Source organism: Photinus pyralis, unplaced genomic scaffold (assembly GCF_008802855.1).
Source record: "Photinus pyralis isolate 1611_PpyrPB1 unplaced genomic scaffold, Ppyr1.3 Ppyr1.4_LG4, whole genome shotgun sequence".
NCBI classification, from domain to species: Eukaryota; Metazoa; Arthropoda; class Insecta; order Coleoptera; family Lampyridae; genus Photinus; species Photinus pyralis.
The window spans coordinates 41,758,835-41,885,384 of NW_022170511.1; the positions used below are offsets into that span (position 1 = coordinate 41,758,835).

General features: G+C 35.5%; 7 protein-coding genes across 11 annotated transcripts; 6 read left to right on the forward strand and 1 right to left on the reverse strand.

Annotated features, from left to right (window-relative positions):
* Positions 1–7,411: 7,411 nt before the first annotated feature.
* On the forward strand, positions 7,412–10,615 carry LOC116169148. Its single transcript, XM_031485175.1, has 4 exons — positions 7,412–8,054; positions 8,132–9,733; positions 9,784–10,343; positions 10,568–10,615. Exons 1-4 carry the CDS (start codon positions 7,412–7,414, stop codon positions 10,613–10,615), a joined length of 2,853 nt encoding a protein of 950 aa, XP_031341035.1.
* Positions 10,616–11,421: 806 nt separating this feature from the next.
* On the forward strand, positions 11,422–19,865 carry LOC116168092 (phospholipase D2-like). Its single transcript, XM_031483757.1, has 13 exons — positions 11,422–11,913; positions 11,961–12,114; positions 12,165–12,371; positions 12,979–13,099; positions 16,647–16,789; positions 16,841–17,121; positions 17,168–17,403; positions 17,452–17,705; positions 17,754–18,471; positions 18,523–18,734; positions 18,781–18,906; positions 18,999–19,239; positions 19,282–19,865. Exons 1-13 carry the CDS (start codon positions 11,754–11,756, stop codon positions 19,720–19,722), a joined length of 3,294 nt encoding a protein of 1,097 aa, XP_031339617.1. The 5' UTR covers positions 11,422–11,753; the 3' UTR covers positions 19,723–19,865.
* A 4,542-nt stretch (positions 19,866–24,407) lies between these two features.
* Positions 24,408–65,269, forward strand: LOC116168093. 2 transcript variants are annotated; one of them, XM_031483758.1, is made up of 3 exons: positions 24,408–24,772; positions 38,369–38,401; positions 65,212–65,266. In XM_031483758.1, exons 1-3 carry the CDS (start codon positions 24,465–24,467, stop codon positions 65,213–65,215), a joined length of 345 nt encoding a protein of 114 aa, XP_031339618.1. In that variant the 5' UTR covers positions 24,408–24,464; the 3' UTR covers positions 65,216–65,266. The 2 variants fall into 2 exon arrangements, with proteins under 2 accessions (XP_031339618.1, XP_031339619.1); XM_031483759.1 differs by lacking the exon at positions 38,369–38,401 and having other exon boundaries at positions 24,410–24,772; positions 65,212–65,269.
* A 44,479-nt stretch (positions 65,270–109,748) lies between these two features.
* LOC116167550 lies at positions 109,749–111,146 on the reverse strand. The gene is made up of 3 exons (XM_031482932.1): positions 110,801–111,146; positions 110,607–110,754; positions 109,749–110,558 (listed from the first exon to the last, which is right to left on the reverse strand). Exons 1-3 carry the CDS (start codon positions 111,115–111,117, stop codon positions 109,791–109,793), a joined length of 1,233 nt encoding a protein of 410 aa, XP_031338792.1. The 5' UTR covers positions 111,118–111,146; the 3' UTR covers positions 109,749–109,790.
* Positions 111,147–112,059: 913 nt separating this feature from the next.
* On the forward strand, positions 112,060–113,893 carry LOC116167552. Of its 2 annotated transcripts, XR_004144566.1 has the most exons (7): positions 112,060–112,266; positions 112,330–112,533; positions 112,590–112,667; positions 112,718–112,852; positions 112,903–113,141; positions 113,446–113,605; positions 113,739–113,893. XR_004144566.1 is itself a non-coding variant. In XM_031482937.1 (6 exons), exons 1-5 carry the CDS (start codon positions 112,089–112,091, stop codon positions 113,115–113,117), a joined length of 810 nt encoding a protein of 269 aa, XP_031338797.1. In that variant the 5' UTR covers positions 112,060–112,088; the 3' UTR covers positions 113,118–113,141; positions 113,446–113,893. The 2 variants fall into 2 exon arrangements, 1 of the variants encoding a protein (XP_031338797.1); XM_031482937.1 differs by having other exon boundaries at positions 113,446–113,893.
* A 2,845-nt stretch (positions 113,894–116,738) lies between these two features.
* On the forward strand, positions 116,739–119,110 carry LOC116167551. 3 transcript variants are annotated; one of them, XM_031482936.1, is made up of 7 exons: positions 116,739–116,956; positions 117,010–117,707; positions 117,760–117,939; positions 117,997–118,197; positions 118,302–118,513; positions 118,655–118,814; positions 118,903–119,110. In XM_031482936.1, exons 3-7 carry the CDS (start codon positions 117,876–117,878, stop codon positions 119,001–119,003), a joined length of 738 nt encoding a protein of 245 aa, XP_031338796.1. In that variant the 5' UTR covers positions 116,739–116,956; positions 117,010–117,707; positions 117,760–117,875; the 3' UTR covers positions 119,004–119,110. The 3 variants fall into 3 exon arrangements, with proteins under 3 accessions (XP_031338796.1, XP_031338795.1, XP_031338794.1); XM_031482935.1 differs by having other exon boundaries at positions 117,010–117,687; positions 118,866–119,110; XM_031482934.1 differs by having other exon boundaries at positions 117,010–117,687.
* Positions 119,111–123,159: 4,049 nt separating this feature from the next.
* LOC116167553 lies at positions 123,160–124,982 on the forward strand. Its single transcript, XM_031482938.1, has 4 exons — positions 123,160–124,328; positions 124,384–124,593; positions 124,660–124,813; positions 124,866–124,982. Exons 1-4 carry the CDS (start codon positions 124,320–124,322, stop codon positions 124,961–124,963), a joined length of 471 nt encoding a protein of 156 aa, XP_031338798.1. The 5' UTR covers positions 123,160–124,319; the 3' UTR covers positions 124,964–124,982.
* Positions 124,983–126,550: the final 1,568 nt, after the last annotated feature.

Below are 126,550 nucleotides of genomic sequence, written 5' to 3' on the forward strand. Positions count from 1 at the left end.
ACTGCGCACAAAATTGGTACATGAAAGCTGACGAGCCACTTGCTGGTTGCTGCCACCATAACAAAGGTATCTGTTTTGTAATCATAATAGGTACCTACAATCGGAAATTTCAAATGACGCTCTTTTACCGTTCAATGCAACATTGTCATGAATGGTTCATTATTCTTGACGAAGTGGATAACACGTGCTTTTCAGAAACGAAATATAAGACGGAGCAGAGGAATACTTTAGGTTAAAGAAAGGAAACGAACGCATCAATAAAATCATTGAATAAATTATGTTTAGTAGAACATATTAACGTTCTGCATTTAAAATCGTATGCGTAGTGAATTGTTATGATCAACATTATCGAAAGATTTCGCGAGCTTCTATGACATTATCAACGGAAAGTTACAAAAAAAGTTTTAGAACTATTGACACCCAGGGCATTCGCTTCGTTTTCACTTATATCACCCACCATAATTTTATATTCATACCGCCACTTTTTTCAAAGTTATACTGGAGTGATTCTAGTTTGGTTTGGTTTACACGCAGTAAGAATAGTTTGAAGGGTTAAAAGGGAGGATTGTAACAAATTGGCGAAATTCTCAACCATTTTCAAAAGTACCTAATCTACACCAAGCAGATGCAAATTTAGAAAGTTAAGACGCCAAGAAGGGGAACCAATCTCGGATAAGCGGCATCACGAGCACATCAGCACAATATAAGATATAGCATATTATAATATAATATACTACAACCACAGATTTAAATATACTATAAATCTGTGCTACAACGTTCCATTATGTACACTTCGAATAAAAGTAAAACTAATGCCCATTTCAAAATTTGTATGTACGCTCCACTATTTTTCATTACACTGTATACACTTCCAACGATAGGCGGCTCATTTGAAAGAGAATTGAGCAAGGATCTCGTGCGGGTAGGTATTTTTTCCTGGCTCTGGCATTAATATTATTAGGAAGAAAATACACTCGTCATATTTATGTTTGCGTAATGACTTTTTAAACTTGTATATTATTTATTAGCAGACTCGTAAATTACAATGGTAAATTCCACAGACTGAAAATCATTTTTTGAACATGAAGTAGGTACCTACGTCTAGAAGATAATGAAAATTGTTGAGGCGAAGGGAGTGAATCTAATACATCTCTACAAAAACTATTAAATGTAGGTAGATTGGATTTAAAATATTTTTTCGCTCCCTTTATTTAGAAAAAAACGGTACTCCGAAAAAACTTTATAACGTTCTTGAACATTTTACAAAAAGTTTATAAAAAATCAAATTTGGACTTTCACATTGAATTGAAATTGTTGTAGCTGATATAGGTAGCCATCGGAGTGCAAAAAATAGCGATATACCTACGATACCGCAGGACTAAAGCGCATCCTATTCGTTCATCATAGGTAGGTACCTACTTACTGTCAAATATGCTATTTCTACTTACGACACACTAATTTCTGCACTTTAAAAAATTACAGGTGTTGGGTAGTAACCTCGGTAGTAACTAAGTACCTACATACCTTATAAAATTCTCGAATTAATCCCAAAAAGTTGCACAAAACCACTTCCGGAGATAAACACCTTCCATTCTGGAAGATAGTGCACTACTAAGTACTAAACTTAAAACAGAATAACCCAGTGGGAAATTATAAACGACGCCAACATGTTTTTTTACGAGGAACTGCTGCATTGTCAGAAATGGTTAATTCTTTACCAGGCAGAGCGCATAAACAAACTGAGCGACAGTGCAACACAAGGAAATTTTATCTCTGCCATAATTTATTGCTTTTACGCGCAAAAAAAAACAAACGAGCATTGTTGTTGACGAAATCCGAAGCATTTGCATTCCTCTCCACAATATTATTTTAAGCCTTCAGCAGGCTAATTGTCGTGCTTTGCAAACACTATTAAAGTTTTTAATGCTAATTTGAAAGCGCAGGGTTTCATTTTTCACTTCACAAAAGGTTTGTATTTTACGGAGTAAATTTGGGTTGTTAAGGTAGGTAATGAAAATCTGTTGCCGAGCAAATTAGACGAGAAAAACTGTCAACTAATAAAAATGCGACACCGAAAAATTTCTTATATTTCTCCGTACGAAAAACAAAATCTTGTTTTTTTATTGTCATAGGTGTCAAGTCTTTAATCAGAATTCAAATCACTGAGTGGCTGTCCCAAACACCAGTCCGAGTCAGAACTCAGAACTTCAATCTCCTACAATTAAATTTCAGACTAACAATAGTTTAGTTCTCCTATATCCAGTTTTCTTATTAAAATTGTCTGCTAAAGCTCTCTGAAAAAAAAAAACTTCTCAGTAGAATTTATGCAAAAAATGTTCCCTCTAGCATATTAATACACACTGCAACAAGTAAAAAGTAAAAACCCCTTTAATTTTATTGTTTTAATAATTAACATAAATACTCTGAAAAAAGTTTTAGAATCACTGAGGGGATGGCCAGAGCTGTAGTCAGAAGTTTAAATTTCCAGAATCCCTAACCAAAAATCTCCTCTGATCTCTTTGCACATTATTTTTGTAAGAATTCTAGTAAGAGCTAAAACCTCCCTTCTACTAAAAGTGTCGCTTGTGTTTTTATTATTAGGCGTCAACTAAATCATTTTAAGGAAACGTTGAGAACTTTGGTGGGCACTTCAGCACATTATACGGAATTAAAATCTGTAAGGGGCTCTAAGGAACTCTAGTCAGAACTATAAGCTTCGACGAGATAATTTCTCTTGCTCAGTGCCAAAAACAAAAATCCCTATTCTCTTGTATTTTTTATTAGGCGTCAGCTGAGTTCCTCAGAAAAACTTTTTTAAACCTTTGAAGGGCTGTCCAGCACCCTAATCAGAATTAAAATCGCCGAGAAGCTGTCTCTAGGTCTAGTCACAACTTTCAGCTTCTACAGGATATTTTGCTTTCGAATCGACATTTCTTAGATCTTTTAGTGCTATAAAAGAATATCTTCTCTTGTGTTTTTATAATTCCGTAACATTCTTTTCTTTTTGAACTTTTAAAAGGCTGTTTAGCACTTAAATCGGAATTAAATCACCGAATGGCTACACGGAGAAAAATGTACCTTACTATTAAAAGGAAGTAATCATCTTTTATTCAGAATTCCTCTTAAAAAACGACCAAACGTAATACGGAGAAATCATCAGGAAATAATATCATGATATAGTAACAGTATATCTGTGCACAGAGCTAACTACGTCACGCAATGGAAACGTCATCAAAATAACAGTAAGTACGTGCAATTCCTTCCTTAAATTACGTCTAAAGTAACAGGAAATTCAGGTGGCTTGGTATGCCTGCTTATAGGTGTATCCTGACGATTTAACATTACAAAAATGATAAATGCAAAGTAATGATCATCAGAAACTATTCGTCGTACTGCAAAATTATCAGGATGCTTATGGTGGATGTACACGTATCCTGCTTGTTGATTATTTGATCTTATACGGATACTTTTTTGGTCGGAAATACTATATTGTACTAAAGGATTCCATGCATCCCCAGGGATGTTCGGCGACGACTGGAATGCACGACGAACGGGGTACATGTGAAAATTAATGTACATTGCTAAAGGGTTGGAATGAGCATTCCAATCATTTAGCAATTATACACAGTGACTTTACTCTGCCCTGTTTTCTGAGCATTTAAGTCCCCCATCATATTTCTGGTAATGTTTAGTAAATATTAAATTAGATTCAAGCAATATCATTATTCACAATTAATTAATAATTATACCTGTTCTTTCTTACTAGGCACTTGTCCCTTCTCATACTTAGCATTTAGTATCAAGTTTAAGCTAGGCTTAGTCATTAAGTACTTATCTGAAATTTCATGAAATTCTTATTTCTTGTGTAACCTTTAGGCTTTAGTGGACCGATAATTGATTTATATCAAAAATAACTTTAGGCATCTATGGGTGCGTCGGGTAAAAGTTGTTTTATGGTATGGTTTGAATGGTATCTCCACATACAAGTACAAAAACATATTCTTCAACTGCCTATAGATAGGCGAAAGTAAAAACGTTCAACAATTTGATTTAAATCCAGAATGATTTGGGCTAACTTAATATAATTATTATCTAATACAGACAAAAAGGTAAATGAATTAATACTAAAGAACCTTAAACTTAGAGCTAGACGCGCATAACAAAAAGTGGCAAGTTATATATGGTCATGAAAACCTAACGAGATCGCAAGTCGCAAGTTAAACAATTACAATACCTACATATAACACTAAATACGTGTAGTAAGTACTATGCGATCAAAAAAGAGTTGCTGCCGAGTGACCTTTGGAGTTTTTGTTTATATGGGAAATCATATTTAATTTGAACTTCCAAAGGCCAAAGGCGACTCGACGTCAATCCTTTTTCGACCGCCCGTTACCTGGTACCCAAAACAAAAATATTAAAAACAATACGTATTTACACACTAGAAATTGAGAATAGTCTTGGGAAGCTTCGGATGGTTGGGCGCAAGGTAATTCAAAAGACTCAGATTACGGTGTCCTTTTGTCCTACTCCGGTGATTCCAGCTGATTTCACTTTTCAGTAAGGCTGCTTGGCTCTCCAGTGTCCACGCGTTTAAGTATAGCAAGTCGAACTCGCACATGAAACAGATCACAAGAATTAGTAGGTACTTGACAAAATATATTTGAAATGAATGTTATCGGTAGTTAACTTATGAGGGTTTCACGTTACAAAGTTAGGGCCAAAGTATGTATTATTATTGAAAATTATCATTTATTATTGAAAATAGGTATGGTATATCATACATTTTCGGAAAGCTCGTAAGACAAGCAATTTTGTAAAACCATGACCATCTAGGTACAACTCTCGCCGGGAAAGATTGCCGGTCACAGCACACCTTGTGTCGATTTACAATCTTTGTTTTTATTAAGATGCGAGCGACTTCTGGAATAGAAGATCGTGCTAATGTTGAACAAAAAGTCTTTTCGTTCAACATCGACACGATACTATCCCGGAAGTCGCGTCGCTAGCACCTTACGAAAAACAGAGATTGTAGATCGGGATCAAGTCGGGTTAAAATCATACGAAATCGACACCCAGATCTCGTCTCTAGGTCATATTTAGTTTTTAAAAAAATGTTACAATCAATCACCCCCACCCCCTCTAAAATCCACCCACACGGAAAATGTCAAGTGTTCTTCGGGCCAAATCGTCTAAATGGCTCTAAGGAACAGCTGTACCAAGTGGCACCTTGGTATAAGAAAATGCAGTATCTTTTGGTATACCGCTAGTAGGTACTACAATCTTTCCTGGCGAGAGTTATAGGTATTACCTAATTCCTAAACATAACGCATGATAATACATACACACATGATCCACAACGTATACATGGAAACAACAATACTCGCTCACAACAAGGTACACAACATACTGTAATACCTCCACCTCTAAAGACGGCCCCACATTACATGGCAAACTAGACGAACGTTGGTGATGCGTCGAGTTTGCCATATAATGTGTCTTCTACGCGCCCACATTTGCCGCCAACCACCAGCCAGCCAGCCAAAGTGGGATTAAATTAAAAGCTACTTTTTACAAATAAATTTGCAAAAATGCGCTAAAAATGTAATAATTGAAGACGGAATTGATGACCTGAACACTTCTTATGATATAGTTCCGTAATAATTAGGGAACGGAAAACTATCCCCTAACTAAGGGTACATCTGAAAGTAATATTGTATGCAAACAGTGCCCAAAAACATATAATTGCAGAGGTGCAGTGGTGTGCATCGTTATATCTCCTTAATATACCCGATATAGTAGATATACCGATTTTCGACAGATAGGTAAGTACCTACTTGTTTCGTTGGAAATCGTCTATTATTGGCATAATTATAACTTTAAAATTACTCTTAAAAATTACAAGGGCCTCTTCTATTTATAGAAATGATGTGACTGAAAGTTGCAGATGCAGCTCCCGTTTATATATAAAAACTTGTTTGGGGTTAGTCTCACTTATTGCAAAGTACGATGACTAATTACCTACCCTTCGTGACATCTGGGCTATAGGTAAGAATACTTAGAACGAGATCAGGAAATTCCGAAAGGTTATTATCTGCAATAAACCTCCCAAAGATGGTACCATTTAAATTCAATGATAAATCTTAATCCGCTGCACATTGACATTTTTGATCGCATTCCGAAAGGGATTGGTTTATTCCTGCCTTCGCCTTATGTCTGCATGTTCGAACGAACTGTTCCATGCGGCTTATTTACTTTAATTAGAGAAGACCAGCGCCGGTTTACCAGTAAGGCACGTAGGCACGGGCCTAGGGGCGCCGACCATTCAGGGGCGGCAGCCGCCAGTGCCACCACCAGGTATCGTACGCCATGAGCAGTACGCACACTGAATGGAAATTCCTATAACGATGTGCTTACGACTTTTTAAATTTAATTCCTTATTAGTGTTGTATCACTTTTACGACAAAAATTAACAGTAATTACACATTCATTTTGAAATGTGTACATTTACCTACCTACTATAACAGGATATGAAAACTGAGAAGCTGTAATCACTGCAATTGTATCAAATTGATATCCGTAAAGCCCGCTTGACATGGAGCAATAAAAATTGCTGCATGCAAGTTGCAAGAAAAATTGCGAAAGGCATGCGCAGTTCAAAGCCAGCTGATCAATTGCTGCAAGAGACTTGCATGCAATTTTTATAGGACCGGTGCTATTTTTCTTGCATGAATCGCGCAATTCTAGGGATAAATCTAGTTGGTTTTGTGTCACCAACCTAGTAAAACACAGCGGCGGCAACTATGATGCTTAGAGACGCACTCATTACTTGTTTTTATTAATCTTATTTATTCTTGTAATTTTCATGTTTCTTCAAGCAGTCAAAATTTCATTTTTATTTGAGGTTAGCAACTTTGTTGACAAATTCATATTTTTCTTCTGTTGGCAGACATGTGGCAATTGAAATAGAATTGCACCATGTCAAATGCCATGCAATTCTTATTGCATGCAAGGATTTGACCTTGCAATTTCTTTCTGCAAGTTCTTGCGCGTTGTATTGCTCCATGTCAAGCGGCCTTAATCCAGAGCGAGACTACTATGAAGGTGTACGTGTGGGTGTCCCAGGCAGCAAATCTTTGCAGGCAGTTTATTTTATGCTTACCTTCCCCTTTTTGCTCTTGTGTGTGCTTCTTATTTATTTGCATTTGGCATAAATTGCATTTTCAATTTAAAAAATCTAGGTCTCATTCCCATTAGTCTAAATGCGTCGTAGTACCGTTGAGTGAAGGATTTATTATTCAATTCAATATTTCATTTTCTGAATTTCTGTTAATGTCGCCGGGCGTAGTGTACGCGTTTTAAAGGTGCTCTAGTGGTTTTATATTTTCGCGATTTTATAATTGCAAATACCATGCCTCTTTTCAAAAATTGCGTGACATGTGATTTGTGTATCAATTTCGATAAGGACGAAGTCTGCATTTGTGACAAATGCTGTCTGTTATATCACTCGCAATGTTCAGGGCTTTCCCGCTCTGATATTCAGCTGTTGTTAACCAGTTCAAAGCAGCGCCCAGCTTTTCATTGCAACAAATGCATCTCTGAAAAAGCGCAGATGTCCGACTTACTAAAAACTATTTCGGATCTACAAGCGGAATTGCACCACCTGAAGCAGGCCAAAGAAGAAAAATCTCTCCTTATTGATGATGTAGTCAACGAAATTAATGATAGGAAAAGGCGTGAAAATAATATCATTATTTATGGGCTTGAGGAATCATCTAATGATAGTCCACAGGTTAAAGAGATACTTAAGGTAGTTGCTCCCAGTATATGTACGGATGACATCGGTATCATCAGGTTGGGAAAATCCGGTCGTAACAGACCTCCACCTGTCAAGGTTGTATTGCATAAAAAGGACGATGTGCTTGTCGTGTTGAGGAATAAGAGGAATTTAAAAACCACGCATTCAAATATCGCAATTTCTACAGACAATACGAAAGTCCAGCAGGAACATTTTAGAAGAGTGCGCGCCGAACTTGAGCAAAGGAAAATGAAGGGTGAGCGTAATTTGTTCATAAAATACGTTTATGGAACACCTACCATTGCCGTTTCAAAAAACGTGAATTAAAAATAGGCCATGTTAACATAAGATCAATCAGGAAGAATTTTTTAAGTTTAAAGGATTATATAATAGACAATGATTCGGATATTATTGGTGTTTCTGAAACTTTTCTTGACGCAAGTTACGTTGATAAATATTTAAATATAAACAATTACAATTTAGTCAGATCGGATCGCTTAACTTTTGGTGGAGGGGTTGCTATTTATTTAAAGTCGTCTTATACCTTTCAAGTAATTCCATTTGACGACAATTATGAATCGATTGATCATTTATGGTTGATGGTTACAATTAATAAATTGAAAGTGGTCATTGGAGTCATTTACGTACAGCCGAGTGCAAATATTCAATTTTTTAACGATCTAACACTTATTATCGAACAGATCTATCTTAGATCACAATTGATAATCTTAATGGGGGATCTAAATGTTAATCTGTTGTGCAAACATGCTAGTGAAAGTAAAAGACTATTGTCACTGTTTTCCAATTTCGATTTAGTGCAATTAATCAATGAACCGACAAGAATTACTCCTAAAACTGCTTCATTGCTTGATGTTATTTGTGTAACTAATAGTTTTACTATAAATTCAAGTGGAACATTCGATTTACTTAACAATACAGACCATTTGCTAACTTTTTGTAACATTGGTGTTTCTTCCAAGGTAAAACAATCACACAACTTCACCTTCAGAAATTTTAAGAAGATTGATATTGACTCTTTTGTTCTTGATGCTGAACGCATTAACTGGCAACTGATTGATCAGTGCGAGGACCTCAATAAAGGTGCTAAAATGCTTAATGATTTTATTCTTGAGTTGTTCGATCTACACGCTCCTTTTATCAAAATTACGCCAAGGAAAAATTATAAGCCCTACATCACCCATAACATTATTGAAATGATTCGATTAAGAAACAAGGCACACAGGATTTTTTTAAAGAAAAGAACTGAAGCAAGTCGGCAATATTACTGCGAGATAAGAAATTATGTTAAGTCAGCGATAACTCGTGAAAAGAAGGCATTTGTGCAATACATGTTGAATTCCAACAAAAGTAATTCGAGAAAAGTGTGGTATCACTTGCAACAGTTGGGTGTACGTACAAAGAAGAGTGCTACAAACGAGATACCTGCATCTTTACAAGACCCCGCGACCATGAATGAGTACTTTTTAAATATTGCTGGTGATTCAACAATCGATTTGAATTTGATTCAGTTTTTCAATAGCACGGTGAGGTGTAAAAATGCATCTTTCACTTTTAATTCGATTACCGAGCAAGATATATATAGCGCGTTAAAAAACATTTCGTCGAAAGCCTTTGGGCCAGATAATCTCAACATAACCATGATAATTCTAATCATTCCGCACTGTTTGGATTCGGTTCTAAAGTTGTTTAATAATTGCTTACGTGATGGCATTTTTCCACAAATTTGGAAGATCGCTGATATCTTACCTCTAGCTAAAGTCGCAAATCCCACAACTTACAACGACCTACGGCCTATATCTTTACTGTCGCCATTTGCGAAAATCTTTGAAAAAATACTTGCTGCACAAATTACAAAGTATTTGGAACATTACAGCATCATACCTGCAAACCAATCTGCTTATAGAAAAAAATACGGTACCTACCAATACTGCCCTCTTGAAAGTCATGACTGACATCTCATATAGTTATGATAAGTCGCTATGTACCTACCATTTTAATTCTACTCGACCAAAGCAGAGCATTCGATTTGGTAAACCATCAGTTGCTTGTAGCCAAATTGCGGCATCTAGGATTCGACAATAGCAGTTTAACATGGTTTCAAGCTTATCTGAACGATCGTTTTCAAAGAGTTAGTCTTTCAAGTGCATCGTCAAGTTATATGAAGATTGATAGGGGTGTTCCGCAAGGAAGCGTGCTCGGTCCCTTACTTTTTTCAGTGTTTACCTACGACTCACCTACATGTCTTCAACACCTTCAATATCATCTTTATGCTGATGATCTACAGCTATACATGGAATGTAATGAATCGAATGTGGAAGATCTTCTCAACATGCAAACGTGGTGTGAAAAGAACGGCTTAAAATTAAATCCCATGAAATCTACAGCCATTTGTGTCGGTCCCGAACGAAAGTCAGACATTGTGTGTAGTTTCCAATTAACTCTTATGAACGATTCCATTACATGGTCTAATAGTGTTAAAAATTTGGGTCTTACATTAGATACTAGGTTAAGTTTTAGTCAACATGTAAATAACGTAGTCAGACTGTCGTTTCTTAAGCTCAAGTCTATTTATCACTTGAAGTTTCTGCTCAGTGAAGCCGTTAAAAACAAGATAGTTAAATCCATAATTTATCCTCATATTGACTATTGCTGTATGGTGTACTATTTTTTTCTTACAAAGAGTGATCAAGCTAAATTGCAAAAAATTCAAAATTCGTGCATAAGATTTATTTGTAATGTACCGTTTAGAGAGCATGTTACGCCCTATTACCAGAAACTGAACGAGTTGAAAATTAATTGTCGGGTCAGATATCTATACACGTTATTTTTATATAAATTGTTACAATGCAAAGTACCACTGTATTTATGTCAACTGTTAATTAGAAGGTCTGTCGTGCATAACTTAAATTTAAGGGTTAATTCCTTCACAATACCAAGGCACAATACTAAAAAATTTCAAGGCTGTTTCGCTTATATGGCACCGTCCCTGTTAAATTGTAGATTGGATAAACTTAACAAGAATTATATACAGTTCGCAAAATCGACTAAAGAACTATATCTAAGCAATAATTTTTAGTTTTGTGAGGCGATTTTTTTCTCTTTTTGGTTTTTAAAGGGTGAATTGAAAAACGGCATTGCCGAATTCATTCCTTTTTTGAGCTACTTTTTCTTTTTTGTTGTTATATTTTTGTTTTGTTTTATTTTTAAAGCTCAAATAAACTTTATTATTATTATTATTATTCAATGGTAGTACTACAAAGTGATTAGGTACATATCTGTCGTTTTATTGAGAAGTGTTGTTTGGGGCGTTATAAATTATAAATGCATTTATTAAAGGGCTGTGCCTAGGGGAGAAAATGTTCCTAAACCGGCACTGGAGAAGAGTATAGAAAATTCATCAAATGCGCTTATTTGTTTGTGCCAAGTGGAACTACCCTTTTCTGTATCTTTTTTTACTTAGTATTCAGCTCTTTAAATTATCCAATAACCAATATTACACAAATCTCCGTCGCGCTTACAGAAAAACTCCTAGTTTACTTCCCTATGGCAGACACGAGAGGTCAGCACAATTCACAATTATGAATTAAGTGTTTTGTTTTGAGTATTCAGATGTTTCTATAATTTTGCTTAAAAATTTGTTTGCATTATTTACAGTTGTTTACAATTTAGCACTTTATTTATAAACGCCACATTGAATTAAAATAATTGAATATAAACAATCTGTGATAAATTTTTGCTAAAGGCAAACGTGATGCTGTGATAATTTAACAAGTGGTTTTTATAAATAATCCAACCTTTTATCTGATATGAAACATGATAATCCTCTTTTCATGGTTTAGGATTAAATCAAGCAGGAAACCACAAATTTAAGCAAATATTTGCCTGCAATTCGAATTACGTGAACAGAAATTCACCGAACGAACACATACTTACAATGGAAACTTCGACACATACTCGTACGTTGAGTAGATCCACAACATTAAGTGATGATGACTTTGATGACAAATTGGACGTCCCTCCAGTCCTTCTTACTATGATATCTGTCGAGGGTAAACCTGTCCTGGTCGAAGACGATGAGAATGATTATAAGACAGGTAAATACACCCCCCATATGTTCTATTCCAACACCATTTCATTACAGATTTGGTTGACGCAATACCCTTTTCGACAATCTTCACCAGCAGTGGTAAGTTCAAATCCTACCAAAGGAAAATCTTTGTACCGGGGCTAGATGTAACCGTTGCAATCGAGCAGAGTGACAGAAACCTAACGTCGCACTTCTTAAATCCCAACCTGTAAGACTGTTATCTAGCTATGCAAACTGTAGCAAAACGAATCATTTTAGATACACCATCACGTTGACACATGGCGATTTTACTTGGCAGGTGAAAAGGCGATATAAACACATTCAACACCTCCATCAGCAGCTTGTGTTGTTTAGGACGTCTTTAAATATACCGTTCCCTACAAAAACGCATCGCCAGCGTAGGGATAACTTTAAGAACAATGCTGTTGTTAGTAAATCGGGTAAACGTAAAGGAGCTTTACCTAGGTAGGTTTTGGTGGGATTGTCCATTTTTGTATTTTTGAAACGTAGTTAGTCTTCGGAATTTTTGTCTGTACCAATATGGCAGTCAATTTGGTTCTTGTATGTGTATGTTAATTTTAACGGTAATGTGGTACCTTGTGTGAGGGCCGTGAGTACTTTATTTATGATTATTGTGACCTAGTGTGGGCGGGAAAATATCTTGAGAAGACACTGTTTGGGGAAAGGGAAGAAGATCTTGTTGAGAGATTTAGATAGAGCGAGTAAAAAGTGTGAAATACTTGTTTTGTACTAAGATCAATTATTTTCAATTTTTGATTGGGCTCCCTTTTTTGTTGTAGAAACAAGATTAATGAAGTGTCATTTAAGCGCACAATGACTCCATTGCAAATGGTGAGCATTTCGAAAGATCACACTGGTTAATGATTGTCTTTTTCACTTCATTTTTTAGTTTGGTACTACACTATAAACATTTTTACTATTTTGACCGGAATATTATATTTGTTTTAGTTTTGACCCACGTTATTTTGTTGTTGCGTAGCATGCCATTTGAAGATAACGCTTTGCTTTGAATACTACTGAAAATAATTGAATTAATTAAGTGTTGTTTTAGATTTCCAAACAAACCGGAAGTTTTAATATCTCATGATCGCCTACAGAATAGAATAAAACAATTGGAAGATTATTTGAACAATTTACTTGCAATCAACATCTACAGAAATCATCCAGAAACGGTAAGTTGACTTTTTAGACCATTTGGCACCAACTCGGTGGGCAGGGCGTTGTCTGGTTAAGTGAACAAGGGTCGCAAGGTTTCAACTCATCTATGTCACAATATCGTTCTCCTCTTCGAACGTCATCTATTATCAAGGATACTGCATGCTCCACTTGACACGTTTCGTATTGTGTGATGCCCTTCGGTATGCCGTAGTTGTTCTCCACGCCGCCTTTTCCTAGCAGTACTGGTGTCGCGAAATACTTTGTGTGCGGATGCACTTTTGAGTGTACGAACGCTTGCTCTATGATATTCGCTTCACCCCTTAATCCCTTTACTACAGACACAACGAATTTGGCAAGGGCATAGCCGCATGACAGATATGCGCATTCCTTAGCATGCCTGAGATTGATAACATTGCGATCTGCCGATTGTAATTTGTCAGTTACACAGATTAATTGCTCCTTTGTAAATTTTAAATGAGGTTTCACTTGCGACAGTATAGGTACAACGGCTAAACCTGACGGTCCTCCTATTACCGGTACCGATATACTTTCTGGAGTTAAATGAAATGTCTCTGCAACTAACGCATTTGCTCGAATCACATTCAGTGAACTGGCTCCTAGCACCTTCTTCGAGTTGAGCACTTTTTTCGTCTTCAAAATTTCACTGGCTAACGGAACAAGGCTACTCACTGGATTTGTTCCCATAATTAGTATCGCATTAGGGCATACCCTTGAGAAAGCTTCTGTGATAGTTTTCACTAGGCTAGCGTTGGAATCAAACATTGCCAAAGATAGCGGATCCGACACCTTACTGGCGCTGGCGACAATTACGACCACATCCGCCTTTTCTAACGCCGCACTGAGCTGTAGCTCCCCAGCTTCTGACACGACCTTGCATTTCAAATCTATATGATTCAGTTCAGCCGCAACTCCTCTCACTTGTTGCACGTCGAACAATACCAAACGATCGATAAGTCTCGATTGCTTCAGCATAAGCGATAAGCTTTGACCAACCTTTCCGCTAGCACCACAAACGGTCACTTGTACGGATTGTTGTCGTAAACTTACTTTTGGAATGTGAAAGTGACTTTGGAATAATAGACTAGTAATTGCCTTGAGACTCATAATTTTACCAATTCGATCAAATTTGATTTAATTTTGATAGTTGTTAATTTTCTAAATGTCAAAAATTGACAATGAATTATTTTGAAATCGTGCCCCATCTGTTGATATATGGCTGGAGTGCGTATCAAACTGTGTGACTAGATTCGAGATGTGCCAGAAGATCTCTACAGGACATCTACAGACACTTTCCAAAGGAAATTCGCCTAGTTTTAGAAAAGTCTAGAAAAGGTCAAGCGCTTCTTCAGAAAGCGTTAAGCGCCAGTGGACCGTAGAAAGTCATTTGAACGCCTTTTATTGGTGCTTCTACAGGTGGCCCAGACCAATTGAAAGCAGTCTATTATTTCTAGAGTCCCTTCAGAACCACTAGCGGCTTGGTTGTAGGGAGTGATATAAATGCGCTAGAAGGCGTTTGATTGCTCTGGAAAGCATACTCGTATTATCCAAGATCCAAGTCAGTAAAATATTTTTGACAATTTGCTCAAAATGTTAATACAAAATTCTTGTAAAACAATCTCCCCTCGAGTCGTTATAAAATTTGTCAGAGCTTATGCCCGGTCTAATTTAATGAAGGTAGCAATAATTGGCGCAAACAATGAAGTTGGTCGGCCTCTTAGTTTATTGCTGAAGCAGTCGCCGCTTGTAGATGAAATAGCGTTGCATGACAGTAATAACACGTGCGGATTTGCAACTGAGTTATCCCACATTGATACCAATTGCAAGGTAGCGTCTCACGTGGGTAATGAAACGATAGCTTCTGCAGTGAAAGACGCGAAAATAATCGCCATTCTAGCAACATCAGGAAGACACTCTTTTCTGCCACCTGGAAAAATGCTGGAGAGTAATGGTTTGGTCTTGCGAGATCTTATGTACCGCATTGCAGATCATTCTAGCAAAGCTCTTTTGGCCATCGCCGTACCTCCAGTGAACAGTATGATTCCGTTAGCCTGCGAGATTTTAAAACAGAAAGGTGTCCTGCGACCTAACGCCGTCTTTGGTATTACCACATTGGATGGAGTTCGCGCGAATGCTTTTGCAGCAGAAGTGCTTGGCGTTGAGCCTGAGTGTGTTTTCGTACCGGTAATTGGGGGTAACTCAGAGAAGACTATCGTACCCGTTTACTCGCAAGCGACCCCCTACTCTGATTTTACAAAAGACGAGTTGGAGACATTAACGACCAACGTGCAAAATGCCCACCAGGACATTGTCAGAATCAAGAAGAGAGAGGCGTCGACTTTAGCTTGGGCGTTTTCCATCTCTCGTTTCATAATATCGCTAGTGAAGGCATTGTCGTCCCGTTCCAACATTGTCGAATGTGCATACGTTATGTCCGATCAACATCGCGACGTTAAGTACTTGGCCACGCCTCTGTTGCTCGGATCGAGAGGTATTGAAAGAAACCTGGGAATACCTCGACTCACTGAATATGAGATATGCCTGTTTGATAGCGCGATTTGTCATTTAGCGCATGATATTAAACAAGGTGAACTATTTTTCAGAAATAATCCTGTATGAATGGTTTGTTGAATAAAAATATAAGTAAATGTTTTTTTATAATCATCTAGTGGCCCGTGAGGACCTTGATGAACTCCCTGATCTTGCGTCTATTCAGTTTTAGAAATCTAAAAGACTCCAGTCCAGGTGATGTGATGTGATGAGCCTGGAATTGATCGGTCACCCAGCTTTTAATCCTGGCTCTGGCAATGGAGGGAATAATTCCTAGGGCCCGGCGATGACCCTCCTACTGCTTTCGCGAGCCAATTCGTCTACCCTTTGGTTGCTTCTTATTTCATAGTGCGCTGGAACTGGTAAGGTAGTATGTATCAACCTAAAAATACCAGAAGAAACCAGACGATACGTGACAGAGCTATTAAAATTGTACAGCTCGGTTGGAATTTGGTATGGAATGACCTAGTCTACTTGGATTCTTTGCCTACCCTCGCGGATTGGAATTAACTTTCCCAAATTAATTTTTCTACTGGAATTACGAGCGATTTAAGAGCTTTTAATTACAAGCAATTATAATTTTTTTGCTGTTACTCTTAAAAGATCAAAGAGACATAATCCTTCTGGCCAGATCCGTTCGGATTTAGCCCCTCTGGGCGGTGATAACGGCGTCATATGACATTCTTACCCATCGACCCCACCCCACTATGGGGCGGAGGAGGTTGAAATATGCTCATTTGCAATATTTGTGTCTACTTGCACATTTCTTCCATGAAAAACTGCACATTAGCATCTATTACCCCATTCTAAAATTGTTAAAAAAAAGTACCATTGATCGCTATTTGTTGATCTTTTTCTTTTAAGTTGGAGGATTTGGTATGTAAATTTCCCATTGGCTTAAGCATCTAGTCGAGGCATTAGTGTTGTTCAATCATTTACATTCTAACATACCAATGCATTCTCACAATAATAAATTGATCAATCTTTTTTTAGATACAGTTTTTCGAACTGTCTCACTTGTCTTTCATTCACGACTTGGGTTTCAAAGGGCAAGAAGGAATGGTAAAGAAACGTCTGGGAAATTCGGGCGAAGGTTGTAAATTCATGGGTTTGTTTACCGGCGATTGTTGCTTGAGGTAAAGTAACTGTTGGAATGATACCGTTAAAAATTTCCATTACCACTTCAGATGTAAGCATTTGTGTAACGACGTGCTGTGTTCGACGTGGAGCGATCGTTGGTTTTTCATTAAAGATCAGTGCTTTGGGTATATACATCCAAAAACGGGCCGAATCGGTAATGTAATTTTATTTGATCAAGGTTTCGAAGTTAGTTCTGGCTTACGCGCTTTGGGTTTGCACACCGGAGTGCAAATTTCGACTTACACCCGTCAGCTTGTCATTAATTGTTGGACGAGGCGAAAGTGCAGAGAGTGGATACGCGCGTTGAAAGAAGTCGCCCACAATCAAGGTTTGAATTACTGACTGTAGAGGATCTATATTTTGTCGCATTTCAGCGAGAGATTTCACCCAGTACAATCAAAGGCACTCGTTTGCGCCGGTTCGAAATAGTATAAATGCCACTTGGTTTGTCGACGGTGCTGGGTACATGTCGGCAGTTGCCGACGCTTTGAGTAATGCAAAGGAGGAAATTTTTATTGCCGATTGGTGGTTGAGTCCAGAGATTTATTTGAAAAGGCCTGCACTGCGTGGTGATTATTGGAGACTAGACAAAGTTTTACAACGGAAATCTGTAAGTTGAGACGTTGCTATGGGAGAACACACCAGGATACTATTGTAGGAGGAAGGCGTTAAAGTATTCGTGCTTCTTTACAAGGAGGTGGAGATGGCAATAGGGATCAACAGCTTTTACAGCAAGCAAAGGCTTGTGCGCAATGGCAATGATAACATTAAGGTCATGCGACATCCTCAACACGCCAAATCGGGCGTTTTTCTTTGGGCACATCACGAAAAACTCGTCATCGTCGACCAATCAATAGCGTTTTTAGGTGGAATTGACCTATGCTATGGTCGATGGGACGACTCAAAACATAGGTACCATCCATGCCAACGCATCACATGTTTGTGACAAAACAGTTTTAGGTTAACTGATTTGGGCAGTCTTATTCATTCTGCAATTACCCCAACTAAAAGGAAAAAAACCTCCAGTTCTCCAAGTGGGGAATTTCCTTTTATTTCTGTATCTAAATCCAACTCAAAACTATACATGCCGGATCTTATTGTCGACTCTCCCTCGACTGCAGCACAAGAACTGGCAAGACCCATGTCTCTACCAGCGGCAAGCAGTAGCTTGCAAGTGCCCCAGCCAAAGGACTTCTTCAAGCAAAATACACCAGAGTTTGAACGAAAGTCGCTTATGGCGACAATCAAGCAAGGAATAAAAGGCAAAGGTAAACACTTGGCCAAATTATCATACGCACCAGGAGAACTACAAAACGGACCTGCCACTATTAGCGAACTGGACGATGTCGTCGACGATTTAGACGGATCAGCCAAGTTCTGGGTGGGCAAAGATTACGTGAACTTTATCGTCAAAGACTTCAATAATCTCGAAGAGCCATTTGACGATTTAGTCGATCGAACTACAACGCCCCGAATGCCCTGGCACGACATGGCCGTTTGCGTGCAAAACGCCACCGCAAGAGACGTTGCGCGTCACTTTATCCAACGCTGGAACGCCGCCAAAAACGAAATGGCCAAGCAAAACTACACCTGCCCATACTTGCTACCCAAGGCATATGTAGATTGTTCTTTAAAGTCAAATTTTCTACAAGCGAAATCGCAGAACGTCACGTGTCAGGTGAGTCCAGCTTGACTGAGGAATTTTTGTGTGCGAGTCTAAAGGTTGTAGGTTTTAAGAAGCGTGAGTGCGTGGTCCTGCGGGTTTATCGAGCCAGATATTGTGGAGCAAAGTATTCATGAGGCGTACGTCGATTGTATCGCTAAGGCTCAACATTACATCTACATAGAAAATCAATTTTTTATTTCACTGCCCCGCAATAACTTAAACACATTAAATCAAATTGCAGAGGCACTTTTTACTAGAATTGTTCGCGCATATAAGTATTAGTTTCGATTGGTTGGCTTTAGTTAATTTTGTTTCTTGTAGAGAGAAGAGTGTTTTTAGGGTGTATGTGGTGATGCCACTACTGCCAGCCTTTGAGGGAGAGATAGGTCAATCAAACGGAGCGTCTATACAGGCAATAACTCATTGGAATTATGCATCCATTTGTCGGTACGTTCTCACCCAAGTTTAAAATTTTCCTTCAGTTAAACTAATCATGTCATCAAAGCCATGCCTCACTCACCTAAAAAAATATATTACAGTGGAAAAGATGGCCTTCTCAATAGACTAAAAGATCACGGAATACCAGATCCATCAGTCTATATCTCCTTCTATGGTCTACGAACACACTCGGTGCTTTGTGGAGAACCTGTAACCGAACTGATCTATGTACATTCCAAACTTATGATTGTCGACGACAAGATCGTCATTTGCGGTTCTGCAAACATTAATGACAGATCATTGCTGGGGAAGAGAGATTCAGAAGTGGCAGTTATCATCGAAGTAAGCACCTGTAGATATTACAATCACTTACTTTCATTGTAGGACCAAGAATTTGAGGATGGTTTAATGAACAGCCAACCTTTTCCTTTGGGAAAATTTGCTGGTTCCCTAAGGCGACGTTTATTTAAGGAACATTTAGGACTGTTAGGTGTAGAAAATGAAGAAATTGATATTAATGTTATTGATCCGGTTAGTGAAGCTTTTTATAAAAACATCTGGTATGATACTGCAGCTAAAAATACGGAGATTTATGAAGCGGTTTTCCATTGCATTCCATCCAATAAAGTTCGGACATTTGCGGAGTTAAAAAAGTATAAGGAACTTCAGCCGTTGTATGTCGATGAACCCGTCCAGGCGGAACAAATGCTCAATAGGATTCTGGGACATATTGTACTTCTTCCCTTGGATTTTATGTGTAACGAAGTATTAACTCCACCACCGGGTACCGTAGAAGGCATTATGCCCACAGCTCTATGGACTTGAATACAGTATTCACTAATTTTTATACGTTTACATCATTTTTTAATTTGTAATGTTTTAAATTATTTATTATGGTGTCTTGTTCTGTTTACTTCAAATTATATTTTTATACTGTTAATGGTTGAAATATAGTAATGATTCTTTAATTTTTTATTGCACTGCTCAACAATTAACTGTCATAGTTTTACTCGTGATTTTACGATACCGCACATGACTTCCTAGTCGCCGCTTCATCCAGTACAGCTTAGATGCGTTTCGCTCGCAGTGGCCGGCCGCCTTTAGTTTTTAAAGAGTGTGGAAGTGACCAAGAATCCCAAAGAAGCTTTGGAAGTTTCTAAGAGCTATTTCGACTCCTCCTTTAATACCTCCCCTTAGGTCCAGAGCACCTGGACAGAACTTTTTGCATGTAGTGTTACATGATTTGTGTAGCATTTTACTATCTTTCATTGTGTCTTGTGCCCATCCTTATAGGCTATGGAAGAAAGTGTCCATCAGCATCTGGATACTGCTTTATGCATTTGGTGTTGTATGGGTTGCATAGCATCAGGCAGATATTTCTCCGGCGCTCGTGATGCACACCAAAACCCCGCGTTCATCCTGTTAGATAACATATCATAAACGGCCTATTACTGTTTAATATGCTCCCTTGTGTTTACGGGCATCTGGACACCATTTAACACATATAGGGTTTGTATGGGTTATAATAGCATCAGGTGGATACCACTAGGGATCTTGCTGCATACTCAAACTCGTATGCTTATTGGAAGCTCCTCCACACTGAGCATTGGCAAACAACATTCTTTGAAAAAACGTTTAAGAGCAGGTACTAGAATAATATCCCATACAATTCATTTCATGTTCCTCTCTGGAGTTCACAATAAAACAGAAGAGATTCTAATTCTAAGAATTATAGTTATTTATTATATAAGACTATAAAGGAACATTTTAATCATTGAGCGAATTAACTTTCACGAGATAATAGGTTTCCCGCTATCGTCTCGTCATGTACCTATAATACAAAACTTTATTTTATAGTAGAAACCATGTAAATCATTGTAAAGCTTCTGACAATTGTGAATTTAATTTAGACGTCTAGCTTAAGTTCGGCCGTTGTGGTCGTTCCCCTAGAACCAGCATGTTCTGAACGTAATTTAATATCGTGCTCCACGTCCCATTTCAAATAAGAATGTCAGATGTTTCACTTTATCTACCCTTACTGTTAAAGAGACTGTTATATACCATTAAGAAATATCCAATAGAAACAACGTTATGGTTTCGTTGGTTAGCGACGCAGAATAAACATTGGCTATTTCTTAAGGGTCTAATCACAGATTAAATCGCCTATGATCTAATGATAGAATGTATAATCGTATAAACCCACCCTAAAATAGTACCTATCCCTAAATATTGGTGTTGCTTCCAGCTTCCTTGAGATATAAATTCTTCCTACGAGGCTGCTACCGTGAGAGAATTTGATGACTCGAATTAATCCGCGTCGAATTTTATTGAGGGGAAAATTAATGGGCTGAATATGCTGGAGGCGAATTCACCAGGTGACAAACTGAGTCTTGGAGCCCCAGGAAGAGACTATGCCTCGAACCACATCCGTTACGAAGGCGCCAAATTACGGTTAGCTGAGGGCTGCACTAAAGCTATCGTCAACACTGTAAGTACTTTGTTTTATCTGTACAAGCCTTTAAATAGAATTTGGATTTTAAATTAAACGTAGATCTCTCTCCGCCTCGGCCCTCCTACTAAGCCATCTTTGACATTGCTGGCACAAATGCATAGGGATTGACCTAAACACCGGATTGTCTCACATTGCATAATATACTCCTGGGTGCACAAATTAATTCCGCGCCAATAATTATTATGAAACATTCATTTTCATGCCTACTTTCTGTCAGGAATTTTAGTTTCCATGACAGAGGCAGACCAAACTACGTTTTCTGCGACTAATATACCGGGTGGTGCCTAGCGCTACGCAGCATAGGGATTTCAATGGTAATTTCTTTATTGTCAATTACTAGCTCCCCTAATTATTTTAGAGCAAAAGTCTAAATACGTTTTTTTTTAGAGAAAAAATACTGCATCTGTTCATACTATTAGGTACTTATAATTTTCCGTTTTTCAAAACCGTAGAAATCGACAAAATAAAAAGGTTCATTTTACAATAAATCAAATATGCCTTGGAATTACCTAAAAAAAACAGCGATCGCGTTTCATTACTTTGCCTTTGACGTACATTGAATTTATACTTGTTTATAAATTAGTTAAAGAACTGCAAGTGCAATAACGTTCAAAATGTCCGTCAAAACCATCAGGAAAACGACAATACATTCAACGTTTTGGCTGCAGTAGCGGAAAATCCGAATATAAGTTTAGGAACAAATCTTCTTCAAATCAGTTTTTTTTCTTCGATTACGTAGGTACTCTGATTCCGGACAATGATAAACAAATAGTATCTGATGCAGATGCAGCATACATTCTCTAAAAAAACATTACCCTAAGATGCCTTTTATTGCGTCGGTTAGTTGAAACAGAATTAAATATGAAAATCGTTCGACGTCAAACAACCATAACTTAGATGCGATGCGCTTGTAGTTTGTTAAAAGATTCCAAAGCATCACTGATTTATAAAAATGTAATTTTTTATTTTGTTGATTTCTACGGTTTTGAAAAATGGAAAATTATAACTAAAAGTATGAACAGATGCAGTATTTTTTTCTCTAAAAAAACGTATTTAGACTTTGCTCTAAAATAATTAGGGGAGCTAGTAATTGACTATAAAGAAATTACCATTGAATTGAAATCCCTGTGCTGCGTTGCGCTAGGCACCACCCTGTATAATGTGAGTATTATACTTATGGTTTGTTCGGTATAATGCAATCCATTATTCCCTTAGGGATTAATGACCAGGGATTAATAGCTCTTACACCTTCTTGTACTCCAATCGCAAAATTTCCTTAAATTTAATATCATCCATGGAAACAAAACGTCAAAAGTGTAAATGTCAAGCGGGTCGTGTATTGTTTGTGTATCTTTTTTTGTATTAAAATGGATAAAATCTCAAGCTATTAAATTAGTGGTAGGTAAAGTAGAGTATATTACTCGCAATAATGGCTATTATACTCTCGGAATTTTACTCCCTCGTCGGTTCAGGCCCAGTTCGTAAATATTCCTCGAGAATAATAGCTATCACTATTGACTCGTGATATATTCTACTAGTAGTTATTTACATAAACTAGGCCCATCAGGAAATTTTACCTTACCTGTCGCCTGTCACTTTACCGGCCGCATCTGTCACCAAACATCTTCAAAAGTGTTTGGGTAAAATTCCCTAATACAGAAGAATAAAAAATAATTTGTATATTAATAATTTTCTAGATAGATCGAAATTGACATTTGTTTTGGATACTAATTTAATGGGCTCCTTTTTCCTATCTAGAAAAATTTGGATTGGATTTGAGAAAGTTTAAGTTTTGGTCGTTTTTATAATGGGAAAATCGTCACTGAGGAGCGTTGCCACTTAACCCATTTTCTGACATTCGAACATCAGGTCAGATACACAAAAGATGGAACTTAATTATGGAAAATTCTCAATGCATGAAAGTTTTCCAATTAAAGTTTCAAGTCAAAAACCGAAATTTATTTTTGTCAAAAACTAGCTACTAATTTTAAAGTTCTAATGTAGGTACTTATTACTAAAATGTTTAGAATAAAATGCAGAATACCTACGTAGGACAGTCAAAATGGACTAATAAATCAACAAAACGTGATGTATCTTGTTTGGATCCATTTTTCATTCTTTAGCGTAACCCAAGTTTGCAATTCTTTAAACGTTATGGAAAAAGTGTACCACATGAAAAACGTCGAATATAGTTTTTGTGTCGATTTTGACTCGCCTAAACATTATATAAAAAAGAGTTTTCTATTCAAGATAACAAATATAGTGTGGTCTTCCGGTTTAAGCAAACTATCTGGAACGGTTTCCCAAAAGCGTCTAACTGACTCTTGTCATGAAAGGTCCTGTAACATAAAACGCCGAGAGATTTTTGAGCGGGTCAAAAGCGTAGTCTACCGGCGGCGGCCGGCGGGCAGTTGCATTGAAGAACTGCAATTCAAAATGTGATTTAAAAAAGTACTTGAACTAATCTTAAAAGTAAAAGAAAGAGCGCCAGTTCCGTTACCTACATTTCTTCATCCGTGCGCCTTAAATCTGCCCAATCGCAATCGCATCTTGGTACGATTTTGAAAATAATGCCTCGCGACATCTATGGAGTGCAAGGATAATGACGCCTTTTTTTTGTGCCGCGATTCATAATTTACAGCACTAAATTGTAAACAATGATCAGGTTGCGTATGATCGGAACAAAAACAAGGAAATGAGTTGCCAAGGATAACTTCGATTATTTTTGGGCGATCGACAGTTTCGTTTGTTTTAATTATAGTTTTGCTAGTAAGTAATAAAATTATTAATGAGCAATTGTAGTAGTTGGGGAAAATGAATAACAAACAACAAAATAAAACAATCGGTTCATTGAGTGCAACGGGAGTGCAAGCAGATGTCATTACCCGCGAGTGGGTAAGTAAATTATGTAATTGTTAAGCGGCCAATGAACGTCGCATGCACTCGCGACTCACGAGGGGGGGGTGACGTCATAGGTGAACTTGCGCCCCCCGCGCGACGGACGGCAGCGCGCGCCGCGAGGCGACGGCAAGCAAGCAGCCAGTGCGTTCTCAAAATGGCAGACGGTTTGTGTAGTGGAGATACAGTAAGTAATGTAAACGAAAAAACTATAGTGAAGGACTATGACAGCGTAATTGAATGTATGAATACCGGTCGCGTGAATGAAGTTAAATGTGAAAAAGTGAAATCTTTCTATATATCGAGTGACAGTGATAAGTTATTTGATAATTTGTGTGCTGTGAAGGGCTCCAAAGATGACAAGCATGAGGGATTTTTGGATACGGAGATGCCTTCTTCCGGCGAGGACGACTGTCGGAAGAAGAGATGTGCGGATCGCTACGACAGCTCCGAATCTTCAGACAGGTTAGAATTTGTTTGATTTTTAGACGATCGACGGCACGATTTTCAAATTCAACCCCCGTCCAACAATGGGGGGGCAAACTTCTTCGGATGCAGCTGCTAGACTGACGTTTTTAAACTTCGCGAATTTTTCAACACACGGTCATTGTCATGGCCTTTACCTTCACCGAATAAATACTAGCGCAAATCGAAACTGAAAGTGTACTCGTTTTTTTAAGCAAGTAAATCCTTGCGCGATTACTTCATACCTGTTTAAAAGTCAACGACACGTTTATTTTTTCGATTCAATGCACGCATTTTCGACTTTTGTGGCTATTTTTAGTGCCTTTTTATTAAATGTAAGCACATAGCACGTGTATCGAATTAAGCGATAGCGTCTTGAGATGGACGATCGTCAATCTGAATTTATTTACGTTTGATGCTATCGACGCCGATAACGTTATCGTCCGTTGAAGTCGGCAAAATCAAAATTTATTCAATTTTTTCCAATGGAAAGGATCTAGGCATAAGCGCATGGTAACTGCCATTTTGTTTCGGACTGCTCAAAACAAGCTCAAAACGACCGACGGCCGATATTTTTGGAAATGTCGAAAGGAAATCGGCCGTTTGTGTTTCAACAGTTTAATCAACTGTGAAGTAAAGTGGTTTATTTATAAATGACTAAACGAAATTGACAAAGGATTTTGATGCTTCTGGGAACTGCATTATACCTAATCCCTGCTTTGGTAAATGTTATGAGTAATAAAACTGCTAACGATAAGATAAACCAATCAAATAAACTAACAAAACTCTTTTTTTCCATTTAGACATATTAGGTAAATGTTTACAAGTGTGGAAGATACATTCTACGTTTCTTGTTAGGTAATTGTACCTGACGATAATGATACTGGGACCTCGATTTCTTATAATCCAACGTATTTTTGTAAATCTGGCTCAACAGACGTCTACGTGACCGAAAACAAGTTAATAATGGCTTAAGCTAGGGGTGGTATGCTAACATTGTATTATAGTCGCAAGATTGAATTCATTTGTGATTAAATGTCATACATTTTACCCTCTTTGTTCGGGGATGGAAAGAACTGGAAACATTTGTTACCTACCTGTAGGGTACTACTGTGGAGGTTTGAATATTAAACGGCGGAATGCTAGTTCTGGAATTTATGATATTTCCTAATGTACTTTCTGTTTTATACTTTACCCCGAGCACATTAAGGATTTAAGATTGTCTAATTAACACAATAGTCGTACAATTTACATTGTGAGCAAAATTTTAGACGGGGTGACCACTGTCAAAATTGTTTCACATTTTCATTACGCTTTAAATTATTATGACATTGGCAAATGTTTAAATTCTGTACCTACATATCTCGTTCCCTACCATTTTGTATACCTATATCATTTCAAATAGGTACCTATGCTAATTTATTTACTTGTAAATATTTCTCTATATTAAGAAAATGAACAAATGAGAATGGTGCACAGTGTAAACTAACGCTGAGTAAAAATAATTGAAATTACAACAGGATGTTCAGGAATTCCCGTCAAATTTTTCAATTTAAAAAATTCCAAAACCGACCGTCTTACCGCTTTTTTTACTTCACGAATGAAATTGTACGTTAGAAAATAGAGACTGCTTAACTTCATCTTTGGTTTTTTTGCTTACAAATTGAAATGAACCGAAAATTTGTACAGGGCGATTCCACTCATTTTCAATCGGCTTTGATGATCTATCAAGAAACCAATAATAATAAGGGCGGACGGATGCAATTGTCAGGAAATTTTATGAACTGAATATAGTCAAAGAATTTAATGGAAATGCCAGAATTCTCGCTTATCTGCGCTTAGGCGTCCAGAAAGTCCTTAATTAGCGGTTCTGTTCATGTATCCGTTTTGCTTGTGCATGCGTGTACTGGCCTGCTGGAGCTGCGTGGTGCTCATGGGATCAAACATTGCTATATTATGAAGAAATTGGAAACTCGAGGATCGAGGACAAAAAATCAAAAGTGTAGAAGAAGAGATCAGGCGCTGTGAGAAATAGTGCAAGAAAAACTGCAAATTTATGACCGCGATAAGTCACGCTCCGCTCCTAGGTTATCAGTTGTGAAATAAATACATTAAACATAGAAAATATTTGAGGGTGTTTCGCAATTTTTCGCAACTTAAACAAAATTGAATTATTCAAATTATAACACGATGGCTACGTCTAGTTTTTTTTTTAAATTGCAGCTGATAATTAAAACTTTTGATTGAGAAGTCCGATCGAAAATGTACGAATTGTTTTAGATTCTACGCACCAAAATTAATAAGAAAAAGTGTTTTCCCGAGAAATTTTGGTGCAGTCAATTTTTGGTAAAAAAGGAAGGTTATACACTGCCTTTTTTTGAGCCCCGAAAAAAAATTGTCTCAGATCGACCCGGAAAAAATTTTCATATAGAATGTGGCATGTAGAATCCATAATTTCAAACAGTTCCAAGATTCAAAAGTTACACCCCTTTGAATTTTCTATCGAAATTGGTTTCTAGTCTATAACTTTTGATTGAGAAGTCTGATCGAAAAAGTACGAATTGTTTTGGATTCTACGCGCCAAAATTAATAAGAAAAAGTGTTTTCCTGAGAAATTTTGGTGCAGTCGATTTTTGTAAAAAAGGAAGGTTATACACTGCCTTTTTTTGAGCCCCGAAAAAAAAATTGTCTCAGATCGACCCGAAAAAAAAATTTTCTTATAGAATGTGGCCTGTAGAATCCATAATTTCAAACAGTTCCAAGATTGGGCTACTAGTTCAAAAGTTACAGCCCTTTGAATTTTCTTTCGAAATTGGTTTCTAGTCTATAACTTTTGATTGAGAAGTCTGCTCGAACAAGTACGAATTGTTTTGGATTCTGTTGGTGGAACCCCCAAAGCAGAATGAGAGGCAGAATGTTTTTAAGGTTTCAACAATAATGCCCTCAAACTTTCTCCAAGCAAGTACGCCAGAATGGTGCCTCGCAAAATCAGTTCTGAGTTTTTTTAAAATCACTTTCATGAAACAAAGTGAACAAACCACAGGCTCTCTGGATTTTGCCAAATTTGTTATTGTCAATGCAGAGAAAAAGCATTACGAGCTGCAGTCACTGATCGGCCGGGCGGGGATGTATTTTTTTAAACGGTAGACGCGTCCGCCTGCATGCGAAAATTGACCCTTCCCAATTTTTTTCAATTTTTTTGGAAAAGTAAAGTTGTACAAAAATGCTCTACTCTATTAAGAGTAACATGATTCAGAAAAAATTTGCTGTGGCTGGCACAGATACCATCCGTACACCTGCGCGTTCTATCCAAAGATTTTTAAGCTCTTCCTTTTTTGTCTAAGAATTTGTGTACCAAATTTGGTTCTAATCGGTTCAGCCGTAAATGAGAGTACAAACGGACCGACACTCTTAAATACTATTGTAAACGACTAAGGAGTTCACAATAAGTAACTTAAAACAACTGCTAATAAGGGAGATATTTCCCTGCGAAACTGATGCGCGCGCGGTTTTTGAGCTTGTTCACTAAGTATTTCAGTACGCAAGCCAACATGACGGGTCAAGAACTTGACCTTACCATTATCAAACATGTAATCAAAATACTCAACAAGTAATGAAAGTATTTGAAATTGTAATTGAAAGATTGAAAAAGGAATTAAAATGTTAAAAAGATAATTAAAATATTCACAATGTAATCAAAGTACTGGAAATGTATTTGAAGGTAATGAAAAGATTCAAAACATACTCAAAACGTAATTAAAGTATTGAAAAGGTAATCAAGTAACTAAAAATTCCAGGTGTAGGTACACCATATTTAAGGAGTTATTTGCCCCTCGTCAAAAACCGTACAATATGGAAAAATGATAAAATTCGACTCTTAACTTTGATTCTTTGTTTTGTTGATATTTTTAATACCTAATAAATGACATTAAAAAAATTCACATATTTCGCAATCCTTCAACCATCGGAGACATTGGAAATGATAACCGTATAACCTATGTCAGCTATGCCTACTGAAACAATGACGAGGATATCCTTCGAGGCCTGGATATCCTCTAAATCTGCCTACATCAAGCGTATTTCTTTGCATATCCATGGATAGTTGCGGCCCGGAAACCTTTGGATATTTTGTGGACAACTGAATGTCTACTGCGATTTTCCTCTCGATTAGGGACAATATTTTGACTTTTAATTTAAAATTCCGTGTAATTAATGTCAGTCGCCAATTAGTTTAACGTCGACATTGATTTAACAAAAGTAATTATTATGTGACTCTTATATAAGGGGCCTAAACAAACTTTCAAAATAAACCAAAGGAACAAAATGTTTCGTTTATTCTCAATTTTTGTTCGCTCGGTCCGAGTCACATAAAAGAATGATTTTAGGTTCGTTCATCTTCTAAATATGCACATGTCTGTGAAGTTGGCCTGGATAAAATAGCCCGGCAGCATCGCACCATGCTAGATCGTTAGTGCTTTGTTAGTGCTCGTTAGTGCCTCATAAGTTAACATAAGGGCTCAAACCGTTTTCTCAAATTTTTTTTGGTCGGGTCAACTTCACGTTTGCCCGGACAATGACTCCAATTTGCATCAAATTTTATAAATCGTTAGTACTTTAGAATTCAACGTTAGAACCCAAACCGCTTTCTTAAAATACATTTTCCTGTTGGGGACAAACTTCATTTTTGACGTAGCTCTTTTCACATTGACATGCAGCGCGATTCATCTATACGTACCATCACCGTTCCGTTACCGCACCGTCAACGAAACGTAAAATATTCTCGTTTACCAATTTTGACGGTCCGGACGGTGACGTAACTGTGTAGTCTATAGCTACTATATATACCACAACTGACTCGTCCACCATTTTGGAGCCCACTGACAATTGACGCTTGCAAAACACGTGCTTCTCATGACAGTAAGTTACCTTGGCAACATAACACAACATAACGATCAAACAACACAGCGTAATATCTTACAGACTGTCAGTGGGCTCCAAAATGGCGGACGAGTCTGCTTTCTTAATCAAGTGCTGTAGTGCAGCCTGAATATGTCTATAGCCTTAGACTAGAAAAGAGAGAGGACAGGTAATACTTTCAATAAAACTGTGACCATTTGTCACCAAGACATGCCTGCCAGTGTCGTAACATACAAACAGCATTGTTGGGTGATAAGAATTATTCCTTTTATAGGACGAAGACGAATGTATATAAAATTAATTAAAACAGCAGTAGAATTAATTATTTTGCTAATTGTAATAGTTGAGAATTATATATTCAAAATAATTCAAATTGGCCAATAGAAAGCCTTTAGAACGACGCGGTACACTCCGTGCTCCGAGAAAGTTCCATTAAGTGATTTCAAATGATGAAAACTATTAACAACATATTTTGCTACATACCATGTAAGGCAAGTACTGAATAAAAACGCAAAACGTAAAAATTATGAAAAAGACGGTTTGCTCTAAAATTTACCAAACAAATTTTTGCCTTTGAAACGAAATCACGGCGCTATGGCATTCGACTGCAAGGCAGTAGACCGCAAAGGGAATAGACCGCAAACGATAGGCCGTGGACATTAGGACGCAGACATTGAGACGCGGACAACGGGACGTGGACATTAGAACGCAAGCATCATGTAGATCACCATACAAAGCAGAGATTAGATCACGGGTAGGAAAATAAAAGGTATAACAAGTAAACCATGTTATTTTACTTATTTCATCTGTGTATGCGCTACAACGTCTAGTCCTAGTCTAGGATCTGTGTCCTAATGTCCGCGCCCCATCAGTGTCTGCGTCCCAATGTCTGCGTCCTAATGTCCGCGTCCAAATGCCTGCGCCCTAATGTTCGTTTTTATGTTCGGCGGTGTTTTGCGCCCCCCCCCTCCCCCCAACCTTCGTTCGACAACGGGAGTTGGCACTGATAAGGCCACTTTGACCACTGCCACAACACTTTTCATTAATGGAGATATACTTTTAGATTGTTTGAGTTCTAATTATACTTGTATTTGCTTTTGTTGTTTTATATCGATATGTTATTAATTAGGTACACATTATCTATTTATGTTAGGTAAACTTGTTTTGTAGAATTCTATATTTGGAGCATAAAATAGACTATAATTTCACTAATTCCTGAAATTATTACCTATATTTTGCTCTTCACATTAACTATTTGAGTTTTGCATCTTTATGTCTTTCTTGTATTTGGATACAAATGTCAATTTGTAATGTCTTAATTTATTTAATCGTACGATATATTATGTATAGGTACAATTTAATTTATTGGAAAGGTACTGTTCGAGCAAAAGTGAAGTGGGCCCAAACAAAAAAACATTTATTTAAAAAAAAAACGGTTTGGCTCCTAACGTTGAATTATGAAGCACCAACAGGCACTGACCAAGCACTAACAATTTACAAAATTTGATGCAAATTGGAGTCATTGTCCGGGAAAGCGTGAAGTTAGCTCAAACAAATAAAAAAGTATTCTGAGTAAACGGTGCACGTGTTTTGCAAGCGTCAATTGTCAGTGGGCTCCAAAATGGCGGACGAGTCAGTTGTGGTATATATAGTAGCTATAGACTACACAGTTACGTCACCGTCCGGCCCGTCACAATTTGTAAACAAGAATATTTTACGTTTCGTTGACGGTGCGGTAACGGAACGGTGACGGTACGTATAGATGAATCGCGCTGCATGTCAATGTGAAAAGAGCTACGTCAAAAATGAAGTTTGTCCCCAACAGGAAAATGTATTTTAAGAAACCGGTTTGGGTTCTAACGTTGAATTCTAAAGCACTAACGAAGCACTAACGATTTATAAAATTTGATGCAAATTGGAGTCCGGGAAATCGTGAAGTTGGCTCGAATCAATAAAAAATTTATTCTGAGAAAACTGTTCGGGTCCTAACGTTAAATTATGAAGCACCAACAACCACTGACGAAGCACTAACGATTTACAAAATTTGATGCAAATTGGAGTCATTGTCCGGGCAAACGTGAAGTTGACCCGAACAAAAAAAAATTTTATTTTGAGAAAACGGTTTGAGCCCTTATGTTAACTTATGAGGCACTAACGAGCACTAACAAAGCACTAACGATCTAGCATGATGCGATGCTGCCGGGCTATTTTATCCAGGTCAACTTCACAGACATAATATGCACCTATTTGCACACGTCATTGTTTTTTCATAGAGCGTCACTCTTTCATTTTGTCTGAAGGACAACAAAGTAGCCATAGTTGATGGTTTAACAAAATGCAATATCCGATATTTGATTCGACATAAATTAATCCGACTGTTAAGATCGCTCAGTGCATGGATATCCATCATCAAAATACCACTTGAACAATCCATTAGAGTATCAAATACATATTAAGATTAGTTCAAGCAATTTGTGTTCAACTTTTGCCAAAATTATTAAAGAAACATGTCTAAGTAAAATGCCTATGGTTAGAAAGTTTCCCATTTGCGGCTCAGTGAAGACGCATCGAAAATATCAATAACTGTCATTAATGGCATGAACTGCCATATGGCGCTTTTAAACCCCCACAGTTGCCCGACACAAATACTGTCGTAGGAAACCGATCCACTCTTCTTTTAGGTCGACATTGACCGTGTAACTGAGGGAGTTCTCTATTGTGAAAGGAACCCGTTTTTACCCGAAGCTGCCGAATCAGGTATTTATCTATACTAAACTTCAATTATATACCATTCTGCTGAAAAAATCTTCCTTGATCCATAATCGGAGATAAAATGCAATTAAATCCTACATGAACATACCTCGCTCAAAAAAGGGAATAAAACGGATAAAAAAGTTCTATAAGAAAAAAATCCCGTCTAACCCAACTGGTCAAATTTATTTAGACCGGTTGTGTGTTGTTCAACGAAATGTCTGTGCGATGGCATTGCCCGCCAAATATTTAATGCGACTCAAAATTTCAACGGAATCGGCTTTTACAGCTTTACTATTACTATTATTACATCATGCGTATAGAGTGTGGGTGTGCGCTATGATGATTATTATTCATAGATCTCTGTTGACTAACGCTAGTTTTTAACCACGGCCAGGTAGTCGTTTTTTTATTGTGTCATTAATAATTCCGTGGCTCATTCTAATTAAAGAACTATCTGAGGAATGTTCTTCCTTCTTATGTCACTTCTAAGCGCGTCACCTCCGAAATGCACTTCTGCAATCGATTCGTTTAGCCTTGCTTGCATCGGGAATTAGTAGGTTAATAACCGCATGCTAAAAAAAGTTCGCATGTCTCAAGGTCATTGTTTAAATTTAAACGATATTTCTTTGCCCAGTTAAGCAAACTAAGAAAAGGGAACCAATTTTGACAATTTAGATTGTGATCGGGAGCGTGCGTGTTCGCTTATCGACAGAATTGGGGACGATCCTGCCGTTCCCCAAATCCCGTATTGATTGGGCCAACACTGCAAGGCCATTATTTTCTGGTACAACAAAGGGAAACTACCTGGACGCACCTGTCTAGGATAATTAAGAACAAAATTCATTAAACCCACCGATCGGTCCTTCCAAAGGTCAAAATGTGGAGAAATTTAAATTGCAATTTATTGTTGGCAAAGTGACAATATCGAGAAACGAATCGATATCGTTTAAGTACGTGTGTGTGTCAATTAACACGATCATTTACATCACGCAAAACGTTAAGACTCTGCAAATAAACAAATACATCTGCTTTGAACATTTTCCACCTGTTTTTTGTTACTATAGTCTAAATTCTATGCGCGATGTACAAATTAGATTCGATTCGAACAAATTTTATACACGAATAAACATTCATAAATTATGAATTTACAAGTTTTATAATGTAAATGTAAATTCTTATATCTGTCACCCCTCCTCCCTTTCATATATTACTGCAAAGAAACGGTTGGATTAGAATTGAAAGACGATGACAGATCGTTTGTCAAATTTTAGAAAAGGCACAGGTGCCACCGGTCATGTTAAATTACAAATATGCAAAAATATGCCTGCTGAAGAATGTAATGCAGGGATTACTTGGATACTTTTAGTTTAACATACCCAATGAACAAACACAACGGACATAATTTCACAAAAGTTTAGTAATTAAATTGACGAGAAAATACAAACATGTCTCATGTTATACATGCATGATGGTCGTAAAAACAGCAACCGATGTAACGGACAATAATTCCTGTTTTTCGATTTTATTGTACTCGCATTATTCAGGTGTCTTTTTTTAAAATGTTAGTAACGTTTTGTGCCATTTTTTGACATTTCATTATTTGCAGATCGTTTACGAGCATTTATGTCAAAACCCTTTTATGATGATATCCAATGGAAAGAGAAATAGTTACTAGAAATGTGATGTAAAAACTAAATTTTGGAATGTCTAGTCCTTCTTAAACTACGCGCTTCAAATTACACAGTTTCTAATCAAGTTCCTGCTACCCGTAAGTTCCCAACAAATTTTCTCAAGTTTTCTCCACATACAGGGGTGACCAAATTTGGTTGTGAGTATGGAGTAACTCTGAAGATACAGGCCACAGAAAAAAGTAACATCTTTTTGTGAGATAAACTCGATCCCGAAAACCTCTTTTGTTTGTTTGTTTTTGCATAGTGCCTACCAGGGACGCACCCTCACGACAGTTGACTAAATCCTGCGAGAGGCGGCGACGCCAGGCACATGTCAAAGTTTCAAGTTTTAAGTAAAATTCTTATCAGTCCTATAACAGATGAAAGCATAGAAACTTAATTTTAGCGAAATTTTCTTTATTTTATGAGGGTATAAATTAAACAATTCAAAAACAATGATTTTTCCTATTGTAATTCGTTTCGCAGACCAAATTTCGGTATTTGGTGGAACTTGCAAACTCTAGTGAAAAAAACTTCTCCCGCATTTTCTTTTTTTTTTAATTCTTACCTCTAAAAGTGCACAAAAATCGATCGCGGCGAATTATCGCCTTGAGGTTATAGAACAGCAACTAACGAATCCAAAACGAAACAGCGATGAAAGGCAACATATTGTCGTTTGGTAGAAGAAAAAATCTGCCTTGCGGACTATCAGCTGACTAACGAGGAGTGCACGAAAAAACGACCAACTGATTTTTTTGTGAGACCACAGATTCTTCAAACGACAGATTCGTACAAAAGCGACCCGAACAAATTATCCATTCATGATGGAAGTTCTTTTTTTTTCGAAAGTTGTTTTGAGTCCGATTAACCACAGGGTAGAGGCGAACGAAGGCATCTATTATATTAAAATTCATTATGAGTTTTTGCGAATCACCTCAGGACCCAACAGGTAGAAGTACAGTAATTTGAAATCGCACCGAGAATTAACCAGAAGCGTTTTTTTAGTATTTCGAAGTAAATTCCGAATGCGAAAATGACTCAAATAACACGAAATCGACATCAACATTAAGGCAGGTCGTGCGAATTTTAATAGACTATTCATTAAAAACTGGTTTCGTATTTAAAAATTAGATCTACGTACGAATATTTCACATAGCTTTGGTCACTCTGAGTGAGGGGGGTGCGTCGCACACTCCGCCTTAAGAATGCAAACGGAAGGGTAAAAGAATCAAAAGTTCGTGGAGGAAAAGGTAAATGAAACGTACCTGGACCTGCAGCTCTTCACTTACAAAGTTTCAAATGGTCAGGTAGGTAGAAATATACGGCGGCAATAAAATTAAACAAGATGGTGTAGGATGAGTATGGGATGGGATGGTCAACCGAGGTTGTGTGGGGGAGGGAGGATTCATTCGCAAACTGATGTCAAAGAGATTATTATCCTCAAATACGGTAAATTGCGACGGGATCTTCTGGGAAAATTAATTAAGCTTAGGCATGTAGGTACCCGCCGTGTGAATATACAACTTTTTTTAAACTACGCGTTAAAATTCCCTAAATGTTTTCCAGTTCGGCAGGGACTCCATCAAATTTCATCGGGTTATTGAACTTCCGACATATTCATACCTTTGCTGATTACGCTTGCGAGCGTTTAAAAACGTTTCCGTTGCAAAGCTTAGTCATCTTGATGTCATCGTTTGTGTTTTTGGTGGTGGCTTGAAGAAGAATTTGCACCGATTGTAATCTAGCGATACAAATAAACAAGATAAACAACCTCGCAAACATTAATTTTCTACTCCCAGTAATTAATGATGCGAACGACGAACTAATAGTTATTTGTACAACTAGAGAAGAAAGTCGAGTTTTTCAACTCGAGTTCAAAGTTTGAACGAGAAACACTTTCTTCCCAAGTTTTACAGATAATTTTTTCTGAAACTACAATCAAAAATTGTTGAAAGCAATAATGAAGTTTGACACATATAGCAATCTATAGATACGGATCTGTTTCAATTTTAAATGTCATTCGCGGCAATTGTTTTTAGCATTGGAAATGCTTATGTTTTGTATGGGTATGAATTTACCAGGTTTGCCGAGTAGAAAAGAAGACAAGTGGTGTCGTTCTAGTGTTGACTGTACCGTACTCGACTGCAATCGGTAGATTTAGGAAAAGTCGCGGATACTGTCGATAACGGTACTTACTTAACAGTGCGCAGGGGTTTTGTTAATTCGAATTGAATTAATTCTCGCACATCGCCCGTGATAGTATTACAAGCATGTTACGCCGATTATTATTTAGAAAGTTTACGTTTGCGACACGAGCGAGCTTGCGAGCGAGTGACGCAAGATTATTCCGTGTGAATAAGGGTTATTTACGGCTTTATAGGTTATACGGTTATCATTTTCAATGTCTCCGATGGTTGCAAGGGTTGCGAAATCTGTGAATTTTTTTTAATTTCCTCACTAGAGAGGAAAATTACATTTTCTTCACTTTTTTTAGAGCCGAAGGTAGTTTCAGAAAAACAATATTTTTGTAGCTATTTACTTGTTTGTTACATTTGAGTAAACAGACGCCCTAAATCTACGCAGATATAATCCCTAAGAAGGCAATGCTTATACAATGAGATGTGTCCAGAGTTTCGGAAATGCCTTTTATTTTGTTATTCAATTGTAATACTTAGATACATAAAAGTAATTTATAAAGCAATTATTTTTAATTAGCAATAGAGCTAACAACAAAGTGATCTATAAATAATGCAAAAAAGTAGGTACTAAAAAATACTTATTTTTGTTGTTGTGTGTATTGCTGTATTCGTAATAAAAAATGCTACTCAATACAGTATACAGGGTGAGTTCTAATTTTCCATTTTAAGATTTTTCGTTTAACTGTTGTAGAATCGTTATTATTAGAAATGCAACAAAATGACACGAATAAAAGTTTTAGACATTTTAACGCTTAACATGATGAACATACTATACTAATTTATTATTAGATCTTACAATTTTTGAGTTATAATACAAACTTTTAATGGTATAGTCATAGTTGGCTTTGACTTTTTTAAAAAGGACAAATTTTTTCTTTATAATGATATAAGGCTTGCTAAACGTACTTTAATAAATAAACGCCCTGCAGTAATTTTCGTATTATTGAGAGGTAAGTAAACAGAGTGGGCCATGGAAAACAATATCTAGTGAGACAGGTAACAGTGGCACATTTAACATATAACTCTCGCCAGGGAAGATTGCCGGTCACAGAACACTTGATCCCGATCTACAATCTCTGTTTTTCGTAAGGTGCTTGCGACTTCCGGGATAGTATCGTGTCAATGTTGAACGAAAAGACTTTTTGTTCAACATTAGCACAATCCTATTCCAGAAGTCGTTCGCATCTTAATAAAAACAAAGATTGTAAAATCGACACAAGGTGTGCTGTGACCGGCAATCTTTCCTGGCGAGAGTTATAGGTATTTAAAGGCCATTCTTCAAAAATTCACTATGAAAGTTAAATTAATAATCATATTCCATACCTATTCAAAGTAGGTTGTAATCAAGAAATCAAAGAAAACTTGGATTTAATGTTTGGCGCGGAATTATTGGATCGCGAATTCTTAGACCTTTCATTTACGACGAAAATTGGACAGGCCAATGTTATCTTCATTTTCTACCAAATGAATTTCAAGATATGCAGGATGGTTTAGATTTGGAAACACCGAGGAAACACAACGCAGCCGCCGCACAACTAACTGCAAGTTAAATATTATAATAGCCTTACTTCTGTAAACAGATAACAAAGAATTTTTTAAATCATTAAAAGCCAGTTTGGTGTGGTTCAAATTTTTGAAACCGACATCACAGTCAGTAGGTTAATATACTAACATGAGCATCAATTAAGAATTATCAAACATTTTTCTGCTTGTATGTCTCGTGAGACCTTTCCCTTTACTATCGCTAGGGTAAGAGCGAATTTGTCACTTTAATTAAACTCCCTCCACAAAACGAGCACAAAAGATGTAGGAGGTTTAATTCAAAGGGGAGAATCTGCGTGTGTTACTTGATCCGTTTATCGAGAGATGATTCATTTGTTATTGTCCGTGACAATCTACCATATACGAGATGCCCTGCATCTCCGCATACTGCATGTGTGCGTGCGTGCAAGAAGGGTGACCGAATTTTTTTTCATTTTTCAGCCCTTTAGCTTACTTGATTTAAATGCAAATTTTCCAATATAGGGCTCGCACTAATACTTCCTTCTCTGTTACAGGTTAGTGGAGTCGCCATTTTGGTCGAGCGATGAGTAAGTACCCTTTACCTTTTTTCGGTAGTATTACGTAATTAGTACTTTCGTGTGTGGTCTACATTTACCTGAAATCCATGAAGCGCGTGAAGTGCTCACATGCTTTGCTATTATCATTACGTATCCGTAAATGGCGAGGTAGCTAATGCATAGGACTACAAGGGGTTGAGAACTCGCCCCATTAATCCATAGGGTGGCTTGGCTCAGTGTATGAAACACCCTCCTAGCGTTCATTCTTTTTCATGCTATGTGGGTCTTTGTTACATATTTACCCCAGACATTGATTTTTCCGTGTTGCTTTGACCGCATTTGTTCAATAATTACGCGGTGGATTTCTTTAATTTACAATAATTATGCTCATTTATTAAACAAAAATTTCCCAGTGTCCTTTTCGAAACTTACTCTAAGCCGTGCCATTCACGAACACGAAGGCTTTTTCCGTATTTACTCTTGTGATCAGAGTGGAAGAGCATAAGTACGTACTTCAAATGCATACTGCACTTAGAGTTTTAATTACAGTTAAAGTAGGCCTATCGCTTTTCTAGGTCGAAATTGTTGCCACAGATGTACCTTCGACCCCATCAACAGCCTCCAACTTGCAGGAAGCAATTTCAGTTACGACAAAACGTTCTTACATCGTCTTTTTTTAAGAGCGTGTTCTGGCAGACTCGCCAGTGCTTGAAAATTCACAAAAAGATAGCGACCGCTATATTGGGACATTAAATAAATTAAGGGTGCCGTATGCATTGCGTAAATATTTGCACATTTGGTGTTTAGTAGGTTCGAAAATCTGCTGTTCGTGACGTTCGTAGATAATATAAAATGTAAAAGGCATCAGGGAGATTGTTGAAACAAATAAGCGATTGGATTCGAATCTTGTTGGTGACGTTTACATTGTAGTTAGGGGTTGTTATGTTAAATAAGTAGGTAGTGACGCCTACCTATATAGATACGAAGAAAGTTTCTTGTGCGCTTTAAAATGCCGCATTTCGTTCCACATTTACTTAAAGATGAAATTTCCTGGCCATCTCTTTACGATTTTGCCATTTGCATGTATTTGCGAATCCAAGAGTTTAACGCAAGAAATGATCTAAAAATCAGTCGGTAAACGTGATAGTTGGTGACAAAATTCAATTATTAAATATTTAAATATTGAAGAAGGGCGGGGGAGGATAGCCAAGGTCAGATCGTTTGCCCCTCGCCACTTCTCCCCAACCTACTACCGCAATTGCTTGAAGTTGAACAGAAGAATCATTTGGTTTGGCACCGGCACGCAAAAAGTGAAAATTTTCCCATTTAATTAAATAAAACCATGATCAGTTCTTTTACATTTTCTCACAGTTTTATATTTCTCGAGAATTTCCTTATACCCCAAAAATGTATTTATTTCCCTTTATTTCTCATATTTTCTAAAAATTGCCACAATGATTTCCAATTTCCCTGAAATTTCTTGCATGGATTAATTTTCTCAATATTTGTAGCCCCGGATTGTAAGATTTCTAGGGGTCAGGGGCTAAAATATAATAAATTTGCAATATGGAAATTGCGTACGTGCGCGTTGTAATTTATAAGTAGATATCCAATGTACACAATAGTAGATGTACGCAGGATATCCGAGATTTTCACAGATATCCGAGGATGTCCGTGGATATCAATGGATATGTCTGTGATATCCAAGGATATATTAGGTTCCAACTAACCCAAAACTGAGGAATCTAATCGTTTCAGACCTTTCTAATCTTTTTGAAAGATGTTTTCCTGACAAGTTTGTTGGAATTATTCTCACTGGTTGTTGATGTTCTATGCGAATGACGAAAACGCTTTTTCCTTTCTTAAATTCCTCTCGTCCAGCTTTTCATATTTAGTATCTATTCAAGTGTGGATGACTTTCAGCAGTCATCATTTATTACTGGTTTTCTTCGTCCGCTACGTATATCAGCCGAGGTACAGGGTGACCCATTTTCGCCACTGTGACCTCCGTAATTGTTAGTGCTATCAAAAAATTAATAGAGACGCCAGGTGCTCTTTTTGTGACTAACTTATGATGGTAAATTGAAAATTTGAAATTTTTTTTGCACATTTAAGAGATGCGAAGGACCATTAAAAATTTGCCAATTCCGGAATGACCCTATATTTTCCTAGTTAAAAGAAATACCGAAAAATGTTTATTACAAAGGTTTTTTAGAACGATTGTTGAACAATGTGTTGTTTTGTAGCTGCTTGTAGGTATGTGATCAGTTAAAAAAGTTATCAGCCGCTCACTTTTTTTTTAATGGATAAATTTGTAGATTTTAAGGTCCATTACGGGGAGTACACTCATTACAATTGCAAAATGTTGTAATAGAGGGACTGATCCTGATTTCACCTACGCCTTGAACTTTAGATTGGAAGCTTAAGCTTCAGTTTTTAACGGCAGTTTCTGAGTAAAATTTCGACCCCAAATTTAGGAAACTTTCTAAAGATGACTTAAATTGGCGTCTGAATTCCTTGCAGGTGCGGTTGGGAAAGTGATATGTATTTCATATTGCATCCAACGATTTTCGGAAAAAAGCTTCCTAGGCGAATCCACCACGTATTTCCTCGCGTACGTGCATCTTATATTTTATAAAAATCATCGACGCCGCGTCACGTACCTCTTCACAGTGCCATTATAACCGTAAAAACTATATGAATATATAGGATGTTGCTTAATTCTCGAAGGAAATCAGCGCTGCATACCGAATTGCAATTTTTCCCCGAGTTGAATAACCTCGCCTCGGATAATATGCAATTGGTGAGAAAGTGTTTTCGCTTTTAAGAGGAAAAATGGCAAATCGACAATTAACCCCGATGATCAAATGGCAAACCGATTGCAAATATTTAATAACGAGCAATTAAGAATTTGCGCAAGTTCTTTGGTGTTAGGTTGTTCGAACTGCATTATACGGTCAGTGCATCGTTGTATGTTGCATGTGAGCCGAAGTTGTTTTGTATCCTTTTGCTTTGGCGTGACTGGCTTGTAAACAGCTACAGCTGGTAGCGGCATCCTTTTTTAACCAAAACGGAACCGTATCGGTGTAGAAAAAGAGCGACCCTGCGAGATTTTTTGCTCGTTTTAAGCAATAGTTAGTTACTTTAAACAGGTTTGATTCATTTTCTAATCTTTTGTTTAAGAAGCAAAGACGACACGTTTCCTTGTAGATTTAAAATGGCCTTTTATTATTTACTCTGCAGAAGAACTTTTATCTATCAATGGACGTTGCCGAGGAATCGTTATTGCGAGTACGCGCTTGCGTGCTTCTCCGCTTTTTTTGTCAATACCGTAGAATTTTTGATGATCTTGCCAGTTGTGTTCGTTTAGAATTCGAAAAACTCAGACGCAAAAAAACGTTTTAATTTAATTATTTGCTAGACTCCTTTGTGCGAAACTACAATCTTATTATGTCTGCAACCGCCTCCGCTTTGCGCTTGTAACCAATTCAAATCGGTTGATAATTAATTTAGATTTTCCGCCGTAAATTACCATGTAATGTTTCCAATATATTGGAATATTTTCTTCTGTCGCCTTTCTTTTTAATGAGTACGTTTTGTTTGAGGGATGCGATGAGGAGGAGGACGCTAACCTGACTGAAGTCAGTGTAGACCGTGCACCTACTTGCATGGGATTCGTAGCCTTAGGATGTTCATCTCGGAGCAAAAAATATCCAGATCTAATTTTCGAGACTATTAAAGCATGCACTGGATGCGGAAAACGGCTACTCCTCGTCATCTCTGCAGAAACGTCTCATTGTGTATGAAGGGTATTATTAAAGCAATAAAAGGTCATCATGGCTCCGTCGCTATTTCTACAAACACAAAATAATAAAATCCGCAAGACTTCATGTGGGTTTTTATAGCGGTTTATTTTTTAAAGTAATGGGACTGCTACAATTTCAGCCGGAATTTACTGTATGCTATCAGAATGCAGCCCGTAGTTTGTCTCTCTTAGTAACTACGTTTTTAATACGAACTTGAATACTAAATACCGAACTCTCAAACTTAAAGCCTTTAGGCAATACGATCAATTGGCTATGCATTTGAGAGACAACGACAAGCACACAAAATCACGCATATGAAGATACACTGTTTAGTGTATCATCCATCAACGCTCTATTAAAAAAATTAAAGAACTCGAATTTTATATAAAAATGAAATATTAAAAGCTAAACCTTATGGAATAAACATAATGTTATCGATTAATGAGCTCCTAGCGAGTTCATAATTTTGCGGTGTCGTCCGTTCGTCCTTTAGCACGATATCTCGTAAACGAATGGACCGATTACGATGAAATTTGGAGGTGGATTCTTTATCAAATTTGTAGATTGGAGTTCGTAAATTGGCAATGTAGGCTAAAAGATAAGAAAGGCCTTTTTAAGAACTCCGATAGTTATGAACCGAATTGCACGAAATTCAAAATGACCATACTTTTAGCCATAGGTATAATACGCAATGTCAAGGTATAGCTAAGCTCGTTTGCTATATTTGTTTAATTTATTAGACTAATTTTTATACAGAATAAAATAATTACGCATATTTTTGCCTTAAAACGTAATGCGCAATGGGCGAAGTAACCCCCCTTCCTATATTTTCAAAATTGATTTGATATTTCTTAAATGTCGGAAGGGTTTTTTTCTAAGATCTTTTACCGAATGGTTAAAATATCCCTTTGTCGCCTTGTACAATAAATACTTTACTATTAATGTCTCGCATAGTCACCATCGACCCTGCCATCGACGCACGGCCATGGAATTATTGCCATAAGAAATACATTGTAAACTGCGAGGCAAAAATGCAAGGTTGATTCCCAAATTAAATATTAAGTGTTTAGTATTGCTGATTTTGTTATTTTTTTTCTATTGAATGTCATAAAAATCTAATATGGCGTCCATCAATCTAGTTATTTAACTCAGCGATATCTAACGAGAAGTATCGGTAATTTACGCACTAATCAATTTCGTCTAACTACTTCACTAAATTGCATTAATTACTATGGGAATAAATGTTACAATAAAATATCTTTGAAACATCGATCATTACCAAAAACTCAGCTAAAAAATGTGATGAGCAATTATCTAAAAGCAAATGCTTTCTACAGTCAATGAGTTTCTTCTATTCTATCCCAATTTGTTTTGTTTGTCTTCTCTATTTTGTAGTTTGTTATTTACCTGTTGGACGAATCTTATATTGTTTCGACTATTAGTGATAAATTGATAATAAAGGATCAATCAATCCATAAGATAGTTGATGTGATTTACTCGAAACTCACAAGTGATAAAAATATTGACACAGAAAGCTGAGAAAAAATCACTTTGTGTCTCTTACGATTTACTCTGTGTACTACCGTTTTTTAACAAATCGTTGTACTCCTCACTATTATTAAGCGGCAGAGCAAAGCGATGCAAGCTTTATAGGGGAGTCGATGGTGTCCGTCTGTCCGTGAACAACGATAACTGTCAAACGCTTGGACCGATTTGGTTCAAACTTTGCACAGTTGACATATATATGTATATACCACATGTAACAAGGCAAATGAAAATGAGTCAAATCCAATGACTCCGTGGGGTCACACCGAAGTGCTCTGCCGCTTTATTAAACCCTCTTTATTACATTTATTACTAGTATCTACAGCTAAACATTTTTTGAAAAAACGCCTCGTCCCTTAACATGCAGTTTTCATTCATTTGCTTGTGAGAGGCAAAAGAAACTCAATTTAATGTAATTAAACGGCATTAAGACACATTTAAATTAAACAGAACACTACAATTATCTAAAATTATTGTTAATGAAATGGAGCAATCGTTTTTCATTATTCTGAAAGGTGTTACTTTTGTGTTGTAATGCTAATTTATTTAAAAAAAATAGATATTTAAATTACATCTTCCCAAATATTTATACACGGTTCCAGTTCATACAATATACCTACATAAGTCAAAATAGCAATAGTACAACAGTACTGTCCTGAGGTACACTACAGAGAAGACCGAATACGCCTAGGCCCTAGAGGCCTATAGACTATTAAAAGTGGATATACATTTTGGATTCTCATTCAAGTAAAGTAACCAAAAGCTCAAAACGGTAAACGGAATTCGAAATCAGATCAAAATGGCGACGGAGACATTATCTACATACGTTTAAATTGAAATAATTATAGTGATTGTCCATTCCGTACAAGGTGTTTACAATGCAGCTGACTCCACGAAAACCATTTATTTTCTTGCGGGCAAGTATGTGCGGAAGTCACGCAATTTTTTAACAATGCAACGTGCAAATTACCGTAAAATACTGCCATATATTTTAAAGAAAAATTCTCCAAGTTAAGTAGAATTTATTTTGTGACGCTGTCGACATGTACAAAAAAACGTAAATTTCGACGTTAATTTACGATGTAACAAAGTCGTTGCGTGTTTTGACATCGATACTCTCCCGCTTTACTAAAAGCAAGTGCATTTTTGATCTGGTTGCAGATTTTTTTATGCTCACTTCTTCTGGAGGTACCTAGCTGCGACTGGCCGGGAAATTTTGATCAGAGAAAATGCATCAAATGTTGAACATCAAATTGGCGTTGTTGCATTTCCGAGTGTATTGCATATTGACTCGTGTTAAGCTTTGCGTGACATACACCTGCCTGGCAGGTAATTAAGATTGGCGGTGATTCTTACAAGTTGTATGTTGTGAACTTCAAGTAGTGTGTGACACCAAACTGTCATGAATAGGCCAAGAAATGGATTTGTGTCATGATACAATAAATACATAGCGATCAAAAATGAGTGACCGTCTAGTCACTTTTGGAATTTTTGTTTACATGGGAAATCCTACTTAATTAACTTGAACTTTCAAAGGCGACTCGACAGTCACTCATTCTTGATCGCCCGTTATAAGATATATGATATTGCGCATGTAGGAGGAGTTATGAATCACGTGTGTGACGTCACGCGGTGAATTTCAAATTAAATATAATAATCTGTCAGTGTAGATTTTGGTGCTTTTTTGGAATTTGTGAATCAGTGTTCAACAAAATGAGGTGTTCCGTGGTTGGATGTACTACAGCTAATGGATCAAAACAGTTTTCAAGCAATCCAATGTTTTTCCGGTTCCCGAATGATCAAAATTTTCAAAAGCGTTGGGTGTTAGCTTGTAACCGGCAAGGTCACATTAATGTGAAAACTACCTGAGTATGTTCGAAACATTTTGACGAGTCGTCTTATGAACGGAATTTGCGGTTTGAAATACTGGGCTATACCGCACGAAATCGTCGACTGTTGAAACCAGACGCCGTACCATTTCTCAATTTGCCACTGGGAAACTCAAAGGATGTGAAAGGGGAATCCGCCCGAACCAGTCGCATTAACAAAAGAAATAGGTCAAAATTAGTTGCAACTCTCCTACAAACCAGGTAAGTTTCTTGTTTTGGTGTATTAGAATTTGATTTAGAGACGTTTTTCAGTACGAACACTGATGCTGACAACAGAGACGAGATAATTGCCAAATTAAAAGAAGAAAATGAAATTTTTCACAGGTTTTTCACCACCACTGAAATCTGTATATTGAAACATCCTTATAAGGGAGTAACATGGACAATTGAAGATATTTCGAAAGCTATTATCATTCATTCAGCTGGTGCAAGAGCCTATAGGTTGTTACGGAAAAAGGATACCCTCTGCCAGCAGTGTCAACGCTTAGAGCATGATGTAAAAAAATTCAATTAATGCCTGGAATATTAAAGAAGGTAGAAATAATAGTATTTGACTCCATCTCACATCTCAGTGTTCACGAGATTACTAATTTAATATGTTATGTGTACTTGTTTATTTAATATTTTGTAAATAACTTGAGACTATTCTAATAACAAACATGCCTTTTTTGTACCTACTCCTTTACCCTTCCTGATGTCCGATTTACTTTTTAAATTCTATATTACCAAGTTATCTATCAATAAAGAACAATAACTCAATATATTTTTATCTTATCGCATACCTACCGTTTTTGAATCTAGTAAATTATAACTTGTGTACCTATAACATAATTCAATATTTTATATTAGTCATTTCGTTTTTAATATCCACTCCACAATGTTTAGATACTTTAGCAGAAGTAGGTATCTTACCATATTATGGAAAACGCCTGCATTTCCTCTTTTTATGGTGCGCTTAATTGTAGCTTATAGCATTTAAAGATGGTCTTTAACGATCTATTGATATTTTTCGGCATATTTTGCGTTTAGGCTTTATAATTTCAACTCTCTTTTTCCCCTAAACCATTATAATTAAGAAATTTTAGTATTTGTAGTAGAATTAAGAAAAAAATCCGGCTTTAAATTCAAATTTTATCACCGCGTGACGTTATGCGCGAACTGGACGAATTTGGAACGGCAATCTAGCATATCTTGTTTTAATTATATCATGGATTTGTGTAAATACGTTTGTATTTTATTCTAATATGTAATTCTTCTTTGGTCGTTTTACTTTATGAATTACTGGTAACTTGTGTTGTATACTTGCCTGTAGTAAGAGTGAACAATAATTATAGGCTTTGATATATACAATTAATATTTACTAATGAAAATGGTTCAATACACAAAATGACAAGTTTAATATCTGACATTCTTATTTATCTCTCGTGTTGTTATGCCAACAACTTGTCTAATTAAAGATACATTATATATTTATACTCTATTATGATTTACAACCATATGTTACAATTGAGAGAGATCTTCTTTGAGCCTAACTATGGACCTTTAGGCTTGCCCAATAAATCCAAAATGTAAATGGGCTTTCATTTCAAAACCAACCATCGATTATAATATGTATGTAATTTTGATTTAAATAAAAAAACAAAAAATCCAAAAACAATTAGTAAATTAATATAAATAGTTTGGGGGAAGTTTAGTATTTCCCTCCGCACCCCCTCTCCTTCTTTAAAATTGTAATATCTTCCCGCATCGAATGGAAATTGCAATTTCCCTTGTAAGTCTGAGCAGTCTGAATTTAGAGTCATCCAAAAATCCACTGGACTCGTCTTTCTTTCCTTACCTTTGCATAAGACTAGTCTCGATTAAATGCCCACCTTGAACTACTTTCCAAACAATGTTATCAACTCTTTGCGGGTTGATTAGCGACCTTCTCTCTAATTGCCTTTACTTATCAATCCGAAACCTCAATTTGTAAATGGTGCGTCTATCTGAGTGAATAAATACGTCGAGGTTACTCGAAGAGCGTACCACTTTCGGTCTGGGAAAAAGCTCGAAAGTGTAATTACTGTTCCCGTTTTAAGGGCGACAGATGCCGGCGCCTGGGGTTCCAATTTGGTTAATTACGTATAATTCCGTAACGTCGTCTCCGTTCACGAACTGCATCTAAAGCTCTCGCGATTTTTATGGACGCCCGTCCCGTAAGTATCGATCCAAATTTAATTAAGTAATGAAAGTTGCTTTTTGGACTTATTGATATCCACGCACGCCTTCGACGCCTAAATAATAGCAGATTACATACCGAGTTGGGAAGTGGTGCATTACCCACCATCGACGCGCTGAGACGTTGGTTATGAACCACCGACCAGCGAGGTTTGTATACGATTTTTTTCACTACTAGCGTCTGATGACATGATTATTAACCTTTTTTCCACTTGTAAAGTAGGCTTTCTCGGCATTTGTTCAAAGTGGTTAATAATTTTTTATTATTAACTAGTAGTCAATAATGAAACTGTCACGCTGTCACTTTTAGAAAACACAACCCGAAATTTCGCTCAATGAACGTTTAGACAAGTTCTCTAAAACGAATAATTGCCACCATTCGCAATTTCCAGAGAAATTACATACCTAAAATTATCACATTTTGAAAAAATTCGAACGAAATTACTCTTTGAAAAATCTCAATGACAGAACAAAATACGGCCTGTTTGACTTGTACTTCCACGTACTTGATTGACATGTTAAATTAAGAAACAAACAATTCTGTCCAACCGTTAACTCTCTTATCAATATAATATGTTAATTTAGAGGATTTCAAGTGCTAGTAGTGAAAAAAATAGTATATATACCACGGTAGAGAAGTCTATTATTGCCTTCGCACCTTACACCCCTCGGCGCAAGCGCCTCGAGATGTAATCTTGGTGCTCAGGCAATAATAGTGGACTTCTCTACCTTGATATATAATGTACTATTATTCACAATCTGACTTAAAGAGGTAGTATAACAAATTCCACCAGTGTCAGCGTAACATTGAAATCTATGATCAACATGCCCGTGCCGGGAAGTACTTTGCCGACCTCGACGAGGTTCGCACAGTATATCAAGCAATTATTGCTCACTTCCAAACAAAATCAAAACAGTTGGCAATTGACATATTATTACATATACAATGATTGTGAATAAAACTTTTGTCACGTATTGCACCCGCCCTCCATATAACTAGAATAACGCTTTTACTATAGATACAATAAATTTGTAGATTTCGTCGTGGAAGTAACGTAAAACGAGTATTGGATGACTGCCAAAATATATTTCAGTTTCATGGTTACGAAACTTTATCTCCATTGTGATATTTCGTCACGAAAGATGCGCGCGTGGATCGGTTAAAATGACTAAACTCGTGCAAAAAAGGACGCGTCGTTGAAATCTGATCGAAAATTCGAGCGTATGGATATAAATTTCATGTTTAATACTCCGTATAACAATTCTGTTGAATGTTGATCGTCACTTTTTATTACGTATTGTTTTGTTACGCACCGCCAACACGAAAATCCTTGTATAGTTGATTTTCATATCCGTTAAGCCCAATAAAAGTTCTATCAGTTCATTGTCAAGATGATATTAAGTGATTCTTTTTACCAACAAAAAGAACCAGAACATTTCACTATTTCCAAAATCCCGCCCCACACTTACAAAGATAACCGCGGAAATTTTGGAGGCCTTAGTTCGTATATTAATATTTTTAGTTTTACTTGATCCTTATTATAATGAAGGGAGCTTTCCCCAGAAGAACAAATTGCTCTGTTATGTCTAGTTTCACCAAATGTCGACGGCGTTTTAGATCATTTTAAGCAACTTTTAAATGTATGTACAAGGTGGTTAAAATTCGTGGCTTACCATTGAAATCTCCGTAACGGTGAGAGATACTTATACAGTGAAGAATTTTACGATTGGGACAAAGTGGCCCCTTTTTGTGATCAAGGCATTCGAATTCGAAATGTTTGAAAAATCTTTGAAAATAATTGAGATATCATCAAAATGAAAATGCCAAATTTTCCCTAGCTTAAACGGTCGAAAATGGACGGTTTCCGTTAGTACCTTCTATGGACACGTTTTCGGATATAAACTGAATCTGTCTCAATATTATGTAGCCTCGTATGGAAGAACTTTAATGAAAGAACACAACAGGAGACTCCCATTTATTTCCAGACGAATCCGTTACAGTGGTAACAACAAACCCTGTTAAAGATTTATGCTGGATGAAAAACAGGCGAACAAAGCATTTATGGAGTAAGCTGTAACAATGCAATGGGAATAATAAACTTGTGGAACCCCCATGTATAGTAGGTACACCATTTTTCCGTTCCGCCCACTATAGTGAGTTGCCTACAAATTAGCGAAAACTAAAAAAATTGACACCACTTTCGCTTTTAGTTGAATTCTACCTTTTTCGCACACAAAAAGGCTCGGCAAGCATTGTCGCCTTCGAATTCTTTTGTTAATTTACAGCCCCTACTTATTAGCTAATTCATTTTCTTTATTAATTATCTAATGCGCGCGGAGACTTTTTCGTGATTATTTTGTTTAACTACGAGATTTTTTTCATTGGCATCTGCTAAGAGGGGCAGCCTGCAAAAGCGCGCGTGTTCCTCTTTTACTTCTTTTTTCAATGGCACGGGATCTTGCAGGCGGTTGAATCGAACAGCTGTAGCCCCCAACAGCCGGTGATGCCTTTTTTTATGGTAAAACTCGTCAGTTATTATTGATACCTGCTGCTTGTTGCACGTCGTCTGATTTTTGGATGAAATTAAAAACGTAAGTGTAATTTTACATATATACTTTCACCGTCGGCGCATCCTGTTTCCCACTTTATTAACCATCAGTAAATGTTGGGATAAATCTGAAAGGAAGCTGCGGTTGCTTTAAATAACAAAAAATAGGAAAAGGATGTTGTACCGACTGTCAAGTAAATTATCTGCCTATGTTTCATCATTGTGTGATAAACAGAAAAAAATCAAAACAGGTTCAAAAAGAGGGGTAATTAACCGTCCAGAAACTTTTAATGTGTATAATTCAGTAGTTCTCGCTCGCATGGAGAGTTTATGCTAATTGCTAAGTAGGGTCATTTAATTTAATTATAATAATTAGTGTAGCGCCTAATGGAACCTCTTTACTTACCAATCGGTGTTCGCTTTAGATGGCATCTGTCAATTTGTGAATGTTTTGATCTAATTCCGTTCGGCGTTCCCTATATCGTTGATGCCGCCTTCAGGTTTTAAGACTATCAGCTGTTGCTTTGCCGCGCAAAACAAACTTGTTTTCGAAATTTTAAACGCTACTGCATTTCGACATTTTCATACATGCCGTAGTTTCAATTTCTAATTAATTATTAGCATAAATCTGCCCAACAACGTCTGCGCTGTAACGAACAACAGTAGGTATACGTTTTACGTTTACGTTTATTCATTCTCAATAAATTGTCCAAGGCGAAAGGTCATCAATTTGTGTTTGTTAAAATCTGAGAACTTAAATATTACAATTTACCAAAATCTGGATTTATTAATCCTTAGCACTCTTGAATCGTAGCATGTATCAGCCGCATTCCTATAGGTATTAATTGTTGATACTTATAAATGTTGAATTGGCAATGTAGCCCAAAAAATAAGGAATGCCCTTTTGACATCTCCGTGAGTTATGAACCGAATTGAATGAAATGCAATATGCTTATAGCTTTAGCCATATAAAACGCAATTCCAAAAATTGAGCCTAATCGATTAACATTCACAGTGCCCTTTTCGCATCTCGACCATATTTATAAACCGAATTGCAAACTTTTTAATTTAGGAAGATGAAATTTGATACATAACCACTTGGAATAAAACCAAATTTAACGCCATTTTCCAAATTTGGTTTTATGTAGGATGTGCAATGCCAACTTTCTTATTTATGGAAGCAATTAAATGAAATTTCATACATATACACTTTAAATAAAAGCAAAACTAACATCAGGTTTAAAATTTGGTTTTGCACATGCCATAGGCATACCCAGGAGTTTTCTATATTTGTTTAGTTTATTTTATTAAAACTTGGAATGTAGCGTTTCGATGTTAAACACATTTTTTGAAAAGTAGTGTTTTTAAATCTGTACCTACTTGGTTTTCCTGGTTTTTATATTCTAATATATTATTTATATTATAATTTACATAGTTATGTCGGTAAACAATTGATGAAACATACACACTACAAAAAAATTAAAAGAATACACTCCGCACAAAAAATCTGTTTCTCGAGACTGTAAAGAAAGAAACAATTTGTGAGGTTAAGATTCTTAAAATTTAATCTCGAAAAACCATTCAAAAGAGTTCCTAAAAAGGTTCTATAATAGAACAATGTTTGCGAAAGCATCATAAACCTTTTTAGGGTAATTTTTTTCTTTCGAGGTATGTGAAGGTTTTGTTCGTCGTCTAACTTGAGAACGAAAAGAAAAAATAACTTTCGCCAATCGATTTCTATGAGTTCAAGGATCAGTGCTATTGAATATGAGCCGGATTAAAAGTCTGGTGTCCGAATGCGAGGTGAGTGGCAAACAATTCCCCTACTGAAAATCGTATGGGGTTCTTCGCATCTTGTTTTGTTTATATACCAGGTCAGGATTTTAGCATTTGTGAACGGAAACAGATTGCATTGTAAACAATTGCCCATATAATTCTTATTTTTTAATATATTTTGATGCGTTGTATACCAAAATGTCTGGATGGAAGCAGCAAAACTCTAATTTAGTGTGTATTGTAAAAGATAATTTGAGAAATGTTGCGTTCGGGGGATAAGAGATTTAAGGGAACTTTAACTCTTGACACCAAATTAGCTCTAAGGCTGTAGAAAAACCTGTCAGACAGATGGATGGTGAAATGCGTCGGAAAGACAAAAAAATAACTCCACCATGCAAATCGATTTAGGTTACCTCATTTACCCCTTGACGCTAATTACGTATATTTAACGAGGAAGCGCTTAAGTTATTGGCAGACGCTATTCAACATTTTTATTTCGCTGTCAGTTTGTAATTTGCACTTATCCGGAAGCTGGCAGAATTTCATAACTTGCAAGTTAATTAATTGGAAGAGCAATTACCCGCCCGTTTAATGAGTGTGCATCTCTGTGTGCATACATCCAAGATATCTTGTAAATGATTTTCATTAAAACATGACGATGCCGACGTCTTTAGAAGTCGCCGTTAATTTTGCGAACACAAAGGATTCAGAGATACCTTCTATCCTTATCCGCGCGCTTGCAAGATCATCAAAAAATGAGGGTTTCATGAGTCATGACTAGGCATGGGAATTACGGACGCGATTGTCGTGCGTGTTGATGATGAAAGGAGAAAAGAGACCTATAATTTGGATGTGTGTGCCACTTCCGTTTAGGAAAAATGTCGGTAATTTAATTCGCGTTAAATTTCGTAAAAAAAGTTAAAGCTTTACATTCCAATGATGTGCAACTGACAAGGTTAGTTGCGTAAGTTTAGCGCATAATTGGAATGCAAGTTGCATTCGAAGGTGAGCCCACTTTGGACAGAATTAAATTGATCTATCTTCAAGTGTGCAGAAGTAAAAGTAGAATGCAGAAATAGAAAAATCGTCGTTTTGTAAGCAGCGAAGGATATTTGTAATTTTATTAACAATAAATATATCCTAGCATGAGGTAAATTATTGCACTCTAGGAAAACGGTTACGCAAATGCACATTTACTTGCAAGGAGAAAATATGCATTAATCGAACGACCTTCACCTATTCCCTGCCAACTTTCCGCATACGCCATTAATTTCATTTACGATACATTACTGGAACTAATCGGAAATGCTACAATGGCGAACGCTATTTCGCCGCACGCCACTAACCGGAAATGAATTTGGGATTTTAAGCATTCTACTTCTTCAACCTTGTCTAATAATGATGACCCCTGGACCCTGCCAATACGTTTTGCGGTGCGGTCGTGCAACTTTTTTGATACATTAACCGTACAAAAATGTGGATCTCTGCGCCCTTGAGTTTCGACGAATTCGATAAGAGGTCAAATTTAATCGGCGCCGCTTCCTCTCGTTAAAAATGGATTTTTTTCGCGCGAGTTCACTGTACAAAGTCAAATAAATTTTCGAGTCTAGACAATTTTGATTATAATGGCCGTACGAGAGAAACTGTAATTCCATTAGTTCGGACGATAGTTTTTAATAAGGGATTTAAAAATTTTGGTGTCTTAGAGATTGATAAATATCTTTAAAGGTTCAACTCTGTGACTCTTGGACACCGTTTGTGACATTAAACACTTAAAAACTTTTAAAGGGCCATATACGCTTTTAAGGAGAGCTTTCATAAGTCTCATCAACACTCTTACAGCATAAAGAGCTCAAACTCTAAAAATTAATTTAAGTTTTCGAAATCTCTAAGCATTTTTGGTGTCTGTTAAAGATTCCTAGTTTGAGTATTTTTTTAATTGTGCATTAATCATTAAATACATTTTCAAAAACTAACAGTGTAGCGATGGATGAATCTCTTATTTGGGAGGTATTAGCATTTACAAAATTCAAAAACCGAGCTTCGGTTCGTCATTTCGTGTTCAAAACTTTCTGAAATCTTAAGTAAGAGAACTTTTTTTTTTCTTTGGCACTATCACACTCTGCGAACTGCGTATACCGCCTCGCCTGTCTGTCAATGTTCCCCTCCTAGATGGAACAAGCTCGGTCTCGGAAACTGCGCCGCCTCACCTTACTCACGGTTACTATATCAGAAACCTTCGCGGACATCGGCCAACCATTCTCCAAAGTTTCATCGCAATCGTAAGAGACATACGTACATTACAAACATTCATTTTTATTTACATGGATTGATTTGAAGTCCTAATTTATAGGAAATCTGGTGCAATGCTGATTGACGTACTTCAAGTGATACGAGTATGTCGGTGAACTCCAGACACGCTGATTGACTGATAAGAATTAAAGTAGGTAGATAATTGACTCTGAATTTTTGTGCCAATCGGAGGTTTTCATATTATATTATATTTTTGTATAGTATGCTGCTTTGTTAAACTTAATCTTATTTTGTCCTATAATTGGATTTATTTGCTGTTGGACAAATATATATGTATATGTCGTAGTCTTTTAGTGAAATCCGTCATTTCACGAAACGCCTAGTCATTTATATGAAACTGTGGCACAGTGTACTTTCCAGGGCCAAGCGATTGGATTCCGTTCCCATTGGAAATCGATAAATGGTATCCTTATCGATCTAGAAGGGCAAGGGAAATTACCCCACACGTACAAATTTGCAGCGTTTCACTAAATGACTAGGCCTCGGACTAGGCGTTTCGTGAAATTACGGATTTCACTAAAAGACTACGACATATATATTATTATTATTATGGCCGGTGTTCTAGTGAGACTCAGGTATAAGTAATGGCACCATTATTATTATTATTATAGTCGATGTTTCTTGTGAGAACTCAGGTCTAACCTGGTTAACTAATCGCATGGATTACAATCAAGTAACGATTAGTGTTTGTCTGTACGTCGTTCGTATGTATAATAATAAAACACATTCAGGAAATATAGCAATAGTATATAAACAAAAAATATTATTATTATTATATTACAATTAGTCAGGAAGTACCTCAGAAGAAAACCCGAAAACGGACGTAGTTGTAATGTGTGCACAGACAGATAGGCGAATTTTTGAGGCAGTTCCTTTTTGGAATTTGAATTAAAAAAAAATTGCTTTTGGTGATGGAACAACGTTACATGAAATTGACTGTTGTCTTGAGATATGATGTGTGGTACTTTCCGATTTTTGGTTTGCTTAATCTGGATTCTAGTGAGTAATTTCTCTATACTCTCTTATTTAGTTTGTTTTTCCTGTACCTTTCTGATTGCTGCAATGGCGATTTGTGATTATCTCCCCCTAAAGAAGTCACACTCCGTAGAGTTTATCCTGACGATTAGGTATATCACAATTTTCCGAAATTAATGAGCTGATGACTGATGACACTTGTCATACGAGGCGACTAATCAACTGTATTTGTGAAAGCGTTTTTGTATTTCAGCGCATGTTCAAACATTTGTAATTAAATGTAAAGAAAGCATATTGTAAAAAATATAATATGTAATTGTAAACTTTGGTTTCTTTTTCTAAAACAACGTTATCCATTATCTGAGCAAATATTTATATTCAATTGAACAAAGTATTATGTATATGAATTTCATAAACCATTCTTACACAAACTACGAGTATAACGCATTGATGATTAGTAAAGTTTTTGTTTTTTTTTAACAAATAGAGAAACATTACAATTTAAGTTCTCAAAGGCGGAGGGCGGTTTTAAAGGGGACAGAATTTAAAATTTAAATCTTTTCACAAATTAATGGAATTTTAAAAAACATTGCCTAATAATTAAAGAGACGATCAGAAAAAAGAGTCGGTAAATAGACTTCATTTCAAATTCATTATTCAGTTTTCGAGCTTCCCTAAAAACAATAATAGCCAAAGTCATTATGCCTACCTCTATAATGATTACAGTATACATGGGTAAATCGACAACTAAATGCCAGGACATCAATCAACAAACATGAAAACGCGACATTATACCAACGGGAATCGAACGTTAAGAAATTCGAAAAAACTACGAAGAATTTTTGAGGACGAGGCTATTAACTGAATTTCGGTAGTATACACTGAACAATGTTTGGGAAAACCTCGCTAATTACAATTAGGTGCCTACCTAAAAAAATAAATTGCAAGAGCATAACCTTGCCAACGATTTGTTTTTAATTATAATATTATTTACAATATGAATCATGTCTGGATTGCTTCCGTTCCGTCTACTAGTTATTTAGATATTTTCTAGAAGACATCCGTTATGTAAGTGCTAAAAAATAAAATGCTGTACTGTAATTAGACAGGTTCACTTTTCTATTCCCAGAGAAATTGTGCTGTTATTAATTAATGTATTGACGATCGGTGGGCGCCTTCCGACAACTTTATTGTGATATGCAAAAACACAAGGTGTTCGAAAACTTTTTTTTCGGAAACGTATCTATCGTAAAATGTGGAACAGTTGTTGACCTAAAGGATATAGTTAGATTTCCGTTGCGAAAGTGCATTAAGAGTTTGTTTTGGAACCGAAAGTTTTTTTCTCGTTTATCGAAATTGAAACTTGCCAGTGCCAAACGAATCTTGTAAGTTTTGAACTTTAAAGAAATTTCAAACGAATTTATTTATTTAAACAATAGACATCAAAATATATTAACACGCATTTATATGACGTTAGCATTTTATGGCTCGTAATGTGATTCATAGAGAAAATGCGAGAAAATGTTCTATATTATATCATAATTAATTATTAGCAAAGTATTTTTTTAGTTTCGTTTAAGATATTTTTGCCCAATTCTTCTCGGCGAACGAATTTAAATCCAAATCCCACACGTCTGGACGCAATGAAACAAAAAATGTACATTTCGTGCGTTGCGACATTTAGATAATCCTAATAATTCTTTAAGTAGTGATCTCGTGTGGAGTAATTAATTACCACCAGCATGGTACTGTTATATGAAATATTAATCTGCCGGTACCACATATGGTACTTTATTTCCTTTTTATTTCCACTTTTAATATCGTTAAACATGTAGGAGCGACAGTTACTTTTTTAATGCGGGCTATCGTATACCCTTCGACTTGTGTAATTCGTAATTAAATGGATTTGTAAATAAATAATTTTTTTAAGGCAAAATAAGGTGTTTGACCTTTTACGCTTGAACTACAGTTGCACAACTTGCCGACTATTCTAGTAGTAATTATTTATTGCCTTTGCTTGCCTCCTTCTAGCCAACGTTTATATTCAAGTCTCGTTTTATAATTTTTAGCTCCATTCTGGGCTTAACAGGAATTCTATAAATGCACTCGGAATATTTGAATTGAATTTTCTTTTGATAACACGTTTACTTCTTACCTACTACATCCTTTTAATCAAAATGGATAAAGCGCGGCGACGATGTGAGAAAAACCATTTCCATTTAGTCGTTGCTCTTGGTGTAATTTTAACATTGTTTCCAAATAAACCCGGAATTTGGGAGAAAAGGGACCGTCTCTTATTTTTTAAAAGTATAAATATGTAGAATGATTAAAAAGACAAACTAGGTATTTCTTTATTAAAATATTTTCTGTCGGCGATCGATTTCGGGTGATATATATGTATACCCATCATCATCAGGCCGTGCTGAAACTTTTTACTTTTTAAAAGCAGTTTCAAGATTGTTTAAATAATTAATTAATTACGTATAAATTTGTATTCGTAATCATTTTTTTTTTAAATAAAAAATTGTGAGCATGGAAAATACCTATATCTAGAATTTGAAAATATTTAAAGATTTCCCACCAGACGCGCTTTTCTTTATTGTAGAGAAACCATATTACTTTTTCTTCGTAGAGTAATTTGAGCTCAATGGATTTTCTCCCAACGGAAAGTGTTTGCCAGATTTCAAATAAGTTGCGTCACATTGCTGGAGCAAATATTTATTATTATTTAATATAGGTTTTTGCCCACTCCCCTCCTAAATCTTTAGATCGATAATGGTTACTGAGCAAAGAATGCTTGTGGGTACAAATACGAAACGCGAACGTGCCGATTTTCAGAGAGGGTCCATGGTTTGGGCATTTTTTATTAGAAATCTAAAACATTGCATTTTGAAATTAAAATTTTTTTTAACAAATTAGGCCTGTTCGAAACACAGATTTGTTGGATTTTGTTGTTTCATTTGTTTCATTCCTTATTAATAATTTGTTTAAATAATTAATTTTAGATCATAGTGGTCTCCCTGGATAAGTACCACCTCGGGGGTTATTGAAAATTGTCTGAGTCTTAGTCTCGGAAATCTTGTGAGAAATCTTCGAAAAAATGTACATAGATATCTTCCGTGAAACAGGAGCTCTAGATTGACGGGAAGAATTTTTTTGAATTTTGTACCCCCAAGTTTACAAGTTGTTTTTCCATGGGATCATAAGAATCTGCGAAATAGACTTTTTCGTGTCACGTTAAAAATGGATCCATGGCTATTATTATGGAATTTCACCAAATGTTTAAGCATTTTTATGTACATTTAAATTTATAGCCAATCCATTGATAAATCAACTTCCAATTTCTATGCACATTTAGCAACTTTTTTTGATTTTTTAAATTTTGATGAAACTTTTAAATTTTTTACTAGGTACACAATCCTACAAATATTTTTAAATCTTTGTTTTTTAAGAGTTTGTATATAAAAATGGAAAGGTTGGTATAAACAATTTACGATTTATTAGGGTTACGAATTTTTCAAATTTTTATCGAGCTCGAATACTTCATTCCAAGTACTCAAGTGACTTGTAACTTGAGTTTTTATGGCCGGCGCTCTTATTGGAATTGGAAATTTACATTGGGTGCAGTGGGTACAGAAGACTCTCAAGTAAATGAATTGGAGAGTATCCCTGGAATAATGTCGGGCAAGGAAGTAGATTTTAAAGTAAGCGTGGAGATATGAGCTAAATACAAGTAATGAAATCAGGTATAAGTACAGTAGATTTGTGGGCAAGATTTAAGGTGGCAAAGAACCAAAAAGTATATGTGTGCAGGAAAGAAAATTCTAAATACGAGTAAGGGAGTAAGCGAAATTATACTAGTACACACCACCACCAATACCATTTTTTTATAATACACAACGCTACGACTTTAAGGAGGGGGGGGGGGACACTGCCAGTGCCAAGTATCAGCAATGCTGGCGTTTTTAATTTCTGTAAACAGTTTACTTATGTAAATGTAATTTATATTAGGAAATAAAGACTTATTAATTAAAGATTTATTTTAAAAAGGACTTAATTAGCGATGTTCGCGCGTCTTTGAAAACAAATGAAAATATAAGTTTAGTCAAAAGATACCTACTCATATTTAACCAGCTGTTACAAAATTATAAATGTTTTTCTGTACACACATTCCATAACATGAAGGTAGATATATTTTAACATTTGCATTTAATGTGTGGTTATTATGCAGGTAATTTAAAGCGCCTGGTAGAAATCATTTTATACATCGCGTACCTATTTTTTTATAATAGAGATCTGAGTAACGCCCCTATCGAGTCGTTTCGCTAATAATTAAATAATTAATCGCTTCGCCATCTCGCAAATTCTAATTTATAATTAATCTCGTTACTTCGTTTTATTAAACGAACGCGAAATTTTGTCGCTTGGAAAATTCGAAAATAGAGGCGGGATAAATATAGTGACCTAAATACTAAATGCATATGTATAAATAGAAGCGACCCCCCGCGAGTACCGGAGGATTGTTGTCTCTGGGGGGCGCCACAGGGCGCAAGTACATCGGCTTTGTCATCTCGTGTGACAAATTTGTTGTGCTGTACGATTTAGTTAATTAACAAGTTGTTTTTTTGTGAAGATAATTAATAAACGGCACGCACATTCGGTGGTGATCGCACCTGTCAGGCCGATTATAACGTGCTAAAAATAATGTCTTTTGGGTTATGATAATTTATTTCAACACAGTTTTTAATAATGTATGTATGTATGTGGACGTCTAGGTAAATATCATTTACTTACACTAATATATTTTACATGAATAATTTATTAACCCACTTTCATGCACCAGCTGCGACGATGCTGGAAAAAACGGCAACAATGAGGCGTAAGAAACACTTTTACTTATTGACAGTTATGTAATTATACCCATTACCACGGAAAAACATTTTCGTGGTGGTCTTTACATCCACCTTTTCAAACTTTGGGATATTGTGATAAACTAAATGTCTTTCTTTCGACACGTCCGGTCAGTTTTTTCCGAAATACCTACTTTTATATTTTATTTTATTATTTATCCAGCCTTTGAGAATTTGGCAATGATTCGTAGGAGGTCGAAAAGCATTTTCATTTTGTATAACTGGCGAAGAGCACGGTGCATCCCATCCCGGCAATGTAAATCCCGGCGGCGGCGTACAGGTACACTCCGGCATCGTTTTCCCGGTGACCATTACTATCCCGGCGACTATTGCTTTCCCGCCATCGGTTATCCCGGCAATGCACACTTTCCTAACGCCGCGCATCTGTCCAACCTCATTTCTCTTTTGTTTTTTTTGGGGCATAAATAATGATAGGTATGCTTTAGAAGCGGATGTCAAATTTGGTACCGAAAGTGGCTGTTTGTGCCTGGACGCATTGTGATTAATGTTAGGAGACCGAAATATGCAAGGAAGCTCAAATAAGTTGTGTTGTTTAACCTTTCAGCGGTCGCGCGCGGACTCACAGACACAGTCCGCAAGCAAATTTGAGGTGGAATTGTACGCGACCTACCCTCTTTGTAGCCATGGGGCCTTGTCTACCTTTCGGAAATGATGTGCTTAGCATGTTCGCAAACCCTGAACTCATTAGGTTCAATTATTTGTTAGTTATTAATAATCGCGGACTAGTGACCAATGGCGTTATTGTTCGATTACGGCTAAACAGGTAAAAATGCGGTCGTACAAAAACGAGCAGTTCAATGTGTGATTGAAAAACGAACAGACCTACACGACATTACTCTTAAAAAATTAAATTAAATCTCTTTGAAACTGCAAATTGGGAGAATATTGTTTAAATTGTAGTAATACATACTTTAATCAACCAAATCTTTACTATTTGCTAATAGAAGTAATTACCAACAAACCCTTCAACAAAAGAAAAGAAAATTTTTTGAATAAACGTACTAAAATGTGTCTTTTCCTAATGCGGACTGACAGTCTTGACTGCGTTGTGTAGGTAGATATATCATTTGCTTTCGAAATATAGTCATGTTTTAAATTAAATCATAACACCTTATTAAATTCTCTACCTATACAAAAATACTTCAAACAACTAAGATTTTTCCCTTAAATCGTGGAAAACACGTATTTCGCGCTTACTTTGCGTTACAATAATTTCAAAATTGACTGTATTTTTATCAAGTTTGTAACAGCAAGAAGTTCGTCTTAAAATAAATTCGAAGATTGTGTTTTCCACGATTTAAGAAACTCGTAAGTATGTCAATACTGGAGGATAAATTTAGGAGCAATGATCAAATGTGAACAATAGTTATTTATTATACAAGGGAAAAAAAGTATTCGATTTTAGCTCGAGGTTGTGTTGTCTCCCGACGCGAAGACCGAGAGCTAAAATCGAACATTTTTCTCGTGTATAAATGTATAATACGACGAGGAAAACGATATATTGAAGTCGTATCGATTTCCTATAGAAATTTGAAGTTTTAAACTGCAGATAGGCTGTTGTACTTCTCGCGACAATTGACAATACGAACTGTGTTGCTAAGGAAACCTTTACTCAAATATCTGTCAATTCGGTTTTGTCATTTGATTTAAACATCTCGAATTTAATAATTGTTTTATATTGAATGTTAAAGATTTGAAGAGTTGAAAGTTAAAAATTTATGATTTATTTATATTAATCGCTCATTCAACAAGTAACATTGCAGGACAGTCGACAAAATTAGTTGCTAAAAGATAATTCACTCACCTTATACACGGCCTTCTATAAAACCCTGTGAACATCGCTTTAGAAAACTGCACCAGAGATAAATGGGAATTATCAAAATAGCGACCCGATTTTCAAATGCGTATTAAAAAATAATGTCACGTTACCCAAGCGTAACTAAAATAATTCCGGTCTTAAGTGGGTACTTATTTAATTATCGTCCTGCAGTTCTCCATTGACAACAGGATAGGTGCATTGATAAATATCGCATACGTAATATGTGTAAAACGCGTAGACATTTCCGCATAAAACATAAATCATAGCCGACCAGTTTAAATCAAAGCGTTACTTTGAACTCTATTAATATTAATGAGGCAAAGTGCACTATAATTTCTCAATTCATTGCAATTTCACATCTGATACGCTTTTTGCATTTAAATTAACAGGTAAAAAATAAGGGAATACGCTTTAAAACGTAACCACGTTAGTACGTGTCCGGTAATGGTGATAATCACCCCCTATCTATGCACATATTTAATTATATGTAATTAAAAATCATATATTAACGCGCGGTATATTGCTTGTTTATATATCGCTATTTTTATTTTTAATGACGTAGACATTTGCATACAGGAAAGGTGAATATATCTTAAACCATAAACCTTTGGATTGTGATAGCCTGATAGGTATTTGGCGCACGGGAGTCATCGATATGATTTTTTGGATTGTATTTTTTTCTTCAAATTATTGAATTTTTTTGTTTACAAATGTCAGCGTTGAAAAATAAATATTTCTAGGTGCGGAAATATATTGTATAAACCAACCGAGTGAAACATGTTTTTACGAATGTAGATCTTTAATTTGAATCATTTACATATTTTGAATTTCATTTGTTTGAAAAACATTTTATTCATTAGTAGAAATCCAAACTGGATTTGTTTGTCCGAGTTGAATTTTTATGATGAACTTTTGTTCAGGAAAGTCGAAATTGTAAGTAAACTAGGCAATACTACGTACATTAGCCCATTGAGCATTATTACTGGATTTGATTAATCCCTTCTTGGAATTAACACAACATTCTCAATTTCCTCCCCAAGCCTAGTCGCATTATTTTTGGAAAGTATAAAACAAGGTAGAAACGTGGTCCACCGTGAAATCAACTAAATTCGGAAGGTCCTCAAGCATTCCAATTATTGTGCAAACATTTCGATTTCTTCTTCTTCGACCAAGAATTGCAGTTGAATTTATCAATTTTCTTCTGCTAAGATTATGAGTTTGTTCTAATTTGCCTTATTTATTGAATACATATTTATTAGTATTTTTCATAACAATTTTTTATCATTTATTTATGTCACACATCAGACGGCTGTTGATGCGACCCGAAAACGTCTGTACCTAATTAGTGCCACCCATACGATACGATTATTTATTGTTGAGATTTCGAAAAATATAAGTAAAGTAAGAAATGAAATTTTGCGTCGATGCGATCACATAGCGATCGCTATAGAAATAAAAGCATCCACGCAAAATAGAATTTCTTACTGCATACTTGCATACCTTATAATAAAGACTTCAAATGGAAAGCTTCATAAACAAAATCCATAAATGGTCCTTTTGATGTGTTGCTCTAAAATATTTATATGTCGGGCATTCTTCATTTTAACATTGTGATCGTGTGGTTTTCCTAGTTTTTTACAGTTTGCACATGTGTAATTTTCTGCTGTACAATTAGTTGTCCTTTTAATACACACTCCCCACATGTATCATTTCCTTTTTGCAAAATTTTGAAGGGTGTCGAAATCTCCGAAATGTTGAGATGAAATACAATTTTTAAATTTTTAATTCAACCCCGTTACTGAAATTTCTGTCTAACATTCTCATTACAAAATTTTACGTTCTTTCATTGCTTTCTAAAAATATTTCCAAACTATAATACCTAATAACTTTTAAACCGTACATCGTATGATTATAATATTTTTACTGTATTATTTGGACAACATATGGGCTTATTAATGAGAAAGTGAATTTTTTTGCATTTATGGACGTCATTAAACATTTTTACAAAATCCGAAACGAAACACCCAAACCGGAATCCTCGAATGTCTTCTAGTTGCTGGGCTAAAATAAAAGACTTTAGGGGTGTAGTTTTAATACAAAGCATTTTGCGGCTTTGTTGTGTTTGAAAAACTGTTGCTGTCCTCTATCGCCCTTTAAGCGTATAACATACCTACTATAGATTTGCACCCTGTGCATGAAGTCGTTACGAATTTAATTGATTATTGATAATTATTAAGTTGAGTTGCAATTTTTATTCATACTAGAATGTATAGAAAAAATCATACTCGTTTTAAAGTCATAAAGCACATTTCATAGGTTGTCTGCAAGAAAGGTGCTCAAAATTTAAAATCAGAGGGGAAGAATAAAATCGTCAGTATTAACGATCAATTTATTGCAACTGTAAAATCAAGTGGTTTTATTTCCTAAGAAAATAGGTGTTGAACCTTTATTTTAAAGCGATTATTAATGTTTTGTTTCAAGTTTCCTCGCCTCTATCGTGCGAGGGGGAGTATATACCTACTCTTTATGGATTAGAGAAACGCCCAACAAACTTCTTTGCTTCTAATGAAATTGTTTAGACGTATAGACTAAAGGCAAAGGCGCCGCGCCGCTAAAACCAACAGCAACGTTAAAAGCTACAGGTATCAACCGATCGTGTGGGGTGAACATGTTTACTTAACCATTAGTTGCTGTAATCTCTTAGTTTCTCATGGGGGTGAGACAATTACTTGTCGCCCGTTAATTTCATCCAACCACTGCGTCAAACTTTGATACACTACGCGCGAATCGCAAGAAGGGGGTGGTGTCGCCGTTAATTTTAAATATCGTATTTACATATCTCAGGCGAAGCGTACAATAAAACGAAAGAATGTGAGAATAGGTTGTCCCGCCAGTTTTAAAGCAAAATTACAACTACGTATAAAATACATAAAATTAATTAAAGTCACTTTTAATGTGGGAAACGATCCTTTTTTTTGTAAATATCTGCGTAATTGCTAATTTATTTTTATTTGTTTCAGGTAAATTTTCATTCCGCTAATTGTGTGCAGCGTCATCGTAAAAGAAATAATGTGGTAAGTTTATGAAATCAAAAGTGGAGCTTGTACTTAGGGACGATTTATGATTTTCCTTCTGCTTTTCATCCTCGTATCCCGCCCGCTTCGGGATTTGAACTTGACCTTAACTGGAGTTTTATCGCGGTGAAGTTTTTTAAAGGTCCTTTATTGATTTCATATACGCCGCGAGGAACTTTTCCTTTCTTTGTCATGACGAGCGATGCACACGTAATATCGACGACGACGTGGTATTGACATCAAGGTAACTGCAAATAGATTTAATGATTAGAAATGCGGAAATGCGCCTCGATGCAATAATGGTTATTTGTTGTTTTTATTTTTATGCACTGTGTTGGAAAATTAATGGGCATATTTTCTGAAACGAGCTTCAATGTCATTTACGTTAATAAAACATGGTTACTTGTCCATAATAGGAATTACGAGTTAAGAGCGTCACGACTATTACAGCAGCAAAATGGCACCTTCATAATTTGATTTAATCAATTCAATTCTTGCGTTGATTGTATTGTCTTGTCAACTTTAAAATACTAATCTATCACTAGGAAACTTAATCGGGAACCTCATTCAATAAGTGAATCAAATTATCTAGATCGTCTTAGGCTCTATGTAACTTTTTGTGTAATTGAAAAATTGAGGTTAAGATTTTGTTAATATGACTTTTCATAAAAAAATTTCACATGTTTCAAGATCGCCCTACGTTTATAAATACGGGGACATACTGATGGACGATGTTAATTACAGTGTATATAATTACTTTAATTGTTCATGAAGAACTTGACACTTTTGTTTTTTTGTTATTCCCGTGACATATTGACCCTGGAAAAGCTGGCGTGAAAGATTTTAGTTAAAAGTATGAATTGACACGCTTCTCAGAAAACGTCCAAATGTAAAGAGCTTCAAGAAAGTTCAAACGGAGTTCAACCAAGGGGTAAACCACTAAAAAAAAGTGTAGTACACAAGAATTCCAAACAAATTCCATTAGACTTCCAAAACTGCAAAGTAATTCTATTGAATTCCAAAAAATTCAATTGACTTCCACAGAATTTCATTGAATTCCAATGAGAACTTTTAAGTTGATTTGAATGTTGTTTATAGAGTTGCTAAAAAAATCGAAATTTGTTCATCTACCTACAGTTTATGATGATTTACTTTTAATGACGTTTCATGATTGTGAAGGTCAGTGGCGCAATAATTTTGTTAATTTTGATTCAAGCTTTTAGAACGTGCGGTTTTAGGATGTGAATGTTGTCATCATGGCATAAAACGATGAGTGCTGAATAATTTCTATATGGTGACTGATAGTAAATCAGCAGCTATGGCTCAGGTTCAAAGATTAAACCTACAACCTAGAAAGTTTTACAAGTGGCATTTGGCGAGCACCGACAGAAGTGACAACTTCTTTCTCTCTCACACTTCTTCGCTTCTTTCTGCCGCGATGTATTATACAAATAGGTCGATAAATAATCGAAATATTTTCTCTCCTAATTAATTTAGAGCAAAGTTGTAAATAGGTTTTTGTAGCTTGAATTCTGCGTCTCCTCAAGTCCTCATTTATTATTTTTCAATTCGAAAACCGAAAAAAATACATAAATATACTCTTGATGATTTTCTTTGGCTTTGCTTGCAATGGTAAAACGTTTCCGGAATTATTTTCATGAGGTGTTGAAATATTTATGGGATCATAAGATCATTTGACTTACCACGCAGACATAGCTGTGCTGCTTGACCTCGCTACGTAAAAACCGCTCAAGATTTCTTTGGCTTCCTTTACAATAATAACAAGTGCACAAAATTACACTTTAAACGTGTACATTAGTCCATTTCTAAAACACCTCCAACGATTTTAAGACGTTGTTTTCATTCAAATACGCTTTAAAAAGATTGAAATTCTGCATAGCGTCTTTTGATAGATGAGATGGATTTAGTCCCGTGCATAATATACAGTCATACCGAGCGATAAGAAAATAATGTAATGAAATGTAAAAGAATTCCATGAATTCCAAGATATTTATATGAATTTCATAAGATTTCCATGAATTCCAAGAGGTTACACAACAGAATTCCACAGTGGTTTGCCGTTCTGGTGTAACAGAATTTCGAGGTGTTACATCGGAGTATCATATAGGCGCTTTAGGAGTAAATGAAATCGACAACCGTAAAAGAGTATTTTGATAGAATTACAGGAGAAGGTCTGAGTAGTTTCAAGTGGGTTATACTAGAATTTTCGAGGTTTGGGAATTTCAAGAAAGGTTCAAGAAGGTTTTTCAAGAGGTTTGTTTTTCAATGGAGCACAATCGGGATGCATCTACCAAAATGTTAGAGAGGAACAAGTAGAGTAGCTGAGACAATTCTTTCAGTTTCCAGAGAGGTTAATGAAAATTTTAATAAAAACTCAAGAAGGTTGCCTAAAGAGCTTCAATAGAGTTAACGGACCTTGGAAGTTTGGAACTTGTATCTGGATCCTTGCAGCTCTAAACCCACAATTTTAATCTAAGAGGTACTCATTTTTTATTTTAATGACAAATTAAGCATTACTTTTTCGATATGAATCATTATCGCTTTAAAGAAAACAAAATGGCGAAAGAGAGCATTGCAAAAATTTTACCAAATCGGAAATGAAATACTTAAAAACCAAAGTAATTCCGTTCCATCTTTCTATGCTTTACAATTGCATTGCTAAGAAAAATATTAAAGAACCGACCCAAATTTTTGGACTTTTGAATCTCCAATTTCGGATTCTTGGAGCATAAACTAGGGCTACCAGATTGTTTTTTGATCTTCAATAAATAAATCATTACTTCTATGAGATTCTATTCCTTTTGAATTTCCGGAAACATGCTAGGAAGCTAAAAATACTTTGAGATAATTTTCATATCGCCAGCTTCAGAGCGTAGAGAATGGTTCAAATTCGTGGATCATAATTTAGAACTCCGCAACGGTGCCACTTTTGTCACTAAAAAAACGTTTTGAAATTTTTGACACATCTTTGAAAATAACTGAGATATCACAGAAAAACTGAAACTGACAAATTTTGTTTTCATCTTCTCTTGCTTAAACGGTCGGAAATGGACAGTTTCTGTTTTCACCTTCTATGGGCACTTTTGTTCGGAGAATCTGAATCTGTTATCGGAATTTCCATAGCATGCTGGGTGTAGAAGCTACAGGGTACTACTTTCTTACTTCTTAAGGGCGCTACATTGGATTTTTAGCGCATTTCCACAAAAATAAAATAAAAATGCGCTATTGTGGCCACTTTGTCCGTCCGTCCGCTCGTTTTGCGACGCTACTAGTTCTTTATCTTAAGAGCTATTGTTCTACTTTTTTCGCTATTTGGTTCGTTATGGTGTCGAGTCTTGTACCAAGGAAGGAATTTTTTCTGTACCGCTTACAAAAAAAGTTATTGTAAAAAAAACAAAAAACCGTTTTTTTTACATGTTCTATAATTTTACACTTTTGCCGTTTATTAACGATCCTAGAGATCGTTTATAATTTTGCATTGCTATCTGTCGTCTGCATGCTGGTCTGTCCGTCCGTTCCTTTGTCTCTGTCCATCTATTTGTCCGTGTGAACGATAACTTTGTTTAGAAATGTTCGATCGCTTTTAAATCTCCGTTAGTTATGAACTGAATTGCATGAAATTCAATATGGGCATAGCTTTAGCCATATAATACGCAATGCCAAAAGTTGGATCGAATCGATTCAAAATTCACAGTGCCCTTTTCGCATCTCGACCATTTATAAACCGAATTGCAAACTTTTTTACTTATAAAAGTATTTGAATGAAATTTGATACATAGGCACTTGTAATAAAGGAAAATCAAACGCCAATTTCAAAATTTGGTTTTGCGCATGCGCAGTGCCAACTTTTTTATTTGCGGAAGAATTTAAACGAAATTTGATATATAGGCACTTGGGATAAAGGAAAATCAAACGCCAATTTCAAAATTTGGTTTTGCGCATGCGCAGTGCCAACTATTTTATTTACGGAAGAATTTAAATGAAATTTGATACATAGGCACTTGGAATAAAGGAAAATCAAACGCCAGTTTCAAAATTTGGTTTTGCGCATGCGCAGTGCCAACTTTTTTATTTATGGAAGAATTTAAACGAAATTTGATACATAGGCACTTGGGATAAAGGAAAATCAAACGCCAATTTCAAAATTTGGTTTTGCGCATGCGCAGTGCCAACTATTTTATTTACGGAAGAATTTAAATGAAATTGAGCGCCAGTCTCAAAATTTTCTTTTGCGCATGCGCAGTGCCAACTTTTTTTATCTATGGCACCATTTAAGTGAAATTTGATACTTAGGCGCTTGGAACAAAGGAAAATCTAACATTAGTTTTAAAATTTAGGTTTGCGCATGCGCAGTTCCAACTTTCTTATTTAGAAAAGCATTGAAATGAAATTCTTCTCATAAACTGAAATTGAAGTAACACGTCAAAAATGGATTGCCCATGTGCAACGCTATCTTTCATATTTGTGGCCGAATTTTTACGATTTTAACAGAAGTTGCATCTTATAAATGGGAAATGAATGCAAGTGGAAATGCGCTTTATGTAAATCGTTTACGATTACTTTTTAACTTGTTACATTTCTCAACAAATCATCCACGGGTAACGAGATCTTGATGAATCAACATGGCTATGCGGACAATGCATTCAAATGAATTTCTTTTTTTGTCCTCTTCTCTCACTCAGTAAAAATCTAATGTGGCGTCCATAAGAAATAAGAAAGTAGTGATTCACATTTTCCGAAAAAAGTGTCCATAGAAGATGTTAACGAGAATCGCCCATTTTCAATCGGGTAGGGTAGGGGAAATGAAAGCGAAAGCGCAATGTATGGTATTTCTTTTAACTAACTAAATTAGAGAGAGATTAGATTACTAATACACAAACGGTAAAGAAAACTTGCATTCCACCTGAACAATTGGGAAACTGAAGGTACATGGTCTGGCGACTCCCCATCCACGTCATAGAGTTCTTACAAACAATAATCTAAACCTAAAGTGCGATGACTGCACGATAACGAAATATGTTTTACGTTAATCCACGAAGTCATTAACATCGTAGACATAAGTTTTAATAGCGAATGCATTTATTGCAATGTGAAAAACAACATAAAAACAAAGAAAATCTTATCAAACTTGTACTTTTATTTGTTAATTATATTGTTGCATGCCATGCTCAGAAAAGGATATTGAACTATTCAACGACAAAAGACCTCGAACTAGGAGACGCATTGCTTATTTCAAAGTTGTGTACCTACCGAGGGATTAATGGTGTCATAGGTGAAACCTATTCGACGACTCGTGGGAATTTCCTTATCAAATGGAGTAAGTCCCTACACACTGAGCTAGTCCTTTGACCCAAGTTGTTAATCATCAAGTCCCATTATTCGTCGTCGTAATTTACTTATTTGGGTTAATTTACATAACCTTAATTGGGTGTACTACAGCGCATACCGGATCGGATATGGAAAAATTGTAAATTCGGTTGTATTGTTCAACATCCTTGAGTAAAATGTTGTCGTAGGTTATTATCAATACAAGGTCGAGTCGAAATGGATAAGAAATTACGCCTGAAGAGAGCGATTCCTTTCTTTTTTTGATGGTGTGCGTAAACAAATTTCTTGCAAATTAAAGCGTGACTTTGCTTTTCGACCTGAAATCAAAAGTGCTCCAAAGAGATTGGAATTCAAGGTTAATTGCGTGTAAGGATGCATGGTTTAAATTCTTTAATTATGATTAGTACTGTTGTTGCTATATATAGAACAAAGAGTGGCAAAAGTTTGGTTTATCAATCGTTTACATTTTTTATCTTTTGTTATTTGTGTCGTGCCATCCATTATCAAAGTTTTATCGCATAATTTTTCACCGTTTCTTCTTACATTAATCAACAATAAAAATATTGCGTAAATGTCGAATTGTTTATGTTAGAATTAATACTAATCGTTCTTATTATTGAATGTGGAACTTTTTCGATTGATCTCTTGTGAGTCTTGTGTATGATCCCATTTTGGTTGGTTTATGCCGTTTATGGGGTATTAACTATACAGGGTGTAGAATGGTCCACGGATATCATCAAAGATACCAATCATACAATTGGAAATAACTATTTCGTCTCTGTAACCCAAATTCTAGCAACATTTTGATTTTTTTATTAAAACATGTCAATAAACCTGATTCTTACTGCTCTTAAACGCGTTTAAAGCCTTAGAATTTTCGGGACATCCATCTCCCAAACGGTAACATAATAAACAAGGTACTTTTGCGGATGAGGTTCTCCATGGTTGTATTTTGATTACACTGATGACAAAGAATTTGAATGACTAGAAAATAAATTGTCGTTTGTTTTTCTATAAAACCGAAGTTGAACGAATAAACGACAAAATAAAAAAAATGCGCTAAAAAAATAGAAATAGGAATAAAAACACCCGAAATCGATTTAGAAAAAATAAATAACCATTTAGTTAATTTTCATTGAAACCAATAAAAATAGCGTAGGACTGGCGAATGGACAGAGCAAGTTATATGCTTTTGGCAAGGGTTAAATAGTATCTATTATATTGTCTAAACAGGCAAATTCTACTTAGGGAATATACTGCTTTAGTCAGAGTAACACGGGAGGGAAGCACGCTCGTGTCTCACGCTCTCTTTAGAGATGAATGTACCAAATAAACATTCGTGAAATAGGAAAATAGTCGAACGAACCGTCACTTAGCCCTATGATGTATCGGAAACGTCAAGCTTAACGTGCAGGTTATCTGTTCAACGGTGGACTTTTTTTCACAACTGAATCTATTCAAAATGATTTGTGAAATATCAACAGATTTGATTTTCTTGCATCTCTCGATCGTGATGCCTTTGTTTGAAAGTTGCTTCCTATTCTACGCCAACAACATTTCATATTCTGTACCTATAATAGGCTTTTGCATTTGGATTTTGCAAGTACAACTTTTTTTTTCTTCTGCAACAAGCAACTGAATGGACTGTGTACTCTTTTTCAACCGAAGTTATTTTATTCACAAAGACGGTAACTTGTATAAGCGAACGTCAAGTAACATCTCATCTCCATGGTTGGTAATCATGGACCTAACTTATATTGCAGGTATGGTACACGCTAATCATTAGCGAATGTCGGTGGTGTTGGAAATGAACAACCGCCAGTTGTGTTTACCGCTGGTGCGATTGTGTACGTCAGATCAGGTGATTTTGCTTTTAATGAGTAATCTAGTGAACTTAATGTCCCTAAATGTTGAAGTGTTAGTCGAATGATAGTGATGGATTCTGTTTGTGTAGATATGGTGGAGCGTAGTAGGTATATATAGGAAGGATTAATTCAGGGAAAGTTTATTTTACCAAGTTGCATATTTTTTGAACTATTTATGATTTATTGATAAGTAAACGCGGTTTTTACCACTCGCACGTTAGTAAGGGAGGCATTGTATTGGGGTAAAAAATACCCCCTTTTTTTTTTACGGAAATACACATTTTGAAACACTAGGAATCCGAATCAAACAAAATCTCGATGATGTCGGTCGGTCTGTCTGTCTGTATACTCTTATTTCCTGTTAAACGGCTGAACCAATTGGAACCAAATTTGGTACACATGTTCTTAGACATAAGAGGACAGAATCGCGCATGCGAAGGTATGCGAGTAGTATATGTGATAGCCTAGCAAATTTTTTGTAACTAAATCCTACACGTACAATGAACATGCTCTCGTGCAGCGGATCCCAATTTCGATGTTCCGATGTTGAAAAGTTTAACCCAACAAGTGCGTGTCAATTTTGATACACATGGCAGTCCACGTTTTAAAATATCGGATTTTGGCTTATTGAGTCTCTTTTTTTAATTACCTTTACAATAAGGTGAAACTCGACAGGGATTGCACTTACCCCCAAAAAAACCTCCCCAGATCCCGAGATTTTTAGATTTGTTTCTTCACTCTTAACTCGTATACAGAGTCAAATTAAATTCAAAACTTTTTCGGTTATGAATTTTCAACAAATAAGACGTTCAAAAAGGCATAAAGATATGCGGTGAGCTGAGGGACTGTAAGGTAAGTAAAAGATTACGTACTTTATGTTTTGATAGAATGTGCACTAACCGCGCTACTTCCTTTTCGTTTCGCTGTGGTGCGATAAAAACGGCGGATACAAAAAATCGATGCCACCGACAGTCAAGAGTAGATTAAAATTCATCATCTATAACAGACATTTCCATAATGAATATAATTACGCGCGCCGTAGTAAGAATCTCCCAAAATTTTTAATTCATAATTTACACATTATCGCACCCTGTATATCGGGAAAGAAACCACATTACAACCTAATTTTGGTATCAGTATCAACTTTGAAGCCCACGCTTGTAATTTGCTAAAAAAAAACAATCAATGACAAGGTTTCATTCACAAAGCCATGATGTTTTTGCTTTAGATTATGACGCCAACGCGGGAACTTGAGCGGAAAGAAGAAAATGGGCAGCATTTTCAAATTTGCAATTCTAATTAGTCAGTCGCTACCGGCGTTGTTGTTGGTCGTTGAATTTATCGGTTTTTAATGCGATTTCGATCGAAATTGGAGCGTGCATGCGCTAATTATAACCACTGCAGAAATATGCGACGATCAAAATCAAACAAGTGGTGAAAATATTGTTTCGGTGGTTCGAAATGGCTCTCTTTGTAGGCGTAAATGGCTATTTTTTCCGACTTCTTTATGACGGTAATGTAATAGAAAGGTGTCGGGCAAAAGAACGACTTTCATCCCTCCCCCAAATTGGAAATAAAGCTACATTTATGGCAGCTCTGTCAATGCAGAACTCCAGCTGTGTTGTAAACAGCTTGATGGATGGAGGGTAGGTATCGAAAGTACGATTTACACGGTACATCTCGAATTACAATTGTAATTAACGCGTTCACGCAAGATGTACATAGACCTATTACAGGTAATGGTCAAGATATCTCAGGATACGCCTTATTACCAACTGACTGTCTTTAATGAATCGCACTGTTTTAGTTTTGTAAACCACTCTTTATACGCCCCCTTCCAAATATCGATCTAGGGGTGGTTGAGGATGCATTCCTGCCCCGCTAATCTTACCACTATAAACACTGCGTTCTTGCATTTCGTGTAAAGTCGTGTTCTGACGTAATCCCTCGAAGGGGTACTCTTGATGTCTGTACCGGTTGTTGAACCCTCCCGTCATTTACATTACACTGAGCCTTTTTTTTCCTTTTTGTAAGATGTAGACTAATCTATAAGAAGGATGGATAGACGCAATAAAGCCATGTCTCGTTTTATTACAGAAGGTAAATTTTTGGATGGTCTCGCAGTTTAGTCTAGGAGGAACGAACGGGGGTTACGTGCACTTATAATCGATTTACCCAAAATAAATTTCAATTTTACTCGCCCACTGACTGCAAAGTGAAATTATTGTGCAAGAGATAATAAAAACTAAATGAAGGCAACATATTCCGTTCGGCCGTCCCAGGGCCTTCAAATTTTTATTTAAAAATAAGTTTATCAGTGAATACTTGTGGGCGCAAATTAGTCCTTAACACACGTTTTCGAGTTCTCGGACATCCCATTTGTTTGAGCGATTTTTAATTAGAAAGTAAAAAAATCGTATATTCAAATTCGAATTTTAATTTTCTTTTACGAAAAGTGCTTGCGAGTTGCGCCATGGTTTTGTTTGTTTCGACATTTTTCGGGGTATGTTTCAAAAAACTTCCTGCGTTATTGATATATTTAACTTTAAAAATGCCTGTGGGTGCAAATTAATCATAAACCTATATGTGACAATTTTCAGAAAAAATCTGAAATTTACATTGTTTATTAATAATTTGTTGAAATAATTAAACGAACTGCGGTACAAATTCAAAGTAACAAGTCAAAAGCCTAATTTGTAATACAAATTTTAATTTTGTAGGTACAAATTAGTCTAATTTCAAACTCTAATCAAGTGGGGGTGTCAACTTCTTTATTACATTATCCAACAATTGATCCTAAATTGATGTGTAACATTCGATGCAAAAATGGTCAAAAGTTTTTCAAGTGAAATATAAAAGACCAGTCTAATCGTCGAATTAATTTGTTTTATTTTTTTAAATCACAGCATTTGTTGCTTGGTGGTTTTGTAGCAGTAAAAAGACGGGATCTCCATTTTTTTCCATTATTTTTTTTAACTTAAGGTAGCTTAAAGAAAACTTGAAGGGTTTTTGTTGCAAACTTTAGAGAGTAACTAAGAAGAATTGAAAGATAACTTTAGGAGTGGTGGTCTAGCTCTTATTATTATGCTGATTATTATTATTCTTGCTGAAGTGACTGTTGTTGACTACAATTCTGCTGACTTAGCGTTTAATTCAATTTCTCTGCTTGAAATGAATTTTGAAATCGTCAATTTCAAGTTTAAAGATACCATATTATTCTCTTTTCAAAAATATAACAATGAAAAATGAAAAACTGTTAAATATTGGTTCAAAAGGATTTAAAAAAATAGAAGATTCAATGTAATGTTATGAAATTTTTTTGTATTTTTTGAATCATTCCTTTTTTTATATAGTTTTTTTATCCTTTTACATTTTTCTGAATCACTTGAATCTTTTTTACTCTCTTGCTCTATACTTGAGAAGAGAAAATATGCTAGTTTTTTTAGATTAAAATATATAGGGTGTTCCATTAAAAAAAATTAGATTAGGTCCGATAATTTTTTTGTATATTCTGAAAACAGCAGATAATTCAACAATCGTAAAAAAACTTTCCTAGTAAACATTTTTCTGTATCTCTTAACTGACTATATCTTTAGCGGACGAATATTTTCAAATTTGAGTTTGACAGAGCACATGATAGTACTAACGATTACGGAGATACCCATAGTAGTGTGGAAAATGGGACATCCTGTACTTGTACTATGTTGGTTGAAATTGTAGTATATCTCAGCTATTTATAAAAACTTGCGGTTTTCGCGACCCTGTGTCACTTTGTAATACTTTTAATACCACAAACAGAATCAATCTAGTTAGGTTAGTTAGGGCGAAAACGAAAAGTTTGACTTTTGGGACGTTATCGTATCGTAATACCCTTGTTAGATAGAAAAAATTTAAGAAGCCTATTTTAGAATCAAGTGGCGTAACCATAAAAAAAGTTTAATTTCAACCAAACTTGGTATTTTTTAAATGCTATCCCGTATATTTTAACGTCAATGTTAGCAGTGGAAATGCTTATGTTTTGTATGGGTATATAGGCAGTTTTACGTTTTCTCTATCTTACGTGTGTAGTAGATAAAGATATGATAATGTCCCAAAAGGTTCAAGAAACGCCACAAAGTGGTCAGTGTGAAAATGCTATAATGGTCTCCGTGGTCTGCTAGTGGCTCTTAGAGGCTGTAGTAGTACTACATATAAAACTTTTTGAAAGTCATTAAGAGCTTTTCATGATCTTTAAGAGAATAAAATTTTACTCTTTCAAAATCTTTCAGAACATTTCAAAGTTTCCATAAGTTTCGAAAGATTCCAACAACCTTCTACATCCCTAAAAGCCTTTAAAAGTAGTGCTAGCGTTAAAAACGCCCGTTGATTTGAAGATTATTATTTATGAACCTTTAAAACTCGGGCATAATGTTGAAGAGCCTCTCAAACTTTCTTAAGATTTTCTTCTCCCTTTAAGACCGGAGCTTTTGTGAGTCTTTGATGGTTTTTAAGGAGTTACTCTTTAGACGTTCTTAAAACTCTTCAATAGTGTTTTAGAACCTTTGATAGCCTTTGGAGAGCCTTAGGAGTTTTTATGAGTTTCGAAGAGTCTCTAAGAGCACTCTAAAGGCTTTTGTGTTAAGATTCGTTAAGGATATTGAAGACTTGAACCAAGCAGCCACCCCCCTCCTTCCCGACCCACCGGTACTACTAAAACGTTCCTCCCTAACTTTCTTGTAGAGAACGAAAATTTGTTGACACTCCTCACAAAGTAATAATCAGCATGGTGATTTTCTAAAGATGGAAAAAAATTTTCACCGGGGGGCGTGGGGGAAAGGAAGAATCAGTTATATTTTCCCGAAAACTACCCTGATAGTTGAAACTCTCGTGTACCTATAGAATATTTCCCACAGACGTGGCAAATTTTAGGTGACACTCCCTACGGCCTATAAAATGATCATAAGAAGTAGGTACTGATTTTCCTAAATAAATTGTTTGGAAATATTAAGTGTTTAGTATCACTGGTTTTGTAATTTTGTTCTCTATCGAGTGACTTAAAAATCCAATATGGGTAATGTAGATGGTGTAGGTATAACGACATTAGTGTAACTTTAGTTTGATCGTCACTTTATGTTCTCTGTAATTAGGCTTGTCCTGTTGAGAATTAAATACAAATAAATAAATAAGAAAGTTAATGTGACTTACTAGAAACCTACAAATCATCACAATTTTATATTAGAACCATCAAAAAGCTGAGAAAAAATTACCAATGGTTTGATACGGTTTAGGAGTCCCCATAGTAAAAACGAAAACAAAAATTCACCATGTAGAGCTAGAACTTAATTCCTTAAAGTTCACCTCTCCTATAGGAGATTTTTGTATTCACTTTTTAACTGAATTTCGATTGTGTCGTTTAGAAGTAAAACAAATGCGCGTGGCCGAATTTCTTCAATGCGCATGGGAACGTAGGAATTCGAATTCTATCGAAAGACCGTTTTTGTTTTAGTCAAATTCCCGCAAAGAAATTTCGAAATACCTCCACGCAAGTATTTTTCTGCATTACTACATCATGTAGGTATGTTATGCCACTACCCACTAAGACATGTGTTTCCCGTCACCAACAAACGACTACCGTATTTATTATATTTACCGCGAAACTGAACCGCAAAATTTCAACAGCGATACCCCTAAATTCCTACGCCAGTTACAATCATCATGGAGGATGTGCAATTTTTTACCGCAAAGTCTATTCGCATCGACGAGCAGCACATCATCAAACCAATCTAAACGCCACAGATTAAATTAAAAATGTATAACAATCGGTTTTTGAGCGAGGATTCTACGTTTAATTTCCCCAGGGCGTCCGTCCTTCTTGTCTTTGATTAAATGACCGTAATTGGCAGGCCTTCATAACCGAACCCTCATCATAATATCGTAGGATAATGGCGTAATCGTTATTACAATGACCAAATTGAATTACGTGAAAAAAATCGATGACATCCCGGAATGAATGAATGAAACTTTAATGAAATGAATATCCATTTTTGCTCGTATTACACCTGTAGGTGCGTTTGAATTCTATTGACAAAAAAAAGTAATTAAGAACTAGTTTACATTGACATGTATTTCAGGTGTTTATCTTATATTGCAGGTGTGGCCACAGCTGATTGTCGTTTGTATGGGTAGCCTTGAACATGAAAACGAGTTTGGGATTATGGAATATTTTCGTCTATTGTAATGCAAAAAAGTGTTATGATAGTATAGTACGGGTCCAAAATCGGAACCCTGACTCACTCCCCGCAAAATGACGAAGCGCGAGTGAAGTAAATGCCAGAGTAATTATTGCACGCACACGTAATAATCTTCTCTTTGTTCATCCGTTTAAATTCCACTTTCGCAATTTGACCTAAAAACGGGTCAACTACTTTTCTACATTTACACTTTGTCGCCTTGCCTTAATTATGTGTGTATTTTTGAAAAATTATAGATACTAGGCGCTTTCGCTTTTCTTTATGTTTAAAATCGCATTTAACGTGGTTTCAATTGAACCGTTCCCGATTTGTGTAAAAGTTCAAAACAATTGGAAACGGCAACATCGGTTAGTAGACATTGAATTAGGAGAATGATTTCCGTATAATCGGAACACAAACAATCCCAGAGCGTTCTTTTATGAAACGCACAAAGGAATATTTTGGCACAACAATAAGTTTGATTGTGTCTGGAAACTCCAACATTTTTTCATTGAAACTTGAATTTTGTGAGAACGTGGGAATGGTTCTAGATCGTATTCTATAATGCTAAGATGATTGCAAATTAAATTAAAAGAATAGGGAGGTTCGACATTTTTGGTATGTATTTTATTTTAACTAAAATCGAGGGGTTTTGATATTAAAAAACGATTAGAAAAAAATGAGTCAATTCTTGACAGAAAAGCTTCCTAGCTCACCTCAGACCAAAAAGCGCTCTTCGCCGTTTAACGTCTTCGCACGGTTTTTTTTTTACTTTTGTGTGTTTATTACTAATACCACAGATTTAAATATACTATAAATCTGGCTAATATAGGGCCACCCATCGGGAACGGAGGAAGTTAAATGCTTGCTGTAATTGAACGCTTCCATTTTTTTTCACCAAATTTGACATTTGAGCAGTAGAATGTAGTACAATTTAGTTGACAGTCACGATGGAACGCTATACAATAGCGAAACGTGTTAAAATTATCAAGGTATACATACATATTGCCAAAATTCTAAATCGCCGCCTGGTCGCCTAATTTCTCGCAATCATCAGCCAGCGTTAAAAATAAAATTGTTGCACATGCGATAGAGGAAGTAAGTACGACATTTATTTGCCCAAGTTGCGGTAGAAGAAATTTCTTGTTTAGTACAAGTCTGTAGGTATCATTCTGAACAAAATAGCGACTAAAGCACGTCCATAGCTATTGAAATAAAGATCGCATTTGTTTCTATTTTTTAGAAATATGCTAAAACTGACGAGTTTTATTGGCCTGAGTACTTTGAATTGAATGTAGTCAACAAAATTATTGTAAAAAACAACAATAGTTTCTCAATCTAAGTTCAAAAGAATGGTTGTCATCAAATGCGGTATTAATATGCAGTCCTTCTGATGTGAAGTGACTAACATAAAATCTATGACCATTTCATTTGGCATTTCCAATAACATTGAGTAGGCATTAAATGGTTGTAATCGAAGAGCTTTATTTATTATCCAATTTATTATCCAATTCCTCTTATTAAACCAAATTTCCATTAATTAACATCACACACCATTCATATGCTCTCATTATCGTTACGTAATCAGGTGAACCGATAAATATGAGGAAATTGATAATCGCCCCCAGGTTCCTGTCGAAAGTGTGCACGTAAACTGCATTGAGGTACCCTTTTCTTTTTACTAATTTCCTTTTTATTATTACAGGTAATGCGCCGTTGACCACTTTTCAAAATGTGGTGAGTACTTAGCGTATTTGTTTGCAATGTCGAAACTGAAAGTGAAATGTAGGTTATCATCGTACGGCGTAGCAAAAAATAGGGTCGGCCACAATGCGAAAGGGTGCTATCGATTTTCGTACGCACGGAAAAAGTGTTAGTCAAACGGCCCTACATTAATAACATCTGATGAGCTAGTTGCAATGAAAGTAGGTACACATACCGTGGGGTATTGATCCGTAGGCTTTGCTGGGTACAGTCAGGGTGTACGGTACACTCCGTTAAGTTTGCAAACAAACTAACAACCTCACGTAGACATCGGCTTTCCGCTCTCCATTGCCCTACGCACATCTAAACCCATTGCATATACTCCACACCCCAAAACAGAGCTCGTCAAAATTTGATGAAAATGTGGTCAATTGACCTTTTCCTATGTTAAGTGTGCAGAAGAGGCCGCGATTTTATTTGTTGTGTTCAATAAACTTAACGATCAACATGTTAACGAACTCGGCCGTTAATCCAATCATTATTATTATTCTTTATTAACGATCAAGTTGAAAAGGGATTGGGGTGTGGGTCAGGTTACGTATGCGGAACCGGATACATCGATAACCTTTACAAGTTAAAAAAAATGATCGTCATTGTACTCTGCACAGTTTCCTGTACTACATACACGATGCTCTCGAAAACAAGCAAACGTCAGCCAGAATATAGAACATTCTTATCGTTGATCGCTACAAAATGCTCTACGCTTGATTGAACATGGTTCAAGTTCCTTTTTTAAAAACTTCAAGAGACCCTTCAACTTTTCTCCGAGCTTTTCAATACTGACGGAGAAAATCGAAGTTTCGGTTTTCAATTAAAGCCTCACATGATGCATTTTGTTTTCTTGTTTTTTAGCTGTTGATTACCTATCATTAGATGAAAAAGTTCTTCAACTTCCGTCTAATTTCCTATTCTAAATTAAATAAGTTTTAATGCGGAACCGAATAGAATTATTTATGAATTTTAATTTAGGTGACATTACGAGTCGAATAATTTTCAGTTTCTCTTACGAAACTGCGTGTGTTTCTTCAAAGTAACTTCGTCATAATAGCCCCGGTAAAATGACCCGCACAAAAAGAAGTATATATATTTAAGAAATTCTGATGGAGAAGGTAAGCAATTATAAAATATGACGGACTTAATAACGAACAAAATCTCTTATGCTACCAAATTATCCCAAAATCTCAAAGGTCCAGTCTTCCTGTCTACGTTAAACTTGAAACAAATTGAAGGTTACCTTTAGATAAGTTTAATTAAGGCAAGAAAAATGGTTTCTAAATAAAATCACCCACAACCAGAAAACAAAAGAGTGCCACAGAAGTCTCGACCTATATGCACTCCCTAATAGCTAAAATACTCCCGAGAAAATTAACAAGTATAAATTGTGCACAACTCTTGTGTAGATAAAGCGCATTGTTTTAACCGAAATAGCTTTTGTTTTGACATCACCAATGGATATATTTCTTGCAGACGTCTCAATCGCTTTTTGTGAGTACCCTCTTCCGACAATCCGTTCCTGAGGTATAGGGGAATATACCCGATCACGATAAGAGGTCGAGGAGGAGGGCTATGATTGGTAGAAATTAATTCCTTTCGTTGAGACCTTTCATTAGAGTACCATGAAGGATAAAACTAGCTTTTCGTATACCCGCAAATTTAAAAATTAATTTCAACATTTCTGATATTAGTACCAATTGCCATGACTTGCTGTTTTATGAATTGCTACTAACGCAGATCTACACATACAACAGATTGCTAACCTTATGCATTTTCTGGGAAACACATTTAGGTATACGGGGTAAACGTATACTTAAAAGCGCCCTCTATTGAGCAGCAGATCATGCACGCTTAGTGCAGTGACAGACGGAAAACGCCAATATCAAGTATAGTACTAGCGGTATAACGGAAATGCTTGAAAGATACTGCATTTTTTTATACCAAGGTGCCACTTGGTACAGTTGTTCCTTAGAGCAATTTAAACGATTTGACCCGAAGAACACTTGACATTTTCCGTGTGGGTAGATTTTAGAGGGGTTGGGGGTTATTTATTGTAACATTTTTTTAAAAACTAAATATGGCCTAGAGACGAGATCTGGGGGTCGATTTCGTATGATTTTAACCCGAGGAATCCAGTGGTAGTGCCAGAAATGTAATCCGGATACCGAAAGTTCGTGAAAAGCCGCCATTTTTAGAAAATGACAGACTTTTGATCGAATTATATTTTTAAGGCACACCGGGTCGTGTAAAGTGTCTAGACTAGTTTTTGGGGTCAGGGAATTCATTTATGATAACAAATATAACCTACTGTCATCGGAACTGCATGAGAGGCTTCCCTACTGCACTTTTTGAAGACGTCGCACGCGGTGAAACCCAAGTTTTAATATACCTATAAACAGCCTCCACAATTTTTGTCTTCAAAATTTTACACAACTTGTTATACTCTTCCGAATTACTTCAAGAAATTAAGCTTAAGGTACCATTTGTTAAGCTGAGGCAAAATAATACTATTTTTGTAGTTAACAACACAACTTCCCCACTTATTAAGATCTTGATCACTTTAAATAAGTTATCCTCAGTTAATGATATCGACTTTTTTCACGATCCCCTAAATTCAATAATAAATAAAATTAGATCTTAAGCCCCAATATTTGTTCAGAGCCCCAGTGCCATGTAATTGGAATTTTTATTCTGTATGGTTTCTGGTTAAATAAATAAATAAATAAATAAATAAATATTATTTTATTTAATAAAAATACACAGTAACAAAACATAAGATATATTAAAACATGGGGTAAAAAATGTATAAGCCGATGAAGAATCACCAAGTACATCGCTGACCTCCTCTGAGATTGCGTTATCACCACTAAAAAGGAATTTTACATATAGGTAAATATTAAAGGTTCGGTAGTAAATTATATCGAAAGAATACAATATTCTTACCCTTTGTTTGAGCAATCTCCCATACATTTTTGGCATGCAGGGGAACATGGTAATCCGTGTCGCCGCAGCAAGAGGTGGAGGAGCACATAAAGAGGGCGGCGTATGTCGCTAGCCATATCTGGGAATGTGCAAACCAGGTGATGAGAAGCTCTACAAGTCCAGAAGGATGGGGATGGACTCTTGAAGCCAAAGGCTGGAAGGTTCTGTAGTCAAAGCTGCCACAAGTATGGAAGGCAGTCCGTGCTCTGGACAGGTGTGGCTGCGAGACCCTTTAGTGCAACTGCTGGCGACACGGATTGCCATGTTCTCCTGCATGCCAAAAATGTATGGGAGATTGCTCAAACAAAGGGTAAGAATATTGTGTACTTTCGGATATACCTAATTTACTCCCGAACCTTTAATATTTATACCGGGTGAATTGACACCAATCGAAAGAAGATTTTCCTCGGCTAATGATATACGAATTAGTTTCGCTTAAGATGATTTTGCTAATTGGATTTATTGCCGAATTTTTGATAAAATAATGAGAAATATACCTGAAAATAAGCTAATTCGTATATCATTAGATGAGAAAAAAAATCTTCTTTTGATTGGTGTCATTACAAACCCTCTAAGTTAATATGGGGAGCAACGATCGGCAAAAAAGTTTTTCGCATGTTAATTTCCTACGTTCGGTTTTAAAATATTCACCCGGTATGTGAAATTCCTTTTCAGTGGTGATAACGCAATCTCAGAGGAGGTCAGCGATGTACTTGGTGATCCTTCATAGGCTTATACATTTTTTACCCCATGTTTTAAGATATCTTATGTTTTGTTAATGTGTATTTTTGTTAAATAAAATATTACAAATTTATATAGGTATTAAAACTTAGGAATATCTTGGGTTTCACCGCGTGCGACGCCTCAAAAAGTACAGAAGGGAAGCCTGTCATGCAGTTCCGATTCCAGTAGGTTATTTTTGTTATCATAAATGAATTCCCTGACCCCAACAACATAACTCTAGACACCTTACACGACCCGGTGTGGCTTAGAAATATAATTCAATCAAAAGTCTGTCATTTTTTTAAAAATGGCGGCTTTTCACGGACTTCCTGTATCCGGATTACATTTCTGGTGCTACCATTGGATTCCTCGGGTTAAAATCATACGAAATCGACACCCAGATCTCGTCTCTAGGCCACATTTAGTTTTTAAAAAAATGATACAATAAATCACCCCCACCCCCTCTAAAATCTACCCACACGGAAAATGTCAAGTGTTCTTCGGGCCAAATCGTCTAAATGGCTCTAAGGAACAGCTGTACCAAGTGGCACCTTAGTATAAGAAAATGCAGTATCTTTTGGTATACCGGTAGTACTAGTAGCGGAAAAACCGTTTTTAGTTTGAAGACATTATTTTTGCACAATCGCTCGATGGGGCGGAAGATAGATTTAGATAGCACCTGACCATTAAGTCGCACGCACTGCAGTTAAGTAAATATGCCATTATTACAAATATAATTCGCGTTCCTGCAACCGGCCGTAAATGTGTTTTCCATAAAATGCATAAGGTTAGCGATCTGTTGTATGTGTAGATCTGTGCTACTAATAACAGAAATAAAAGATCATAAAAAACTAAAAAAATACAGGGTGTTCAATAATAGTCGCACTTGCGGGCGGACAGACAGAAAGTCTATTTCATAAAGAATCTTCTTAATCTAAATTGTATTATAAATATGTATTTGAAAATGTTAATATATATAGCTAAACAAGATTCTAAGTAAGATGTGAAGGCTGTACTTAGAACCAAGAAAAAGCCGCAGAAGATTATACGACCCGGTATGATCACAAGGAGACTTTAAGATTGTAAGACGTAGTGGTTAAAAAGGTCCCAAAGAATCTAAGGAGATTTATCCCTTTTTGCTACCCTAGGCTTTGCCCTACTCAACCTATGCGCAAATCTACCTCGCTGCGTTTATTGACCCTTCTATTTCCGTGACGAGCTAAACTTGATTGATAACCAAGAATAGTTCTCTGCCAATGTTTGTGTTTTTAACTCCAAAATGTCACATTATTCAGGAGACATTCGCATGTTATTGTAAAGAAATGAATAATTGTAAATGCTTCCGATAACTATTGAATGTCCGAAAGCGAGCTCTAGGTCTTATTCTCGGTTTACGCATAACAATGCAAGGGATGCGTGCCTCATGTATCGCCCCTCTAGAACAATCACCGACCAGGCGCTCGAAAAATCTTTTAAAGGGAAAATGTATAGGAAACGTTTTCTTTTTCGAAAATGTAGAACAACAATACTTGGTTAATTGCAGGTGACTTCGGCATTAGTTCTGGAAGACAGGATTTCGTACTCAACTTCTGGATGGCTTAGGATATCAATCTCGAATATGACCAAAATACGCTGTCGTCACGTTGTCAGAAAAAGTCACGCGTCCAAACGGGGTCACTACGAGCAAGACCGAAGGGGTCAAGAACAGAAAATAATCAAAGTATCGTGAGCGAGGGCGTTTTGGTCTTATCGCGTGAGAAAGATTAAGGTGATACTTGCCGGAAATCATGCAGTTTAAGGGTGTTAAATGTACACTTCCGGGTGTGTACCGTTTATTTATTACCTTTGCGTATGCGTACTATACATGTAAGTAATATTGTTACCCTCGGCCGTTAAAATGCGAAAGAAGAAACCCGCATTTGACTTGCAAATGATGCAATGATTTTCCACACGTAAGAGACAAATGAAATAGAGTGGGGAGCAGTAAATTGATGGCTAGTAGAAGAAGATTTTTTATTATCCCCATCTGCATCACAAAGTCGCGTGTGGCGTTTTATATATATATATAAACACAATCATATGGTATGAGTTCACGTGGTCATGCAGATGTAGGGGATGGATTTTTCTCCAACCACGCGCGGTTTAGATTTAGTCAATTATTAAAACAATATTGGCCGCATGCAAATGTGAAGGAACCGCAGAAAAGTTACTGTTAGAACCCGTTAAAAGGAAAAAAAGAGCTACGTTACAACGCGAAAAACTATAAATAGTACACAAGTATAACTTTAAGAAAAAAAAAAGTGGAACATTAATCGTTACGACGCGGACACGCATCAAACAGCCATAAATTAAAGAGGATGTATTCTTTCCTTTGAAAAAATGTTATGTAATAACAATTCATCTCTTCAAGTTCAAGATAATGAATTCAGCTGAGTTATTACAAAAGAAGATCACGATTACGTAGTACAAATGTTGACATAATCGTTCTTGTAGTAGTATCATTTTTTTTTAAATTTGCATGGTCTTTCATCACGCCTCCCATACTAAAGTAATTATTATAAATATCTGCTTCTTTATTTTCTTACACGACGCCGGGTCACGTTCTCTCTTTTTAATTCTTCTCTACAAATAATTCGTTTCGTTGCATTAACTTTGTGCGTGTCTTTCGTTATTGGTTCTTGTTGGGCTTCCGTTATTGATTCGTTACCGACTCGAGCGAGTTTCGTTCACGATGTCGTTTATTTAGGCTAGGACAGATTTTTAAGTTCTAAACCGGCTTTATATGGTTCAATGGTAGAGCGTTGGGCTATAAATCCGGAGGTCGGGTGTTCGAACCTGGGTTGAGGTGAATTTTTCATTTGTGGCAGAGATGGGAATTGCCTTAGACCAGTTTCGAACATTCTACCGGCTACTCCGAATTAGGTTTTCCTGCAGTTTCCCTAATTCGTAAGCTAAATACCGGAGTAGTATAGAACAACTTAAGACTTTCTGCAGAGGCACCTCTAAAAAGAAATATGCGGGTCACTCTGTAATTGGGCGCAAGCCTGTTGAGGGCCCAGAACAAGAGAGGGATAATAAATAAATAAATAAAATAAGAATGACAGAAGCATTTCATATAACAATTGGAGAAACAACCGGATTCCAAGATGGGGGTCAAGATGGCGTTCGGAGCATGTTTGAGCGTATCTACGTGTCTTTTGAGCTAGAATCGTAATATAAACATCAATTAACATCGATTTTGTGGTTTTCAAAGGTAAGAAAGTCGATGCAATGCTTTAAAAAGACAGCTGATGTTGATAGTGCATGTTAAGTCGATGTATTATTCCCCGCTCCTACAAACGTATACTACGTTTAAGCATATTCTGTGCATTTCATGACAGAAAAGAGGAGGAATTGAGGAGAAGTTGTCAGAGCTAAGGAACTTAGGAAAGCAGAGTATGTTGTTAGAATTTTCAAAATGCCGACAAGACTTGCATGATTCTGAAAATAGTGTCGCAATCATTCTATTCAATCAAACAAAAATCTTACGCCAAGGCCATGAGGGCACACATGTGATAACCTTTCAAGTACTGATGCACATTTTGTCACCTCAGTTTGTGTCCTTCCCTGAAGAAAATGATGATGAGGCCAGTGTGTTTTTCAAGACAGTAGGAGTGTAGGAGAAATTAGAGAAAAGTGCCAATATTGCTTACTGCCGGTCTTATCAAAAGATGGGAAGAAAATGGTTGAGGTAGTCAGAGATGTACTTCGACATCTTGTAATGACATACAAGGCAGGTCGGTCAGTAACGATGAAGTCAATATTGAAGCACGAACTGTTCCCGGTTCCTTTATCACTTGCCGAAATGGATGGAGCTCTTCGAAAATCTGACAAAGCATCGTTACTAAAAGTCTTGAACAACAAAGTCGAAAATGCTGGCAGTATAGATACCCAATGAAGATTTTTCCAGCTGATTGTTGACGGCCAAGCTTTAGTCGTGGCGATGGGAAAGCCTACTAATGCCAACACCTTTGGAAATTCGGCTAAGATTTTGGTCGCAAAGGTCAAACTGCTAGTTATAGCATGAAAGAGTAGATATTGTTTTTCACCGTTACAGAACCACGTCTATCAAGAGTGGCGCCAGAAAAAGGCGGACTTGAAAGCAAGTCCGGTGAAGCGGGACATAACATAACCAACGCCGATATTCCTCTTCCCAGATCTCGCATGCTTTTTATCGAAAGAACTTCTGGTCAACGATTTCGGCAACACCAAAGTAGGGGGATTTCATAATGAGGAAGAAGTGTAGGTCCACGAATCCTAATAGAAGTCCATTCGGCTCTTCCTGATCTCGAGAGTTGCGGATAGAAGTTGCACAACAACACATGGTGTAGTGTGCGTTTTGGTGACTCTTGATGCTGTTCCAAAAGCGTGCATTGACATCATAACTTGTAATTGTAAAACGGAATGCGCAAACAAAATGTGCAGAAGCAAAAGGTCCGTTTTGTGGTGTACAAAATTGCGCTACTGCAAAGGCCGATGCCTGAACTATCGCATCTTGAGGGATGAGTTGACTGAGGAGCAGGAATAAGTTTAAATTTTGGAAAGTTATAATAAATGTATTACTCGTAAGAAAAAAGAGCGTTTTTGTTTATTATGTAACCTTATTTATTGGTTTCCAGACTTCCGGTTTGAATCGCGACGTGGAAACATGCATTTTCGGATTCGGCGAGGTTTAATTAGTCTAAAAAAGCTGTTTCCCCAATTGTTATATGAAATGCTTCCGACATTGTACATTTCCAAATGTGTGCCTAGTCTAATTTTTTGGTCTCCAAATGATGTTGTATATAACCTTTGTTTCATTCCTTTTTTGCATTTCTGTTGTACCAAAATTCTTGTCAGCAGATTTTTTATGAAAAATACTATTGGCTAGCTGCAATATAGACATAGAATTCTGTTTTTTCCTCCCTTGTTGTTTCCGCTACAGTGCTTTGGTAAAATCTTTGATTTGAATAGAGATGTCGATACGAAAGCTCAAGTAAATAGATACCTATAATTTTCAGAAAACAGAAATTAGCAGCATCCGGAAAGTTTGATTTCAATGTGCAATAGGTTCAGATTGGGCTGTAGGAAGATTGGTCCCGAAATATTCGCCTCTGAAAATTCACTTCCGGAAGATTCGCCTCCGTAAAATTTCGCACATGTAGAAAGTAGAATTCACTCCCATTAAATACTCCTTCGCCAATCCAATGGTTCCGTGGGGTCACACCGAAGTGCTCTGCCGCTTTTTTAAACGCTCTTTATGGGTTTATTTTTTTTCAAAATTCAAACTGTTCGACATGGATACGTAAGGAATTGGAATCTAGACAAAATGTGAAAAAATATATCAATTTTAATTCTGAGCCTGAGAACGAGAAAATCGATTCCACACTCCTTGAGACTAGTAGTATTAAATAATAGTAAGAGTTTTTTTTAAGCTCATAAGGAGTATAATATACCAAGTTTTACCACTCGCACGTTAGTAAGGGAGGTATTGCAATGGGGTAAAAAATATCCCCAACATTTTTTAATGGAAATACACGTTTTCAAGTACCAGGAATCCGAATCAAACAAAATGTCTATGATGTCGATCGGTCTGTATGTCCGTACTCTCATTTCCGGCTAAACGGCTGAACTGATTTGAACCACAATTTGAACACATATTCTTAGACATAAAATGGACACAATCGCGCAGGTGTGCGGATCGTATATGTTCTAGCCACAGCAATTTTGTTTTAAATTTGAGTGGGGAACATTACTAAAATTGTTGAAAAAACCCAAAGTTTCGTAGAGATCAGATTATTTTTCAGGTCAATTTAGCCGCAAAGCAACGAATTCTTCTAAGCGAATTATTAAATTAGCTTCTTGAATTACCCGCAAAATGGTGTAATATAGGAACCAACTCTATGGGGAAATGCGAATTTTACCTTTTTACCCTATTATAAACACGCGTGAAATATAGCAATCCGGTAAATAAATATGCAAAGATATGCAAATCACGTGTTAACTTAGAACGAAAAATTTCAAATCAATTCTTAGTCCTCGAAAATGGTAATGCTTCCACTCTATGCCAGACCTTATGTCTTATGGCACAAAATTGATTTGAATTTAGCGGCTTTTGCATAAGAGCGGTTTTAGAACAGAATGCCGACTATAGTTATTGCTAATTTCATGTGAAATATGCTTCGTGATGTGAAAGTGTTTACTCGTAGATTCTCAATTCGAAAGCATTAATTGGATTATCATTCTTTTCCAAGAGGAATATTACACTTCACTTCTTATGAAATAATAAAATTAATTCAAACTGAGCAGTGAGCAACTTGGCTGAACAACTTGCTTTTTTGTTTAATCTGCGAGTACCCTAATTAATTAACATTTCTAATTAGATATTCACGATCAGTTTTAGCATCAAAGGTATATTTACTCGTAAGTTGTTGAATTTTAATTGGATTATAGCCAAAAATAATTACATTTCTCTGTTTTATTTCCTTACCTATTTCCGAGTGTTAATGACTTCGCTAGAGCTTAAAAGTTACGGTGTCTATTCTGTAGAAGATTTGCTACATCCATTGCGTTCCACTTTCTAAATCATCACGGATTCTCTCTAATTATCTCCCACTTTTTACATCTCCCTAGAGCAGTTCTTTATTTCTTATTTAATAAGAAAGTCCAGACTAACCCCTTCATTATAAATTAAAATTTGTGGCAGAAAGTTAGTAACTACATGCTGTTTTTCACAGAGTCGATTGCATATTCACAATAAGTTCTAATTACAAAAATTCTACAAATTAATATAAATTAAAGGGGTGCCCCAAAATCGAAGCCCGTTTTCTTGAAAAGTTATAATGCGTAAAATTCCACATATTTCTTTTTTGTTTTCGTTCGCTGTGTTAATTTACCACACACTCCAAAAAGGGGAATTGGGGAACTAGATAAATTATTTACATTCCACAAAAAGTAATTACAGTCTTACGTACCTTTGCTAACGATCCGTATGCCTCACGAAACTTTGTAAACTAAAGCGTCGTACTGAAATAGAACAAAGTTATAGAAAAAAAGGCCTCTTATGAAGTCCTTATTGTAAAAAGTATTCGCTTTTAGACAAATGGTGGGGTGAATTGATAAATATAGACAATTTTATGTGAATGTATTACCATCATACCCTTTTCGATGCTCAATTTAAATATATTTTGTGCGTTCTTTGTGTATTTTGCATAAAGATGGATAATAATCTCAAACGTAAACGGTGAGTTATTTTTTTTATTTTCTCTCTTCGTCGTCAGTTTTGAGCGCGCCCACATCAATTGTTCGAGAAACCCTCCTGTAAGTGCAGCAGCGAGGGGATGAAATTTCGTTCTCTACTTTGTGTCACGAATTAAGTTCGAATATAGCTTGAAGGTTTGATTGTTCGCATCAATCTGGGCGGTCATGTGGGAGTCTTTTTTTGTCTCGGTTTGATCACACGTGTCTTTCGTTCCGTATAGTGTGCGCTTCCATCTGAAAATTGATTCATTAGATTCTTTGCAATTGTGTATACAATTCGACATCGATATCTATTTGCTATTTATGCTATTTTTCAACAATGCCATTAGGTGTCTCCTTCGGCATAGAAAATTTGCAATTAAGTACAGAGCGTTACAGTAAAATTGATCATTTTTGGCCGTAAGCTGCGTGCGCAAATCCTAAACTTCGAACATGATTAGCACAAACTGTGCCTGGATCTGGTGGTTTTGCTGTAGGGCTCTCCTGCTTTGTTCTGGATCGCTGAATCTCAAATGCTTTGAAACAAAAAATGGACTTGACCTTGTTTATGCAGCAGTGACTTTCATAAAAACCGGCTCCAATAAGAGATCTGTACAAAAGAAACTGTATAGACAGGTCAAATCCCAAAGAAAAAGAACTATAGCGCTAGGTGTACACAAAAATGCAAAAAAATTGAAAAAATAAAATAAAAAAGTTTGACAGTTTTAAAAAAAATTCAAGTCCTTTAAATTAAAAAATTCACAGATTTCGCAATCCTTGCAAGCATCGGAAGCATTGGAAATAATAACCGTACAAAGCCATATGTAAAACACAAATAACCCTTATTCATACGGTATCACTTTCTAAATAATAAGCGTCGTAACATGCGTGTAAATATCATCACGGGCGATGTGCGATAAATTTAGATTCGAATTAAGAAAACCCTTACGCATTGTTAAGTCAGTACCGTATCGACAGTATCCGCGACTTTTCCTGAATCTACCGATTACAGTCGAATACCGAACAATCATCACTTGATGCGACACCAATTGTCTTCTTTTCTGCTCGACTAACCAGTAACTTCATACCCATACAAAACATAAGCATTTCCAATGCTAAAAATTCGAAATACTAATTATTCTATGAAAAAGTAGGCAAAAAGGTCTAAAAATGAAAACGAAATTTGACATTTTCAGTTTTTTGGTTATATCTCAGCTATTTTCAAAAATTTCAAAAGCGTTTTTTTATTCCCAAAAAGATTCAACTTTGCCACTATTTATAACATTGTATCTCTAACCGTTGTGGAGATACCATTGGTGAATTACGAAGTTGAACTGCCCTGTACATTTGTGCCCTGTTGGCACGGTGGTAGAAATCAAGGTGTTAGCACGATAACCTTTCACCATGTTTTTTCATTATCTGTCGACTGTGTCTAATTATATCAATTGGTCAAATCTGTAACTAATTTATTTTGCAAACCATTTGAATTATTTCATTGTTTATTAATGTAAAAGTGGCAGACGCGTTTAGCCAGTTTACTAACGAGCAACAAAAAGCGAGTTTTTGATTTTGAACTTTCTGTTCGTCCATTCGTCTGTGGACACGATAACTCATGAACGGTTTCGAATTTTCCAATTCTGTCTTTTTGCAATAGGTAGACAATGGTCAAGTACATATTTATTTCTTATTTGCAGTGGTATATGGTTATACATACCTCCAGATATTAAGCTGATGTGCTTTTGAAAAAAAAATGAATTGTAATTTTTGACTTTTGTGTCATTGTGTTTTAAAAGTGATATAGGTATACATTTGATTTATCATTTATATTATAAATACCTACATATTTTTTATAATATTTTCAAACCCTTACTTCAGAGTTACCTATATCAATACGTTTTGTAACATTTACGAAGGTTTGATTTAGTGTATTTACTTTTTATGGGAATTTTTTTTCTTTTGAAAAATTAGGTGATTGTTTGGTCCATCTGTTCCTCGTCTAACTCGAAAAGAGACAGCGATGTCAAATCTTCGCTAATCGATTTCTACAAGTTCAAGAATTGAATATGAGCCGGATTAAAAGTCGTGTTTCCGAATGCGAGCTGATTTAATTAGGCTTGAGCGGTGGGATTCTCCACACCTTGTTTTATATGAAGGTAATTTACGAAGGGGCGCGATTTTTTGCTTGCTCTAGGCGCCATTTGGTAGTGCTACGCTACTGGTTGAACGCACTGTATAATTTGTTAACTAAAATCGCACGCTATGAATTTATCAATATAATCCCAACAACAACTTGTTTATACGTTTACAAATTATCCAGACATTTTCCCTTAGCATTACAACTGCGTAAAAATATGAAGTATGGAGCAAATGTTTCGACTGGTACTAGAGTCAAAATATCAGCCAGTAAGGCAAATGTGCAAAAACGTACATCATTTTGCCAAATATTTTGTTATACGAATAAGAAAGCGATTTGTACCTACACACGATAGTTGCGTTTACACACAATTGGCACATTTGCAATTTAATGTAAGGACTAAGCCGACTAAGGAGTACCTGCTCATGCTTCGTACCTACATCATGTTCAGGTGTAACTTGCAGGAGGCCGCCTTCAAATTTATGAGGTGGACGAACGAGCCTGCACCTGTAAACTCACTTTTAAATACGTCAAAGATTTATACGACCGAAGAAGTATCGGAAGATCTGCCCGTGTAGTCGAGTTACATATTTGTTTTATGATTATTGTTGTAATTGACGAACGCGCGCGCCATTTACTTTTATGACTTTATTATTGACTTTTTGCGATGTGAAAAACTTGTAACCATATTTTAAAAGTTTCTCGGTCCGTTTATTGTGTTGTCACTTTGGGTTTTCAACCCCAATAAACGCGTAAATTGATACCCCGTATTTACCTGCTCTTCTCCTACAAGAAGATTAGAATGCACCCCTGCGCTTTGCATTTCGACAACCATTCAACTCGTAAATCATATTCAGTTTAAGAATTTCCTTTCTCTGGAAGGCCATTGTTATTTGCTGTCTTGTCATCTTATTTAGTCTCCGCTCGCGTCCTGATACAGTTTCAGATTGTTATTTTTAGATTTTGGTTATGGCATTGAATGGTTTCGAATGGAGCCCTGTATAAAGGGAATAGAAGGTATGGGAAGATTTGACGGTGCAACAGAGGAGTCTTTAAAATAAAAATTCACAGATTTCGCAATGCTTGCAACCATCGGAGACATTGGAAATAATAACCGTACAATGCCATATATGTAAAACACAAATAACCCTTATTCATACGGTATCACTTGCTCCACTCGCTCGCAAGCTCGCTCGTGTCGCAAACGTAAATTTTCTGAATAATAAGCGTCGTAACGTGCGTGTAATACTATCACAGGCGATGTGCGATAAATTTAGATTCGAATTAAGAAAACCCTTACGCACTGTTAAGTAAGTAGGTACCGTATCGACAGTATCCGCAACTTTTCCTGCATCTACCGATTGCAGTCGAGTACGGGACAACCATCACTTGATGCGACACCAATTGTCTTCTTTTCTGCTCGACCAACCAGTAACTTCATACCCATATAAAACATAAGCATTTCCAATGCTAAAAAATTAAACATTCAAACATACCTAGATGCAAGGTGATTCCGTGACCTAGATTTTAATTTTTATACGACAGCAAGGACTTCCTAATGATGCACTTAATGCATTGAATGCAATTCCTTTTTGTACAGAAGGTTTTAACTGTAAGTCGGAACCCAATTTTAATTTCTACATGATGGCCAGTAATTTTAAAACAACTTTTTTTAAGTTAGCGGCCCAAATTAGAATGATTTTGAGGTCACTTTAAATGGTGCAAGAATTGTGCGATTCGTGCTCTCGCAATTTGGTTTCTTTAAGATATAAAATCCACTAGTATCTTTAGCGAAACTCTTACTTGATTGCGTCGTTTTTTAAAATATTCTTTCAGTGCACTATAGTCTCAGGGACCAAGATTAAAATACGAAATCAATTACGTAAGTCCATAATCAAGTTGTTCTGGATGTCTATTGATCTAGATCAATTTTTGTGCTGTTTCCATTTTCGAAAATTTCAAAAATATTTTTAGCGCATTTTTGAAAAAAATACGCTATTATATTCGTTATGGCTGGCTGGGCGGCTGTCCGGGTGAGATCTCAGCAACTACAATAGCTAGAGGCTTCAAATTTTCACTAAAAGCTATAATGTACATGTGCGGGCTCTAGTCTATTTTGAGTTAGATTACTTGTGAGATCGATAATTTAAGAAAATAATTTCGATATGGTTTTCGGAGGTGCTATAATTTTACCAAAAATGCGCTGTAATAATGCATATGCTGATTTACAACTTGTTTATTTTCATTTGTATCAAACTATCAATGCGTTGATTAAAATATATAGGGTATTACATTTAAAAAAATGAAGTTAGGTCTGACGTCTGATAACTGATAACCTTCTTAGCCGTAATTTAGCTTCTAACCCATTAGGCCAAGGTCATTGGTAAAACAGCTGCAATCACGGAAACTTGTAATAAAGAAGTCTTACTTAAAATAGCAAACAACACAAATATACAAAAAGAAGCTTTAATTTCAAGAGTTCCAAAGCCTAATGGGTCAGCATTAATCATACTCGTATATGATGTAGAAAATATTGTAGAAGCTATAGTCAAACAAAATCTAACGGAAGATGCAGAAAGAATTAACGATATTAACGAAATAATAAAGCTAAATTTTCAGACAGGTCCAAAAAATAAAAGCACAGTACAGTGGGTTAATGAAGCGGAGTCTGAGATTAGAGACAAGTTTTTAAGCTTAGGGAAAATATATATCACTTGGAATCGTTGCAAAATTCAAAATTTTATTTCTTCAGTAAGGTGTTTCAAATGTCAAAGTTTTGGACACTTCAAAATTTTGTAAACAAGAATGTGATATATGCGGCAAGTGTGCAGTAATAGGACATAACTTCAAAAATTATAGGGAGGAAAATTACAATTTACAAATGTGCAAACTGTAAAAAGTAGGAAAACCATATGACCACAGTGTCAAAAGCAGGGAATGCCCAGCATATCAATATTATTTAGAGCAACATATCAAAAGATCCAAGTATCGAATATAAAGATAAGGAAAATTATAAAAGGCAATACTTAATCAATTTGAAAACAATATCACATGTAAAATGTATGCAAATGAATGACCAGCATTTAAAATTTGCAACTCAAGAAATAATGGCATTATGTGATGAAAGAGAAATAGCCTTTTTTTTCTTAATACAGGAACCATGTATCATAAAAATGTAAAAAGGTATATAGGCAATGGTCTAACAAACATAGATGTTACATGTACAAACAGTGATTATAATGTTATATAATTGAAATTTCAACAATAAATAATAAACAAATTTTTAAAGGGTGTTTCAATAAGAGCGTAAGATTTGAATTGCGCGCCATGTTTGACAGTCATAATGTCACATGATTATGACGTGACAGATCGAAAGTTTACAGATGGGGGTTAGTAAAAAAATTTTTTTTAAGGTGCCACATGTCATACCGCCCATGAAATATTGACGATCTTGCACGAGTTTGCTCCTGGTCGTGTCAATTTCCCGATTTGGTGACCAGAATTCGCCTCCACGCTCTTGCGATTTAATGCCTTTAGACTTCTGGCTGTGGGGTTATCTGAAGTCACAGGTTTATGCCAATAAGCCTGCAACCATCGAAGCATTGAAAGCCGAAATTAGACGCTGTATCAATGAAATACCACCACATGTATTCAATATTGTTATTGAAAGTTTCGTCGAGAGGGTACGCATATGCCAGCAAAGCCGTGGCGGCCATTTACAAGATATTTTGTTTCATACATAGTTCCCAAATGTATATTTTCTAAATCAATAAATATTTCAATACTTTGCTACAGAAAACCATGTTTTATTGAACACTGAAAGTTTGCGCTCTTATTGAAACACCCGTTATAAATAACACTAATAAATATATATACCGGGTGGTGCCTAGCGCGACGCAGCATAGGGATTTCAATGGTAATTTCTTTATAGTCAATTACTAGCTCCCCTAATTATTTTAGAGCAAAAGTCTAAATAAGTTTTTTTTAGAGAAAAAAATACTGAATCTGTTCATGCTATTACTCATAATTTTCCGTTTTTCAAAACCGTAAAAATCGACAAAATAAAAAGGTTCATTTTACAATAAATCAAATATGCCTTGGAATTACCTAAAAAAACAGCGATCACGTTTCATTATTTGCCTTTGGCGTATATTAAATTTATACTTGTTTATAAATTAGTTAAAGAACTGCAAGTGCAATAACGTTCATAATGTTCGTCAAAACCATCAGGAAAACGAGAATACATTCAACGTTTTGGCTGCAGTAGCGGAAAATCCGAATATAAGTTTAGGAACAAATCTGCTTCAAATCAGTTTTTTTTTCTTCGATTATGTAGGTACTCTGATTCTCTCTGATAAACAAATAGTATCTGATGCAGATGTGGCATACATTCTCTATAAAAACAATACCCAATTGCCGCTTTTTCTTGCATCGGATAGTTTAACAGAATTAAATATGAAAATCGTTCGACGTCAAATAACGATAACTTAGATGCGATGCGCTTGTAGTTTGTTAAAAGATTCCAAAGCATCACTGATTTATAAAAATGTAATTTTTTATTTTGTCGATTTCTACGGTTTTGAAAAATGGAAAATTATAACTAAAAGTATGAACAGATGCAGTATTTTTTTCTCTAAAAAAAAACTTATTTAGACTTTTGCTCTAAAATAATTAGGGGAGCTAGTAATTGACTATAAAGAAATTACCATTGAAATCCCTATGCTGCGTCGCGCTAGGCACCACTCTGTATACAGGGTGGTGACTTGCGTAACGCATCATAGGGATTTCAATGTAAAATTCATAACATGTGATTATTGGCTCCCCAAATTATTTTAGAGCAAAAATGTATTAAGGTTTTTTGTAGGAAAAAATTTTTACGTCAATCAACCCTATTAGTTTTCAATTTTTGCATAATAAAGACGGAAAATTGGAAAATAAAACCCCCATCTTTTTCAATAATCGATGATGCCATGGAATTTTATCATACAAAAACTACGTCAATATCCGTCATGCCATGGAATGTCTGCTATTAAACAAATCAAATTCTATCAAAAAGTATTATATTTAGAACAGCGAATTCCACATAAAGAAAGACCAAATTACTAAAAACGGTTTCCTAATATAACAATTTACAATAAATGTTCGAATAAGTCACCATTAACTGCAATACAGTAACCAAGTCGATCATAAAAGCCATTTCGAACTGCTGCTAATTGATAACTGGCTTTTTGTTTCAAAAAATTCCATGGCATCGCAGATTATTGAAAAAGATGGGGGTTTTATTTTCCAATTTTCCGTCTTTATTATGCAAAAAATTGAAAACTAATAGGGTTGATTGACGTAAAAAATTTTTTCCTACAAAAAACCTTAATACATTTTTATTCTAAAATAATTTGGGGAGCCAATAATCGCATGTTATGAATTTTACATTGAAATCCCTATGATGCGTTACGCAAGTCACCACCCTGTATATATTATAATAAAAAAATGTCAAGGAATTGGAACAAATTCATAACCTTAGCAGAAAAAATATTTGTTTCATAGATAATTCAGATATATTCAATAAAAAACAAATTGATAAAGACATTCAATATTTAACAGAAAATATACAAATTATTGGTGACAAAAGTATACCTAAATTAAAATTTGGGAAAAAATGGAAATGAGGAATGGACCGAAATAAGAAGAAAAGTTTAAAACTAAGAAGAAATCTTCAAAATGAAAAACGAGTACAAGAAAAAGAAATAAAGCAAACTTATAAAAAAGAAAGAAATGCATACTATAAAAAAATAAATAAAGAAAAAGAGAAACACTTGCAAAATTTCATTATCCAACATAGAAATGAAAATGAACCATGGGGGGGGGGGGCAATATATAAAATATCTAAATATAATAATAAATTAATTAATATCGTCAAGGGATAACGAAATGGTTTAAAAGTAGCCATAAACGATATTAAAAAATACCTACTTGATGGACCTCTATTTTTTGAAAAAGTGGTCTAAAGTGGCCTTAGAGAGTTATCCACTATCAACTTTAAGTGTTTTAAGTGAGATCTTAATGATAATTAAATAACATGAGCTTTCGAGGGAGATTAACTATGCCAATACGACGACGGCCTGTTCCTGTAACGGTACCTATATTTGCACAGTTTTGCTTGATGGATGTGTACACGATGTAAATAGTTACAAAACTTCGAAACTTCATTCATAGTACTCACATACTGTCAAAAAAAAGATGGAAAACGTGTTATAATAGTTTAAACACGCAGTGAAATCGTAAGGTTTTTACAATACGGCAAAAACCGGATGAGGCACGCATAGCAGAGGACAATGAACGTAGAAGTGTGATGATCATCTTTCATAATCTGAGGTCGACTTTCAAGTTCTTCCAGTGCACGCACGTCCTTATGGTAAACGCCGGCAAGCATTGTAGGTACAAAGCCATTTCTTTTTGCGGTTACTGTTCCGTATATGTTGCGTTTAACACACAATGTACAGACAATAAATTGTAACAGGTGCAGTAGTATTCAACATTTTGACTCGATGCAATTACACGCAAACTGCATGGTGCATGCGGTATAGTATATTACGTATCGCATTTATTTTATTCCTTTATTTTTTAATAAAACCACATAGCGTTTTCGAAAATATAATCTAACTTTTGTAATACGGTCATACAAAAAAAAACAGGTGAATGCGAAAATAAAAGAATGTGTACGAATAAATTAAAATGAAATAATATAAATTGAAGTAATCACAATTTAAAAAAATAAATATTACTTGATTTATTGCAAAGTAAAATAAGTCGGCGCCTGTCCGTCCTTTTGTAGCCGCATATAAATACTATCACTCTGAAATGTCCCCAGCTAGAATTTAAATTAGCTCGTTCATTCAGAATGGCGAAAGACGTTACAAATTCATCAATGTCCTCTATTAATAAACTGTAATTGACCATAACGTTATCATTAATAAACTCCATACGCTAACCATAGCGCGGAGGCATTTAACCTATAAAGTATACAAACATCAGAGTATGTTTACAACTTAAGCTTTCAAACGATATAGTAAAAAATTCGTGGATAGTTAATCCATTGAAGCGTGTTACGCGATTAAAAGTTCAAAGTTACAATTTGAAAACAAATTTCATCTTTCCCGAAAGCATCAGCTGCTCGAATACAAAGCATTGAAATGCACCCACCCATCGCAGGTGCATAACTGCTTTTAGAAAATTGTCAAAAATTATTAACAACTTAATTTACCCTTTCACCTTTTCTATGAAGAAGAGGAAATAATTTGTGGAGACTATTCATATTTAACTGTTCAGTTTATGGTTAAACATTCTGAATAATTAAGTGTAGGTAGTGTTAAATTAAATCATTATTCGATAAATGTGAACTTGTATGCGTTTCCTATCAGCAGTCATAAAATCAAAATCGGAATAGTTTGCTTTAATTCGATAGATTTGCATATTTCTCATCATTGGGTCTCCAACAATGCGAATGTGGGCTTTTGGAAGAAAAATACAACGATCAATTTACCATGGTCATTTTTTCTTTCCCTTACTTTCTTCATGTACAGACACGTGACACGTCCCACGGTTTGGTTATATTATATTATATATGTTTTATCTATAAGTGTACTGTCTGGTCTATTATTGTGGATAGTTTTGTCTGTGAGTAGTGTAGTAGTAGCAATATAATTTGTGTGTGTGTTGTTTTCAAGTATTATCAGTGACATGTATTTGTAGTATGGTGTCTTATATGTTATGAAATTATGTTTAAGAGCTAATTTTTGATGTATGATTTTAGCCTGATCGTGTCGATGTTTGTATTTTGTTTGTGCATGTCGATATTATATGTTGGATTGTTTCTGATGTTTGTGAACAGAGTCGACAAGAATCACTTATCTTTATTAATGTGTTTTTTTATAGTTGCGTGTATTAATGGCCTGGTCTTGTATTGCTAACATGAAACCCTCAGTCTCCGGGAAGATATCACATTCAGACAACCAAGTGTGCGTTGCTATAGAGTCAACACAATCCTGGCTAACCTCTTGTGGAAATCGTCCATGTAAAGGCTTTTGGTTCCATGTCTGTATGTTATTTGTGATGTATGTAAGTTTGGATGTGGGTGAGAGTCAAGGTGGGAGTATATTAGTTTCGTGTAGGTTATTATTATTATGTACTATTATTATTATTAATTAACAAAACAATTGCCCACTATTAAGTAAGTACCGATTGCGGCCGAGTACGGTACAATCAACACTTGACGCGACACCACTGTGTCGAGAGAGAAGTATTTTCAGATGTAGGTACATCGGCAAGAGAAGTATTGTCAAATGGATTCCAGTCCTAGCGTGGGTGTGTGTTTTATACGTAAGGAGACTTTCAGTGAAGGTGAAGTGAATCAGATATATGCGCACAGTGCTTGTCAGATAAAATACAACAATCCGAAGCTGATCAAAGCAGCTGTTTGCCGGGGAGAATCAAAGGTTAAGCCATCAAGGGCCACAAAATCAGTCTCTGGGAATTCAATTTCAGTGTTTCACTGTTGTCTATGCGGAGACAAAATACGGAAGAGTTCCTTGTGACAGAAAGGAAAAAGAAACCAGAAAAAAGGAACAATGCCATTACTGCGGAAAAAATGACTCTGAATGCAACAATCTTGAGTAGCTGAGAAACGAAGCGATGAATGGGCTCTTAAAATAAAAGTGTATTTCTGAGAACACGTAACTTTTTGATGTGAGATCATCGGTGTTGTCTACAAGGTACAACCATCAGGAAAGTCCAGAGAAAATCGTCAGCATCCCGCAGTTAATGAGGCCCTGAAAGTAATCTATTCATTTCTGGAAGAGAATGCTGAGGAGTGTAAGTTCTCTCTAGATGAACTCATGGACCAGATGGAAGGAGAATGACCTCAACAACGAACAGTCAGTAAAAAATCACTTGTTTGAAAAGTGTGGAGACAACATTTTGATCGTGGAGACATCCTCCAAACACACGACTGATTGTTTTAAAAACACATGCTTCAAAATTCTTACCACTACATGGTACGAGATTTCAGTTTAGTAGCCCAGATCCTCAATCAGAAAGACTGCACGTGGTGAAGGTAGCTGCTGAAATCGAAAGGGACATACAGTCGCAAGTGTATGTCACAAAACAATTCACACCACCCGACGATTTCTTCCAGAATGTTAATTCAGTGATCCCATATTCTTTGAAACCATTTCTGGAAACAGTAATTTTAAAAGACAAAACGAGGCCACTTGGATAGTTGAATCCCTATAGAAAAAAGTGTGTTGCTCTTGCACATTCAATTCCCAATATTCTTTTGGTAAGTGTAATTAGATTCTAAAGGTGCAACCGAATTTTTATTACCTACTGTCATCCAAAATGTGTGAGACTGTAAACCCCTAAAAATGAATTATGGGCGTGAAGCATTCATTCATTTTATACGTTTTTGACAAGCACTTATTAAGCGACACTTAAATAATAATAAATTAAAAAGTGGAACATGCAATAAACATTTCGAAGTCAATAAATTAAAAGTTTAACACAGTTACACAAACGCGTAGGTGTATTTTGTATCAAAAAAATGGAGAAGAAACTCCGTTATTTCGCCAGGTATCGAAAACAAGACACATTCTATTACAACGTTGTTTCTTTTTGTCTTGAAGTCTAAAAATAAACAAATACGTGTGCCAACAAACTGCTTGTTTACATTCTGATATGCAGGCGAATGCACAGTGGAAACTCGCCCGTCATTTTAATACTCCGTTTGCAAAGAAAAAAGGAAAATTTTCTTGGCTCGTAATACGGAGGAACACGTAAACAGGTCAACGGACCTAAACTACAAGGTCACTTGGACGCACCGGCTAACTTGGCACCATCGTTTCACCACGTGGAATTTTGACATTTAATGGTTATCTTTTTCATGTAGGTAAAATTATACCAGTGTCGATGTCTGAGGGTATTATTAATAATTACGTTCAGTTACAAAGTATGCTTCAGATAGCAGAGGAAATGTGTACTTCCATTACGACGGCACGTGCTGTGAAAAAATAAACAAGAAAAAAGTTAACGCCGCACGTTTTTATTCATACGAACCACAAATATTCAGACGAGATAAATTAAGTATAGCGTCAATCGGGCACTACTCCAGTTCGATTAATTTTTTCCTCGTCGAAAGTCGCCCGAACACCCGGTGGAGGAACCAAAACGAACCAGTTATCGATTAAGGGGTGGCAGTACAAACAGGAAAATGCTACGAAAAGCCAACCAAATACAGGCGCGGTCTTCGGCGGAATTTAAATGAAAATACTTAAAGCTAACGCAGATTTTGTCGGAGGGGAGTACGTATTTAACACTAAGTATTTAAAATATTATTAGTGTTCCAAGCGTAGTACCATTGAATTTATAACTATCAGAAGCGCAGATCCCATATAACAGTTTGTGACCATGTGCCAACTGGCCGCCGCTAGGAGCAGTTCGATCGTTTGAAAGTCCGTGGGCGAACGAAAGTGGAGCGTTACATTGACATTAGATGGCAGCATTACAAACCATTTATTTTGACCATTCGAATATTTTCCTTTTTAATCGTCAGATGTCAGGAACTCCGGATGTTTTTTGTGTTATCATTGGAATGGTTTTATAAATAGGATTGGAATGTTCTAAAAATAGATCCCTTAAGAAGCATTGCGTAAATTTGTAATGTAAATAATAATACATTTAGACGAACGAAGCTTGCAGTCCTTGTCCTTGAATGAATGCAATTTCATACATTCTATTCACAGGCAGTAAAATAGGCAGGTTCCACATTTTTACTGAAAGCGGGAGATTTTGTTATTAAAAAACGATCAAAAAAAATTTTAAGGCAAAATATTGTCCGTTGCAAGCAGGCAGCTACATCATTTCCACATTCACATTTGATAACTAAATTTCTCGAATCAGCTTTTTTTATAACCATGCAGCATTGTGCACAAATAAATCGGTCCCAGTTTACGTGAATTCGTATACCTACTAGAGCTGAGCGATAAATGAAATTGTTATCGATAAGTCTGTTCAGTCTGATAATTATCGATTAATCATTAATTGATAACTATCGATAATTATCGATAACTTTAATCACTTATCGTTAACTTTCGATAATAATCGACAATTATCGATAAATCGTAAGGCTAATTTTCGATAATGATCGATAACGTTTGATAATTATCGATAACTTTTTATAATTATCGATAACTTTTGAAAATAATTAATAATGATTGTTAGCTGCTGATAATAATCGATTATTATTGCCACGAAAATTGTCTATCTCTGATATTTATCGATTAATAGATAAATAGCGGAAATTATCAAGAGAAAACTATCGATACTTTTTCATAAATCTCATCGATATATATTCTCAATCGATATATTACATCATCCATGCGTACACTCGCTAACATTTTTGTTTTTTTTGGTATTGATATTGCGAGAGATAATTTAAATAAAACAGGATCTTTTGATGCTCAAGTTGTCTGAAATCAAAGGTGATCAAGTGGACGATAATCCTCAAAAATGAGTACAGCAGTAGGTTGTGAATTGTGCGATCATATGGCAACTCAACAATGCTCTTACATCGCTTTTGTTGGAAGTAAACTGGTATACCTAAACATTGAAAAGTTTATGTCGTTAAAAATTCTCTCGATAATTTGATAATTATCTATCTTAATAGTTTAGTTGTGAGATTAATCGATAGATTATCGGAAATTATAGGTTTATCGACCAATCCTTTAACATTTTCGATAAATTACACCGATCTACAGCATTTTTGCGCATGGGACATATATACCTTATTTTTATTGCTTCTATAGCCACAAATAAGAATTAGAACAAAAAATGGTTATGTATTTGTTTTTGTGAAAAAAATGCAAAAAACCAAAAAATAAAAATACCTATAGAATCCTACTTACATAGGCATGATTTATTAAATGGTAACGTTTCTACATTTATAATTTGTTTATCTTAGAGTCTAAATGTTTAAAATGGAACAGTTTTGCTGTTTTTGTCATGTTCAACTGAATCTGATCTTCCATCATGCTTCCAACTTCCTGGCCTTGGGAAGGTGCCTAAGTTCCATTGTCTCGAGAAAGTGTTGTCCTTATTCCGAATAAGCTCCCATATTATCCTTAAATTGATCTAAATGAGAATGTAACCTGTGCATCTTTATTCTTTAGAGACATTCTATAGAATGTCTCCATGATACAAAACCAAATCCTGTCAGCTCGTCATAATTTTCAGCTCTATGGTTTCCCAGGAAACACTGAACGGGAAACCATGGACTATTGCCTTAAAACTGTTCCAGGATTTTTTTTTCCTCTTTGCTAAGTAACCGCGGAAAAATATCACCCTCCATTTTTCTTTTTTTTTTTAGGGAAAACAAAGATTCCAGCTTTAATTTTCGCCCCTGAAAGCTTTCAATCAAATCGCTGTAACTTTTGTAAAAGCAAATATTTTCGATGTCTTAATAGCACTTTTTATTTATTTTTGCTTATTATAGTCAGAATATATATTGTGTAAATCCCATGCGCAAAAAATTCTTTTTTTGTTGACCGGTCGACCATTTTTTTTAAAATTTATCGATTGACTATCTATTAATCGATAATTATCGATAAGTTATCGATTAACCATTGAGAACAAATTTCAAACGTCAGAATTTAAAAGAAAAGAGGTTAACCACCTTTTTATTTTGTATCAAAATTGCCAGGTGTGACGTGTGATCCTAGATCAGGGGTCGGCAACCTGCGGCTCTTTTGATACCTATAAAGTTGCGGCTCTCCGTATTTTATCTAAAGAAATTAGTTCATTTGCTCGAAATTCGCCTTTTTAATTAATCTTATTTTGTATCAAAAGTATACTTGCAGCAAATAATTATCTAATTTTTGACACTTGTTTACTTTCTGGTATTCTTTTGTTTTTTTTATTATAGCCAGCCTACTACGATGTATAAACACGTAATTAATTAATGAGTAGGTACTTTTGTGAAAAATATTGAATAACCTAAACACTGCGGAGTTTAAGCACAGGGCACCCCTTATAAAACATTTAAGAGAAGACAAAAGCGAATAGCGAAATAAAATAGTGGTAGTTCCTTTTGAAAAAGAATAGTTATAGCACTTTGAACAAACGGCATTGAAACAACCAAATATTCAGGATGTTCTATTTAAAAAGATCAGTTATTAATAATTGACATCGTAAAAATGGAACACCCTGTACATTCAAAAATAATTTCTGTAGATCCGCAACCACCAATATTTTTACCAGGTATCTATCAGCTATGTAGGAAAAACCGACGGACTGTTGCAGGACCCTGTATATAGCCAAAAACTATAATATTGAATCAAAAATTATTTGTGGCTCTTTAAGAATTGGGAAATTTTGTAAATTGTAATTTTTAGCTCTTCCGTTTCAATAGGTTGCCGGCCCCTGTCCTAGGTAGTTTAACCGGTGGCAACCTCAGAGGAATAAATAAATTTATTTATTTATTCCTCTGAGGTGGCAACGGTTTAACCGACACACACAAAAATTAAGAATAGATAGGTAGGTACATTTAATTTCTGTTACAGTGATCAAGGATGCCTGCGTATTTTTTGCTTTCCTGCTCAAATGTAATTCAATCTTCCTTAAGGAATGTTAAGTAAGGTCACGATTCATGAAAGGAAGAATGTTTATCTTACGTCATTCAACATCCTGTGTGCCACATAAAATGCCTTATAAGTACGTTTCTTGGGTATCTAGAATTCTGTATACAACAATTACAAATCGAGATAGTGGGTTCATTACAGATTCCTGTATAATAATTAACAAAGGTAAAAAAACTGACATTATTATTCATCTTTCTCGATGGTAGAGACATCTACGTCTTGTAATTTAAACTATTGAAAACAGTCACATATCCTGCCATTTAACCTGCGCTTCTGATAGTTATAAAATTCAATGGAGTAAACAATGACAACGAGTAAATGACAATCTTTCATTTGGGCATAAAGCATTAAAATGATTGAGTGAAAAATTTAAGTTTTGAAATATTTGAACTGCTCGATTGTAGAAAAAATCTTGTGTGTTAATTCGAGCGCAAGATTGATTGTCGATTTCAATCGACAATATATCATTTGCGCTCTTAACACAACATACTATTTATTATTGCCATTTTTGAATTATGACATAAAAATAAGGTCGGTGGGTGCAGTGGGTGTGTAGCTTATTTTCATTTGTACTTGCTTTTGTATTTAACTGGAATTATTCCAGAACTTACAACCACCAAGTTTGAATCGTTGCTTTATAAAAACTTCAACTATAGCGCTCTTACCTTAAGGTGGTGTTTACATTGAAGAATTTGGAAATCACTCCCCGCACCGCCCGCAATATTAGAATAGTGTCGCTATCCACCACAAGATTCCGCGACCTACCATATTCGAACGTAAAAATAAACAGATAAGGCGCAACTGTCGAGATAATAATATACCGAGGACGATCGCTGTAATTTGATATCTGTAATTTATAGAACTGGGTTTTTAGCATTTGTATTCAATTCATATTCAGCTTTCTCGGTTGCTGACGTTTACCGCGATTAATTTCGTTGTATTACCAAGTGCTTTATCTTCCCAAATAAGTAAAAATACCTATTTTCTCTAAAAATAATAAATTGACCTTGTACGAAATTGAATAGGGAATGTCAAAAATTGTCGCAATTTTCTTTGCACCCTCGTTTAGGCATGCGCCGTCTTCGGTTAGGAATTTTCAAAAAATTGGAAAGAATAGTTGTGTCTTTGCTACATCCTATATGAGTATCTAGGATGTAGCACCGAATTCTACTATTTGCGCTTAGATCTCAAAAATTTGAAAATGATATAAGTTCTTAGCGCACCTTAGCAAAAATTTGTAAATAAAGCTGTAAATAATTTGGTAAAAACATTTCGTTCAACAGTGCATTTATTTTAATAATTCCGGGCTGCGGCGTATTCCATTTCATGCTCGCGAGCAAATTTTTGTACTACCTACTAAAGTACTAACCATTTCATTTTTAAACCTTTATAATTAAATAAATGAGTTAGATTATAGACCTATAATTATAATTAATAGCTTTCATATCAAAATGTATACAAAATGTGATGAAAAATAGAACTTGTTCTATTCCCATACAAATTTTGGTAATATTTCAGATGTGAGCATGCGTATTGCTTTAATAAACAGTCAGCTGTTCAAGAACTAACTTCAGTGGATATCGACCTTGCTCATAACCTATATGTAAATATTTTACAAAACACATTTTGAAATTGTATCAACCGCCAAGAACTCTTTTATGTCGCGATGTCGTGGTCAAATGATCAGGTTTCATTGCTGATTGAGCAATACCAACAGCACGAGTGTTTATACTTTGTTCAACATCGCGATTATCATAATAAAAACCGAAGAAATGCTGCGTTACAACAAATTTGCGAAAAAATGAATCAAATACGTCCAAATACTTCCATACATGAAATCCAGAAGAAATGGAATGGTATTAGAAATACATATGCCAGTGAACGAAGGAAATCCATTGCAAGCTCTCGTAGTGGGGCTGGGTCAGAAGACGTGAGTTAAAACTGTTAGTTATGTACAGAAAATATAAATTAGGTATCATTTCAGATCTACATACCATCGCTGTGGTATTACGAAAAGCTGGTATTTCTAAACGAACATTTAAATATAAGAAAGTCTGTTTCATCGTACGCTACAGAAGAAAGCGAAAACTATTTAACTGATTCTCCAACTAGTCTGTTAGAGGGCGAATATGAGTTGCAACCTCAAGGTGAATTACACCTTATACGAAGCGGTAGTCCAGTTCCCAACGATGATAATGTATATGTGGGAGAAACTGCAACTTGTAGATCTGCTCGGAAAAAATACAAAAAAGACGACAGAAATCATAATGTCGACGTTACCGAAAAAGCTTCGAAAGCATTAGATAAGTTAACTACCGCAGTGTCATCGGTACTTGGGACTTCCACAGAAGATCCCGATGAAGTATACGCAAAATATATATGTTCACGGATCGGTGCAATTCAAAGCAGAAAAAGGAAATTGAAACTACAGCATCACATTGAGACCCTGATTTTTAATGCCGAAATTGAAGAAGCCGAATGATTTGTAAATATGTAAACAAGTGTTAAATGAAAGAAACAATACTATTTTTGGTTTATATTAATTTCAAAATAACCACTGTCATTACAAAACATCGTTCTGCCATGGTACTGCCCCATTCGTAACAAAAAATCTTGAAAATAAATTTCGTGCTTCTAAAGCTTCACTGGCAGCTCTATTGCCACCTTGCATATCTGTCAACTTTTTCAATTTACCTATATTATCCTCGGTATTTTCAGATGGTTCTAAATATCTCGGATTTTTTTCTAATAAAAAGTTGTGTAAAATACAACAAGTTAAGGTAATTAGTTCAACTTTATCAGGATTCAAATTTATTGTATTTAATAAAATCCTGAACCTATTGGCCAAGATGCCAAACGAATTTTCAATTACTCGTCTTGCCCGTGACAATCGGTAATTAAATATTCTTCGCTCATTTGTCAATCCACGACTGTGATACGGTTTCATGATTCTCGTTGACAGAGGGAATGCATCATCAGCTACAAATGTATAAGGCAATTGTGTATTTTGACCAGGTAAGCATTCATGGGGAGGAAAGTTTAATGTATTATGATCTATTGCCCATTTTAAGGAGGATTCTCTATAAACTCCTCCATCGCTTACTCTACCATTGACACCAATATCAACGTACAGAAATTTGTAAGATGCATCTGCAACTGCAAGAAGCACAATACTGTGATCCCCTTTATAGTTAAAGTAGTATGATCCTGAACTTCGTGGAGGCCTAAAATTTATATGTTTTCCGTCAATGGCACCTAGACATAATGGAAAATTCCAATGTTTTTGAAACTCGGAGGCAATAACTCTCCACTCCAATTCTGTAGTTGGCATCTAAAGCAAAATCAGTAGTACACAAATATGGACATAGTAATGATGTACCTGTAAATATACAGATTTTAATTTTTCACAGATTGCATTACAAACGTCAGGAATTATCAAGCTAATGGTGCTTTCATGTATTCGGGTGGCAAACATTAGAGATCGATAAGTTTCTCCTGTTGCAAGGAATCTTAGAGTTAATGCTAACCTGTAAAACTCAATTAAATTTGAATTAACTTTTTTATATCTCAAACCTTGCTTCAGCAGAAATACTTTCTCTCATGTTAGTGGTTTGTTTCACAATATCACTTCGTATACATTCAAGAAGTTCATCAAAATGTTGTCCACACATTCTAATAAATTGGCGATAAGATTCTGGATCCTCCGTTCGCAATTCTTGTTCTAACATATGTAGAACACCTCTTCCATCTTGCCGCTTTAAAAGCCACTTTTCAGACCATATTCTTCTTTTTTTTTTAGTTTTTTGTTTCAGCTGCTTCATTAGTAAAACGCATATTACTCCAGCTGCAGCCGATAACACTCCTATTTTTTTGGCATTGGCAAAATTCATAATAAATTGTTGAATTTAAAACAATTAATACCTATAGGTTATGTACAATCTCACACTTCAAACTTTGAGAAGCAAAAGTAACTACATGATTTTGTAGTGTTTTTATTCATACCAACTACCTGAAAATCGTTACTGCGCCGTCTCACGTAATATTTTTGTTCACAGAAATAATTTCATGTAATACAGGTCGGCAATTTGCTTCCTTTTTATTGTAAACAGATTTTTGTGAATAATTTTTTGTAACAAATCTGCTGTAAAAAAAGTTACCGTCTAATACAGGCTTAAACCCGTTACATTGCAACAATGTTGATGTTTTATCACATGTGATTTATCTGTTATATATTGGTTATGTTGTGCTGAGTGGGAAATTACAATTTACTAGCAACTTACATGTTATCTGCTTGTTATATAACATGTTACTAATAAAGTAACACATTTATATTGCATTTATAAAACTGTTATGTAGCGAGGTTTGTTGGGTATGTTTTTGTGAAAATGTTAGGTTTGTTTGATGTAACGTTGCCAGGTTTGAGGGAGGGTGTTAAACTGTTAAATAATGATGATGTGGCAAACCTGCAAGTTAGATCTTAGGATATTTGACAACAGTGTTAGATATACGAATGAAGCATGTAGTCGCTATAATAAGAAATGTCGTTTGTTTTGTAATGTATGAATTTTCGTTTTTCATTATTAAATCTTTGTCTTCACTCTCTGCGCATTATTCCATTTCAAAGATAACAGAATTGTCTGTGAAGAAATAAAAAAAAGAGCAAAACTCTGTAATGATGTTAATTCATGTGCAAATGTTGTGGCTTCTGGCATTACAGACTCATCATGTGATAAAAACATAATTTCTATATCATGTAATGAACAGGACCCATTTCCACAATGTAGTCAATCAAATGCAACTGTTTCTTCGGAGGGTATTTCTCTAGCATTTCCTATTTTACTATGTGAAAACGGTAGCAACGATGCTAGCACTACCGATCAAGTTTCGCATATTATTCGGAGGTCCTTCGGTTTGGCTAACAACTGACAAACGTCAATGTTGGTGGCCGAATAGCCTGAATGCTCGTCCGTACATGGTGAAGAGTGAAAAACCAAATGAACAGTGGAAGTTGTACGACATCGAAGTTGAAGGATATTCCAGTAAGTCTCTCTTGAATTATATTTCAATTTATAAAATCAAAAAATTGTTAACTCTATTTCAAGGTACTTTGGAAGGTGCGAGGAAAAAAGCGGAAAACCCCGAATACACTTCAACACAGGAGGACGTGACACTTGCGGGCCGAGGTCATAGAAAGATAACCAAAAAGCAGGTTTCTACAGATGAAAGCAGCGATGAATGTTCCCCACCACCATCACCAGGTTGCATACCACCATCAACAAGGTCAACGCTACGGAACAACGAAGCTGGTAAGGTATCGGGTTTGTTATTGAAGATAATATTGAAAATTGTTTACCTTTCCTAGATAATCTGCGTGGTACTACAGTGTGCTCTTCTGCTTCTGAGCCGTTACCCACATTATCCGAGAATTCAAATGAAACAAGTAAATATTAATTATACAATTGACAGAAATTTAAACTTTTTTTTAACTAGATTTTAATTATGGTGCAGCAGTGGACGATTATGTCAATAGCACTGAATATATTGCAGTTCAAGAACATACAGCGGTAGGCGCTCCCTTAGCAATAGAGACTGTTAACATCAATGAGCTGCCAGTTCATATTGAAGGTAGATGCTATTTTTTCTGTGTAGAAAATAAAATTGTTGCTCTTTTTCAGGCAATATTACTGTGCAAGATTTGCATAATTCTATTGATCAATTAAAATACATATGTTTGGAAAACCAGAAGTGCATTAATGATATTTATAAAATTTTAAGAAACATGTCTCTCAAAGAGGGCGAGATTAATGTTTCGCAGAAGGAAAAATTTTGTAAATGGCTACCATTAGTTGATCTTGATAAGCTCAAACAACTTGAAGATGAATTGAACTAATCCCCCGATTTAAAAGAATCATTTGTAAGTATATGGGTAGCGGTTTATTTAACTTTTACTAACATGTTGCTAAGAATTAAAATAACATTTTTAGCACATTGGTGCGTGAAATATGTTTGTTTTTTTGTCATTTAATTTTGATTTCTGGTTACTTTCTTGGTACAAAGTATATATATACATAACGGGCGATCAAAAATGAGTGTCCGTCTAGTCGCTTTTGGAAGTTCTATGTAAACAAAAATTCCAAAGGTGTCTCCACAGACACTCATTTTTGATCACATTGTATATCTCAAGATATTACACGGATCCAAATTTGTTTTTTTTTTAGATTCAATTTATGAAAAATATAGGAGGCCGGGATCCGAAAGACAATATCAACCGATGTTTGTCACGTACTTTTACCAACGAGCTAGGCACTTATTGTTCTTGGCTCGGGTTGCGCGGTAATTTTAAAGTACAAAACCTTTGCATCATGCAAATCATAGTAGGTATGTATCTGATGTTATAACTTATAAAAGCTCGTTACCCATTGACGAGCATTTCTCAATGTGTGACAAGCATAAAAATTGACATTTACAAATTTTTAGTTATTTTTTGTTTATAAAATGCAAGTATTTTTAGACACAGTTATGATGCGCTACAATAACCTCATACAGTTAAGCGACGTGGAGAGGAATGCATGCGAATGGTTCCGTCTGTCAAAACAGAGGTTTCAGAGGGAAAAAAAATAATGTAGTTACAAATTACGCGTTTCACAATTAATTTTATTTTAAAAATTTGTTATGTATGCGATATTGTTTGAGTTATAACTAGAATTTACTTATGTTAACTTCAGAATAAATGTTTAAATAATTAATTTCTTACTTTTTTTCATCATTTCATTACTTCTAAACGATTTAGATTTGTTATTCCTTAATACCTGAAAATGTCACAGTTTGATACCATCATTTCAGCGTGCATTTAAGTAAGGACGTACACAGACTTTAAGTATAAAAACAAATGGACAAAGAAACGGATGACACATATAGAGAAAAGTTGGCTGAGGATCAGCTGGGTGGTAATGAGAATACCAGAACAAAAAATGCGCCGAATAGGAAGCAATGGTAGAAGTACTATCTTTTTCCGTTGCTTCCTATTACGTCCTTTTTATTTTCACTCTGGTATTCTCTTCCATGGATCTCGTAAAGCTACAATAGTATTACATGCACATTATAAATGTTGAGCATGTATGTAAAAGTAGAGTCACATCACATTGTTAAAAGTTCAATATGCATGCAACAAATAAATAACATGCACACAACAGTGAAGTCACAGTGATGTACCATTTCAGAGTTATCACATATGTAAACTGCATGAGTGTGACATTAGAAGTCACATCTAGATATCAAAATAGGTTACTTGAGATGTTACATAACAAATAACATTGTGATATAAAATTGAGGTAGTATGTAAGTAAATTTGTTTACTGGGAGAGTTATAACCACACTTTTGTTTTGTTGGGCACTGTTATATACTTATGTTACCTGTAAAGAATAAATTCTTATTAAGCCGCTGGCTGCTAAATTTGAAAATTGTTAAGTTTAGTAAAAGTGCTGTAGTTTGCTCAGACCATTTTATTCATTCTGACTATAAAATGCACACAGACAAGAAAAGTTTGAAAGATGATGCTGTTCCGATATCATCGCTGTACAAGGTAAGTTATTTTGTATATATTAATTGCAATTAAGAAGTTGTTTTAAGACTCCTCCAAAGGCAGTACACAATGTACAAATAGCAATGGGCAAAAGAACAAAGGAACATAGAAAATACAAAGATGTGAAACCTCGCAAACTTCTTTTTATGGAGTTTAATGACCACGATAAACGTGAAGTCGTTTCGGAAGTCCAAGTGAAAGATCCTTCAAAAGCGTACAATCAGTCTGTAATGTATAATTACATTAAAACAGTGCATTCATATCAATATTTGGAATCGGAGGATTCTAAGATAAGAATTGACTATTTAACGAAGGAGAAACAATCAATCTCACAAAATGATTTTATCACAACAAAAAATCCGTCGTTTACAGAAAGTAATAAATTCACTACATGCAACAATTTCTGAAATAAAAACTGAATTGCAAAACTGTCGTTCACTTAACATATGTAAAGGTGGTAAGTCTTAGTGACTTATTAAAGGAAATCATAAAACTACAAAAAGGATCAAAAGCAAAACATTACTCTGAAACAATTAAGAAATTTGCAGTATCGATGCATTTCTACTCCTCGCATGCATATAATTTTTTGCGTGGATGCATGACCTTACCACATCCACGAACTATTAGAAGTTGGACTGCAGAGGTTAATGCAGAAGCTGGATTTACAATGGAGACATTGCGACAAATACAAGTGGATGCCAATAAAGTTGATCATTGTGCAAAAAGAGTGAATGATTGTGTAACATGTAATGGGTGTAAGGAGATTGCTATAGACTTTAATGCACCTAAAAATGGACTAATTGCAATAAAAGATTACGGTGACTACTTATTTGTGCCGTCAGAATTCACAAAAACATTATGCTATGCTGCAGAGCGGATATTACAAAATGTGTTGCAATTAAAATTAACCAAAGATATATTTAACAAAGTATTTGTTGGTACAGTTCAAAGTGTAGGCTTAGATTTATTCAATAATTATAAAAATCAATTCCAAAATCATGAATCAAATCTGTCTAATTTAGAATTACATTTCAATAATTTACTTTCCCTTATTTTAACTAAGTATGTAGCTGTTAGGATAAGACATATGTGTATATTATTAAATGAAAAAGAACGAGGAACAAACATACGACAAAAATGTACAAAAATGGTGTTATTTCGTGGACAATAAATATTTGTAATGTTTTTTATGATTCTTATTGTTCACACGTTTTAGGGCAAATAGAAATCTTATAAGGAGGAGACAAGTAAAAATATTAATTGCAGTCAACAGTTCAAATTTGCCGCTCTTTGAAGTAATAAGCATGGCGCCCACATTTTTGATTCAACTTCGTTTTGACAGTGCCAGTCTATGTGATTAAAAGTCTCTGGTTTTATGTTGGCGACAAACATAAGTATATAACAAGATAGCATTGGATTATTCTAAAGTGGTTTGTAATTCTATGGTAATTTCTTTACTTATATTTTTAGTTATTTTAAAGAGGCAAGAGAATGAGAAATGAATGATTTGTTTTTGAATGTACATTGTACAGTGGTCGGTAATTCAAAAAATTATGGAGGATGATGAAGAGGAATTTGATTGCATTCCAAGCATTTGGATAATGTCGCCATCTGCAATGAGGTATCCTGATAAGGGAGCAGCTAGTGCTACAAAGTTCGCAAAAAATTGTACATACCCAGAAGATGACTGGCTGACTATAAAAATTACAATTGTCAAGGAACATTATGATGAGTTCTACTAGAAAATAATGCTCATTCTATAAATAATATTCATGGATGTAGATACTTTCCTTTTTATAACTGATTATGGCAGAAGTATTGAATTTATATTTTAATGCGCACTAAGAGGCGATCATCATCGTCAGCAGAGAGCGAGAGTACCGAGAGGTCATATCCGCCCCCCACCAAAATAGCAAGAAATTCGCCTAGGAAATCTCCTAGAAATCAAGGCTTTAAAAGAAACCTATATATACAACTACCTACCCTTCAGTGGCACCCTCCACCTCAACAGCATCCTCAACATCAATGAGGGCATTACCAGCACCATATAAAAGTATGTGTAATATTTCAAAAAAATCACACTTTTGTATATCAGATAAGCCAGTCACTCTGAAAACATTGCCGCTTGGAGTTTGCCACTTATCGAGTAAGTCTTAAAAACCACTGAATACAGTAAAAGAAATTTATTTTTATTTTTAGAGTCTGTACAACAATTGAGTGGCAGATGATTTTTATTGTACACCATGCCCATCCTCTTCTTTAGGAATTTATTTGGTGAATACAGAAGACACCAGCTCTTGTGTGGAGTGGGAAATAGAGCAAATTGTTCATAAATATATTAAACTTAAATTAAAAGATTCAAATTATGTCCTTTTTCCTATGCACCATTGTTAGTGGGTTATTCTGCTTCAATCAACATTTATATTTAGTGATAAAATATGAACATTTAAATATTATAGCTATAGTATCATAAGTCTGTATATATTATTAATTCTTTTACATAATACCTGCCAACAGCCATTACTTTTTTGACTAAAGAAAGAATGAAAATTTATACCCATAATTAACAATAATTAATTTTTTTTTTGCATTTCACTTAACCGATACCATTAGGTATATATCTGAATATTTCCCTCCTCGAATGGTTATGCAATATAACTGCTTGTTAATTTTTCTTTTAGATAATGAGTTGGACTGTGGTGGAGTTTGTGGAGACCAAAGAAGTGGAAGCTGTTCCAACCAAATGGATTTTTAATGGTCAGTGTTATTGGCCACCACAAGCTAGGGACAAAGTTTTACATGAAATTAAACAGAATTCTCAACCAAATACTTGCTGGCCATTGTATGACATCAGAATTTTTAAAGATAGCACATATAGTAAGGGACAATCTGTACTTGTAAATAGAATACTTTTTATATAATAAACTAATTGAATTCATGATTTTGTAGAGGACTATGGTATTGCATGTAAAAAGTCTTCCAACGCGCAATTTACATCTGATCTTAATACAACAGATGACGAACACGTTTCTACTAAAAGAAAAACAGTACCGTCTAGAAGGTATATGGCAGATTCTACAGACAGTGAAGAGGACACAATTGTTATGAAGAAGCCACCTGTGCTGAAATGTAAGGTTTATTATACATAGAGAATAACTGGTACCTAATATAAGTATCTGTGTATAGATGATAATCAGTCCCAAAGAAATAGTAAGAAAACTTCAAAGGCAACAACAGACAACAACAATTTACACATAATAAGCAATCAACTTGTTACTCCTAGCTCAGTCGGTACTCTATCAGTTAGTGAATTTCGCCCGGAGGCTGTAATTCGATCTAAAAGCACCACATGTAGCTGTACATGTCAATTACATCAATCTAAAAATGGTATGTATATTTAGTTTTAAAATTGTTCTAAAATTACACTTTATTGTTTTTAAATTGACCAGCCATTTCACAATGTGTGTATTGTAGTATGTGCTTTTTTTTAGAAAACATGTTAAGAGAAATATTAAGGCAATTAACAACTATGAAAGCTTCACTTCTTCAGTTTAATGAGGATGTGCAAAAACTTCATGGCAACAAAACGAAAGAATTTTATAGAGAAAATTTTTTGAATAATTTCCATTTACCGATTAACGGAGAAATGGAACTGAAGGAACTGGATTCTTATTTAAAATCTGACATCAATTTCAAGGGGACGGTAAGTAAAAAAATGTGTAACGCTACTTCCTTTGAAATCCCTTATATCCATAAAATTTCTACAGAATTTCCTTAAACTTTCCTTTTTATTATTATTTATTACTACAATTTTAAACTGATTCAGATACCTATTCTGTTTTAGGTCGAAGATATTTCAAGAATTGGAGGTTCCAATATTTATGATTTTGTTAGGCGGTCTTTGAGTGTACTAATTACGGACGAAGTAGCAAAAGAATATTCCTACTATGGGGTCAAAAAAAAGAAAATTTTCAAGAGCTTGAGATTGTGTGATCTTTTGTTAGGTAAGTGACCTTAGAATTTTATATTGTTAATAGTGACTGCACACATTTTAGTGCGCACCCCAAGGCGATACCAATATTTTAATTACAGAAGCCGCTGCAATATCAAACTTGAAAAGTGATAAGAAAGCAACTGAGGCGATAAAAAAATGGCTGCGAAGAGCCAAGGAACGACACGATGCTAAGAAGTAGTTATATTAGGTATATTATATATGTATGTTGAATGATTGTTAATTTTTTTAGAAAATGGTTTGTTTTTTATTTATGTTTTACAACGAATAAAATTTTATTTTATTATCTATGTCTCCTTTCTTTATCTAATTTGGTTGGTAAAACAAGTAACGTTCTATGGATGTCCATCCATGTGAAATGTTACAATTATGTACCCAGTCAACACGTAACTCTCAGTTACATAACTGAAAGAGCTCTACTAAGTAACATTGATATGTTACAGTTGTAACTGAAATGATATGTAACTGAAAGGGCTCTAAAAGGTAACAAAGCTATGTAACAATTGTAACTGAAATGATATGTAACATAGAGGTTGGAATGTTCTATACCAAACACGTAATAATCACTTACATAACTGAAAGGGCTCTAGAAGGTAACAAAGTTATGTTACAATTGTAATCGAAATGATATGTAACATAGAAGTTGGAATGTTCTATACCAAACACGTAATAATGTTTCTTTTTGATGTTAAACCGTTATTTTCTAATACAATTAATTCATATTACCTATTTCGTTAGGTGAAGTATATCTGAAAAGAAGTACGCATATACCTCTAGTGAAAAGTAAAGGTTAACGGCTGCGGGACACATAACCTCAACAGTCAACCTCAAGCGAAAGATAAAGTTCTTTTTGACGCTATATTGAAATAAGTCGGTGTTGTTTTGGTTCAGTGTTTGTGTAAGTATAAATTTATATTCTACCTTTTTTTATTTGGGGATTAGCTGTTCCCTTCTTGGGAAAAGGAATCATTTTCCGTTCAAGCATTTGGAATTGATGAATAATATTTTAAGTAAGCAACACTATTTTTACATAATGAAAGCTGTTTTGGTGGAAACGCAGTTTGTCTTATAGAACTTTCTTTTATCCAGATGCCGTTCGGCAAACTTTCCCCGACACTACCGAAAGTGCCATTGAATTGACGGTGGGTGAGTGGTTACACTTAAGCACGCTGAGACAGTCAAGAGAAAAACCTCTCCAAAATCAATAATTTTATTATACAGGGTGTCCCTAAAAGGTCTGTACAACGCGCTACCAGGGGTTCTTGGTATCAAAATAGGACGATTTAACCCTACTTACCTCTATCCCAAAGTGCTTCGTTAAGGCGCTATTTGCCGCCAAAGATTCAAAAAACAAATCGTTATTTTTATTTTATCGGAAAATGGTTTTGCCGATTAAAATGAAAGTCGGGATGTGAATGTCTAATGTAAAAAGGGTCTTTGTGATATCATCGTATTGATTGTAGTTGCTATGTAGGTGGTAAAATACTGACCATCCACATCTGAAGAGGTCTAAAACTTTTTAACTACCTACTTTTTTGACGGCTCTGAATTTTTAGACACTGATAGACAGTTTACTTGCAAGCATTTTTTGTCTCTTGATGAATATCGCTATTGGTGATGGTTTACGAAAAAAAAAAAAATTTAGGCATGATGAATGGCATGCACCATACATGCGATTGTTCCTCAAAAACCATAAGTGCAAGCAAGAAGTAGGCTATGAAACCGTAGTGCAAGCAAGTAATGTAGAATAAACGAACACAACAGAGTAAGTCAATGTAATGTATTAATTTAAACGTACTAAATGTTCAAAGTGACCACCATTTTCACGCATACAAAGCATTATACGGCGTAATAAATTAAACTGTGCCCTTTGCAACATTGGTACGTTATTTTTTAAAGTTTTAAGTCTTCAAGCAAAACGTAATTGTTAAAGTTTAAGAAACAACAAACAAACGTTAAGCCACTCTAAGGTTTAACAGCCATCTTCTGATTTTTTGAGGAACAATCGCATGTATGGTGCATGCCATTCATCATGCCTAAATTTTTTTTTTTTCGTAAACCATCACAGATAGCGATATTCATCAAGAGACAAAAAATGCTTGCAAGTAAACTGTCTATCAGTGTCTAAAAATTCAGAACCGTCAAAATAGTAGTTAAAAAGTTTTAGACCTCTTCAGATGTGGATGGTCAGTATTTTACCACCTACATAGCAACTACAATCAAAACGATGATATCACAAAGACCCTTTTTACATTAGACATTCACATCCCGACTTTCATTTTAATCGGCAAAACCATTTTCCGATAAAATAAAAATAACGATTTGTTTTTTGAATCTTTGGCGGCAAATAGCGCCTTAACGAAGCACTTTTGGATAGAGGTAAGTAGGGTTAAATCGTCCTATTTTGATACCAAGAACCCCTGGTAGCGCGTTGTACAGATCTTTTAGGGACACCCTGTATATTATTAATGAATATTTGAAATGTATCTATTGTGATAATATTCTACATTTTTAGGAATTGTTATTTTGTTTTATTTTATAAGAATATATCTTTATTTTTTCACTGCTGCATTTAGTTATTTTTACATTACTGTAGCCTTCGTTTGCGTTACATAAGGCTCTCATGTATACTAAGATATACATATTTGTTATGTAACTACCATATTTACTGTAACCTTCAGTTGCGTTACATACAACCCCCATGCAACGTAATGTTACATATTTGCTTAAACCTTCAGTTGCATTACATATTACCCTAATGTAATGTATGTTTGTATATACGATACATAACTGGGTTATTTGTTGTAACATTCCGTTGTGTTACTTATTACGTTCATGTAACATATATATATACATGTATGTTACATAGCGTGACGTATTCGTTACGTTACACCGTTACATAACAGTGCTAGGCGTTTTGTGTTACTTGCATGTAACATTTAAGTTACTAGATACATAATGAACCACCTAGTTAACTATTATATTTATGAATCGGTTACGTTACAATGTTGACTGGGTATGTATGAAGTACTTCCAGTGGATATCCAAAAAGGATACATATGTGGATTATACATGGATGTACAAGTTTGTGTCATCCGTATAATCCTATGGACATCCATTTTATGTACCATATCCAAAAGTGGATATACATAAGATAAAACAGATGTCCATTTTTGTATTGCAAATGGCTGTCCATAAGATATGTTTGTGTTGTCTGGGTTGTACCAAAACTTTTACAAGATTTACTGGAAAGTTTGCTCTCTGTGTTATAATTGTAAAAATTGGTAAATTGTAATTTTATGAGCAGTAAACCTAATCAAGATTCTTGCTAAGTGTAGAAAGTGAAACTTAATAGTTATAGTTGGAAAATGTGTATTCTAGAGTAGCTGCCAGCAAGCAATTGTACTTGACAAGTTCTTGTAACAAATTCGATTTTACTTATTGATTCAATTAAGTTTCAATTTTTTTCTGCCAAAATTAATGTCACAATAATAACCGAATATTTGATTATAGAACTAAATAGTTTTCTCTTGTTGTTAGGTCAAGCATTATAATGGGGCCTAGTAAAGAAGACGTTGAATTGGAATAAGGAGAATGCATGTATTATTTTTATTTTGTTGTTATATTGTATGAGTTAGTGTTAGTATTTTGTATGTATTTTATTTATATTTGATTTTTATAAAATAAAATTTCCTTTTTTCCTATTTAATAAATGTTTTGAATCTATTTAATAGCTTTTTTATGAGAAAAATATTATATTAATAGAACAAAAAAGTTTACTCAGAATGTATTAAACATATTATACTTTATACATTTTTAACAATATATGCAATATTTATTAAAAATATATTATGTGTGTTACTTGGGTCCCACAAGCTGTAGAAAAGAAAAAAAACCAAATCAACCCAAGGTACTTAGGCGACCGACTGCAGTAGAGAAAAAAACTCCGCAAAGAAAACGACACAGTAAAGAAAGCGGTTAGAACTCCCTAACCCAAAGAATTTCACCTTCAAAGAACTTTCTTAGGTCTTCCAGCTGCCAGAAAGGAATGCAAAATTGGGTATTGACATGCCCGCGCGTAAAGATGGAAAATTTCGCCGTCGGGTATCATCAAGTAGTGATGGGTCGCACGTGAGCGGGTCGAGCGTGGCACAGTTGAGTGTGCTGCGAACGAACGACTCTAAAAAAAAGAGCTTCCAGCTCACCAGCACATTTTGGTGTTGCTGTTGGTAATCGTGTTATTATACGTTTGAGCCATGAGTGCAAGCACAAGCACACTGCACGGTTCGTTCCTTGTCATTCAGATTACACTTTGTGCAGCTACAAACGCGCACAATTCGTACGCACACTAACAGACACATCGCTCATCGGCATTCACTGCATCAATTAAATCAAAACATTTTTCTTTCTTTGCTTTCATCGCACGTGCCTGACGAGTAGGTACCTATTTAATACCTACGGCTAATCCAAATCTATATAACGCAGATAGTAGCAAAACAAAGTGAGCGAGGAAATGTAATTAATGTGATTTTGCTGTTATAAAAATTACTACAACGTATAATTATACAATTATACTACAACGAGAAATAATTGTATTTTACCAAAATCTAACACAATAATTCAAATCACAAAAATTGTCAGTTCATTGGTGATCATGATAAAAGGAAGAAAAATTAGAAACGCTCAAACCTGTAATCTGTATCCTACATTTTTAAAAATACATACCATTGAACATAATTTTACATTAGACTTCGCCGAAGAAACATTCTCTCATAAAGATGTGCTTTGCAAATGTATCCAAGTTCCTGACTATGATGGAAATTTTTTTTGTGATGCCTTTACTGCACCAAATGTGAAGTTCAATAATGTAATAATATTTATGAATTGTGTGCATTTTGTATTAAAATCATCTTATTTTTTAGCCAAATAGTTATGCAGTTGTCTATGATCTTCCTGTATCTGAGAAGGATGGAGAGCAGTACACTATCGTTTTAAAGAAATGGCTTCACCAAAAGGACAATGTCACTTACTTAAGTTATCTGGCATTGAAAGAATACCAAAAATCATTTCGCTTGAAAAGGAATCCAGACAAAACATGGGCAGTAACATCAGTCATGGTGGTAGGATATTACTACGGTACGAAAAAATGATTGGTATTGTGTCACCTCCATTTTTGCGTTTATAATGTATATTATATATACTTAGACACTTACGAAGATGCAAAAAACTGAGGTAGAAGAAGATACAGCACAAAACAAAGTTACTACCCAAATTGATGATTTCCAGTATGAACACCCAAAAGACGATTCATTATCACCTTTACCTCTTCCTAGTATAACTCCTGCTGAAGATATATCAACTGCTGCTGAACAAATATCAAATATTGACATGTCGTTGACAGATATACCTGTGGTGATCATTCCTTCTCAGCAAGATAGAACCTCGCTTCATTCTAATACTCCAGATCTGCCTTCCCCAATGGATAGTGTTCTTACAAATGAAGCAGGTATATTATACGTGTTCTATTAAATGAAGTATGTCTTTACATATCTTAATTGCAGTTTATAGTTTGCTTCAAAATATTCATGATAGTGGTGAAATGCGATTTACTATTACAAAGTCATACAGACCGATTACGATTAATAGCCATAAAGAAAAAGTTAAACATTGCGCAGATCCACCAAAATGTACCAGTTCTATCAACGGAACTGCCAATCAAAACAATTGATGAACTAGAACTTTTTGAGCAGGAAGCTCAATCGACAGCATTGGTAAATATCTTTACTATGTATTTGGTAAAAACCTAGGTAAAAACTTTATTATTACATTTTATCTAGCTTCAACTATTAAAACGTTCAAGCGGGTCAAATGAAAGAACTACAATTTTTAAAATGCTTTCAAAGGTTTTTGACTTTGCTACCATTTGCTTGTGGAGGGGTCGGAAGCAAAATCACAGTGTTGAAAATTTACAGTTAATTAAAGTCATGCCTGGTAAGAGAAACTGATTATACGCGAATTGATATTTTATGTTATTATTCTGTAGAAGCAGTTCGTGATTTAAAAGACCAAGCAATTGAGCAAGCTGAAATTGATTGGTTCCGTTCTGCTCAACAAAGATTTTCTAGAAGAAAAAATGTTTAAATAGTTAATGTTTAATGCGTATATTTAATATTCGAAGTATATTATCATCGAGATTATCATCTTATTTGTGTTATGTTATATGCATTGTATAAGTTTTGAATTTATATATATTTTATAATGTATATATTGTAGGTAGTATCAGTAAATATTGTTCCTCATTATGCTTTCTCGCATTTGATTTATGAATTTTGTTGCTTTTATTTGTGTAATGTTATTTCTTGAAGTGTAGTAGTTTGTTCCGATATTTGAATTGTATTGCTTTATTTATTCATAATATATGTATTTTACACATTTTTCCTTTATTCCTGCAGCAAAGGCAGCTACGTAAGAAGAATGCTTACAGGTAAAACAATTGTGATGACTGATGAGGTTGTTACGTATCTTTACATACCCATATATGTTTATAACAAAACAATGATTAGGTATTAGTCCAGTCAAATTAGCACAATTTTGGACAAATAAAAACATTAATTGGTAAAGATCTGAATTTTGGTATACACATTTATTGGGACTTTCTATTGAACATACTAAAAGTCCCTGTCAAAATCTGTTGCGCTCGAGACGCCATCTTGGAAAAACGGTACACTTTTCCAGTTTTTTGCCCATATCTCTGCAATTATTACTGACACGAAGAAATAGTTTACATGAAAAATATAGTTTACTAAATTCCCTATAAAAAAGAGTATTTACATTTTTTTTGTATCTCCAATACTTAGCTGTAATCTCATGTTGAATACGTCAGAACGCGTTTAAGCCCCGTATCGTAGTTATAGAAGGAGGCCGTCTTTTTTATGACTACACCGATAGCTGTAACAGAGCCAAAAAATGAACAGAATTGTCGTGCGATAAAGCATTCTAGCAATGACATAATGTTTGATGATATATCATGTTTTTTTCAAAAAGGTAAGCGAAAATGTGTAAAAGTGTTGGAGCAACGATGTGATTTCTGAAGCTGAAGAACGCCCTTATCTGCATAAGTATAACGTGCCTGCTAGTGAGAGATATTAAAACCGACATCGTTATCAGACCTTCAGAATTACCTTGACCCTGTTCGGACTGCACTGAAGGCTCCCAGTCCACACTCAGTGCTCACATTGAAGATGAAAGTTCTATTGAGAGAAAGTTTTATGAGAAACCTTTAAACGTGTCTCATACCAAGCTTGAGTGCGACGACTTCGCATATATAAGAAATACTGGTAGAATTTTCAATGAATTTAATGATTTGTAAAAAGCTGTAAAAAAATATCTGCGCGACTGTTTCGAGAGCTCAGGATACTTGATTCCCTATTCGATGTCGGATTATAGCTAAAGTATTGGACATACAAAAAAATGTTAATATGCTTTTTTGTGGGCAATTTAATAAACTATATTTTTTATCTGAACTATTTTTCCGTATCGATAATTGTTGCCGATATATAGGCAAGAAACTGAAAAAGTGCTCCTTTTTTCCAGGATGGCGCCTCGAGCGCAACAGATTTTGACGGGGACTTTTAGTATGTCCAATAGGGAACACTAATGAACATGTGTACCAAAATTCAGATCTTTACCGATTAATGTTTTTATTTTTTCTTATTTGACTGGACTATT

Bases quoted from the DNA above. Each gene is read 5' to 3' on its own strand.
- LOC116167553 (XM_031482938.1), top strand. The intron at 124,594-124,659 runs GTAAATATCTTT...CATTTTATCTAG, and splicing joins AAGCTCAATCGACAGCATTG to CTTCAACTATTAAAACGTTC. The intron at 124,814-124,865 runs GTAAGAGAAACT...ATTATTCTGTAG, and splicing joins GTTAATTAAAGTCATGCCTG to AAGCAGTTCGTGATTTAAAA.
- LOC116167550 (XM_031482932.1), bottom strand. From the start codon at position 111,117: ATGAATTTTGCCAATGCCAAAAAAATAGGAGTGTTATCGGCTGCAGCT. The intron at 110,755-110,800 runs GTTTGAGATATA...TGAGTTTTACAG, and splicing joins AGTATTTCTGCTGAAGCAAG to GTTAGCATTAACTCTAAGAT. The intron at 110,559-110,606 runs GTACATCATTAC...ATTTTGCTTTAG, and splicing joins TAAAATCTGTATATTTACAG to ATGCCAACTACAGAATTGGA.
- LOC116168093 (XM_031483758.1), top strand. From the start codon at position 24,465: ATGGCAGACGGTTTGTGTAGTGGAGATACAGTAAGTAATGTAAACGAA. The intron at 24,773-38,368 runs GTTAGAATTTGT...TCTCTGTTACAG, and splicing joins AGCTCCGAATCTTCAGACAG to GTTAGTGGAGTCGCCATTTT.
- LOC116169148 (XM_031485175.1), top strand. From the start codon at position 7,412: ATGCCTCTTTTCAAAAATTGCGTGACATGTGATTTGTGTATCAATTTC. The intron at 9,734-9,783 runs GTACCTACCAAT...CATCTCATATAG, and splicing joins TGCTTATAGAAAAAAATACG to TTATGATAAGTCGCTATGTA. The intron at 10,344-10,567 runs GTAAATAACGTA...TGTACCGTTTAG, and splicing joins GGTTAAGTTTTAGTCAACAT to AGAGCATGTTACGCCCTATT.
- LOC116167551 (XM_031482934.1), top strand. From the start codon at position 117,495: ATGAGTTGGACTGTGGTGGAGTTTGTGGAGACCAAAGAAGTGGAAGCT. The intron at 117,940-117,996 runs GTAAGGTTTATT...ATCTGTGTATAG, and splicing joins GAAGCCACCTGTGCTGAAAT to ATGATAATCAGTCCCAAAGA. The intron at 118,514-118,654 runs GTAAGTAAAAAA...ATTCTGTTTTAG, and splicing joins ACATCAATTTCAAGGGGACG to GTCGAAGATATTTCAAGAAT.
- LOC116168092 (XM_031483757.1), top strand. From the start codon at position 11,754: ATGGAAACTTCGACACATACTCGTACGTTGAGTAGATCCACAACATTA. The intron at 12,372-12,978 runs GTAGGTTTTGGT...GTGTTGTTTTAG, and splicing joins CGTAAAGGAGCTTTACCTAG to ATTTCCAAACAAACCGGAAG. The intron at 18,472-18,522 runs GTGAGTCCAGCT...TAAAGGTTGTAG, and splicing joins CGCAGAACGTCACGTGTCAG to GTTTTAAGAAGCGTGAGTGC.
- LOC116167552 (XM_031482937.1), top strand. From the start codon at position 112,089: ATGCTAGCACTACCGATCAAGTTTCGCATATTATTCGGAGGTCCTTCG. The intron at 112,267-112,329 runs GTAAGTCTCTCT...CTCTATTTCAAG, and splicing joins CGAAGTTGAAGGATATTCCA to GTACTTTGGAAGGTGCGAGG. The intron at 112,853-112,902 runs GTAGATGCTATT...GCTCTTTTTCAG, and splicing joins GCTGCCAGTTCATATTGAAG to GCAATATTACTGTGCAAGAT.